General features: G+C 40.8%; 1 protein-coding gene across 1 annotated transcript; it reads left to right on the forward strand.

Annotated features, from left to right (window-relative positions):
* The first annotated feature begins 13,719 nt into the window (after positions 1-13,719).
* TNFRSF19 (TNF receptor superfamily member 19) lies at positions 13,720-119,416 on the forward strand. The gene is made up of 8 exons (XM_077806120.1): positions 13,720-13,788; positions 15,553-15,663; positions 47,374-47,552; positions 66,477-66,562; positions 112,592-112,756; positions 113,845-113,970; positions 116,776-116,878; positions 119,023-119,416. Exons 1-8 carry the CDS (start codon positions 13,720-13,722, stop codon positions 119,414-119,416), a joined length of 1,233 nt encoding a protein of 410 aa, XP_077662246.1.
* Positions 119,417-121,896: the final 2,480 nt, after the last annotated feature.

Here is a 121,896-nt window from a genome sequence, read left to right on the forward strand (position 1 = left end):
TATATAACATGCACTAGCATATTTAAGAGACAGAATTTTAGATGAGGTCAGTCAAGTTTTCACGTGCTCAGCACCCACAGTTGGAACCAGATTTTTAATAGGAGCTGAGCTCTCATTTATGAATCTAAGGAAGGGCCAGATTTTCAAAGGAGTTCAGCATCCAAGTGCTGAGCATTTTTGAAAATCTGACCCTAAATATCTATTTGAATACCTTAAACTTTAAATTATCTACCTTGAGTATAGCATTTTACTACAAAACTGCAGGTGACAAACAGAGCCGATACAAATCATGATATAACGAATATTCAGCAAAAAGGGTGCTAAAAAAGGACACTAACAGTTTAGCAACCTATTAAACAAACAGAAAAATCTTTATACTTTACTAGAAATTTATATGCAGCTACAACAACTTGTAAAAATATTTTCCCCATCTTGGATAAATTTAGGTAAGAAAAGATAAAATTATCAGCACTTTTTAAAAATATGCAGGCAGACTTCATTAATCTGTATCAGTCTGCAAACTTCATTTCATTCCAAATTAAAAATCAACCAGCTATTCTAGACTATGTATATAAAGCACATTTAATTTTTTTCAAATACCCACAGATTCTAATAAGTCAGTCCTGGATCAACCAGGCCTGATTTCAACTAATTAACTTCCCACACCACCAATTAGATTCACATTCATTTTTAGAGAGACCATTATGTTATAAGAAAGGCAATTAGCACTGTATGAATAATACATTCTCAAGAAAAGTTATTATTAAAAGACATAGCTAGGATAAAAATTCAGTATGTTATTTAGAAAAAACAATTATTGTCTTAATGGATTATTTTTGGTGTGCTTAAAGATGTGTTCCCTGTTTTATTCTGCTGAGCAGACATGTTTTCTTGATCATCATTTTCTCCATTTCTTGTTATTTTATTGACTTGTACTACCTATTACTTTTGGAAGAAACCATTTCTAAATCTTCTATTTGCTGTCAAGTAGTAAGAAAAATGTAAAAAAAAAAACCTACTGTACTTCACTGGTTTTAGTTCACATCAGAAATCAAAATAGTTATTTCAGTGTATTATGAGCCAAACATAAATAAAATGTGATTGCAAGGGCCTGATCCTGCAAACACTTTCATAAGTGAGTAACTTACTGAAGTCAACAGGACTGTTTATGTGAATAATACTTACTCAACATAAGTAACCACTGAAGTATTCGGGCCCTAACATTGCCAAGAGATGCCAGCAATTTTAAGTTATCTTGCCCAATTGTTGAACATAGATACATTTCAAGCCATTTAAACTGGAAAAGGAGTACTTGCATACAGCAAAATGAGCACTAAAAAGTGAGAGTGCAGTGGGATATACCAAAGTACAAGAAAAAAAACTTAGGCATTTTGTTACTTTAAAAGCAATGCTATAATAGTTTAGCCTTTCATGGATCCGGCTTTTAAAGATTTAAACAATAATAATACTTGGCATTTTTAGGGCTTTACATTTACAAAGCACAGTATAAACATGGATTAATCCTCAGATTTAATCTGCGCAAACAAAGAGTTCACATTGCTTTTTTTAAGCAAATCTGGCTAGGAGGACGACTCTTGTAAATATTACTTATTAAACAGGCTTCAGCAGTTCTTGGTTAACATTACTGATCCATTTCCACAGATTGTTTTAGATATCTTAAACATTTTAAGATTTGTAATAGTTAAGAATATCAAAAGACACTATAAGGCTATGCTGACATCAGTTTCCAACAGCTGTCATAACAAGTGAAGATCTATATTAATCTTTGAGATATACAAATACCAATTTCCTATTGCTGCACAATTCTTGCTTTCACAACAGATATGTCATGCAACTTTGCCCTATCAAAAGGGTCAACCTAAATTACTTCCCACCTGTTTCTCTTGTGCCTTCCCTACAGCACGAATCTGCTTTTACAATTTTTGCCAAGGCCTAAAAAGGAACTAGCATTTTTTTAAATAGAGATCAAACATCACCTCATTTAAAATAATGTTTCCAATTTTCAAAATTCACTATTTGCATGGAATTGACTCATTCATTTTATGTTCATAGGAAAAATCAATGATATCTAAAACTATATTACTTTGAAATAAATATCTGAATCTCAGATGGTTAGGAGTAACTCCACAGAGAGAAACAAATATTTACTGGATTTACAGGTGTCAACACAAAATAGATAACATACTTTTAACAGCTGTCTGTAAATAGCAGAAGGATGTAGAATTCTCAGTGCTCCACAACAGCTGTCACTCACAACAGATGTACCATGGTTGTACTAAATAGTATGTCACTCTTTATAAAAATTCCAGTGTCCTACACTGTTCCCTTTGTCAAGGGTGCTAAAACAAAGTATTAATAAAATTGCTCAAGTACATTTTTAAAATGTATAAACTACTTATTCTTGTTGGAACCATTTGCCTCTTATGACCCAACTGAATATGTTACATTCTCTTTTTATCATAGTCAGTTGCATGACTAGTGAAAGAGAACTCTGTTTTTATACCATTATAAAAACTGTAAAGTTTGAGTTCTATGGATGAAAACTGCTAAATAAAAGCTAAGGTGGGTGAGGTAATATCTTTTATTGGACCAACTTCTGTTGCTGAGAGAGACAAGCTTTCAAGCACAGAGTTCTTCTTCAGGTCTGGGAAAGGAACTCAAAAGCTTGTCTCTCTCACCAACAGAAGTTGGTCCAATAAAAGATATTACCTCACCCACCTTGTCTCGCTAATATCCTGGGGCCAACACGGCTACAAGTACACTGCATCCATAAATAAGAGGTAGGTATCTGTTCTGGAGGACTTGAAAAATTATTTATTACTGAAAGATGGCAATTAGCTATCTAAAATTCCTATTACTCATTGCATTTTTTGAATCATAAGTTCCGAATCCATTTCCAATGAATTTGTATTCACCCTCTGCAAAGTTTTAGTAATTTCATCAACTGGTTCATTAGAAACTAAGAACCTTGAAATCAAATATAGGCAGAAAAAGTCTTTGGGCTGGATCTCATCTCAGCCTGGATCTCAGCTTGTTTCACCTTAGGTGAAATGCCATTGACTTCAATAGTTATGGATTTACACTAGGGTAAGTGAAAGGAGAATCAGGCCCTTTCAGTTGACCTGTAAATGAAATATTGTACATCAGGGGCTGGATTCCATTTAGCAATGTATTTTAATGTTTTTCCACTGAAGTGATCATTTAAAATCCTACAGAATTCAATCAGTTATTATTTCAGGATATGGAAAAAATAAAAAGGAGAGAGAAAAAATTAAAACATGGGAAGAAGGAAAACGAGGTGGCACTGTGTGGAGGAAGAACTATGGAGGTGGAAACCTCTTTCCCTGGCCCCCTGCTCTCCTGAAGCAATCAGTATTTTAATACAGACACAGTGCCTGGGGGATTTATACTAAGTTAGATCAATGCAGCTGCAGGCCCCAAAGCTCAATCAGTTGATGCTAAATCAACAGGTACCAGCATGTGATGCAGCCACGTGGGAAACCTGGAGTTGAGTGAAAATACACCAGTAAGTCATCCAGCCTCATTACTGGGCTCTCGGGAGATAAAGATTGGGCTCCACGCCTAGGGATCTCAGAAAACTGGCCAGGCTCTCGAGCAGGGAAACCTCGGATCGTTTTGCTACCCGAGTCCCGAGTGGTTTGAGCAGACGCGCCTCGCTCAATGCGCCGGAGAGTCCCTGGTCCGCTTCACCTAGCACAGTGACTGTCCCCTGCCGACGGGTCCCCACAGCCAGCCCGGCCTCCAACCCAACGGCCGTCCAGCCCGCCCCTGGGTTGCTAAAGCCCAGCGGCCCGGGCTTTTCGGGACTCCTAGGGCAGGCGGAGGCCGTCGGGACACTTGGCAGGCAGAGAACGGCCGAGCCTGACTGGCACCCAAGCCCGTCCCCCGACACGAGAGGGCCCCAGCATCGCCCACGGCCCCGACCCGCGCGCAGCCGGGAGTGCCGGGCTCGCCCCCTGAGGCGCCTCCATACCAAAACGAGGCGCCGCGCCAAGAGCCCAAGGCTCACGCGCTACCGACGCTCGCCCCCCGGCGCTGTGGAGCGTTCTTGGCTGAAACGCGCGTGCGGGAACCGACCCAAGAGAAACCCGCCGGAGCCTGCCCAACCGCCGCCGCCCCGGCATGGCCCTCGCAGCTTCTCCCTCCTACCTCGGCAGCGCCGGTACCACTCAGGAGCAGGGTCCTGAGACGTCACGTGGCGCCCTGGGGGCCGATTGGCTGCCCTGGGTCACCTGAGCTTACTCGAGTCCAGCCAGCGAGGGGGAGGAGGGGAAGCGGCGGGCTGTTGCCTAGGCTACGGGAGAGCGGAGAGAGCGCTGGGCAGAGGCGGCCGAGGCGGCCGAGCTGACTCCGTGGGGGACCATCGCGGCGGCAGGTGTGTGAGCGCGACCCTCGCGGGTAGGCACCCCCCACCTCCGGGGCGAGCGCGACGGGTGGGAAGAGGAGGAGGAGGCGGCGGCGGCTGGGGCAGGTGGGAGCAGCGGCGGCGGGGGCTGAGTTGGGTGGGTGATGGGGGCTGAGTTGGGTGGGAGTAGGGGCCGGGGGCTGGTAGGAGGTGAGGCAGGAGGCCTGAGGCAGGACTGGGGCTGGGTGGGAGTAGTAGGTTGTAGCGGGGGGCAAAGGGCTGCGAGCAGAGACTCTCCAGCTCCCCCGAGAGTGGCCTTGCCCGCCGGGGGTCAGTGGCTGCTAGGAGCAGTCCCAAGCGCCCCTGGCGTGTCCCGATGCCTTCACCCTCCCTGCTCCCCTCATCATGCTGCTGCCATGAACCTGCCTGCGCTGCGGCACCAACAGCAGCCCTTGCATTTCAAGGGGAGGCAGTACGGGAAGTGATGGAAACAGCCTTCCTCATGAAACATGCTCTTTTGGTTTATTTCACTTCATTTGATCTGTTCCATAATGTATCCGGCTCTGCCCCCTCCTAGCTCGTATCCAAAAGCACTTCAGAATTTATGTGAAAGATGCCAAGCAAAATAAAGGCTCATGATAGATAATGTGTGGTAGCTATCTATGAGCTCAGCCCTGCAGATCTCAGCAGCGAAGAGCTAACTTCTCCAAAGCAGACAAAGGGGTTTTGGTCAGCCTGAGTGAGGTACTGAAAGCAAAATGTTTCTGAAAGACGTGTCTTACTTTTTATGATGATGTTTTATTTGTAAAACTTTAATACATTACTATTTACTTGAAATAATTTTGGGGCAAGGGATAATGGGACAGAAACTGGCACCGTCTCTTTAGGCTGGGAGGGGGTTGCAAGTTAAAAATTCACAATTGTGCCCTTTTGAAAACCCTTTGGTTATTTAAAGAGACAGACATCATAAAATTTATCTAATCTGTCCTTGGAGATAAAGCTTTAACTCAGTCAAAATGAATGAACAGTCCTGACAGTTGATACTTGTTTAACATTTCTACATTTACTGTACAGTAAATCTTTGACATGAATGGTTTTATTGCATTAACAATAGGGTTCAGTTGTATTAAATATGAACAAAACAAGACATTTATTCAGATCTATGAACAGGCTGGGTAATTACTAGGTAATCTTACTCAAGTACAGTTTCACTTTTATCACATTTTAAGACAACTTCCTATATATAAACAGGAAGCTTTTCTTTGTATAAACAAGGTTTATAGAAGTGGGAGTAAGTTTGTTTTTGTATGATTATTTATCATATTTTATTTCAGAGAGTTGTACTCTATTAGTAAATGATTTACTGTACTACTTTAAGAATGTTAGCTGTTTGGATTGTTGACTAAGGAGATAATGATTTAATTTTACTGATTTCACTCCCGCCTTCTTATCTTACATCAGCTTTTTAAGTATGACTGATTCCCTTTATTCTATATTTTCCAGTTTGAGTCCCAATATAGGAGAAGGCTGATCATACTAACCCAGTTCAATGCCTATCCCAAACCTCTCAAAAATGACCTGGTTAAAAGTAACACAGTAGGATCTTTTGAAAGTCCAATAATACATAAAAGCAGCTCTTGTAATTTTTTAAATAGGTACAATAATCATAAAGTTAAATATTGAGTGCTTAATAGAGCAGGACACTTCTGAAGCAATGTTGATTAAAAGAGCCAGCAGTGTATAGTAATATAAGTGGAATGCAAGAGCATCATATAGACATTTCCATTTTTTATTGTACTGAAATGCATTCATGGGTACCTACAATTGAAGTTCTAATATGAGAGCATGCAGGGGGTGGAGCAGCACTATATGTGAAAGAAAATGTAGAACCAAATGAAATAAAAATCTTAAATGAATCAACATGTTCCATAGAATCTCTATGGATAGTAATTCCATGCTCTAATAAGAATATAACAGTAGGGATCTATTATCGACCACCTGACCAGGACAGTGATAGTGACTATGAAATGCAAAGGGAGATTAAAGAGGCTATCAAAATAAAAAACTTAATAATAGTGAGGAATTTCAATTATCCCCCTATTGACTGGGTACATGTCACCTCAGGACGAAATGCAGAGACAAAATTTCTCGATACTTTAAATGACTGCTTCTTGGAGCAGCTGATACAGGAACCCACAAGGGGAGAGGCAACTCTCAATCTAGTCCTGAGTGGAGCTCAGGATCTGGTCCAAGAGGTAACTATAACAGGACCTCTTGGAAATAGTGACTATAATATAATAACATTTAACATTCCTGTGGTGGGAAGAACACCTCAACAGCCCAACACTGTGGCACTTACTTTTAGAAAGGGGAACTATGCAAAAATGAGGAGGTTAGTTAAACAAATTAAAAGGTACAGTGACTAGAGTGAAATCCCTGCAAGCTGCATGGACACTTTTCAAAGACACCATAATAAAGGCTCAACTTAAATGTCTACCCCAAATTAAAAAACACAGTAAAAGAACTAAAAAAGAGCCACCGTGGCTTAACAACTGTGTAAAAGAAGCACTGAGAGATAAAAAGGCATCTTTTAAAAAGTGGAAGTCAAATCCTAGTGAGGTAAATAGAAAGGAGCATAAACACGGCCAAATTAAATGTAAAAATGTAATAAGAAAAGCCAAAAAGGAGTTTGAAGAACAGCTAGCCAAAAACTCAAAAGGTAATAACAAAATGTTTTTTAAGTATATCAGAAGCAGGAAGCCTGCTAAACAACCAGTGGGGCACCTGGACGATCGAGATATAAAAGGAGCACTGAAAGACGATAAAGTCATCGCAGAGAAACTAAATGAATTCTTTGCTTCAGTCTATACGGCTGAGGATGTTAAGGAGGTTCCCAAACCTGAGCCATCTTTTGTAGGTGACAAATCTGAGGAATTGTCACAGATTGAAGTGTCACTAGAGAAGGTTTTGGAATTAATTGAGAAACTTAACAGTAACAAGTCACCAGGACCAGATGGCATTCACCCAAGAGTTCTGAAGGAACTCAAATGTGAAATTGCGGAACTATTAACTATAGTTCCTAACCTGTCCTTTAAATCAGCTGCTGTACTCAATGACTGGAAGATAGCTACTGTAATGCCAATATTTAAGAAGGGCTCTAGAGGTGATCCTGGCAATTGCAGACTGGTAAGTCTAACATCAGTATCGGGCAAATTAGTTGAAACACGAGTAAAGAATAAAATTGTCAGACACACAGAAGAACATAAATTGTTGGGCAAAAGTCAACATGGTTTCTGTAACGGGAGATCATGTCTTACTAATCTATTAGAGTCCTTGGAGGGGGTCAACAAACATGTGGACAAGGGGGATCCAGTGGATATAGTATACTTAGATTTCCAGAAAGCCTGTGACAAGGTCCCTCAGCAAAGGCTCTTACGTAAATTAAGTTGTCATGGGATAAGAGGGAAGATCCTTTCATGGACTGAGAACTGGTTAAACGACAGGGAACAAAGGGTTGGAATAAATGGTAAATTTTCAGAATGGAGAGGGGTAACTAGTGGTGTTCCCCAAGGGTCGGTCCTAGGACCAATCCTATTCAACCTATTCATAAATGATCTGGAGAAAGCGGTAAACAGTGAGGTGGCAAAGTTTGCAGACGATACTAAACTGCTCAAGATAGTTAAGAGTAAGCGGACTGTGAAGAACTTCAAAAAGATCTCACAAAACTAAGTGATTGGGCAACAAAATGGCAAATGAAATTTAATGTGGATAAATGTAAAGTAATGCACATTGGAAAAAATAACCCCAACTATACATACAATATGATGGGGGCTAATTTAGCTACAGCTAATCAGGAGAAAGATCTTGGAGTCATCGTGGATAGTTCTCTAAAGACATTCACTCAGTGTGCAGCGGCAGTCAAAAAAGCAAACGGAATGTTAGGAATCATTAAAAAAGGGATAGAGAATAAGACGGAGTATATCTTATTGCCCTTATATAAATCCATGGTACGCCCACATCTTGAATACTGTGTACAGATGTAGTCCCCTCATCTCAAAAAAGATATACTGGCATTAGAAAAGGTTCAGAAAAGGGCAACTAAAATGATTAGGGGTTTGGAACGGGTCCCATATGAGGAGAGATTAAAGAGGCTAGTACTTTTCAGCTTGGAAAACAGGAGACTAAAGGGGGATATGATAGAAGTATATAAAATCATGAGTGGTGTGGAGAAAGTGAATAAGGAAAAGTTATTTACTTGTTCCCATAATATAAAGAACTAGGGGTCACCAAATGAAATTAATGGGTAGCAGGTTTAAAACAAATAAAAAGAAGTTCTTCTTCACTCAGCGCACAGTCAACCTGTGGAACTCCTTGCCTGAGGAGGTTGTGAAGGACTATAACAGGGTTTAAAAGAGAACTGGATAAATTAATGGAGGTTAAGTTCATTAATGGCTATTAGCCAGGATGGGTAAGGAATGGTGTCCGTAGCCTGTGTTTGTCAGAGAGTGGAGATGGATGGCAGGAGAGAGATCACTAGATCATTACCTGTTAGGTTCACTCCCTCTGGGGCACCTGGCATTGGCCACTGTCAGTAGACAGGATACTGGGCTGGATGGACCTTTGGTCTGATACTAGTATGGCCATTCTTTTGTACTTATGTTCTTATGAGATTTTACTCAGCAAAGTAATTTCTTGTAGAAATTGAAGAGTAAGATAAGTTAAACATGCAGCAATATTACAGCTACAGGCCTGATCCCAAAACACATGAGTAATAATTACTCACATAAGTAGTCCAATATACTTCAGTGGAATTGGGACTGCTTCTCTGAGTAAAAATCTGGCCCTGTAAGATCTCTCTCTTGATGTAGTTATAGACAACACTTCACCATTTTGTGCTTTTCTCACTGAAGGATTTCCTTAAAAGAATAATTTGTGTTAGTCCTGGTTGATGATGAACTAGTATAATACTGTAGTTTGAGCAGCATGTATTTGGATTGGCCTCATCGCTCACAAGTAGCAAAGCCAAGGATGAATGGTACAGTTCTGACCCAACTCATGCTGATAAAACCTTTATGCCACACCTAACCACGGTGTATTCTGCAAATATGACATGATAGATAAATCCTGTTTTAAAAGGATTTTAACTTTTAGAAAGTTTTAAAAAATATTACACTTTTTTACCTTTGCCTTTGTTAACTGTGATTCCAAGAATACAGTGCTCAGAGGGAGAAAATGCCTCACAATTCATGTGAAAAACCTCTAAAAATGGCCTAAATTAGCTTTTGTAGACATTACAATGTCAATGACATTACAATTTTACGGTCTGGTATCCCAGGCCTGTACAGAGGCAGAAGTGAATGCATTGCTGCCAAGTTTTGTGTAGCTCCATTTGTGACATTTTATGCAATATATGTGATTCTAACATTGATTTAGTGGTGGTGAATGATATCTGATAGGCGCCAAATTTCCCACACAGGCTTCCCTGGAGTAAAGAGGGTAGGTGCAACCAGGCAGAACCTTATTCCATGCACACTTTACTCCTGGAGGCATTCTGCACCAAAAAAAATTAAAAATTCTGCACCAACAAATTAAAAATTCTGCAAAAATCTTCAATTTTTATTTGTCAAAATAACACTACATAACCACACCAGTTTCAGTTATTTTGGTAATTTATTTCAAAATACCTGTCACGGCTCCCGCCCAGCCAATACACCCAAACCCCCCTTACCTCCAGACTCAGCTCTGGGGCCCCCCGGCTCAGATACCCACACCCCCTCCCCCACAGAGCCCAGCCATGACCCAGCCCAGACACCCGCCCCCCCTCCCAGAGCTCAGGGATCCAGAGGGAGAAACAGCCTGATGCTCAGTACCAGGCTTGCATGGAGTTTCCTGCGCTGCCCTCTCCTTCCCTCAGGGCATACTGGGAACTGCCAGGAACCCTCTAGCTCCCTCTCTCTCACCCAAGCAGTGTCTTCTATGTGCGAGCTGGGCTCTGCTGGGTCCAGTGGCCCCTAGTGGCAGCTAGCACCACTGCAGCCCGTTACTGTGGGGGAAAGGAAATTCTGCATGCACAACATTAATTTCTGTAAGATTCTGAATTGCGCAGCGTTTCAGAATTCCCCCAGGAATATACGTTCTGGTCTGCCTGAGGGGATAAAGCTTGTCCCTCTCCTGCCTCCTCAGAAACACCCCAAAGCCTGACCCCTCCATGATGAGTGTGCTGCAATAGCGAATGAGACAGTCTCTCTCTCACATGCACAGCTGTCCATCCTCCCGCACCAGTGGTGTTTTACATTTCTACTGGCTGCTCCGGGTGCCTGAACCAACCTGCTTGTGCTGCCACTTCTTTACCGCTACTGCTCTTGTGTCTTCCCTTTGCTTCCCCATCAAAAGTCATTTTTCTGTAAGGAAGCAAAGAAATCTGCAGGGACATGAATTCTGCACACACACACTGATGCAGAACTCCTCCAGGAGTATCACTCCATAATAAGTGAGGGAAGGCTTGTGAGGAGCTAGAGGTAACCAGGGGAGTCTGGGGGGAAGTGATGTTGCTGTGTGGGAGGAAACAAAGAGGGGGAGGGGTTATACAGTGGTGCAAGCTCCATTAGTCCCTTCCTTCCTGCTAGTTTGTGTCCCTATCTTTTGTCCATTAGCCCTTGTCCCCACAACAGGCCCTGCTTTTCCCTTTGATCCTGACCCCCTTCCCCTTGCTCACCTTTCCTGCCTGTAAGGTGCTGATTCTACTAATGCCACCTCCTTCACACTCTGTGGCAAGAACTGGCATAGAGAGTAGTCAGAAGTGGAGACAGAAAAGCTGCCTGCTGAGCAGGTGTCATAGTGGTCTGTGGCGGCAGGCAGGATAAACTGCAGCCCAAACTTCTTGCCCAAAGCCCAGCAGCAGAATGTATGCATTCACTCTGGGCCATGGGAATGCATGAGGAATAGCTTGTATGTATGAGTGTCAAGTGAAGTGTGTGACATTTGGCAAATCTGTGAATGATGAGCCCACTGGGAAGTTTGGACTCTTCCCATTCCTATGATCTAAAATCCCCTTTACCAGGCATCCCAAGCCAGGGGGTAGCAGTTTAAAAATCATGACACTTATTGAAAACCTGTTCTGGGTCAGAACTTAATCTCGCCAATCCTGAGTCGCAGGTTGGTGTTTCTTTGCTGGTAAAATTCTACATTTAGGAGGAGAAGGAAAGAGATATTTCTGTGAAAGATTAAGAGCTGAATGTTAAAATAGATTCTGAAAGACAAGGGATTATTGAACAGAGGGCAGGTGAGACAGTCTAATGTGCATGTTAAATTTATTACATGGCTCTTTAATTTATTTTATGATCTCACACTCACCACATATGAGGAGGCACGTGCATATATAATGGGCTATATATGGCCATAAAACTGTGTTCATTAATATTTACTATATGTGGGAGTTCTTTTACAAATCGAGTGCAATGTATGACCTTTGTTCACATTTCCTAATATAGTTTGGGTTAATATATCACTGTGCATTTGTACATGGAATTACTTTTTGACATCAGTAACATGCGCCATCATTTTCGAATGTCCTTATTTTCATAAATAAAAAATCCAATGAGGTAGATTTCTAAGTAGTAGTGGTGTTTATGGGAGATAGGGAAAATCTCTAAATCTGTTGAACTAATATTTGAGGGCACTCACTCAAGACTTGGAGGAACATCCATTAGCTACTTGTTACTTTGAATACATAGAATAATTGGCTAGTGTCCAGCTGACATCAACGTAATGCCAACTTGATACCAAGAGAGAACAAAATTGCCTAATGGCAACCTATTATTAAATGCTGCAATGTCTACTTTTTAAGCAGCACTTTCAAGTTTGAGACAGAAACGTGTAGCTGGCACAGTTATGTCGCTTTCAAGACTTGCTTTCAGGTGAGTCAGTTATTCATGTACCTCAACCACTCGGATTATTTTTATCTACATTTCAGCAAGAGAAATGAATTTTTTTTACTCTCTACTCTTGGTACAGAAGTCTTGTGTTGTACACTGATCATTCTTCTTACATATAATAGCTGATATCTCTCCTGGGATTTTGTTTTAGAGGAACTGGGACAGTAACTTAAATAATTGCATGATCTAAAACCACAGTCATACATCTCTGCTGAAAGGATCTGAATACCTTTTACACCTATTAAGCCTGACTGAGTGTCCCTGAAGTTTAAGAATCAGATGTTCACAAGTTTCCTTTGCAAGTTGTGATATTTATTTAGAGCTTAAACCCAGATATCCTTTTGATAATTTATCATTTTTAAAGCTGAGAAAAACTGGGAGATTGGTAGCATTATTTATAAACTGAACAGTCAACATCTGGTACAGCAAAACATGTAGATGAGTTGTGAAAGTCTGATAGTTAGATGTCAGTTCAAAAACACTTGATTTTTGGAACTTGATTCTGAGTTGTAACATTTTGGAACTCCCGATGTTTGAAGATGTTGGGTTTGGCAACAGAGTTGTAAAGCTGGTAGATTTTTTGTCAATAGAAAATATTTCACAGTTGCAATAAGAAAAACATTTCTACACTTGAGCCAACAAAAATGTGTCAATTTAATACAGTGTGTGCCTCTATATGCTTCTTAGATTCTAAAAATCTACAAGCAATATCCTGTAAACCTAATTTAAATTAGGTTTACAGGATATTTAACCTAATTTAACCTAATTTATTATTAGGATATTTAACCTAATTTATTATTAGGATATTAACCTAATTTAATTTATTATTAGGATATTTAACCTAATTTAACTGAACGAATCGCATTAACTTCAGTGGATTTTGGATCAGCCCCACCAAGCAATAGACTGGTTTATATGTCTATTTTCCTATATTTACTTGGCATCTTCCAGGTATGCAGCACACTTTAAGTCAGCTTCATACATTGGAAAACAGTTCTGTCAGTGAGTCTTGATGTTCTCCAGTTGCAGTTGAACAGCAATATCATATTGTTCTGTGCCTGTTCTGAGTATTTATTGAAGTGAATGGAAAAAACTGCATAGAAATTGAAATGATATATTGCCTTTTGTCTATATAGCCACTCATTCTAAAAACAAACAAACAAACCACAATTTGTAAATTAGGTATTTATTATTTTGGCTTTTAGGAATTATTTAGCTGAAACATTTGAGCAATGTTGACAAATATCTATTTCAGCACACTAAAGTATACTATAATGCTGAATTTTACATAAATAGTACATCTAAAGTAAACTCATTGTCCAACTTGGGGATTTTAAATACTTTCCTTTTTTCTTTTGATTTAGTTCTTCATAAGAGAGAGAGGTTTAACCCTAAGAAATGGGCATTGAAGGATTACAAAGACAAGATAAAATAGTGAAGATGCTTATACTATTATTAGTGTATTTGGTAAGTAAATAATGAGAACTTCCTTTTCTTCATCATGAATGTTGGAAAATAATTGCATAAACTAGTGAGGTGGAGTAATTTATATATTTTAATACAACTATTAATATACAGAATGCAGTATTTTGAGCATATCAGTTTAAGTCAATGACTATTCGTTATAGGCTCTTCCAGTTTAAAAATTACTCTATTCAAATTGCATGTGGCACATCTTTCCATCCCACTTTTCTGCCCCTCTGCCCCCCAAAAATCCACCTCTCTCTGAATATGCCCACATGAAGGATGGTTTGATTGGGCAGAATAAAACATATATCAGTTTAGTGCTTGTGCAACATGTCAGTCTATTGACTTCTGAAGTTGGAGCAAGGATCCTCAGGGTTACGCATGAGTACATCATTGATCACTGCTCAGTGCAAGGTGCCAGATTTAAGGCATAGGAGTCAAGTACTCACTCTATTTATGCAGAAAACAGCAACAGCACAATTGGCAGCAATGCAAGCTTCCACTGTCATTTCAGCGTGCCTGAACTCTGACCCAGAGAGACAATCTGTAGGAATGAAGATAGTTCAGTCTCCATAGCAGATTCATGCTTTGGCCTTACTGCTGAAACTACCAAACAGGGAGATAACTGAATGGCAACTGTAATGTGATGTGGATGCCCTTCCACTTGGAACTAGACTGACTACCAAAATCATCTTCCAGAATGTGCTTTTGATGAAAGTGATTAACTGGGCCTTAGTCATTTAATCAAAAAAGTGTGTGTGCACTTGAGACAGAATGGTAAATGTACTGAGTTTGATGCTGCAGTAGGATTTGCTCATGGAGACCCCTGCACCTCTGTAGGGTCCCACTGATTTTACTGAAACTGTGTAATGGTGTTTCTGCTTGTGGTGCAGATTGAAGCATCAGAGCTGTAGTTTCTAGTTTGGTCATAAGCTGGACTTAGAAATCGTGGAAGGTAGAAATTGCATCTCTATGTGTATTTAATGTTTTAAGCAAGAAAATAATTGTGTGAATATTAGTGCAAATTTTCAAAAAAAATTTTTTTTTTAGTGTTCGTCCTAAACTCTAGGTGCCATTGAAAATCTCTTTAAAAATGTATACTTAAATATACAGATTCTATTCTTTTTCCCTAATTACAATATCCAGATATACAGATGGTTTAAATAAATGAAACCCACTCTTGCAATTTAGAACAAATTAGAGGTATAAAAATATGGGCCAAAATTTTCAAAAATGAGTGCTGAAGTTAGGACATAAAACCATATTTAGACATCTGAATAAGTCGCCTGACTCTCTTTTTTTTTTTTTTCCCCCAAAAGTACTAGTCACCCACAGGTCCTATTGAAGTCAGTGGGAGTTGCTGTATGCTGAGCACTTTTGAAAATCAGGCCACTTATTTAGGCATCTAAATGTGAATTTAGGAGCCCAATGTTACACTCCAATATTTGAAAATTTTGGCAATATTCTAGAAAGATATTTCCACGGAGTTGGCATTAACCGAGCCATCTTGCTTACAGAAAAGACCTTTTCTCAAAGTGAATTTAAAATAAGAAATTATTATTTTAATATCATTTTTAAGTAGTATTAAGTAATAAGATTTGTGTTGGGTTAAAGTAGATATAATTATACATTCTATTTTAATTAATTTTATACGATTGTATAGTGTTTAAAATCAGTTATTTGGCCTAGATGTAAATATCCAGATTAACTATAAAGCATTATTGCTAATTTTTTTTAACTATTTGATTTTTTTTTTTTTTTAAGTTGAGTGAAGTAATTTGTGAGACGGGGGATTGCAGAGAGCAAGAGTTCAGGGACCATGCTGGAAACTGTATCCTCTGCAAACAGTGTGGACCTGGAATGGAACTGTCAAAGGTAGGTATGGGATATACTGCCATGTGACACTTTCTTGATTTTTTTTTTCACACATATATACACATATATGGTTAAAATAATCAATATCAGTTTATTCATGAAAGAACTTTTATGGGTTCAGCTTGTTGTCCACATGTATCACTTTATAAAAGTATGCAACTTTTAGTTCCTATACGTAACCCAAGCCTATATTCAGAAAATAGTGATGCCATGCAATACCCAAACAGCAATGATTAAGGCAATTTAATCAGGAACCATAAACATTAAACTGGTTTTTAAAGACATTAGAATTTTTTTTCATTTTTTTCTCCCTCATAGCACTACAGCATAAGAGTGTTGGGTGCCTTACCTGTGCATTTCTTATCTCAACACATTCAGATTTCTTTCAAGTGTAACCCTGTGTCTGAGTTTCCTGAGTTTATAATGCTTTATTGTGGAGTAGTTACAATATCTCTATAATATTTTTTTTACTTGTAAATTACTGATATATACTATCAACCTAACTCCATTTTAACATCCTTTTTCTCTGAGAATTTCCTTATTTTTTAAAAATTAAGACAAACACTGGGTTTCTTGTTTAAAGAGAATGCTACAATGTGATATTTCCAATGGATTTGAAGATATGTTATATAGTATAAATCTTAAAACATGTTTTTAAAATTTAACTTTTAAGGGTGAATTCATCAGGACATGAAAACAACATAAAGCAGCCAGGTTCCACTAGCTGGTTAAACCATATTTATAGCTGCTTTTCATGATAACAGAAAGCAAGTAGTGTGTACTGGTCTATCTGGATCTTAATTTGCAATTGACTTATTGATTTAGAGCACTGCCCGTGAGACCTGCACAGTCCCTGAGTCCCAGTGTCACTATGCTTTGAATTCCCCCAGCAGTGTTGCCTCAGTTCCTCCAGCAGGGCAGCCTCAGTGCTTCTACTTTCCCATGCATTCAGCTGCAATATCCAGCCACCTGCTCAAGGGGTGGAGGAACTTGATGGGGCCAGCAGTGAAAGAGAACAGTCCCAGCAGTGAGGGAGGGAGAGACTTGCTGAGGGACATCAGGCAGCTCCTCTCCCTCCTTTCCCAGGAGTCTCTGGCATCAGTTGTCCATCTGGGGGGAGGGGTGCTGATTAGCCAGCATTCCCCTGCGCCCAGGATTTATCTTGGAGCAGGAGCCATGTGGAGCCTCTTTCAGCTCTGCTCTAGCAACTGTAATAAGAATTTCCGTGTGTGTATATATAGCACATGAGGCAGTCTGCTTTAGTGCATGGTCTTGCAAATCCTTACTTATGTGAGTAGTCCTATTGAAGCAGTTGACTTGAATAGGACTTTGTGTGAGAAAATGTTTGCAGGATTAGTCTCAGATTATGATCTCTTTGGAGCATGTTACATAATCTTCTGTGATTTTTACAGAGCTATGCACAAATCTGACACTTTATAAATTATATTAATACATTTTTAAAACAAATTAATTATTAATGTAACCATTACTACTCTATTTTATATAGTGCAATAGATGTGCTTGCCACTTAAAAGGCAAATAAAAAAGACAAATTCCTGCTGTAATGAGTGTACAATCTAATTTAGGTTTAACAAAGAAAACTAAACAAAAATAGAATGGCCCTGGCTTATGACAGTAAACAGATCAAGCTATATGGTTTTGTTATATAGTCTTTCAAGTAGTTCCAAATGCTCAAGAGAGGCAATTAGTTTAGCGATGAACAAGTTACTATAACTGTCTGTTTGTACATATGCGTTATGACATTAACCATTCACTAATTGTATCAGTAAGCTTCATCAATACATCTAATTATAACTATATTATACAAATACATTAGAAGCAAGGGCTAGACAAAGAATAGAGTAGGCCCATCAATCAATGAGGATGGGAAGACAAAAACAGAAAATGCAGTAGTGGCCTGTGCCAAATCGTCTTTTGTTTTAGTTTTTACCAAAAATGTTAGCAGTGATCTTACAACTAACATAGTGAACATCAGCGTAAACAGGGTAGAACAAGTTAAGAATTACTTAGACAAGTTAGTCCTGGTTTACACTGGCAAGTTTCTGCACAGCAAAGCAGCTTTCTGTGGTGTAACTCCTGAGATGTACACACTGCCAAGCCACTCATGCTTTGCAGTGCTGTAAAAAAACCACCCCGACAAGAGGCGTACTACTTTCTGCACCCAGGCTACAGTGCCACAGTGCCAGTGTAGACACCCTGGTTGATTACAGTGCTGCAATTGGCTTCCGGGAGGTGTCCCACAATGCCTATTCTTGCCTCTCTGGTCATCAGTTTGAACTCTACTGCCCTGTCCTCAAGTGACCAACTGTGAGCCCCACCCCTTAAATTCCTTGGGAATTTTGAAAGTCCCCTTCCTGTTTGCTGAGTGACACATACAGTGGTCTCAGCGCATCTTTCTAGGTGATAATGCCTCCTCCACGCACCAGGCGTTCCCCAGTTTGCCTTGTGGTAGACGTTCCGTTGCTCCTTCGCTTTGACCCTGCACTGCAGTGTGTCTCTGTCATGGCCCCTTTCTGTCATGCATCGTGAAATCTGTCCATAGGTATCATAATTCCTATGGCAGGAGTGCAGCTGGGACTAGACAGCCTCCTCTCCCCAAATGTTGATGAGGTCCAGCAGCTCAGCATTGCTCCAAGCGTGATGTCATGATGCACTCCATGGCCTAAAACCAAGAATTGAAGGAGTGGCAGGACAGCGAGAAGAGGGACCAAAAGGAAAAGGCGGTCCCCCAGAACAAAGCCACAGAGCAGCTCTTAAACGTTATGAAGCACCAAGTGGACACGCTACTAGCACTGCAAACCGAGCAGCTCCGCGCCCACGTTCCCCTGCAGCTGCTGTCGCAAAACTCTTTCCCATGCGCCCCCCAGACACTGCCAACACACTCTTATCAACCTCCTGGCTCCATTCTGTACCCACTGCATTCCACTCCTGCCCAGTCACAGTCCAGGTGTGCGGACTTCCAGTACCCACTGCGCTCAACACCCGTCCCTCTGCAGTTTACCCCGCTGAAGTACAGTACCCGCTGTACCGTACTCCAAAGGACAAGGTTGCATATGATACCTGGACATACACAAATCTTTAACTGTCCCAGGACCCCACCTTCTACTGGGACCCTCCCTTCCCCCATCTCCCACAGTGCTGATGTGTTTGTTTTTTTTTCTGTCTCTCTCCTCCAGTTGTTGTTTTTTAATAAAATAATTGTTTTGGTTTGAAAGAAATCTTTATTCCATTAACTGAAAGCAAACAGAGCCCTGCAAAGCAACAGGCAATTTTCTTAAACCTTCACAGTGCATCATCTGCACCAATCACAATCGCCTCCTAACATTACAAGCACTGTACTCCTGAGCATAGTAACAAAAATTAGTGGCTTTCAGCTTCAAATTGCTGCCTCAAGATCTACCTGATCCTTATGGCCCCGCGCTGTGCCCCTCTAATAGCCCTGGTCTCTTGTTGTTCAAATTCAGCCTCCAGGCGCTGAGCCTCCGTGGTCCAGCCCTGAGTGAAGCTTTCACCCTTCCCTTCATAAATATTATGGAGCATATAGCATGCGGCTATAAGCATAGGAATATTGTCATCGGCCAGGTCCAGCCTCCCATATAGGCAGTGCCAGCGAGCCTTTAAATGGCCAAAAGCACACTCAACAGTCATTCTGCACTTGCTCAGCCTGTTGTTGAACAGCTCCTTGCTGCTGTCAAGCTTCCCCATGTATGGCTTCATAAGCCATGGCATTAAAGGGTAGGCAGGGTCTCCCAGGATCACAATGGGCATTTTGAATGCCCCACGGTGGTCTTCTGGTTTGGGAAGAAAGTCCCTGCTTGCAGCTTTCTGAACAGGCCTGTGTTTCCGAAGATGCATGCGTCATGCACCTTTCCGGACCAGGCTGCATTAATGTCTGTGAAATGCCCATGGTGATCCACAAGCACCTGGAGAACCATAGAGAAATCATAGAATCATAGAATATCAGGGTTGGAAGGGACCTCAGGAGGTCATCCAGTCCAACCCTCTGCTCAAAGCAGGACCAATCCCCAATTAAATCATCCCAGCCAGGGGTTTGTCAAGCCTGACCTTAAAAACTTCTAAGGAAGGAGATTCTACCACCTCCCTAGGTAACGCATTCCAGTGTTTCACCACCCTCCTAGTGAAAAAGTTTTTCCTAATATCCAACCTAAACCTCCCCCACTGCAACTTGAGACCACTACTCCTTGTCCTGTCCTCTTCTACCACTAAGAATAGTTTAGAACCACCCTCTTTGGAACCACCTCTCAGGTAGTTGAAAGCAGCTATCAAATCCCCCCTCATTCTTCTCTTCTGCAGACTAAACAATCCCAGTTCCCTCAGCCTCTCCTCATAACTCATGTGTTCCAGACCCCTAATCATTTTTGTTGCCCTTGGTTGGAATCTCTCCAATTTATCCACATCCTTCTTGTAGTGTGGGGCCCAAAACTGGACACAGTACTGCAGATGAGGCCTCACCAATGTCAACTAGAGGGGGACGATCACGTCCCTCGATCTGCTCGCTATGCCCCTACTTATACATCCCAAAATGCCATTGGCCTTCTTAGCAACAAGGGCACACTGCTGACTCATATCCAGCTTCTCATCCACTGTAACCCCTAGGTCCTTTTCCTCAGAACTGCTGCCTAGCCATTCGGTCCCTAGTCTGTAGCTGTGCATTGGATTCTTCCGTCCTAAGTGCAGGACCCTGCACTTATCCTTATTGACCCTCATCAGATTTCTTTTGGCCCAATCCTCCAATTTGTCTAGGTCCCTCTGTATCCTATCCCTGCCCTCCAGCGTATCTACCACTCCTCCCAGTTTAGTATCATCCGCAAATTTGCTGAGAGTGCAATCCACACCAACCTCCAGATCATTTATGAAGATATTGAATAAAACCGGCCCCAGAACCGACCCCTGGGGCACTCCACTTGACACCGGCTGCCAACTAGACATGGAGCCATTGATCACTACCCGTTGAGCCCAACAATCTAGCCAACTTTGTACCCACCTTATAGTGCATTCATCCAGCCCATACTTCTTTAACTTGCTGACAAGAATACTGTGGGAGACCGTGTCAAAAGCTTTGCTAAAGTCCACCCCCCGACACAAATTCACTCCACCCCCCCACACAAATTCACTCTCCTGCTGGTGATAGCCCATCCAAAGTGACAACTCTTTACACAATGTGCATGATAATCAAGTTAGGCCATTTCCTGCACAAATCCAGGTTCTCTCACTGCCTCACCCCCCTCCAAAAACCCACCCCCATACACACACAAACTCACTCTCCTGCTGGTAATAGCTCATCCAAACTGACCACTCTCCAAGTTTAAATCCAAGTTAAACCAGAACATCTGGGGGGGGGGTAGGAAAAAACAAGAGGAAATAGGCTACCTTGCATAATGACTTAGCCACTCCCAGTCTCTATTTAAGCCTATCACCAGCAGGAGAGTGAATTTGTGTTGGGGGGTGGAGGGTGAGAAAACCTGGATTTGTGCTGGAAATGGCCTAACCTGATGATCACTTTAGATAAGCTATTACCAGCAGGACAGTGGGGTGGGAGGAGGTATTGTTTCATATTCTCTGTGTATATATAAAGTCTGCTGCAGTTTCCACGGTATGCATCCGATGAAGTGAGCTGTAGCTCACGAAAGCTCATGCTCAAATAAATTGGTTAGTCTCTAAGGTGCCACAAGTCCTCCTTTTCTTTTTGCGAATACAGACTAACACGGCTGTTACTTTGAAACCTATCTTTAAGTACGTAGAAGATTATAAAGTGATAAATTGTTCTCCTCATCCACTGAGGGCAGGACAAGTAGTAATAGGCTTAAATTGCAGCAAGGGAGATTTAGGTTAGACATTAGGAAAAACTTTCTAACTGTAAGAGCAGTTAAGCACTGAAACAAATTATTTAGGGTGGTTGTGGAATCTCCCTTATTGGAGGTTTTTAAGAACATGATAGACAAACACCTGTCAGGGATGGTCTAGGGGTAATAATTAGTCCTGGCTTAGCGAAGGGAATTGGACTAGATGGCCTATCAAGGTCCCTTCCAGTCCTATATTTCTATGATTCTGTATAATACTGTTGAATAGTAGCATCTGGAAATAAACACATTATATCAGTTTATGGCAGAACTAAGGTTTTTTAAATGTACTTGTATTTGTAAAGTGAGAAATATATTGATAATTTGAAAACTGTACAGTTATAAATTCTGTATACAATACATTTTCACATAAAAATGTTATAACACTATTTAATTATAAGAAATACATGTGATACTTGAAATATTTTAAGCTTTGACAAGATTTTGAGGCTAGGTCACATGAAAAAGACATGAATTGTATGTACATGTTATTTTAAAAATATATTAAATTGCACTTAGTGAGCTGTATTTCTTAGACATCCCCAGAGATACATTATATAAGTTACTATCGGGAACTTTATCTGTCTCCAGAGGGGAAAACTATATTGCCAGAATATATCATGCATATATGATGACAAAATTATTAATGACTTATAGAGAAAGTGTTGTGTGTAAAAAGTATAAGACATACTGGATCATTATGACAAGGAAGTTAGTGCACGTATATAAGAATAAAAATGTTACCCTAAGCATCCAAAACAACAGTTCTCAAATATACTGGCATGGATTCTTCTAATCATGTGGAGTCCTATTGATTTCAGTGGGACTCAGCACTAGTGCATCAGTTTCTAGGGTCAACCTTAGGTCTAAGATTTCAGAAAAAAATTGTACAATGTATTGTAGTTGGCAATTGCATTGTAGAGATAATGCTTTGTGATCAACTTTTAATTTGTACATGTACTGATTTTTGAAAATGAAATACATTTTAATGTTGCAATAACAAAAGCAAAAAATATGTTAATTGTCCTTTCTTATTTTAAAAGGTTTAAAAAACACTAGGAAAAATCTAGAGTTGTTATGCTAGAGGAGCTGATAAAACCTTCAAAAAGTATGAAGACTTCAAAATATCAGCTTCTCCATTCAAACTTGCCTGCATAAATAATAGCTATATATAACAAATAGGATATTAAAGAGACAACACTGACTTGAAATCTAGCAAATGTTAAATTATAGTTTAAAAAATAGTTTCAAATACTGTTCTGTTCAGGTAGTTGGATCACTCCTATCACCATGACATCTGAGCACCTTCCAGAATTAGGAAGTTAAATAAGGAAACTAAAATCTATCAAATGTAGTTCCACTCCATTTCCTCCTATTTCACAATGGAAAATGTTGTGGGAAGTTCTATAAAGTTATGTACATGCTCATTTTATTTTTCAAATAAGCAAATGTTATATGTTCTGTTCTTAGGTAAGACAATGTAAAAATGTACTTTCATTTGGGCCGGAGTGTTGTGGGATTTGTGATGGTACTTGGTTTCCGTAGGAGAAAGTTCTGTAGTCTGGAGCCAGGCCCCCAAAAATCCCTGTCTCCTGTATAGATTCATTTCACCCTTTATGGTGGACAATTGCATTGTTCCTAAGGAGTGGGGCTATTGAGGACAGTCATGGTTCCAAAGGATAAAGTGGTTTTTTAGGTATGCTGGGCCCAGACCATTTAGTGCTTTGAAAATAAGGATTGAGAACTTAAATTTAACAAAGTGTTCTATGGAGAGTCAGTGAAAAGAACAGAGTAATGGAGTAATATGCTGTCAGTAATGAGGTGTACTGCTGCATTCTGCATCATCTTCAGTTTTTTCAAGTTTGTTGTTTCTTCAAACCCATATAAACTAACTTGTAATCCTGAGAGTATACAAAGGTATGTGTTTGTCATGGCCAGATCAGCAGCAGCTATGAGGCACAGTCTCTTAGCCAGTTAGAGATAACAGTAGAAAGCATTTTTCTTGGATACTGCTATAAAATGGCTTAGCATCAATGAGCAGTCTACAGAATTGCCAAACTGCAGATTGTCTCAACAATCTGTGAGTTTACATTTTGGGGCTGTATCTATGGAAGCCAGCTCTTTCAAGATGTTTTCCCTCTGCCTTCAAACTCCTCTGTCTTTCTGGTATTCAACTTTAGCCAGCCCTGTCTCATCCAGATGCTGACTCACAGCCAGACATTAGGGTAACTTGGTGACTGTTCAGTGTAGGTTGCAAATGACAGTTGTGTGTCTTCTGCATATTGTTAATGCTTGACTCTGAGAAGTTTTACCATTTCTCCCAGTTGCTGCTATGACCGATGTGATGCTATGGAATCATGGACTATTCAAAGACTATAGTATCAACTTTATAAATGTTATATGTATCTTTATGGGCTGGTTACTGATTGTGTTCCTGGATAAATCAGTAAAATAAGGTATACTTCCTGCAGGAACTAAAGTCAATTGGGGTAAGGGGGAGAGGTGTGGAATTCATGCAAATCTCCAATTCTGAAACAATGTGGGAAGCAAGGGCTTTGTACTGTTTCCCCCTGGGGTGAAACTTCACAGATTGGAATGACTTGGTTCAAAGATTTAAGAAGGCAAAGAACTTGACATTGTACAAAATAGCAACCCTGACATGGGGAAAGGGTCACTCATGCCATCTGAGAACTGACAGGTATAAGACTTTGACCAACAGAACCAGGACCTGCAAGTGGACCTGAAGTATTTTAGAACCTACCTACCAGGGTCTCCAGGTGATCGATGGGTAACCTGGTAAAGTAGGTGCGATATAAGCTATTTGTTCTTTTTTTAAATTATGTTTTCTCTTAAATGCATTTGTTCTGAATAAATAGTACTTTGTTTTGTGGAAGCTACTTGGTTGCTGGTTTGCCCTAGGGAGAAGAGAACTGCAGGTGCTGAACTGAAGTCAGACCTGCTGAGGCGATCACAGTGAATTGCAGGGGTATGTAGCAAAGACCCTGGACTAGTGGAGAGAATCATGGGATTCTGTCCCTAAAAAGATGATGGCTGGAAACCTAAGACCTAGATGGGTGGCCCTAAAGGAAAACATGTGGTGGTCATGGGTGCAGTTAACCCAGGATCTGTGACTGCTGCATGTAAATATTGGATAGAACCAGAGAAAGAGTTAATCCCTGTGGCGCATGAAGGGCCTGGCGGCATAGATGCTGTTTCCCAATACTGCTATCTCAGCACTTGAGAAAGGATTCAGAACATTTATGAGCATTGCCTGGATCTCTTCCTCCCTCAGGTAAGATATGGCATCCTGTGGAGAACCATATCTAATGTTGCAGAGAGGTCCAGGGGTCTGGACATTTGCCTTAACACTATAAATTATTATCTTAGGGCAATGTTATGTCTATTCTGAATTTTGGCCTGAAACCAGGTTATGAGAGGTCTATGATAGTGGCTGTGGAAACATATGTTTGAAGGCATTTTTGTGCAAGCTTATTATGAAGCTTGCACAGAAACGGGTGATAGACTGGGCTGTAGTTGGCTATGTCTGTTGCATCTAGCCAAGGTTTCTCCACAGTTGTTCTAACTGTAGTAAGGCTTTGATGTAGGAAGGAAGATTACATCTACAAATGAAGTATTAGCAATGTCAGCCAACAGATTTGTTAATGATCTTTTTTACTAACTAAGAAGGGCAGGGACCTCATTTTCAGTTGCCTCTCTATGTCCAACATTTCAGGCTGAATTCATTAAATGAAAGCAGTCTTTTTATGGGATCCAGAATCATACATCCTGTCAGGCTCTCCTGGATGTGGGTGATCATTTCAGTTAAGATAGTCGCAGCACATAATGGTGAGTTCTGCTGTAGGCACTCCAGGGTAGTGAAGCAGATCACCACTGTGTATGGTTCTTTTCTGTTTTGGTAGCTTCTGCAGAGATGGAGAAGGATGTATTGCAGGCCAGGAAATCAGTATATATGTAGGTCTAGAGGGAGTGTTTTGATCTGTTTCCTTCTTAGAATTGCATTATCATTTTCTTTCCACCATATTCTCTTTCACACTCGTGTGGCTTCAGTAATATATGCATAGTTCTCAAAACATCTCTCCCCTGTTGCTATTTTACATGCCTACACAGAGGGAAGCTTTACTAAGCTGAATCTAAGTTTGTGGACACGTGTTCTTGAATGTGCATTACATTTTAAGAACGTTAGTTAAAAATGTCATATAGACTTTTTGATGCCATCTTGAGTCCCCAGCCCTAATATCTAATGGGGGTTGTTGGAAGTTCCTGATGGGCCAAACTAGGTTTTGTCAGGAGCCAGAGAGCTAAATGAGGCTTGTCAGGGAATAAAATGACTACTAAAAATTGTGAAGGGTTGGGAGTAGCCCTGATGAGCATTCTTAAGGCTTGTGTGTGGTTGGGAAGCTAGACAAGTGCTTTAAGCTTCACAGGGAGGGTCCAGTGAGTCTTCTCCCCTCCTCCCCCATGGACCTCAGGAGAGTCACAAAAAGAGGAAATGCCTCTCCGTGGTCACCTCCCTGCAAATACTCTGTTCTTCAACCCCTTACCCTCATTGCAGAGCTTCTGAGGCTTGCAGGAGCAAAACTCCCTTCCTACAGATCTTAGGAGATGCTCAGTAGCGTTCAGGGTGGTGGTGGGAGGTGTTAGGAAAGAAGGAGTTGAGGAGGCCCAGTCCTTGTCTATACTACAAGTCACGCCGACAATCAGAAACTTGTATAATTGCATTGCTTGTACATTTCACACAACTCTCCTTCTGTTGGCAGAGCGAGTCCACAGTTGGAGCTCTAGCATTGACAGAGAGAGCAACACACTGTGGATAGCTATCCCACTGTGCTATTTGCCACCTTCTGCAGCTAGGAATAGTGGGAAGGTGGAATGGATCACAATGTATCATGGGTGTGGGCTCAACATCCCATGATGCAGTTTTTTCTGTCCCATCATTCCAGGGGCTTCCAATTGCGTTTCACTGCATTTTTAACAGCCCCTGTTTACTATGCGTTTCTGCCTGAAAGGATGGATACCACACTTCTTTCTATTGTTGTGGTAGCTGTTATGAACACATTGCGGATGGTCATGCTTCCAATATGAACAGGAATCAGAGTTGTTTGACCTGCTGTGTGCCATGAAAAGAAACAACACCAGATTATTTTTGACACTCATTGAGCAACTGCACACGGTGGACTGTCGCTTTTGAGCTTGGGAAACAAGCACTGAGCGGTGGGATCGCATTGTTATGCAGGTCTGGGATGATAAGTGGCTGCATAACTTTTGGATGCAGAAAGCCACCTTCCTGGAAGTGTGTACAGAACTCACCTGAGCACTGCAGTGCAAGGACACCAAAATGAGAGCTTGCCCTCTCAGTGGAGAAGTGCAAGGCGATCGCTGTTTGGAAGCTGGTGACTGCAGACTGCTACAGGTCAGTTGCGAATCAGCTTGGAGTTGGGAAATCGACCAGTGGGGCTGTGTTAACGCAGGTGTTTAGGGCCATTAGTTGCATCCAGTGACGAAGACTGTGACTCTTGAAAATGTCCATGAAACACCGGATGACTTTGTGGCAATGGAATTCCCTAACTGAAGAGGGGCGATAGATGGAATGCAGATTCAAATTTTGGCCCTGGACCATTTTGCGACAGAGTACATCAATAGAAAGGGGTAGTTCTCTATGGTATTTCACTGACATCAATGCATGCGGAAAGGTGCATCTTCAGGAACACTGTACAGAAAGCTACAAGCAGGGACTTTCTTTCCAAACCAAAAGATTCCAGTGCGGGATGTTGAAATGCCCATAATGATCCTGGAACACCCAGTATATCTCTTATTCCCATGGCTCATGAAGCCTTACACGAGAAACCTAGACAGCAGCAATGAGCGCTTCAACAATAGGCTGAGCAGGTACAGAATGACCATGGAATGTGCCTTTGGCAGATTAAAAGCATGCTGGAGCTGCCTTTATGACAGGTTATACCTAAATGAGGAAAACATTCCCATAGTCATAGCAGCCTGTTGCATACTCTATAATACTTGTGAGGCTAATGCTGAAAAGTTTTTCCCAGGGATGGAGCACTGAGGCAGATCACCTTGCTGCTGATTTTGAGAAATTGATTTTGAGCAGCCAGATACCAGGGCTATTAGAGGGGCACAATGGGGGGCTATTTGAATCAAGGAGGCTTTGAGGCACCATTTTGACAATGAGCTCCAGTAATGTGTCTTTCCATAAAGCATTTTGTCATGCTTTGTTAACTTGCCACCTTGCATGAAAATGTTGATGATTCCTGATCATGATTTGAAATCAGCAAATGATCAAATTCCCACTGTGTACTAATTCCAGCAGCAACCACCGTGTGTGGAACACAAATAAAGATTGGTTATCTTTCAGAAAGTATGTTTTTATTAAATTCCAATTAAGAACACACAAGGCTTGGTGGGAAGAGAGAGAACAATGAAGGGCAGTGTAGGCTCTTATAGCTGTGTGTAACTCCAGCTATCGTTTTGGAACCTGTCCATAGGGATGGAGTGAACGGGGTACCAGCAATTTGCAAGGAATGTTTGGGAAGGGCATGAAAAGCAGTTCTGTATCGGCTACAAGGGGGCTGAGCACGCATTAATTCTGCCTGCAGCGTGATTAGAGATTTCAGCATCTCTATTTGCTCCTCCAGCACTTTTATCATCTGCTCCTGGCCCATTAAAATTCGTTCCTGACTCTCCTTTCTGTCCTACCTGTCTATTTTATACTTTTCTTTTAAAGTCTCTCTCCATGACCTGTGTTCTTGTTTTTCGGCCTCTGAGGGTTGAAGTACCTCTCAAAACATGTTCTCCGTTCTCCTCCTTGGTTGCTTCCTTATCCGGCAGAGGCACTCTGCCAGTGTGTAGGCAGTTCCTCTGAAGGCCACATCTGCAGAAGCACAAGAAACAATAAACAGAAGCATGATTGTTAGTGTATGTACAGCATTGAATCATTATAGTAAAATGCACCTTTTTTAAATAGTAACCAGTTTCTCACGGTCCCTTGGCAAGTACACAGCTTGGCGAATGCCCTAAACATGGTGAGTTCGGCCCAGGGCTGGGGGTTGTTCAACGTAGGGCAAAGGGTCTCTGTGGTTTTTTTTAAGGGGATCACTGCAGGCGACTAGAGACAATATTGTAAATTCTGCCACCATTTTCCACAGGTGGAGGTCATTGAAGCTGATATCTCACTCTTGAAGGTAAGCAAAGATTTAAAGGTGCATCTCTTGCATGCGTGCAGCTTCAGACTGGGTCCCTATGCTGCTTGCCAGTGTGCTGCTTTGATCCCTGCATAAGTGATTGCTGATTGTGGTGGGAAAGTTTCCTACAATGCGGGAAGGAACAAAGTAGCTCTGACAAGAAACCTTCAGCAGAGGATTGGCAAATACCTCCAGGAGTGTTTCCTCGAGATCTCTCTGGAGGATTCCTGTGAAATCTTGGTGTGCATTAACACTGTTCCGTCACACTGCATAGCCGCACAAGGGAATGTGAAGCACAGGCAAACACAGCTAGTCTTCTACATTTCTATCCCTTCACCCACTTCTAGAATATACAAAGCAAAGGACAGCTCTACCTCATATAACCGAGCAGCAACAACTCAAAAATATCACTTAACAGAGCTCCCCTCTCCTGCATCATGCATACCAAAGATGGACTGCTGGGACTAGCTAGACCCCTCCAGAGTGGAAAGCAGGTCCTGACTTATCGTGCTACCGGACGACCCTCCCATGTGCTCTGTATCATCCTCCAACTTGACCTCCTCATCCATGACTTCATCCTTGGAGTTGAGTCCACTGTCTCCAGCCCTGCTGATGTATCCATGAGGCTCTTGGTGGTAGAGGTGGAGTTGCCGCCGAAGACTGCATCCAGCTCCTTATAGAAGTGGCAGATCTTCGGCACAGCTCCAAAGCAATGTTTGTTTCCCTTGCCTTCTGGTATGCATGCCTCAGCTCCTTCATCTTTGCACGGCACTGATGTGTGTCCTATTCATAGTCCTTACCTAACATGTCACAAGAAATCTGACTGTAGGTTTTGAAGTCCCTGCAACTGGAGCGGAGCTGGGACGGTACAGCCTCCTCTCCCCACAGCGCCAGCAAATTCAACAACTCAGGCATTCTCCAAGCGGGGGAGCATTTGCTGCTTGGAGTTGCCATGATCAGCTGGTAAGATCAGATGTGAGCTCTCCATGCCAAGTAAACAGGAAATGGGAATTTCAAAAATTCCTGGGCCTTTAAAGTGGGAGAGGCAGAAGCCTGTGTAGCTGGGTTCAGGGCAGCAGAATGCTGACCATACCAGTCAGGATGGACATTATGGGACATCGCTTGGAAGCCATGTACGTGACATAACCAAATGCAGCGTCTACACCAGTGGCGGGCACCTGCGGCCCATCAGGGTAATCAGCTGGCGGGCTGCAAGACAGTTTGTTTACATTGGCATGGCCACCCGCAGTTACCAGTGGCCGCAGTTCGCCACTGGCAGTTTGGCAAGTGGGCTTCCCACAGCTCCCATTGGTAAAATATCCCTAGGGAGACACCGCTATTTACCTCACTCCAGTCTGAAAACTGACCATTTATTCCTACCCTTTGTTTCCTATCTTTTAACCAGTTACTGATCCATCAGAGGACCTTCCTTCTTGTCCTCTGACTGCTTACTTTGCTTAAGAGCCTTTGGCGAGGGGCCTTGTCAAAGGCTTTCTGAAAATCGAAGTACACTGTATCCATTGGCTCACCTTTGTCCACATGCTTGTTGACCCCCTTAAAGAATTCTAATAGATTGGTGAAGCATGATTTCCCTTTTCCAAAAACCATGTTGACTCTTCCCCAACAAATCGAGTTCATCTATGTGTCTGACAATTCTGTTCTTTACTATAGTTTCAACCAATTTGCCCAGTACTGAAATTTAGGCTTACAGGCCTGTAATTGCCAGGATCGCCTTTGGAGCCTTTTTAAGAAATTGGCATCACACTAGCTATCCTCCAGTCACCTGGTGCAGAAACTGATTTAAAAGATAAGTTACATACCACAGTTAGTAGTTCTGCAATTTCATAGTTGATTTCCTTCAGAACTCTTGGGTGAATACCATCTGGTCCTGATAGCTTATTACTGTTAAATTTATCAGTTTGTTCCAAAACCTCCTCTAATGATACCTCAATCTGAGAGAGTTCCTCAGATTTGTCACCTAAAAAGAATGGATTAGGTTGAGGAATCTCCCTCACATCCTCAGCCATGAAGACCAATGCAAAGAATTCATTTAGTTTCTCCACTGTGACCTTATCCCCCTTTGGCATCTTGATTTCCAATGGCCCTAGCAGGCTTCCTGCTTCTGATGTACTTAAAAAATAATTTTGCTGTTACTTTTTGTGTCTTTGGCTAGCTGTTCTTCAAATTCTTTTTTGGCCTTCCTCATTATATTTTTACACTTCGCTTGCCAGAGTTTATGCTCCTTTCTATTTTCCTCAATAAGACTTAACTTTAATTAAGTAACCTTTGACACTGTGCCATAGATCTTAATAAGAGGAGTCCAGTAAAGTAGAGTTTTACAGCGGTGGGGTGATCTATGAAGTGGCAAAAACATATTACACTTATTGAATTCTGTTGAACATCTTTGGTTTTAGAGCGTGGTCTCTTTTCCAGTATGCTTCAAATTTGATAGAAAAGGTATGCTACTCTGCACCTAGCTGTAACCTTACCCATATAAAGACTAATGTACTCTTTTCATTAATTTCAGAGTGAAGCCAAAATCAGAATTAAAAATGGAAACTCAGTTGCAATCCTTATCTATGGTCAAGCAGTTGCAACTATACAATTGCTCCTGTACTATTGTAGAACTGACTATACACTGTGCTTTCAAATGCACTGAGTAAGCAAACTGGAAAAAAAAAACCCTTGTCTCCTCTAATTTGAGCTACAGTAATTGTAGTTTAACTTGTAAAAATAGTAGGTTTGGGGAAAAAATGAGAGAAATGTGATTTTAAGTTGTCCCTTTTTTAAATAGAATTGTAGCTCTCAGTATTAACAAAAATTACTACACCGTGTATAGAAAAGGAGTACTTGTGGCACCTTAGAGACTGACAAATTTATATGAGCATGAGCTTTTGTGAGCTACAGCTCACTTCATCGGATGCATGAAGTGAGCTGTAGCTCACGAAAGCTTATGCTTAAATAAATTTGTTAGTCTCTAAGGTGCCACAAGTACTCCTTTTCTTTTTGCGGATACAGACTAACACGGCTGCTACTCTGAAACTGGTACACTGTGTATGCGAAACCAACTTTTTAAACTGCTTATAGCTTATTTTTATTCTTTTACTCATGGTTGGCCAAGAGCACTTCCAGTTTCACAGCCTTCCCTTTGGTCTCGTTACATACCTAGGGTGCACGAAAAGTTCTCACAGTAGTAGCAAACCAGACGCGACACCAGGTTTTTTCATACCTGGATGACTGGCTCCTGGTAGGCCAATCTCATTAGGAAGTCATAGCAGCAGCAGGTTCTTTTTGGTACCTTCTTGATACCTTAGCTGTTGCATAAATGCAGGGAAGTCCGTTTTGTCACCCACTAGGACAATAACATTTGTAGGAGAATGGCAGCACTCAGCCTCTGCGAGATCCTTTCTCTGCACAGACAGATTTTATGTGATGTGCAGCTTGATCCCTTGCATCAGCCACAAACTGTGGTGTGCCAGTGTTTCTCTGTTAGGTCACATGCACCTATGTTAACATCGTTCACCAGACTTTACTTATGGTGCCTTCAAACTTGGCTACACTGCACCTGCTGACCAAACAGGAATCGCATTGTCTCCCACCATGACTGTTCTCACCAGAGTTCTCACCTCCCTTGCTTGGTGGTCCAACCCAAGCAAAGTCATGGTGGGGACTTGTTTCAGCCCTCTCATACCAAAGGCCACCATCCTGACAGATGCCTCCCTTATGGAGTGGGGCACTCACCTGGACTACCATATTGCTCAGGGTACCTGGATCATAAACTTTCTGGAAATGAGAACAGTCTGTCTTGTGTGCAAGACCTTCCTTTTCCTCATTCTCCTCATACACTTGCTCCATGTACAGGTAATATTAGACAATATCACCACAATGGTGTATATAAATAGGGAGGAGCAAGATCCCGTCTCCTATGCCTAGAAGCGGTCAGGCTTTGGAACTGGTGCATCAGAAACAACATTACAATACAGGCCACATATCTCCCAGGTGTACACAACTCCCTGGTAGACAAATTAAGCAGAAGTTTATCTGCAGACCACAAATGGGAGATCCACATCACAGTTTTAACCAACATATTCACATAATGGGGAGCTCTGCTATGGGACCCCTTTGCATCCCATACAAATAAAAAGCTTCCCATGTATTGCTCCAAGGAAGCTATAGGCCACGATTCCCAGGTCAACACTCTCCTGCTTCCTTGGATGGATGGTCTCAGATACGCCTTTCCTCCCATCTCTCTACTACTGCGAATTCTATGGACGATCGGTTGCAACAGAGCCACCACCATCCTCCTAGCACCCAGCTGGCCAAGACATTTCTGGTTCATGGAACTCTCAATGGTGTCCACATGCTCACCTATCAGGATGTGCCCATTTCAGGATTTCCTAACTCAGGCAGGGGGTGGGGGGGAGGGAGCTCAAGCACCCCAACCTTTGCTCATTCCGGTATTTGGATGGGTGTTGGAAATAGAATGTTCAGGTTTCACATCTGTTCAGGAAATCCTTAACCAAGATAGAAAGGATTTTACTAGAGCCTGCTACCTGGCTAAATGGTGACGCACTTTGGCCTGGACATGTCACCACCAACAATCGCTAGATGCCATAGGTATTCTAGTTATCCTAGACTATCTCCTCTCCTTAAGAACTTCAGGTCTAGCACTTAATTTGCTGCAAGTACACTTAGGGTATGTCTATACTACCCGCCAGATCGGCGGGCAGCAATCTATCCAGCGGGGGTCAATTTATTGCGTCGTCGACCCCCGAGTGCTCTCCCGTTGACTCTGGTACTCCACCAGGGCGAGAGGCACAGGCGGAGTCGACGGGGGAGTGTCAGCAGTCGACTCACCACAGTGAAGACACCATGGTGAATAGATCTAAGTACATCGACTTCAGCTACATTATTCACGTAGCTGAAGTTGTGTAACTTAGATCAATTCCCCCCCCCGCCATGTAGACCAGACCTTAGTAGCAATTAATGCCTTCCTCCGGCAGAGGGACAATTTGTCTTTACACATCTGGCTCCTGTGAGACTTGTGAGGTGCTTGATCAGGACTTTGCCACTGGTCATTATACCTGTACCTCAATGGGATCTCAACTTTGTCCTGTCAACATTCACAGGTCCACCCTTTGAACTGCTCTCCGACCCAGTACCCATGAGGCTGCTGGTTCCTCAGGTATCCAGGGCATGATTAAGCCTAAGACTATAAAGTCTTAGGCTCCGAGAGGTAATCAGTACCATCAACAGAGTGAGGCAGCAAGAAGAGTACTGCCTCTTCTCACTCAGTACCTAAGAAGATGATGGAGATGATGATCTCCAATACTTGCAAGGCCATAGACCTTTTTCTCCAATTGGACCTGCAACTGAACATTCAAAAATCCACCTTACCCCCCTATGCAAAACTTTGAATTCATAAGAGCTCATTTTGATTCAGTAGCAGCAAGAGCCTACCTCCCAATGCACAGATTCATGGCCCTATTCAACATAGTCAATACAATCCAGATCAGCCTTCAAACTATGGGCCAGAACTGTCTTCAGCTATTGGGACATATAGCAGCTAGTACTTTCATTATGGATCATGCAAACTGTGAGTGTGATGCCTTCCGGGTGGCTCAGGACCGTTTATTCACTGAACAGACACAGTCTAACTACACTGCTTTCCATACCCATCTTCATAAAGGAATCTCTCAATTGGTGGAAATACCCTCACAATGTTTGTGCAGGAGTCCCTTTCACTTGCCCTCCCCCAGCAATTATAATGACAGATGCATCCCTGTTGGAATGGGGAATGCATCTGGACACCCACACAGCCCAGGGTAGGTGAACATCTCAGGATAACACTCTGCACATCAACCTCCAGGAACTCAGTGCAGTCAGATACGCCCATCTCCAGTTTCCACTACTAATCAATTGGCAAGGAGGGGCAAGATAACACTCCCTCTGTGCCAAGACTGTCAAACTTTGGAATTGGTGCATATGCATTCAGATTATCATCACAGCATCTTACTTCCCAGAAGTTCAGAATGTGACTGTGGACACACTCAGCAGGCATTGTTCTCAAGATCATGAGTGTGAGATAGATTCCATTATACTTCACTACATATTGCAACAATGAGGCACACCTCAAATAGACATGTTTGTCATGGTAGTAAACAAGAAATATGCTCAGTTCTGCTTCAGAGGTGGGCTGGGTCACCAATCCTTTGGGGATGCTTTTTTACCTTCAGTAGTCGTTGGGTCTACTGTACATGTTTTCCCCTAAATGCCTCTAATAGCCAAAGTTCTACTCAAAATAAAAAAAGGACAAAGATAGAGTTATTCTAATAGTCCCAACCTAGCCCACACAAACATGGTTTCCTTACCTGATACGTCTGGCTGTTTATTTACCTTTTGCAGCGTGCTAACAGATAAAGACGGAAGCACTCAGAAGATAAGACCCCTTCCTTGTCCTATCTTAATTTTTTTAATAAACATAGCCATTTAGATTATTCAGATTATAACAAGTCACCATTAATGCAAACAAAAAGTACATTTAGTGACAGTAAAGATTGCATTAGGACACACCCTTTCCATCCAGAACATGAATATCAGGAGTGAAAGGAAGAGTCTCCTGTAATCCTTACCACCTCCATATTACCTACAACATTGGTCCCAGGACCAATCCTATTGAACTTATTCATAAATGATCTGGAGAAAAGGAGTAAACAGTGAGGTGGCAAAGTTTGCAGACGCTACTAAACTGCTCAAGATAGTTAAGACCAAAACAGACTGTGAAGAACTTCAAAAAGATCTCACAAAACTAAGTGATTGGGCAACAAAATGGCAAATGAAATTTAATGTGGATAAATGTAAAGTAATGCACACTAGAAAAATAACTCCAATTATACATACAATATGATGGGGGCTAATTTAGCTACAACTAATCAGGAGAAAGATCTTGGAGTCATCGTGGATAGTTCTCTGACGATGTCCACGCAGTGTGCAGAGGCAGTCAAAAAAGCAAACGGAATGTTAGGAATCATTAAAAAAGGGATAGAGAATAAGACGGAGAATATCTTATTACCCTTATATAAATCCATGGTACGCCCACATCTTGAATACTGCTTATAGATGTAGTCCCCTCATCTCAAAAAAGATATACTGGTATTAGAAAAGATTCAGAAAAGGGCAACTAAAATGATTAGGGGTTTGGAACGGGTCCCATATGAGGAGAGATTAAAGAGGCTAGGACTTTTCAGCTTGGAAAAGAGGAGACTAAGGGGGGGCTATGATAGAGGTATATAAAATCATGAGTGGTGTGGAGAAAGTGAATAAGGAAAAGTTATTTACTTGTTCCCATAATATAAGAACTAGGGGCCACCAAATGAAATTAATGGGTAGCAGGTTTAAAACAAATAAAAGGAAGTTCTTCTTCACTCAGTGCACAGCCAACCTATGGAACTCCTTGCCTGAGGAGGTTATGAAGGGTTTAAAAGAGAAGTAGGTAAATTAATGGAGGTTAAGTTCATTAATGGCTATTAGCCAGGATGGGTAAGGAATGGTGTCCCTAGCCTGTGTTTGTCAGAGGGTGGAGATGGATGGCAGGAGAGAGATCACTAGATCATTACCTGTTAGGTTCACTCCCTCTGGGGCACCTGGCATTGGCCACTGTCAGTAGACAAGATACTGGGCTGGATGGACCTTTGGTCTGACCCAGTATGGCCATTCTTATGTTCTTATTGTCAATTACTCGCTCACTCCAACACTCCCATATGACTTTCACTTGCATCTAAAAGCACTAAATACACTTACGTTACCAAACTTGCACTGTAACCCAAAAGAAACTGCAATCTTATACACTCTTTTAACAATAAATCAGCACATCTGATTGTGGCACATTCCAGGTATTTAGGAAATTAATCTCTTTTATCATTGCTAAGATCACGGTTAAGATTTTGCGATACAGCACAAGTTCGATGAAATTGGAGTATGTATTTCATTTTGGGATGTTGCAGATGAAAGTGAAAGCTTTATGGGAGTGGGTTATTAGCAGTGTTGTAGGCAATATGAAGGTGGCAAGGAATGTGGCAGACTTTAACTTCTGATTTCCAAGCTTTTAAGGTTTTGTAAAAAGAAAAGGAGTACTTGTGGCACCTTAGAGACTAACAAATCTATTTGAGCATAAGCTTTCATGATCTAGAGCTCACTTCATCGCACTCATGCAGTGGAAAATACAGTGGGGAGATTTTATATACACAGCGAACATGAAACAGTGGGTGTTACCATACACACTGTAACAAGAGTGATCAGGTAAGTTGAGCTATTACCAGCAGGAGAGAAAAAAAACCTATTGTAGTGATAATCAAGGTGGGCCATTTCCAGCAGCTGACAAGAATGTGTGAGGAACAGTAAGGGGGGGGGAATAAACATGGGGAAATAGTTTTACTTTGTGTAATGACACATCCACTCCCAGTCTTTATTCAAGCCTAATTTAATGGTGTCCAGTTTGCAAATTAATTCCAATTCAGCAGTCTCTCGTTGGAGTCTGTTTTTGAAATTTTTTTGTTGAAGAATTGCGACTTTTAGGTCTGTAATGGAGTGACCAGCGAGATTGAAGTGTTCTCCGACTGGTTTTGAATGTTATAATTCTTGACATCTGATTTGTGTCCATTTATTCTTTTACGTAGAGACTGTCCAGTTTGGCCAATGTACATGGCAGAGGGGCATTGCTGGCACATGATGGCATATATCACATTGGTAAATGTGCAGGTGAATGAGCCTCTGATAGTGTGGCTGATGTGATTAGGCCCTATGATGGTGTCCCCTGAATAGATAGATTTTGTGTAAATGGGGTGCAAACTTAACTGTCACTAAATGTAGTTTGTGTTAATTTCCTAGGGCTTTTTTAATATGGAGTTGGTGTACCTCAGCAGATAACTTCCTAGGGTGAGGGATGGGAGAGGGGAGAAGGGGAGCTGCACTTCAGCTGGGAAAAACTGCATTGCTGAAGCTGCTCCAGGCTTTATCAGCTCTCCTAAAGAGCATGAGAGGCTGCAAAATACCTCAGCAAGTTTTGTCTGTCTAAAACATTTTATCCCTGCTTAAAGATTACTGAAAGTAAGTGCACCAAGAGAAACCCACCATATTTAGCAGTGCCAACATAACCTGTTAGGTGCAGGGAAGCCCCATAAAGGAGTGTGTCATATCTCACTTTTTGAAACATGCAGTAGCCTCTCACTGATACCTGGAAACTGGATATAGTCAGGAGCAGCTGCAGCAGCATGGGGCTTGCCCTTCCTCCACCTGTCTAATTTGCTCCTCCTTCCTGTCTGTACTCTGTTCCTTCCAGTGTGAAGCATATCTCTCAGTCTTGTAGCCTGCCATTGCGTGAAATCAAAATGCATAACAAATGCGTGTATTTTAGTGATTCACACCATGATTTTCAGATTACCATGGTTTTTAGGTACAAAACCTGTTTTAGAGATGTCCTCTTGCTGTGTGAATCACATATAACTGTAAACCATCTCTCCCAATAGAAGTCAACATCAGGGTTTGGGCCTAGATGAGGACCCTGTCACTTGAGCTTCCAGGCGTAGTTGCTCATCTCTTTTCAAACCAATCACTAAAGGAGGACTTGATACACATTTTCTGACTGGGTTGCCCAACTCTTTACTAGTCAGTAGTAGCCTAATGGAGATGAGGAACCCTTGATTCTGTCCCTGGCTCTATGAGAAGTGTGTAAGTTTAGTTGTTAGAAACTGACTTTCAGCTTTCAATATTCTGTTTGGAAGGTAATTGACTGAGTGGATAAGTTGTATGTTTGCCATGATAGAGACCCTTATTCTGTTCCTGACTGCCTGGCATAATCTCTCTGGGTATGTCTACACTGAGAGAAAAGATCTGCAGTATGGCTGTGGCTGGTCTTGATTAGCTGAACTAGGGCTTGGGCTGTGGTACTATAAAACTGCAGTGTAGACATTCAGGCTTGGGCTGGAGATCAGGGTCTGGGATGAAGCAAGGGAGGAGGGTCTTTCAGCCCAGGGTCTAGCCCAGAGGTGGGCAAACTACAGCCCGTGGCCACATCCGGCCCGTGGGACTGTCCTGCCTGGCCCATTAGGTCCTGGCCGGGGAGGCTAGTCCCCGGCCCCTCCCCTGCAGCAACACCGCCACGCAGGCAGCGGTCTGGCCCGCCGCTCCTACCGGGCAGCGCAGAGAGCAAGCTGGCTTCAGCTGGGAGGCATACTCCTGCTGCTCTGAGCAGAATGGTAAGGGGGCGGGTGGTCCCGGGGTGCAGTCAGGGAGCAGAGGGCGGTTGGATGGGGCAGAGGTTCTGGGGGGGCAGTCAGGGGACAGGGAACAGGAAGGGTTGGGATTGGGAGTCCAGAGGGGCCTGTCAGGGGGTGGGGGTGTGGATAGGAGGCGGAGCAATCAGGGGACAGGAAGCAGGGTGGGTTGGATAGGGGGTGGGAGTCCCGGGGGGCCTGTCAGGGGGCAGGGGTGTGGATAGGAGTCGGGGGAGCAGTCAGGGGACAGGGAGCAGGGGGGGTTGGGTAGGGGGTGGGGTTCCAGGGGGTGGTTAGGGGACAAGGAGCTGGGGGGGTTGGATGGGTTGGAGGTTCTGAGGGGGGCAATCAGGGAGTGGGAAGTGGGAGGGGCCAGATAGGGGGCAGGGGCCTGACTGTTTGGGGAGGCACAGCCTTCCCTACCCAGCCCTTCGTACAGTTTTGCAACCCCAATGTGGCCCTCGGGCCAAAAAGTTTGCCCACCCCAGTCTAGCCTGAGCCTGAATGTCTATGTGCAGTTTTTTGCCCCGCAACCCAAGCCTGACCCATCTGACCCAGGCTCTGAGACTCAGTGCCACAGGTTTTTTATTGCAGTGTAGACGTACCCTTCGTTAACCTATCGGAAAAATTAGGGAGGGCTTGTGTGCAGCAGCTCAAACTTGATTGCTTTCTGTTGTTCAGGTTTGTGGCCTTGGCCAGTAATAAGCATATGCTAAAGTGCATGATAATATAAACAGCAGCTATGTGAGCATAGCCAACTGGCGGAGGAGGCTTTAGCCCCCCTCAAAAATTTTGGGATTCCATTAATATATAAAGGAAACACTGACCATGGAACATAGTTGTTTATCTCACTTTATTAAAAGTGGACAGATTTAGTCACAATACAAAACTACTAATTAAAGGGATATTCAACAGCTATTATTTTTTTAACTCTAGTCCCACCTAATAAAAACAAGTTGTCAATATCCCCAAGTTAACAGAGGTAAGATTTAAACCCATGATCTCCTATTTTACAACTCAGGGAACTTTCCCATAGGCTACAGGGGTTTTGGTGGAGGACTGTCCTTCCCTGTATTGTCTTACTGGAACTTCTTCAGTGACTTAAGAGGTTTTTCACCAGCAGACATGTAACATCAAATGTGGTAGGTTTGTCTTCGCACACAATTGCACTTATTTCTAAAACATGACAAAAAGCTATATAGACAAAGGCTAACTAAGTATAATTGCTAATGTTGGAACTGGCATGCAAGGAGCAATATGTGGAACAAAGCCCAGTGCCCATAGTACTTCAGATATCTTGCAAAGGGCATCTGAAAAAAAGTGAGACAGTTCAATAAGAAAAACTACCAAAAATGATTTCAGAGTACATATTCTCTTTGTACCATCCAATTTTTCATCAAATCACTGTGAAATATTTAAAGAGTACTCAGTTTGCATTCTATATTTTGTTTACCATTCTTATGAAACTTGTTCAAAATAAAGGTTTAAAACTCTCTTTGAGCTGGAAACTCCAACACAATCTTGACTGCCACAAACTTGACAGTCACAACCAACTTTAGCATAATATACATATTCTGATGAGAGATAAGAATGGGTTAATTTTAATTATTGGTAATTAGATAATCATTGTTGATCATATCAATTCCAATTTACCTCTTACAGAGATATTTTCCATTTTTAACACACAGACTGCTCTTACACCGTGTTTGATAAGTGACAAAGAAAATTCTCAGATAAAGCTAGCAGTCCACCCTTAACTCACCATTTCATGCCTAGGTATTTCAGGTATCTTATACTAGTATATTAATTGATATTCTCAATACTTGTAATTTTTGGATACACCACTCTCCTGTCCTGCTGTCCTAGCTGCTTTAACTTGGCATTTTCATTGAAGGGTTTTTTGTTGTTTGTCACAACTTTAAGTCATATTTATATCTACTTACTAATATTTGTTTGATTATATACTCCTTGGGGAAGAGACTTGTTTTTCTTGCACTGGGACCAAACACTTCTAACAAATACTACTGAAGTATGATTCTGTGGACACACTGATTACTCCTGGGGGAATTCTGTGCCACTGCTCATGCAAAGAATTTATATCCTCTGCAGATTTCTTTGGTTCCCTGTCAGAAAAACGAGTTTCTGAGTCCATTGCTGAGTCCATGTCCCGGGGGGGAGCTGCACAGTGATCTCCCACCTCTGTGCAGCCAGTGGCCTGTGCTCCCCAATGTCATGCTGGAGCCTCCACATTCATTTGACAAATAAAATTTGAAGAATTTTAAAATATTGTGCTCAGAATTTTTTTTTTGGCGCAGAATATTTAATTTTTTGGCGCAGAATGCCCTCAGAAGTAACTGATGTACACATAGCTTGTGACTAAGGCCATTGGAAATCTGTGGGAACCTTTTGAAAAGTTCTGTAGAAGTACTAACAGCAATCAGGGCCACTACCTGTATATTGCCCCAGTTGGTCCATTTATATACCCCACCCTCCCTCCAGTGCAAGGGTCTCCTTCAACTCTGGGGTCAGGAGAGACAGAAGAAAGCCAAATGGAAAATGCCACGTTGAAGGTTGTGTGGATGTCTGTAATTGTGCCCCTTGTATATATGCATTTTGATCCAGTCCTTCAATTACATGATCACATACTGTTTTTCCCCCTCATTCAGTGCAAGAACTATGGTTGCCCATGCAACCTTAAATGTGGAATTTCACAACTTTTGAGTGCTTGATTTTGCAATATAAATAACATTATTTTAACAGCTGTTTGTGTGAAATTATGTTTAGCTGCACAATAAATAGGTACATAAAAGGACATGAATACACAATATACCGTTTATTATATTGTATATAGATCTATGTGTATATCTGTGTGTCCGTCTGTACCCTTCTGTGCAAGCTGAGGAGAAGTTCTATGGCAGATCTTGTAATTTTGCTACAGAACGGGAAAATGATGGTGGGCTTGTTCAATGTCTTGAGCTGTTGTGCAAAAGTCTCTTGTGAGGTAGAGAAAATAGTCAGAATCCTCTAATCTTCCACAGTGTCTTTGCTAGTGGCCACAGCCCAGGTCTGCAGTCAGTCTAGGTGGTTGGTGCTAAGGATTCCATTTGTCATTCACCAATGTTTTTCTAGGGGAGCAAAGCCATTCTCTCTCTCTCTCTCTCTCTCTACAATCTGGCCTTTAGTTTGCGACTAAAAATCTTTATAAACGTGCAGTTCTTCAAGTGATTGCAAATGTCCATTACACTGTAGGCACATGCACGCCCAGTGTACAGACTGCTTCAGTGCCCTGAGCATGCACAATGAAATGGACATGTGCAACACATCTTGAAGAACAACAGTTACAGAACAGGTAAGTAACTAGGGTTTTTTTGGGAGAGGGGTTGGGTTTTTTAGTACTGTGCATTTACAATATCTGTTTCTCTCTCTCAAAATAGTTTGGGCCTTTGTCTTGTCTTTGAAACTTGTATGTGGAGAGGGCATTCTATTCATGGTCTCCCCATGCCTGAGGAGAAAGGGAGGTGTTTGGTAAGGCATCGCCTGTGCAGTATAGTAGTTGCTGTCCCTCTGCAGGGTTGAGGAGGTATCCATGTATGGCTAAGAGTATGTGACTGGTTGGGATGGAAGGATTTCATTTTGTAGGTTGTTCTTACATTCCCCAGAACAAAAAACAGCACAGAAGTTGGGGAGAGCCACAAACAATTGTCTATAAGATCCTATATTAATAAAATGCTCTTAAATAGAAATTGTCATATCAGTTCATACCTGTAATCTGTTCTGTACCCTGTCTCCAATAGTGTCAGCACCAGTTGCTTCTGAAGATGGTGTAAAACACCTAAAGCACAATTTTGCAATAACATGCCCGTGAGCACTGTTCCCTCTCAGCTGTGCACGTGTGCCCGCGCACAAAGATCCTAAACCCCGCGCACATGGCAAAACACCGCGCACACAAAAAATGAAATACTACATCGGAACCAGACCAAAATATCATTTACGGGCGACTTTTGACATTGTTTGCCTGCCATCTATCAACACAGCCGGATTCTACTAGCTGGCAAGGGGGGGAAAGGGAAAGGAGGGCAATGAATCGTACCCCTCCCCTCCAGCATTTTGAACGTGGAACGTTGAGCACGTTGGGACGGTCAGGACCCCCACATCTCCTTGTAGTCTGTTCATTTGGCTATGTACAAACTCAAGTATGCATGAATAAGTCAAAATGCCTGGCCGTAGTTGCTAAGGAACTGCAAAGATTTCCCAGAAATGAACAAAGGTAAGTGTTGTTTTCGTGACTGAAATCTTTCAAAGGCATTGGACTTCATACATTTACTCATGATGTTTTACCATTTCTCCGCGTTTTTTTTTCTGCAGATACATGGATGTGATCAGAGCTATGCACAAACTTCTGGTATCCTGATCTGAATGATCTCCCATTTGCCCTTTTGTTGAGTCACGCTGTTAAGCGCATTGAAATAGTAGCTATATAATAAAAGTATTAATTTTAAATAAACCAATCTGGTAAAAAATCAATCCCACAATGTCACTGTCTAGAGGTCTAAAGCGTAAAAGAACAGCGACTTCATTTAAATCTGATGGCTGGATGAAACTATAGAGACAGTTACACCGAAGTCACATAGTGTAATGCTTGTTAAACTTCGTGAAATATTCACATACGATGAGGACAACAGAGTGATTTGTGTATATTGTCGAGATGCCAGAGCTTCAGGACAATTTTCAACAGGAAGAATGTGGAACGATGTATGGAAGTTGGATTTCTTAAAGCGTCATCGGTCAAGTTAGTTTCATATAGATGGTGTAACAAGACTTAGAAACAAAAACCCTTCCTTATGAGCGGATTGCTTAGCATGATTCTTGAAAGTCCAGCTGAAAAGCAGAGGAGGCAAATTAATCTTGAACGCAAGTGCTCAAACCCAGAAGAAATCAAGGTACTTATTGACAGTGTGTTGTTGGCTATTAAAATGAATAGCTCATTGCTTTCTGTTCAAGATATTAATGACCATATGGAAAAGTATGTGCGCATACCAGCGAGTTGGGGAAGTAAAAATTATGCTTTTGAATTTCTTGAAATTATCAACTGCATTGTCCAAAATGACCTCATGCATGAAATAGCATTGGCAATGTTTCATACTCTAGCTGTTGATGAAAGCACTGATATATCCATTAACAGATACTGGATACTCTACTTTAAATATAGATCCATAAATTCTGCACACTATAAAACTTCGTTTGGTGGTCTATTACAATTGCAAGAATGTGATGGTGTTTCAATAGTGTCTGCAATCAAAGAGTTTTATAAAGAACACCAACTTGATCTAATGAAAATGATGATGTTCACATCTGATGGTGCCTCTGTGAAGTTGGGCAAATTCAATGGCATGGCGGCTCAGCTGAAATGTGATATTCCACACTTAGTCCAGCAACATTGCGTTGCACACCGGGAAGACTTGGGGATTTCCGATGCATGGAAAGAGGTCAAACTGATAAGAGACATCAAAACCTTAATGAGAACTGTCCACATGATGTTCTGTCAGTCATCCAGGAGAAAATGCAAATTTCAGGAAATAGTGGATCCTTCTGAATGTGAGTCAGTGGCTTTCAGGCCACTCAATGAAGTGCGCTGATTATCTAGGCACTTTGCACTTCAAGCAATTATTCACAACTATAATCCTCTTCTGGAATATTTTGAGCAAGACAAAGATACTGACCCGGTTTCTAAATACTGCCACAAAAAGCTGAATACCATGGAATATTGAATAACATTAGGAGTTTTGAATGATGTTTTGTCGGAGCTGGCTTCACTATCCACACTGCTCCAGAAACAGGGCCTTACACCTCTTGAAGCATTTCACCTTGCCCGAAGTAAACTGAACAAGATCAGAAGACCGTACCTTGGAGATTCAGTCTTATGGAGTGACAAAGTTAAGGCTCTCTTAGATATGAGCTCTCAAGAAAATAATGAAATTGATACCAGTTCCATAATAACTTTCATAAACATCTTGTGTGCACATTTGGCAGACAGGTTTCCAGAGGATGAAGTCCAGGAGTGCTCCGCTTTTGATTGTGCAGCAATAGTTAAGTGTGACTTCAATTTTGAAATTCATCAGGTCAAATCCCTATGTTCAAAATACGAAGACTTTCTTGCTGAAGAGATTATTATAGTCAGTCAGTACAATGACTTCAAGTTTGCAGTAGCTGAAAGAATCAAAAGCCAATTGGTTTTAAGTTTCCCGGATATGGTGACATTTGCTCCCCAGAATGAACAGTTTCAGGATCTTGCAGAGTTGATGGATATTGGAGGAACATTCCTAGCGTCAAGTGCAGAATGTGAATGTGGCTTTAGCTTAATGAACACTCTAAAAAACAAACTACGGAATCATTTACAAGTAGATCATTTGGACATGCTGATGTGTATAAGAGTTACCAGCTGGATGGAGGACTAATAAATCTGGACAGAGTTTATATTGAATGGGCAAAAGAAAAAGATTGCAGGGAAAAACAGTAAAGTTAGTTTAGCAGTCTTTGACATTTCGACCAATAAGGAAATTAAAATGCATTTGTAATTACATATCTTATTCTTGGCTGATAATCATGTATTGATATTTTTTAAGAACATTTTAAATTTAAAACACAATCTCTTGTTTTTCTTTTTTTACTTATGATGTCTCTATCTGAAAACCCATATAAATTGACATAATGGCATACTTATTAAATTGTCTTTATTATATGTTTATCAAAATCTTTTCGGACATGTGTATAGAATGAAAGGTGAAAGTGGACACCAACAGGCAGAAGCCTATGGACTGATAATGATCAAGATTAATATGTGCTTGATATATGATCATGATTCTCAAAAAAAATCATAAAATGTAATGCTTGAAACTAACTTCTGCTTCATGAAGAATGGTTAAATTTTCTTTTTCTAAGTATTTAAAAATGACATTTACAAAATAACATAGTGTAAAAACTATTATCACAAATTTCAAATTAAAACTTTTTAAATGTATAAGCATTTTACTTGCTTGGGCGCATTTGCCTCATGGCGCACAAATTTGAACTCTGCTTCAAAAATTTGCACAGAAGAAATTTTGTGCGCACATGGCCTGTCAAAAATTAGAGGGAATATTGCCTGTGAGGGAAGTGTCTTCCTAACTTGAGGCAATAAAAGCTTTATGTCCTAAAGGAAGAGACTTATTATGCCATATACATTTTTATCCTAGCTCATGTAACTGTTTATTTTTATATAAATGTCATATCCTTTTTAAAATTTGAATAAGCTCTCTACCTTGATAATATCTTGTGGGAGTGAGTTCCACAGATTATTGAGTTACATTTGTTGCCTTTCAGTTTTACTTGGTGTCTGTTTCTTCATGTAGCATAGGAGAGGGAAAATGGGCATATCTGAATTACCTTCTCTTTATCCTCATTTTATGCCTCTTGTTCATTTCCTCTTCACATTAGTACTACTTAAATCTTTTAAATCTTTCCTCATATGGGCATCATTCCATAATTCTCCAGACTTTTGTTACTTCTGCTATAACCTACATTTCAATATCATCTTTATTTTTGTATTCCTACCCGTTCAAAAATATTTCCCAAAATTGTGGAAATAAAAAACTAATTTCTTTGCACAAATTAGTTGTTGGGGTAAGTAACCAGCTCTTGCAATATTCAGATTTAATAAATGCCATCACCTTCTCCTGATTCACAGAGGTCTTGCAGCTTTTCCAGCACTCCTACAATTGTGTTGGGAACTGTTGGTTAAATAGGAGATAGTTAAATTACTAAAATTCTTAGTGGGTAACGAACATTTCAAGCCCTTGTTCTCTGTGTCCATTAGCCAGCCCCCTGTTGTATTTGCCAACAGAGCTTTTACACCTTTGAAGATTTGTCCTCTCTTCAGCAATTAACTTTGTTCACCTTAGCTATGCACCTTAATATCAAAGTGTTCCTTTCCTGTTTTTGTAAATGAATAAGTGCCCAAATACTGCATTCGTCCCAGGTTCTGCACATTCACATGACCAGCTGAATTAAAAAACAGACAGCTCAATAATTCTACCATAAGCTGCTAGTAATGAAGCAGCTGGAGTCCCTGAAGTCCTTTATCATTGAAATGCTCAGTGGTTTCTCAAATAAAGTGGATGACTCAGTATTACTTATAGAAGTAAGGGAGATTATTAGCAGTGGAAGACACATTTGAACTTGCTGAAAAGATGGCTTTTGTCTCTAGAAAGGCCAACTCTCAGTAATAATTACACTCCCAGAAGTCTCTCCTTATTCACACATTCAATGTTTGAATAGCTTGCTATTGCTTGTTAATCCCTGCAGGAATGCGGCTTTGGATATGGGGAGGATGCACAGTGCATGACATGCAGGCTAAACAGATTCAAGGAGGACTGGGGATTTCAGAAGTGCAAACCTTGTCTGGACTGTGCAGTAGTTAACCGGTTTCAGAAGTCCAACTGTTCTGCCACCAGCAATGCAGTCTGTGGCGATTGCTTACCAGGGTGAGTCAATTTCTGTAGATGAAACTTGAAATACAAAATTTAAAACAATTTGCATTAATATTTATTTGTTTGGGTGATTTGGAGAAATGAGTACGTAATTGGGAGTCAGAAAATCCAAAGTACTAATTCTGACACTGTTAACAATTTAGTGTATGGCCCTGAGCAAATCACTTCACTTATCTGTTTTCCCACTTGTAAGATGGGGATAATAATACTTACCCACCTACCTCACAGGAGTATTGTGAGGAGTAGTTCATCAGTGTCTGTACAGTGCTTTGAATACAAGGTGCGATAAAATGCTAAGTATTATTATTACTGTTGTTATTTCTTAAAGAAATCAACATCTGATTAGACATTTCCAAGCTGCAAATAAGTTCCAATTTGACTTCTTCCTCTTACCTCTCCAAACGAATTTAAAAATTATTATAAATATATTATCACCCCAACACTGAAGTAAAAATATTTTTGAAATTCTGAGGAAGTCTCTTTAATCTTGAAATTTTATTTGTGGGTTAACCCTAACACGTCTCATTATCACTGTGATATTTATGATATATTTTTTTACTTCTGAAAAATATTAAATATGTTTAGTCATCAGGTTTTTACATCCTAAGATTTGGTAATAGGGAACTAAATTCTGTGCTCAGTGTGCATGCTTATTCCTTACTTTGAATGGGATGTCACCCACCACTAAAGGCACAATTTGGTCCTATGAATGCATATAGTCACTAATATTGATATCATTTACAGAGTGTACTATGAATTACCTGCAATGGTTTAATGTAAGTGAGAAAGAACTAGATCTTTATATTTTCTTATCATGATTGAAAGTTGATACTCATTTCTAGTTCTAATTCCCATGGTCTCTAGAAATAGGATTTCTATAGGATTTAAATAGGTTGTGTTACTCAGCTAGAATACCCATTTGAAAACCTTACCAAGAAGGAGTAAAACTTACTATTTATATGTATATGCATTTTTGCTTTACAAAGTAATAAAGCTACAGATTCCCTGCCCAAGAAGTTTTCAATCTACAGCAGCAAAGAATGAAAAAATGGGGGAGTGTTGAAAAATAATGGCTACAACAGTGAGAGATTGAATTATACTTATGAGACCTGATCCCTTGAAATGAGTTGAAAGAGTCCTGTTAACTTGAGTGACTTGGGTTGGGGCCCATCTTGTTTGTGCCTGATTCCCCACCTCCACCCCCCCCACCCCAGTACAGTATAGCTTGAGGCAGTGTCTGGACTGAGGTTTGATAAGTTATAAGTGGTCATTATAGCAACTGAGAATATTAATCATTTATGCCCTGATTCTGCAAAGACTTGTTTACATGCTCAAGTTTACACACTCTGAGTAGTTCCAATGAGATCAATGCAGTTTCTCTGTGTAAAGTTGAGTGCATGTATAGGTCTTTTCAGGATCACAGTGCTATTTCTTATGGTGTACAGATTCATTCCATAGCTACCATCAGGTCTAGATTGTTAGGACTATTGGGCATGAATTTATGAACATATGATTTATCTTCTTCAACACTGGCCAAAATATTTGTTTGCTTACCCCTGCTACCCCAAGGCCACTGCACATCCTTGATTATTCATTGTCAAGGTTCCTCCCCCACTCTGAACTCTAGGGTACAGATGTGGGGACCTGCATGAAAAACCTCCTAAGCTTATCTTTACCAGCTTAGGTCAAAACTTCCCCAAGGTACAAAATATTCCACCCGTTGTCCTTGGACTGGCCGCTACCACCACCAAACTAATATTGGTTACTGGGGAAGAGCTGTTTGGACGCGTCCTTCCCCCCAAAATACTTCCCAAAACCTTGCACCCCACTTCCTGGACAAGGTTTGGTAAAAAGCCTCACCAATTTGCCTAGGTGACTACAGACCCAGACCCTTGGATCTTAAGAACAATGAACAATCCTCCCAACACTTGCACCCCCCCTTTCCTGGGAAATGTTGGATAAAAAGCCTCACCAATTTGCATAGGTGACCACAGACCCAAACCCTTGGATCTGAGAACAATGAAAAAGCATTCAGTTTTTTACAAGAAGACTTTTAATAAAAAATAGAAGTAAATAGAAATAAAGAAATCCCCCCTGTAAAATCAGGATGGTAGATATCTTACAGGGTAATTAGATTCAAAAACATAGAGAACCCCTCTAGGCAAAACCTTAAGTTACAAAAAAGATACACAGACAGAAATAGTTATTCTATTCAGCACAATTCTTTTCTCAGCCATTTAAAGAAATCATAATCTAACACATACCTAGCTAGATTACTTACTAAAAGTTCTAAGACTCCATTCCTGGTCTATCCCCGGCCAAGACCCAGCATACAGACAGACACAGACCCTTTGTTTCTCTCCCTCCTCCCAGCTTTTGAAAGTATCTTGTCTCCTCATTGGTCATTTTGATCAGGTGCCAGCGAGGTTACCTTTAGCTTCTTAACCCTTTACAGGTGAGAGGAGCTTTCCCCTGGCCAGGAGGGATTTCAAAGGGGTTTACCCTTCCCTTTATATTTATGACACGCCCCCCAAATCTCAGCTAGGGCGAAACACTGGCTGGGATTTCTTCCTGGAGCTCTAGGAAAAACAGTTAATAAGACACATGCATCTCTAAATATACTACCAAGTACATAAAGACTAACAATATTTTCCACATCTCAAGGACGATTTTAACCAGTTGATTCTGGGAAACTTTCACGGGAGAGTGCATCAGCCACTTTGTTAGAAGCTCCTGAGATGTGTTGGATGTCAAAATCAAAATCTTGGAGAGCTAAACTCCACCGAAGAAGTTTTTTGTTAGTTTCTTTGACGGTGTGAAGCCACTTTAGTGCAGCATGGTCGGTTTGCAGGTGGAAACGCCGTCCCCAAACATATGGGCATAGCTTTTCCAGAGCGTAGACAATGGCATAACATTCTTTTTCAGTGACTGACCAGTTGCTTTCCCTCTCAGACAGTTTTTTGCTGAGAAACACTACAGGGTGGAATTCTTGATCAGGTCCTTTCTGCATTAAAACTGCTCCCACACCACGCTCGGATGCATCTGTGGTTACTAGGAACGGTTTGTCAAAGTCTGGGGCCCTTAGTACAGGGTCAGACATGAGTGTCGCTTTAAGCTTGTTAAAGGCCTTCTGACACTTTCCGGTCCACTGAACAGCATTTGGCTGTTTCTTTTTGGTTAGGTCTGTCAGTGGGGCAGCGATTTGGCTGTATTGCGGTACAAATCGTCTGTAATAACCGGCCAAGCCTAAGAAGGATTGAACCTGTTTCTTTGACTTTGGGACAGGCCACTTTTGGATAGCATCCACTTTGGCCTGTAGGGGGCTGATAGTTCTTTGACCCACCTGGTGTCCAAGGTAAGTCACTCTGTTTAGGCCTATTTGACACTTCTTAGCCTTAACAGTTAGTCCTGCCTCCCTTATGCGCTCAAGGACTTTTTGTAGATGTTCCAGGTGGTCTGCCCAGGAATCCGAAAATATGGCCACATCGTCAAGGTAGGCGACTGCATATTCTCCTAATCCCGCTAGGAGACCATCTACAAGTCTTTGGAAAGTGGCGGGTGCATTTCGCAGCCTGAAAGGGAGTACATTAAATTCATACAGCCCGAGATGTGTGATGAAGGCTGACCTTTCCTTGGCAGATTCATCTAGCGGTACCTGCCAGTACCCCTTGGTTAAGTCCAAGGTAGAGATGAACTGGGCCCGTCCCAGTTTCTCTAATAGTTCATCTGTGCGTGGCATTGGATAGTTGTCTGGGCGAGTTACAGCATTTAGCTTACGGTAGTCCACGCAAAAACGTATTTCCCCATCTGGTTTGGGAACTAGAACCACTGGAGATGCCCATGCACTTTCAGAGGGGCAGATTACACCCATCTGTAACATATCCTGGATCTCCCGTTCTATAGCAGTTTTAGCTTGAGGAGACACCCGGTAAGGTTGGACCCTAATTGGGTGAGCATTACCTGTGTCAATGGAGTGGTATGCCCGTTCAGTCAGTCCTGGGGTGGCTGAGAACGTTGGCGCGTAGCTAGTGCACAGCTCCTGGATCTGCTGTCGCTGCATACGCCCAAGGGTCATGAAGAGGTTCACCTCTTCCACACCACCACCACATTTCCCTTCATAGTAGACACCTTCGGGCCACTCAGCATCGTCTCCTCCGTGGGCTGTAAACTGACAAACCTTTAATTCTCTGGAATAAAAGGGCTTTAGAGAATTAATATGGTACACCTTAGGCTTTCGGTTGGAGGTGGGGAATGCTATGAGATAATTAACAGCTCCCAGGCGCTCCTGGACCGTGAATGGCCCTTCCCACGATGCTTCCATTTTATGGGCCTGGAGCGCCTTTAAGACCATGACCTGGTCTCCTACTTTGAAGGAACGCTCTCTGGCATGTTTATCATACCAGGCTTTTTGCTCTTTTTGAGCATCCTGTAAGTTTGCTCTAGCAAGGGCTAAAGAGGTTCGGAGGGTGTTTTGTAGGTTGGTTACAAAGTCCAGAATGTTAGTTCCTGGAGAAGGTGTAAATCCCTCCCATTGCTGCTTCACCAACTGCAATGGCCCCTTAACCTCACGGCCATATACAAGTTCAAATGGGGAAAACCCTAAACTGGGATGTGGTACAGCTCTGTAGGCAAAGAGCAACTGCTGCAACACTAGGTCCCAATCATTGGAGTGCTCATTTACGAATTTACGTATCATGGCCCCCAAAGTTCCATTAAACTTCTCCACCATGCCATTTGTTTGATGGTGGTAAGGAGTGGCAACCAAGTGATTTACCCCATGAGCTTCCCAAAGGTTTTTCATAGTTCCTGCCAGGAAATTAGTCCCTGCATCTGTGAGGATGTCGGAGGGCCAACCTACCCTGGCAAAAATGTCTGCTAGTGCCTAGCACACACTTTTAGCCCTGGTGTTGCTTAGAGCTACTGCTTCCGGCCATTGGGTGGCAAAATCCATGAAAGTCAGTATGTACTGCTTTCCTCTGGCTGTCTTTTTCGGAAAAGGACCCAGAATATCCACAGCTACTCGCTGAAATGGAACTTCAATGATGGGGAGTGGCTGGAGAGGGGCTTTGACCTGGTCTTGGGGTTTTCCCACTCTTTGGCACACCTCACAAGACTGGACATAGGTAGAAACATCCTCGCCCATTCCCTCCCAGTGGAATGACCCCCCCAAACGGTCTTTGGTCCTGTTCACCCCAGCATGGCCACTAGGGTGATCGTGTGCTAAGCTCAAGAGCTTGGGCCGGTATTTAGTTGGAACTACCAACTGTCTCTGAGGATGCCAGTCTTCCTGGTGTCCCCCAGAAAGAGTTTCCTTGTATAAAAGTCCTCTTTCTACAACAAACCTGGATCGATTAGAAGAGCTGAGAGGCGGTGGGTTGCTCCGTGCCGCCGTCCAAGCTCTCTGGAGGCTTTCATCTGCTTCCTGTTCGGTCTGGAACTGTTCCCCTGATGCTGGAGACATCAGTTCCTCATTGGATTGGGGACCTAGGCTTGGTCCCTCGGGAAGCGATATAGGGGATGGAGCTGTTTCTGTTGACTGTGAAACGCTCTCCACTGGTGCACTATGTTGGGATTCAGGCTCCGGCTGAGCCTCTTGTGTAGGGTTATCGGCTACTGCCAGTTCAGGTTCGGTGGGGCCCTCTGGTGTTGAGGTTGCAAGTACTGGATTCAGTGCTGACACGGGGTCTGGTGTTGGTTGTTCGGCTGGTTCCGGTTCTGGGACTGGTTCCGTCTGGGTCTCTGGGACTGGATCCACTACTACTGTTGCAGACATTGGCCTGGGGTCCGGGTCCATCACTTCTGACCGGGTCCTGATAGAAGTTTCCGGAACAGAGCTAGGCCTCACGGCTTGTTTAGCCTGGCTGCGGGTGACCGTTCCCACCCTCTTGGCCTGCTTCACATGATTGGCCAAGTCTTCCCCCAATAGCATGGGGATGGGATAATCATCATAGACTGCAAAAGTCCACATTCCTGACCAGCCCTTGTACTGGACAGGCAACTTGGCTGTAGGCAAATTGAAAGAGTTGGACTTGAAGGGTTGAATCGTCACTTGGATCTCTGTGTTGATTAAATTGGGGTCCACTAAGGAAGCATGGATAGCTGACACTTGTGCTCCAGTGTCCCTCCACGCGGTGACCTTCTTCCCGCCCACACTCACAGTTTCCCTCCGCTCCAAGGGTATCTGGGAGGTATCTGGGCCTGCGGACCTCTGGTGTGATTCCAGTGCAATGAACTGTAATCTGTTGGGGTTCTTGGGGCAGTTGGCCTTTACATGCCCCAGCTCGTTACATTTAAAACATCGTCCAGCTGACGGGTCACTGGGGCGAGGAGGGTTGCTGGAGAACGGGGTGGCGGGACGATAAGGGGTCTGGAGGGTTCTTTGGGAGGTAGGTGGGGCCTTGGGCGGCCCCCGGTAGTAGGGTGTGGTCTGGGGTGGTTCCTTCTGGTCTCCGCTCCAACTGCGACCAGTTTTCTTCTTCTCTGCCACCTCCACCCATCTGGCTCCAATCTCTCCTGCCTCGATTACAGTTTTGGGTTTCCCATCTAGGATGTATCTTTCTATTTCCTCAGGAACACCCTCTAAGAATTGTTCCATTTGCATTAGGAAGGGCAAATTTTCTGGAGATTCAACACTTGCTCCTGATATCCAGGCATCCCAATGTTTCACAATGTGGTAGGCATGTCGGGTAAATGACATGTCTGGTTTCCACCTTAGGGCTCTGAACCTCCGACGAGACTGCTCGGGTGTTATCCCCATTCTGACTCTCGCCTGGGATTTAAACAGTTCATACTTGTTCATGTGTTCTTTAGGCATTTCAGCTGCCACCTCAGCTAAGGGTCCACTGAGCTGCGGCCTCAGCTCTACCATGTATTGATCAGTAGAGATGTTGTACCCAAGGCAGGCCCTTTCGAAGTTTTCTAAGAAGGCCTCAGTATCATCACCTGCCTTGTAGGTGGGGAACTTTCTGGGATGGGAAGTGGTACCTGGAGAAGGATTGCTAGGGTTTGTTGGTATATTCTGCCGGGCCTTTATCCTCTCCACCTCCTCCACATGCTTCCTCTCTTTTTCCTTCTCCTCCTCCACATGCTTCCTCTCTTCTTCCTTCTCCTCCTTCTTCAGCCGCATGAGTTCTATCTGTCTTTCATGTTCCCTTTGTTTTTCCTCAGCCTGAAATTTGGCTAATTCCAGCTGTAGTCGAGCTGCGGATTTGGTCATTCTAACCTCTCTGTTTTTAACTAACTTTACACCCGAGGTTTAGAAATAAACAAACAAAACTTGGCTGTAAAATTTTGCTGTGCTGGAATAGAATACCTATTCTCTGATAGTGATTGTCAGCCTACAGAAAAAGACAATTCCCTTGTCTCTGCTCTGGGCCCAAATTAAAGCAAAAAACCTCCAACTACTTGGAAACCTGCTTACCCAGCCCAAAGAAAAAGCAAATGGGTGGAACACACACCCCCTATTTACTTTTAGGAAGAAAAGAAAAAAAACTCTGGGTTGGAAGACTGTGAATTTCCCTGCAGGAGTTAAGTACCCTGCCTCCAGGCAAAGAAAACCTGCAATTCACAAAAATAATCCCCTTTTGTCTCTGCTTGGTCACAAAGCAGAGAAAAAACAAGCTGCTTTCAGTTTCAGCTGCTTTCTGGACTTCCTTTCCAAAGGAAAAAAAAAATTTCCTTTTTAAAATCTGTATTTCTAGTTCAAAAAATCTCAACTGGATCTCAAAATGATTTCAGGTTAATCCCACCACTATGCCACCATGTCAAGGTTCCTCCCCCACTCTGAACTCTAGGGTACAGATGTGGGGACCTGCATGAAAAACCTCCTAAGCTTATCTTTACCAGCTTAGGTCAAAACTTCCCCAAGGTACAAAATATTCCACCCGTTGTCCTTGGACTGGCCGCTACCACCACCAAACTAATACTGGTTACTGGAGAAGAGCTGTTTGGATGCGTCCTTCCCCCCAAAATACTTCCCAAAACCTTGCACCCCACTTCCTGGACAAGGTTTGGTAAAAAGCCTCACCAATTTGCCTAGGTGACTACAGACCCAGACCCTTGGATCTTAAGAACAATGAATAATCCTCCCAACACTTGCACCCCCCCTTTCCTGGGAAATGTTGGATAAAAAGCCTCACCAATTTGCATAGGTGACCACAGACCCAAACCCTTGGATCTGAGAACAATGAAAAAGCATTCAGTTTCTTACAAGAAGACTTTTAATAAAAATAAAAGTAAATAGAAATGAAGAAATCCCTCCTGTAAAATCAGGATGGTAGATATCTTACAGGGTAATTAGATTCAAAAACATAGAGAACCCCTCTAGGCAAAACCTTAAGTTACAAAAAAGATACACAGACAGAAATAGTTATTCTATTCAGCACAATTCTTTTCTCAGCCATTTAAAGAAATCATAATCTAACACATACCTAGCTAGATTACTTACTAAAAGTTCTAAGACTCCATTCCTGGTCTATCCCCGACAAAGACCAGCATATAGACAGACACAGACCCTTTGTTTCTCTCCCTCCTCCCAGCTTTTGAAAGTATCTTGTCTCCTCATTGGTCATTTTGGTCAGGTGCCAGCGAGGTTACCTTTAGCTTCTTAACCCTTTACAGGTGAGAGGAGCTTTCCCCTGGCCAGGAGGGATTTCAAAGGGGTTTACCCTTCCCTTTATATTTATGACATTCATATTTAATATTTTTAACTCAAGACTGGTGGTGATGGCTTGTGCTCAGTCCTCCTTATTCTTACACTAAGTTGATGAATCAGTGAGTGTGATCTTGGTGGTTGTCAACTGTTGAACATTAAGGGATCTGGACAAAATTCACGGAGAATTGGTCAAATAAATGAACAGATCAATTCATCAACATGGCATCAGTGTTGGGAATCTCCTTTTAACTAAGCAAGTGACAAACTGGGACTTATGGTTATTTCAGAGACCTTGCTGAGTTTGTCTCATCTTCTTAGTCCCACACTATCAATCTGTCTCATCCATTTGTAAAACTAGATTCTAAGATATCTGTGGCAGGGGCTGTTTTTGTGATTTGTTTTTACAGCACCTAGTACCTCAGGATCCTGATCAATGATTGGTGACCCTAGGCAATACCATAATAAATACAATAAATAATTGCCAAGGACTAAGTCACCATTTTATTCCTTCTTGGCAATTGTATAGCAATTCAGATCATTGTCTTACATGTGAGTCATGTATTTTATTCCATCACTAAAGGGCTCCTAATTAGGCTTTCACACATACCTATACCAACTACAGGCAGTTTTTTAGCACCTTTGGGATGTGGGCTACCTGTACCTTTGAGAGAGTGCGCAAACTTTTACCTCTATCCCTACTCTGTCTCCAATGAATCCAGAAGTGAGTTTTCTTCCTCTAGGAACACTTAGCAATGCCTAAGCAACAACAATTCCAGTTGTTTAAATAATATGAGATATATTCAATAGAGAAAATAAAGAGAGAGGAATTAATCATAATAAAAAATGACGAATTTAAAGACTATGAAAAGCATAACTAGCCAAATGGTTTAGCCTATGATTAAGGAGAATTAAATTTTGCATCTCAGCAATGGTCTGTATTGCAGTTGCATCCTGGCTTTTAACATCCTTCTATTCTATCTAATGTGTGCTTCCCCTGTTCATATCACAGCATCATACTAGTTTGTTGAGCTGTTGATATATTTTATTTTAATGGGTTCATCGATAATGGGTTTTTTAAATATTAAAAAATGTCTGATTTGTAGGCAATCACATGATCACCAACTTGGTGCCAGTACAATCAGTACTTCGTGTTATTTTAGATAGATCATAAGTGTGCTAGTCACATCAAAGTAAACATTTAATCCAGGAAGTTGCTTTGAAGAAATCACAACTTACATGATTCAAACCTAGTACAAGGCTTGAAACAAAACTAAATAAGTTGTTGAGGTGTTATATGCTGTTATACTCTGGCACAGTTTATTTTAAAACCAAAGTCTCAAAAGCAAGTTAGGAAGTTCTCATATATCCTCTGCTACTTCTCTTATCTGTCTTAAGATTGTATCCCGATGCCCATCACCATAGCTAGCATCTGAGCATTGTGCACAAAATCAATAGCAAAGTTCCTAAAGTCTCATTCAGGAATTTTTTCTTTGTTTATTTTTTGTTCATTTGTTCCTCCACATAGCCATCCCTGTTGTTTGCTGACCCCAGCCATCTGACTTACTCCTCATGCCCTATGTTTCAACCCTGTGTATTGCCTCACCTTGCTTTACTTAGCTTATAGATTCATAGATATTAAGATCAGAAGGGACCATTATGATCATCTAGTCTGACCTCCTGCACAATGCAGGCCACAGAATCTCACTCACCCACTCCTGCAATAAACCTCTCACCTATGTCTGAGCTATTGAAGTCCTCAAATCATGGTTTAAAGACTTCAAGGAGCAGAGAATCCCCCAGCAAGTGACCCATGCCCCATGCTTTGTTTGTGAATAAGCTCTAACATGGGTGACAGATTCAAGTTGTAGATTTATCTTATTTTATTTGTACCATGCCCACAGATGTGCTAAGTGCCTCATAAATAAATAGACAGGTCCCTGCCCCCAAAAGCTTACAGTCTAGAATTTAAATATGATATGAGTGACAGCACAAAAAGGAATGGAGTGAGGGTGAAACATGGATCATAGGGTGACTTGGCTACTTCACATTCATTCTTTGATGAGTTTTGTAACATAAACATCCTCCTAGTTCATTTCTTGTACAGTTCACAACAGAATTGTGTTTGAGAGAATCATCTTGCTTTTCTGAAGGTTTTGCATGTTCTTCAAGTGCTTGCTCATGTCCATTCCCATGTATGTGTGCACACACTGCGTACACTATTGCCGAACGGTTTTTCTGAGTGGTATATTTTGTGTCATCTCCAGTGCCGCCTGGAGTCATGCCTTCACGATGCTGTGTATAGGAGCCTGCCGCCCCTCACTTCCTTCTTTCCGCCTGTGACAATTGCTGGAACTGCTTGTTTTTGCTCTGCGAGTGCTCTCCCCAGTGGACTTCTTTGTATTTTTTCCTGTAAATAGTTATAAAATGTTAGTAGTCAGTGTTTGCAGTTAGTTAATAGTTGTTAGTATAGAGTAGGACCCTGCTTAATGGGGTTCTTTCCCACCGCGGCATCGGGGCATGCCTCAGTCTCCAGGGTTTAAGTCGTGCAAGGCTTGCCACAAGCCTATGCCTCTCAGTGATCCCCACTCAACCAAAGTGTTTGGGCGAATCTCACCTGCGTGATCATTGCAGGATCTGTAGAGGATTTAAGCCCCAGACGCAAAAGGAAAGGGAGCAGAGACTTAAGTTCCTCCTGATGGAGGTGTCTCTTCATCCCTTGGAGCCGGGTCACCCCTACTCGGCCCCGAGCACTTCTGCCTCTTTGAGGAGTGTGCCAGCTTCCATGAGGGACAGGCACCGCAGCCCAGCACTGAGAAGAGACTCCTCATCAGCGTTGCATGGCTCCCAGCACTTCCACAGTTCACCAGTACAGAGGAAGTCCGTGCAGGAGAGCATCCAGCACTGCTCCCATTTTCCAGTACTGCGCAAGAAACAGTGTAAAACAGACAAGGGGCACTCCTCTACCCCAAAGCCTGCCAGTCATAAGGACTCTGGCAGAGTGAGATCCACCCAGGGCCACTCTGGCTCAATGACTGCTGCTGTGGCACCATTGACTCCAGCCCAGAGAGAGAGCTGTCAAGTCCAATGCTATTGGACTCTCCCCCGACAGAGAGCCATAGGAGTGCAGGGCTGGCGCTCCTGTCTGCAACTAAGGTGTTCCAGGCAACACGGGATCTGATGCCCCTCCCAGTAACACCATCTAGGCACGAGCCAGCACCAGAAGCAAGGACAATTGTGGTACTGATGCCCCAGGTGCCATCCAAAGGAAAGCCGGCAATAAGGCAGCAGCATCGGTCTCCCCCAGCCCAGCACCACATGCAGGCAACATCCGGCACTGCCCTGCCGTCATCTCGCATAGTGAATCCTTGGCATCAGACTCAGAGACTGAGTCCTATGCCTCAAGAAGGAACCGGAATCGGTTGCACCAACGGTACTGAATGAATGATATGAACCAAGGATTCCCACCTACAGGCTGGCCAGCACAATGGCAAATGCCAATGCAATGGCCCTTTTGGACTCCGTGGGCTTTTCATCAGGCCCAAGGAACTTAGTCAAGGAGGCCCTATTTGGTGGCCTCGGAGAATAAAGCCCCGCCACTACCACCTCTTCTAGCGATGCAGGGACTGGACCAAGGCACCAAGCCAGGTACCATGCTTCAGGGACCAGTATCAAGGGACCCATCAGAAGCAAATGGACAAGAACAAAGACCGGTACTGGTCCTAGGATCCTCTTTCCTCCTCACCGGACAAGGTGGGTGCAGGAACCTCAAGGGCACTCACTTGAGTTGACCACAAGGCCCCTCAGGAGCTGCTAAAAAGGGTTGCCCAAACCTGTGGATCCAGGTGAAGGAAGTTACAGAGTCCTCCACACCTTGGTGGACATTTTGGTAGCCCTGCCCTGAATAGTGCCATTTTAGAACCAGTCAAGGCGTGTGGTAGACTCCATCCTCTCTGTACCCTACGGCAAAGAGGGTGGAGAGAAAATACTTTGTTCCACTGAAGGGGTTTGAATATCTTTACATTCCTCCCCTCCTGGGTACCTAGTAGTCTCAGAAGTAAATGAGCAAGGGTGACAAGGGTAGCGGGGTCCTACCCCGAAGGCTAAGGACGCCAAAAAGCTGGACCTCTTTGGCAGGAATATCTATGCTACAAGGGGGCTCCAGCTTCACGTTGCAAATCAACAGGTGCTCCTTAGCCAATACGATTTTAATACTAGGGAGCAATGACAAAGTTATTGCCCCAGGAGTCCAGAGCAGAATTTTTAGCCTTGGTCAAGAAGGGTAGGGCAGTGGCCAAGGCGTCCCTACAGGTGTCTCTGGACGTAGCCATCTCAGCAGTTGTTTTGCGAAGATCCTCTTGGCTACAGGCCTTGGGCCTCCCTCATGATGTGCCTCAGACTATCCAAGCCCTGCCTTTTGAAGGCACAGTGCTATTTTCTGAGCAAACAGATGCTAAGCTGCACAGCTTGAAGGACTCCAGGGCTGTGCTGAAATCTTTGGATCTGCACACCTTGGCCCTGTTGAGAAAACATTTCAAACCGCAACCATTACCTTGGTTCTACCAGTCACAACCGAGGCAGGTCTATGGTAGGAAGCAATGCAGGAATTACAAGAGGAGGCCTCCTCCCCAACCTTCCTTAACCCAGGGATCTGGGCCCACCAGGCAGTTGGCTAGTGCCAAGCAGGCGTTTTGAGGGTGCACCCAAGGATGGCGTATCAGAGCTAAACCTGGATCCACTATCTTTGTGGACCAGCTATCCCACTTCTATCGGGGCATGGGCCCATATCACCTCAAACCACTGGGTGCCTTGCACGGTAGGACTAGGATATAATAGGACTAGGATATACTCTGGAATTCAGTTCTTCCCCTCCTCGCCCTCCCTCCCCGTCCCTCTTTAGGGACCCTTCTCACAAGCAACTTCTAATTCAGGAGGTGCGAATGCTCGTGCAAGAGGTAGCAGTAGAGGAGGTTCTTCTGGAGTTAAGGGGAAGGGGGTTTACTCCTGATATTTCCTAATCCCCAATGGCAGTCTCAGACTCATTCTGGATCTTCAAAACTTCAACAAATTCATGAAGAAGCTGAAGTATCACATGGTCTCCCTGGCCTCCATTATCCCTCTTTAGATCCAGGAGACTGGTATGTTACCCTCAACCTGAAGGATGCATATTTTCACATATCCATAGTCCCAGACCACAGACAATTCCTGTGGTTCGTTGTGGGGCAGGTGCACTACCAGTTCACAGTATTGCCTTTCAGCCTATATATGGCCCCTCAGGTCTTCCCAAAGTGCCTGGTGGTAGTTGCGGCCTTTCTGAGAAAACAAAGAGTACAGGTGTATCCCTACCTCGATGACTGGCTGGTCAGAGGCTGGTCCAGAGGTCAGGTGGAAGCACACATTCAATTAATATTGTCAACCTTCCAGAGGTTAGGCCTGTTGTTGAATGCACAAAAGTTGACCCTTATCCCCATCTAAAGGTTTGAGTTCACAGGGCCCGTTCTTGACTCAATCCAGGCCAAGACCTTCTTACCAGAAGCCAGGTTACAGACACTGAGCTCAATCATAGAGAACCTCAGGAAACATCCCACTACCACTGCGAGGACCTGCCCAAAGCTCCTGGGGCACATGGCATAGTGCACATATGTGGTAAAGCACATGAGTTTGAGACTCAGACTGCTTCAGGCCTGGCGAGTGACAGTGTACCAGTCAGGCCAGGACTGCCTGGATAAAGTGCTCACACTTCAATGCCCTCCTCTTGTGGTTGCCCCCAGAGGTGGTTTGCGCAGGCGTTCTATTCAGGAGTCCAAAACCGTCGATGTCTCTAGTCACCAATGCTTCCGAACTGGAACGGGGAGCTCATCCAGGGGCCCTCAGGACTCAAGGCCCCTGGTTTCAGGAGGAGCTCATGCTACACATCAATGTGAAAGAGAACTCATTGGTGTGCATTGCTTGCCAAATGTTCCAGCCCCAATTAGAGGTATATGTTGGTGCTTACAGACAACACAACAGCGATGTTCTATATCAGGGGTCAGCTACCTGTGGCATGTGTGCCAAAGGTGGCACGCAAACCGATTTTTACTGGCACGCTGATGCCAGCCAGGGTCCTGGCCGCTGGCCCCACTCAGCCCGCTGCCTGCCTGGGTGAACAGAATCCCAGGCTGGCATCAGGCTGAGCGGGGCCGGTGGCGGGGACCCCGGCTGGCAGGAGTCGCCGGACAGAACCACAGACCGGCGGTGGGCTGAGCCGCTCAACCCGCCATCGGTCTGGAGATCTGTCTGCCAGCCCCGCTCAGCCCACAGATGGTCTGGAGCTCCTGCCGCTGGCCCCTTGCCAGCCGGGGTCCCAGCCATCTGCCCCACTCAGCCTGCTGCTGGTCTGGGGTTCCAACCACCCAGCCCCCTGCCAGCCAGGATCCGTGCCTCTGGCCCTGCTCAGCCCTCCTGCTGGTTTGGGGTACTGGCAGCCAGCCCAGGGCTCTGCTCCTGGCCTGGGCCCAGAGCTCTGCAGCCCTTATCAAAAATTGCACTGCAATTAGCTTAAAAACTTGAAAATTTAAAAACTTTGTGTATTACAGTAATTGTTAAAAAATGTATAATGTTAATAAATACATAGGTTTGATGAAACAAAGTAGTTGTTCTTATGTGCCTGTGCTTAATTTGTGTTTTCGATTATTTACCTTCTAAAAAAATCTCGCATGTCTCGAACCCCCCCAACATGTCTCGCATGTCTCTATATAAACAGACAGGGTAGAGAGCGCTCCTCTCACCTATGTCAGGAAGCCCTCCTATGGGAGTTCTGCGTAATCCACTCAATTCACCTTGAGGCTTCCTACCTTGTGGGGGCCCAGAGCAAGTTAGCAGATCGTCTCAGCAGGTCCTTCTCCAATCACAAATGGTTCCTTTGTTTGGAAGTCATGAGGGGCATTTTCCAGAGGTGGGGAACTCCCCAGATAGACCGATTTGTGACAAGGTACAAGAGGAAGTGTTTGCAGTTCTGCTCCTTTGAGAATCACAGTCCAGGCTCGCTCGCAGATGCGTTCCTTCTCCCCTGGAAGTACTATTCATTTCGCTCATACACAGGGTCCTGCTGAAGGTCAAAGGTGATGGAGCGAGCCTCATCCTGGTACAACTGGCCTGGCTATGCCAGCATTGATTCACCATGCTCCTGGAGCTCTCGGGCAAAAAGCCAATCACCCTACTGCTGTTTCCAGACCTGATCTCCCAGGACCGTGGACATCTCCTTCATCTGAGCCATGAGTTCCTTCACCTGATGGCTTGGAAGCTTCATGGCTGAATCCTTCAGCGTTAGCATCCTCAGGTCCAGTTCAGGAATTTCTGTTAGGTAGCAGAAAGTTATCCAACAGGGCCACCTACCTAGTGAAATGGAAAAGGTTCTCAATCTGGGCAGGACAGAAAGGGATCTTGCCCATGCAAACGACAATACCGTGCATTCTGGACATTTGTTACATCTAAAACAGCAAGGGCTGTCGGTGTCTTTTTGATTAGTGTGAACCTTGCAGCTATCTCAGCCTTCCACCCAAGCGTGAGCAGCAGGTCCATCTTTGCTAATGCACTCTGTAGCTGCTTTCTTAAAAGACTGGACACGTTGTACCTGCAGGTGAGACAGCCAGTCCCGCTTTGGGACCTTAACTTGTTCTCTTGAGACTCACAGGGGCACTGTTTGAGCCCTTGGCGACATGCTCTTTGCTCTACTTGTCATGGAAGATGGCCTTCCTCGTGGCCATCACCTTGGCCAGGAGTGTGTCAGAAATTTAGGTTTTCATACATGGTTTTCTTCAAGGATGAGGTCCAGCTGCACCCCCACCTGGCCTTCCTCCCAAAGGTGGTGTCACAGCTCCACAATAAACAGGACACTTTCCTCCCTGTCTGGTTCCGAAGCCACCTGCCAGTAGCCAGGAGCAGAGGTTCCACTTGCTAGACGGGTGCTGGCCTCCTTCATAGATAGGACCAGATCGTTTAGGAAGACTACTCAGCTCTTCATGGCAGTGGCTGATAGGATGAAGGGCCTCCCTGTCTCGGCCCAAAGAATTTCCTCATGGATTACTACTTATATTCACATGTGCTATGACCTGGCAAAAGTCCCTGCTCCAGCATTGTTGGCACACTCCACAATGGCGCAAGCATCTTCAGTGGTATTTGTGACACACATTACCATCCAGGATATCTGTAGAGTGGCAACGTGGTCTTCAGTCCACACCTTTGCAACCCACTATGCCATCACGCAACAGGCTACAAATGATGCTGGATTTGGCAGAGCAGTGCTACAGTCGTTGACTCCAAACCCACCTCCTGCTTTTGCTTGGAAATCACCTACATGGGAATGGATATGAGCAAGCACTTGAATCAAAAACTTTTAGTAACCTTTCCATAACCATTGTTCTTCAAGATGTGTTGCTCATGTCCATTACCAAACCCACCCTTCTACCACTCTGTCAGAGTTGCTGGCAAGAAGAAATGAGAGGGGTGGCAGGCTCCTATATACAGTGCCATAGAGGCTTGATTCCAGGGGGCGCCGGAGCCGATCTGACCCGACAGGTACCGCTGAGGGAAAAACCTTCCAGTAACAGTGCATGTGGCATGTACATCCGTACATGGGAATGGACATGAGGAACACATTTCACAGAACAACAGTTATGGAAAGGCTAGTAACCGTTTAAAAAAAAACTTTAATACTTTTCAGATATCATTCTACATAATTATATAAACTAGCCATATTGTAAGCGGTCCTCCAATTCTGAGCCAGACAATGCTTTATAGCTCTAACTAGAAAATGTCCATATCCAGTGCAGAACATATTGTCAATATTAATTTCTTTGTAATATCTTGTTTGCTGTAGTTAAAACAGAAATGCTTAGTAGATTAACCAATTCCATTTTGATTTTACTGTATGGCTATAAGAGGATTCCACAGCATGTAAGTTTATTATGTTTCTGTATAAAATATGACATTGAGCTCTAAATGTATTTGATCTCCACAAGTTTTTATTTCTTATGTGAATGATTTATTTGGACTAAAAGGTTCACAAATTTTCCTAAATTTATTTTAAATCTACTAACTATACCTAATAATTTAGAAATTATAATATTATTCTGGGAGAGAGAGGCATCATGGTCCAACGGCTAGTGCAGTGAATGGGGATTCAGAAGACCTGGGTTCTATTCCTAACTCTGCTTCTGGCCGGCAGTGTGACCTTGGGCAGTCACTTTACCTTTCTGCTTCTGTTTTCTCTCCCACTTTGTCTTTTCTATTTAATCTCTTCAGGGCAGGAACTGTCTCTTACTGTATGTTTGTACAGTGCATAGCATAATGTTAGACCCTCCAGACACTACTCCTGGGAAATTCTTTGCCAAAAAAATTAAAAATTCTGCACACAATATTTTAAAATGCTGCAAAATTCTGAATATTTTTTCAAAATAACACAATATAATCATACCAGTTTCAATTATTTCGGTAATTTATTTCAAAATACCTGACAGCAAGTATATTTGTAACAATACAGACAACAAAAAAGATTCAGGAAATGTGTTTTGACAAATAGATTCCTTAGTAAGCATATTAATACAGAACTTTTGAGTAATAATTAATTTAAACTTCAATACAGAAACATATTTCCCGTACCCCTCAGAAGCAGTGCAAAGTCTTGGGGGAGTCAGGGATAACAGAGGATCTGAGGGAGAGGGAAATAATTGCTGGGCAGGAGCCTGGGAGTGAATCTGGAGGGTTGTTGGGTATGGGTGGGAGAAGTATGGAACAAGTTTCTTTTGGTCAGGGGAATAATTATCAGGGAGTTGGGGAGCCTCTCCCATGCAGATCCTGGTTGACCCCTAACCTCCCCCATTCAGTCAGCCACATCTGCCCCTGTCCCTATGTGTCCCTGCACCCCTACTAGTACTTCTAAATCCCAGACTGTGACCTCCCAGCATGTCTTGCTCTGTCTGTCCCCGCACCGTATTCCATGCCTCCTCATCTGGCTGCACAGGCAGCAAGGTGTGAAGAATGCAGCCTCTCCCTGTCCCTCTCTGGGGTTGGCTGAGCCAGCTGCCTTCTGTTCTGGTGTCATAATAGCTCCTGGTGGGTGAAAGGAGAAACTGCAACACCTCTCTAGCAGAATGTATTTTCCATGGAGAAAAAAAAATCTGTGGGGGACATGAATTCTACACACGCACAATAGTGCAGAATTTCCCCAGGAGTAAAGACTCTACTGTAATAAAAAAATAATAATTACAAGCTGTTCTTTTATCTTCTAGATTTTACAGGAAGACGAAGCTTGGTGGCTTTCAAGACATGGAGTGTGTTCCTTGTGGAGATCCCCCTCCTCCCTATGAACCTCACTGTAAGTGCTCATTGTGTTCAAATTAGAACAGGACCAACTTTTGGCCTTGTACATTTTTTCCTACTTTTATCTAGAAAGCTCAGCTAAGTGTACTTTCATTGCTGAAACTGACCCACTTGCTTTCTCTTTAATCAAGTTTGCTACCAAGAAAGTAAACATCTTTGTTTCAGTGCAGTTGCTGTGTTATAATACGCCAAAACCCAGTTGATTCAGCCCAATCCTGCAACAAAACATGGATGACTTAATTTTTTTGTCTTTTTCTGTAAATATCGAGTTTCTTCTTCAAACTGTGGGTGCTCCATTTCAGGTGTTGGTGTGTCTCTCCATCTTCAATCAGAGAATTTCAGCAACAGCGACCGTCTGGGTTGCGTATGCACAGTCCCCGTCTCGTGGCGCCATTGGCGCCTCATCTAGCACGCGCAACGTGACCCCTTCTGTTCCTTCTCAACTGTCCTCAGCCGGAGACTGAGTTCCCAGCAGTGTCACGGTTAGCTCGTTTAGTGTTGAACTAGTTTATCTAGAGTAGTTTAGTTTAATAGTTACTTTCCTGTTACTCTAGCCCAGGAGTAGGCAAACTTTTTGGCCCAAGGGCCACATCTGGGTGGGGAAATTGCTGGCAGGGGGTTGGGGTGTGGGGGCAGAGTGTGGGGTGTGGGAGGGGGTGAGATGTGCAGGAAGCGGCTCAGGGCAAGGGGTTCAGGCAGAGGAGAGGTGCAGGGTGTATGAGGGGGCTCAGGTCAGGGGGTTGAGGTGCAGGAGGGGTGTGGGGTGCAGGAGGGGGCTCGGGCAGAGGGTTGGGGTGCAGGAGGGGTGTGAGGTGCAGGCAGGGGGCTTAGGGCAGGGAGTTGGGGGGTGGGGTGCAGGAGGGGTTCAGGCTCTGGCCCGGTGCCACTTACCTAGAGTGGCTCTGGGGTGGCAGCGGCGTGCACCGGGGCCAGGGCAGGCTCCCTGCATGCCTGCCCTGGCCCCATGCCACGCCACTCCGGGAAGTGGCCAGAACCATGTCCCTGCGCGGCCCCTGGGGTGGGGGGGGGCACAGGGCTCCACGTCTTTCTCTCACCTATGGGTACCTCCCCCGAAGCTGCCATTGGCCGTGGTGACCCGTTCCTCACCAATGGGAGCTTTGGGGGAGGTACCCACAGACAAGAGCAGCATGCGGAGCGCTCTGCCGCACCCCCCGTGCCCCTCCCCACTCCGGGGCTGCAGGGACGTAGTGTGGCCGCTTTCCAGAGCGGCGCGGTGCCACAGGGGTGGCAATCCTGCAGGCCAGATCCAAAGCCCTGAGGGGCCGGATCCGGTGCACGGGCTGTAGTTTGTCCATCCCTGCTCTAGCCCTTAAACAAAACCAAAAAAACCAAAACAAACTTTTTCCTTAGATTAGTTAGGACTCACCCTTATGGTGATAACCACAGTTATTCAAGCTATTCCTGGCTCACCAAGATTCAAGTGTTGCCTTTCATTCCGGAACACCATGCCAGTGTCGGACAGCCTATCCACTGTTTGGGTGAGTCGTATGTCTCTCAGAAATGTGCCCACTGCAAAACCTAAATTCTTGCGCTAGAAGGGACAGAAACTTACGTCTCAAACTCATTCTTATGGAAGAGTCCCTGTGTCTGGCTTCAGACCCTGGCCAGAAAACCCCTTCTAGACAAAGGTCCCTGGAGACTTCACCCTCATCACAGAGGAAGGCTTGTTCTTTTAAAAGTCAATGAGGAAAAGAGAGGCAACTTCTCCTCAGAGAGAGCTGACCAAAAAGAAATAGTCTCTGGCTCGGTCCCTTTCCTCAGTACCGACCACACCACAGCTGAGTACCTATGAGACACTGGGATCCTTCAGCATTGCCCACACAATGGCTTCTGCCGATCCCAGGCACACTGACTTGGAGTCGAGAGGCAAGCACAAGCCTACCTCCTCCACAATGGCACTGTCGACACTGCTTAAGGAAGCAGCACTCAGACCTTCACTACAGGCGATGCCACTACCATCTATTTTGCTAGCTACAGTGGCACTGATGACCACATCTGCAACGACACAACCGTCGATGACAACTTTACCATCCGTATCAAGACCTACAGTGCCAAATACATCAGCAATGAAACCACCAGCATTGCAACACTTTCTTCATCATAAAGATCTTTTAGTCCTGTTGATACCGGAATCACCACTCTTTGGCACTAACGGCTCTCTGGTGCGCGCAGTATGAGAAATATCTGATTCACTGCTAGCCTCTCCTCTGTCCAGTGAGGAGGAGGAGGATGTGGAAGAAGGTGTTTTCTCTTCAAGACACTCTTCCCCTGCCTGACCAATGCCAACCTCTGGACCCCTACAACGTAGGCATTATTATGGATAAGACATGCACCCATGGTATAGCCACCCATGGATGGGCCCACCTATGCTGTTCCCAACACACTGGCCTTACTGGGACCCATGGGCCACTTATAGAAGGCATCACAGCAGCACCTGAGCCCCTACAGGGAGGGAATTAGATTCCCACCACCATCATCAGTGCCTGCACAGTCAGAACCCACTGAGGACACAGCTGAGGAATGTGAGGAGGCTCTAGAACAAGACACTATATATTTGCTACCCATAACTCATCCTTTGCTACCCATCCTCTTCCCCAGATGAGGCCATCATGCCTCCCCCAGCTACAGCCATTGACAATTTTAAACAGTTTCAAGAGCTCTTCAAATGGGTGGCAGATGGTCTAGAGATCCCTCTTGAACAAGTCTTGGAGGAACAATATAAGTTGTTGGATATCCTACAAACCTCGACTTCCAAAATAGCACTCCCAATCAATGATGCACTAATGAAAACAGCCACAACAGTTTGGCAGACTCTGGCCATCATACTACCTATCTGTAAGAGGGATGACAAAAAATATTATGTACCCTCAAAAGGTATGAATTTCCTATTTTCCCACCCTGCACCAAATTTTCTCATAGTTGATGCCATCAGTCAGCACGGTAGATAGCAACAATACAGGTCCATGCCTAATGGCAAAAAGCAGAAATGCCTAGACCTTTTCAGCCACAAGGTCTATTCCTATGACCACAGCGACTACTCAAAATTTATTAATGATATCCCAGGGGATAAAACAGGTCATTTTAAATCTCTTATATCTGAAGGACAGCTTGTGACCAGAACCCTGTTACAGACATCCTTAGACATGAAAGACACAGCAGCAAGATCCACAGCCACTGTGGTGGTCATGCGTCAGGCATCCAGGCTCCATTCTTCAGGCTTTCGTAGGGAGATACAGTCCACTGGAGAGGACCTCCTGTTCAATGGACAGAAACTGTTCCTGCAAAGACAGATGAAGTCTTCCATGCGATGAAAGACTCCCACGTGACCCTCTGTACTCTGGTAATTTGCAACCAATAAAAGACAAACCAAAACAGGAAGCACCACTTTTATATGCATTCCCACGGATACCACTGTTATCAAGGATGATACACAAAATACAATCGACAAAGCAAAAGTCATACTGATAGCCCCAACATGGCCCAGACAGACTTGGTACTCTTACTTGATGCGGATGGTGGTATGTGCAACACGCATTCTCCGACTCCAGCTGGACCTTCTTTCACAGAACTCCAGACAGGTACACCATCAGAACCTGGAGAGCCTTCACCTGAAGGCATGGCTCCTATATGGTTCCATCATGATGAACTAGCCTGTTCGGAAGAGGTTAAACACTTATTACTAAATAGTAGTAGATCAACCACGCGCAATACTTACCTTTAGAAATGAAAGAAGTTCTCCATATGGTGCCAAGACAAACGAACTCCTCCAGTTTCCTCTGCCACTGATATTGGACTACATCCTGGAGCTGAAACAGTCTAGACTATCCATTAATTCGATGAAAGTATATTTAGCGGCTATTACCTCCTTCCACCATAAGATCGACGGGACATCGCTGTTTGTCCGCCCAATTATCAAACATTTCCTTATGGGCATTCAGAATGTTTACCCTGAAATACGTGCACCCTCACCACCAGGGGACCTAAACCTTGTGTTACGGTGCATCACCAGGCCCCGTTTGAACCCTTAGCGACATGCTCTCTAACACACCTCTCAATGAGGGTGGCATTTTTAGTAGCTATTACATTAGCCCTCCATGTGGGTGAGCTAGGGGCTCTCATGGCCCACCCACCTTATACCATTTTTTTCCAAGGACAAGGTCACCCTAAGACCACATCCCAAATTTATACCTAAAATATCTTCATTCTTCCACATAAATCAGCCAATCCATCTCCCAACATTCTTTCCCAAACCACATGGGAGTGCACAGGACTCTGAACTACATAATCTGGGCATCAAACATACACTAGCATTCTACCTTGACAGAACTAAACCTTTCAGAAAATCCCCAAGACTTTTCGTTTCCACTACAGAACATTCTAAAGGATCCGCGATCTCCAAACAAAGACTATCAAAATGAATCTCAGGGTGCATTCACTTCTGTTACTAGCAAAAGAACCTGCAACCCCCATCTGGGATCAGAACTCATTCTACCAGATTGATAGCAACTTCAGTAGCCTTTCTGAACAATGTTCCACTCATAGACATATGTAGAGCTGCCATCTGGGCCTCTGAACACATGTTCACAAAGTACTATGCAATTGTCCAGAGCTTAGGCTCAGATGCACTGCTAGGACTAACAGTGTTATCTTCACTCACTCATGCAACTCGGAAGCTCCTTCCGTCCAAAGTGGGACACTGCTCTACAGCCATCTGAAGTGGAGCACCCAGAGGGACATCACTCGAAGAAGAGAGGGTTACTCACCCTGTGCAGTAACTGAGGTTCTTCACAATGTGTGTCCCTGTGGATGCTCCACTATGCCCCCTTCTCCCCATCTACTTCGGAGTTCAAATCCTGGGCTCTACAGTAGAGAAGAAACTGAAGAGATTAGGTTACACATGTGCTAGATGAGGCGCCAGTGGCACCGCGAGACAGGGACCATGCATGCATGACCCAGACACTCACTGCTGCTGAAATTCTCTGATCAAAGGCACAGGGATGAAGTGGAACACCCACAGGGACACACATCTCAAAGAACCTCAGTTACTGCACGGGCTGAGTTATCGTCTCTTATCCTTTGTATTTAAATAAATAATCAAGAAATGTTTCAAAACTGAATAAGAAACATAACTACTGTGTTTGCAAAACAAATTGATGTGTCTAAAGTTCTTCGATATCCTTTTCTTTACACCATTTCCAGAAAAATAAAACTTGCCAGATATCTAATAAACATTCTTCATACTTCCATTCAGTCTAATTCAAAAACTAAAAAGTATGTAGATTTGTACCCAAAGAAAAAATATTGACTTCAAGATACTTTTTATCTTAGCTTAAGTCTTAGGCTTTGTCTACACTAGCACTTTTGTTGGCAAAACTTTTGTCAGTCGGGGGTGTGAAAAAATGCATTCCTGACCGACATAAGTTTCACCAACAAAAACGCTGCTGTGGACAGCACTATGTCGGTGGGGTATGCACTTCCACCAACCTAGCTACCACTGCTCATTGGGGGTGGTTTAATTATGCCAGCGGGAGAGCTCTTTCTCATCAGCATAGAGTGGCTACATGGAAGACCTTACATCAACACAGCTGGTACATCTGTGCCACTGTAAGGTCCATAGTGTAGACATAGCCTTATAAAAAAGTGAAATGCTGAATCAAGTTTATTGTGTGAATAGAAAGACAAGGTGGATGAGGTAATATTTTCTATTGGAGCAAATGATACTGGTGAGAGAGACAAGCTTTCAAATTTACACAGAGCTCTTCTTGAGGTGTGGGAAATGTTCTCAGAATGTCACAGCTAAATACAAGGTGGGAACAGATTGTTTAGCATAAGTAGTTAAAACATATTTCAAAGTGCCATTCAAGGTGAAGTGTTCAGTTAACACCCCTCCACTCATGGGAGGAAAGCAGGAAAAAATTGCTGGGGGTGGCAGGGGTTTCGTGTGTTATAGATCGTTGTAATAAGCCATAAATATAGAGTTTCAGTCCATGATTTTTAGTGTCTAGCAAATGTTATGAATTTAAGTTTCCGAGCTCATCTCTTGAAGCTGTTGTGCACTTTTCCTTTGAGGGTGGGGACAAAGAGGGTAGATATAAATTGATCGCTTTGTGAAAAATTTCCAAATGAATTATGTTGCCACTCTAATTTTAGCGACTTTTGTTCTAAAATATGTATTCTAGGTCATTTTTCCTGACTAAACCAGATATTCAGGCAGTATCTTGGAAGGCAAACGTTTTTAAAATCTGGCTTCTCCTGGATTTCTGCCATGGATTCCAAGCAGTATATTACATGACTCTGAGTCAGAATAATTCAATTTTTATTCAAGATTACAAAATTTGAAACTATTAAGTCAGATTTCTACAATAGCAAGAATAAATTAAGCAAGTTATTAAAGTTGTAATAATTCCCCTCCAATGATGATGTATGTCTAGAAAGGAAATTTAATCTTTTTCAGCTAGTTTTGTAGTGTTGAGCGTTTGATAAGATGTTTAGTTAGCGCAAATAAAGGATTTTGAATAGGTTTAGTCAACAGCTATTTATGCTTCAGTTGCAAATTCTTATAACTTGCTACAGGAAACATGAGAAACAAGTAACGGCACTGGATCCTCATGTTATTTGTTGAAGACTGTCATAAATATAAAGGGAAGGGTAACAACCTTTATGTATGCAGTAACATAAGTTAACATTCTTGCAGGAAAATATGGTCTTTCATAAGAACAAGACTAGATGTACAGTTTTGACACCAAGGAATAAATTCTACTCTGACTTACCTGGAGTAACTACCTTGAACAAGGGAGTTGCACAGGATATTTCAAGGTATAATTTGGTCCCGAATAAACAAGTTGGTAGGTAAACCTCTTACTTCAAGGAAATAGAGGCCAGAACTAAAACTGATCCCTCAACTATTTTTGTAATATACCCTTGTGATACAAAAGAAAAACATAACAGCCTTCTGAAATGAAGCCTGCAACAGTATTAACTTCCCAGCTGAGTAACCCTAACTGCAGCACGCATGTTGTGCAATCTTTCCTGTCTTCCCACCTAGTCCATTCCTGTAAGAAAGCAGGTTTCAGAGTAGCAGCCATGTTAGTCTGTATTCGCAAAAATAAAAGGGGTACTAGTGGCACCTTAGAGACTAACCAATGTATTTGAGCATAAGCTTTCGTGAGCTACAGCTCACTTCATCGGATGCAGGATACTGAAACAATAATTCTGCTTCCTGAAGAACTCTGAGGTAGGTGAGAGAAATGGATTGCTCTGTCTTCCTTGAGCTCAGACTGCAGCTAACCATTCATATACAGTTTTCCCATTGTTTGTTTAGGGCCACAAAATAGGCAAGAATTTCCCTTCAAAATCAAGCCCTTTTAGTTGAAAGATTAAAAAAGTAAATAATAGCTTAATTTGTGAATGTTCACAAGCTTCTGCAAATGTTGATTCTCACAGATGGGTGAAAGAATGAAGATCAGTCCTATTTGAAACAACTGAATTGCTATTGTCTGTATTGTTTAGTTTACACGACTTTAGCCTTTCATTAGAGAATAGGGTTTGAGTCTACACATGGAGCCTAAGGTAGACAAATTAGGTAGACTCACACTGGTTCTTAGTGGGCAGAAAACCATATTGCAGAGAAGAGTGCTTTCTTTGGCACAACCTGCGGGAGTGAGCCCAAATCTTAACTGGAGATTTTTTTATTCCATCAACTCAAGGTTGATGGTCTTTGTCAGGGTTCCCTCCCCACTCTGAACTCTGAGGTACAGATGTGGGGACCCACATGAAAGACCCCCTAAGCTTATTTCTACCATTTTAGGTTAAAAACTTCCCCAAGGCACAAATCCTTTCCTTGTCCTTGGACAGTATTGCTGCCACTACCAAGTGATTTAGACAAAGGTTCAGAAAAAGGATATTTCCCCAAAATATCCCCCCAAGTCCCTTCACCCCCTTTCCTGGGGAGGCTTGAGAATAATATACCAACCAATTGCCTTTAATAAAAGTACAGACCAGACCCTTTATGTTTAGGACACTAAAATCAATCAGGTTCTTAAAAGAAGAACTTTATTATAAAGAAAAAAGTAAAAGAAGCACCTCTGTAAAATCAGGATGGAAGGTAATTTTACAGGGTAACAAAAAGATTTAAAACACAGAGGATTCCCCTCTAGGCTCAATTTCAAAGTTACAAAAACAGGAATAAACCTCCCTCTTAGCATAGGGAAAATTCACAAGCTAAAACAAAAGATAATCTAATGCATTTCCTTGCCTTTACTTACAATTTCTGTAATTTTAGAGGTATCGTTTCAAGGTGTCTTTTCAAGAGATGGTTTACCTGCTTGGTCTCTCTCTCTCTCTATATATATATATATATCCAGAGGGAACAAACAAAGAGAGCACAAACAAAACCTCTCCCCCTCCCCAGATTTGAAAGTATCTTCTTTCTTTATTGGTCCTTTTGGTCAGGTGCCAACCAGGTTAATTGATCTTCTTAACCCCTTACAGGTAAGTGATTCTGTACCTCTGGCCAGGGGGGATTTTATGTTACTGCATACATAAAGGTTGTTATCCTTCCCTTTATATTTATGACAGTCTTCAACAAATAACATGAGGATCCAGTGCAGTTACTTGTTTCTCATGTTTCCTGTAGCAAGTTATAAGAATTTGCAACTGAAGCATAAATAGCTGTTGACTAAACCTATTCAAAATCCTTTATTTGCGCTAACTAAACATCTTAGAAAACAATGTATTATTATAGTATGTCACTGCAGTTACCAGAAGTAGCTTAGAAGGAACTTCTAAGTAAAAAAACAGATAAAAACCAAGGGTGATGTCATGGTAGGGATCTAGTACAGACCACCTAAGTAGGAGGAAGAGGTGGATGAGGCTTTTTATAAACAACTAACAAAATCATCCAAAGTACAGGACTTGGTGGTGATGAGAGACTTCAGCTACCCAGACATCTATTGGGAAAATAACACAGGAGGGCACAGATTATCCAACAAGTTCTTGGAATGTATCGGAAACAATTTTTTATTTCAGAAAGTGGAGAAAACTCCTAGGGAATAGCTGTTCTAGATTTGATTTTGACAAACAGAGAGGAACTGGTTGAGAATTTCAAAGTGGAAGGCAGCTTGGGTAAAAGTGATCATGAAATGATAGCATACATAATTCTAAGGAATGGTAGGAGGGAAAACAGCACAATAAAGATAATGGATTTCAAGACGGCAGACTTTAGCAAACTCATGGAATTGATAGGTAAGATCCCATGGGAAGCAAGTCTAAGGGGAAAAACGGTTCAAGAGAGTTGGGCAGTTTTTCAAAGAGACATGATTAAGGGCACAGGAGCAAACTATCCCACTGCATAGGAAAGATAAGAAGACCATGCTGGCTTAACCAGGAGATATTCAATGATCTAAAATTCAAAAAAGAGTCCTACAAAAAGTGAAAACTAGGTCAAATTACAAAGGATGGATACAAACACATAACACAAGTATGTAGGGACAAAATTAGAAAGGCCAAGGCACAAAATGAGATTAAACAAGCTGGAGACATAAAGGATAACAAAAACATTCTGCAAATACATTAGAAGCAAGAGGAAGACCAAGGACACGGTAGGGCCATTACTCAATGAGGGGAGAAAAACAATAACAGAAAATGTGGATGTGGCAGAAGTACTAAATGACTCTCTTGTTTCAGTTTTCACCAAAAAGTTTAGTAACAACTGGACATCTAACGTAACGAATGCCAGTGAAAATGAGGTCAGATCAGAGGCTAAAATAGGGAAAGAACAAGTTAAAAATTACTTAGACAAGTTAGATGTCTTCAAGTCTCCAGGGCCTGATAAAATACATTCTAGTACACTCAAGGAGCTAACTGAGGAGATATCTGAGCCATTAGTGATTATCTTTGAAAACTCATGGAAGACAGGTGAGATTCTAGAGGACTAGAAAAAGGCAAATGTAGTGCAAGTCTTTAAAAAGGGGAATAAGGACAACCTGGGGAATTAGACTAATCAGCTTAACTTCTGTACCCAGAAAGATAGTGGAGCAAATAATAAAGCAATCAGTTTGCAAACACCTAGAAGATTATAAAGTGATAAGTAACAGTAAGCATGGATTTGTCAAAAATAAATCATGTCAAACCAACGTAATAGCTTTCTTTGACAGGTTAACAAACCTTGTGGATCGAAGGAAGCAGTAGATGTGATGTATCTTGACTTTAGTAAGGCTTTTGATACTGTCTCATGTGACATTCTCCTAAACAAACTTAGGAAATACAACTCAGATGGAGCTACTATAAGGTGGGTGCATAACTGGTTGGAAAATCGTTCCCAGAGAGTAGTTCTCAGTGGTTCACTGTCCAGCTGGAAGGGCATATCAGGTTTAGTCCTGCAGAGATCAGTTCTGAGTCTGGTTCTGTTCAATATCTTCATCAGTGATTTAGATAACGCCGTAGAGAATACACTTTAAAAGTTTGTGGATGATATTAAACTGGGAGGGGTTGCAAGTGCTATGGAGGATAGGATTAAAATTCAGAATGATCTGGACAAACTGGAAAAGTGGCCTGAAGTAAATAGGATGAAATTCAATGAGGACAAATGCAAAGTACTCCACTTAGAAAGGAACAATCACTTGCACACATACAAAATGGGAAATGACTGCCTAGGAAGGAGTATTGTGGAAAAGGATCTGGGGTGTCGTAGTGGATCACAAGCTAAATATGTGTCCACAGTGTAACACAGTCGCAAAAAAAGCAAACATTGTTCTGGGATGTATTAGCAGGAATGTTGTAAGCAAGACACAAGAAGTAATTCTTCCATTCTACTCTGCTCTGATTAGTCCTCAACTGGAGTATTGTGTCCAGTTCTGAGTGCCACATTTCAGAAAAGATGTGGACAAACTGGAGAGTCCAGAGAAGAGCAACAAAAATGATTAAAGGTCTAGAAAACATAATCTGTGAGGGAAGATTGAAACAATTGGGTTTGTTTAGTCTGGAGAAGAGAAGACTGAGAGGGGACATGAGAAATGTTTTAAAGTACATAAAAGATTGTTACAAGGAAGAGGGGGGAAATTGTTCTCTTTAACCTCTGAGGCTATGACAAGAACCAGTGGGCTTAAGTAGCTTCAAGGGCAGTTTAGGCTGGATATTAGAAAGAACTTTCTAACTGTCAGGATGGCTAAGCACTGGAATAAATTGCCTAGGGAAGCTGTGGAATCCTTGTCATTGGACATTTTTAAGAGCAGATTAGACAACCACTCGTCAGAGATGGTCTAGATAATACTTAGTCCTGCCTTGAGTGCAAGGTATTGGACTAGAAGACCTCTCATGGTTCCTTCCAGTCATACAATTCTCAGGGTCTGTAAAATATACACAGAAGTCTAATCTTAGCTCAAATTGCATTTAAAATGGTATTTCAGGTGGTCTGTATGTATGTTACCATTTTTAATCTTAAATTCACAGTGAAATTGCATTTTACAATTTGCTTTAAGAAAAACCAATATTTGGAAATAAATATAATTGATACCTCATCAGAATTTCACATTCTTCGTAGCACATAATACCTTAAATGAAGTCAGGTGTAGAAATGAGGAAAACATGAAGAAGGGGAAAAGACTTGGTTATATTGTATCTATTCACAACTAAATGTTCACAAATTCAGTGTCACATTTCAGCAAGTGAATGAAGTAGATAGAGTCCCCACATTTTGGTGCACCTTTCTGAAATAAAATTGTACATAATTAATCAGGAAAAGAAAATACTTTTACTTTCCTTATCACACATCAAAATAATAATAATTTCTCTATCATCTCTTACATAGCAAATAAGTGTCCAATATACCTTTGGGAACTCAAAACGCACCAATAAAAGTATGTTTAGACCACATGAAGGCTGAATTTTGTGTTTCACTCCTGAAGTCTAGATTCCCTGTGTTCTTTGCAGTCTACAATGATTGAAATGTGATCAATGGCTCCATGTCTAGTTGGCAGCCGGTGTCAAGTGGAGTGCCCCAGGGGTCGGTCCTGGGGCCGGTTTTGTTCAATATCTTCATAAATGATCTGGAGGATGGTGTGGATTGCACTCTCAGCAAATTTGCGGATGATACTATGCTGGGAGGAGTGGTCGATACGCTGGAGGGCAGGGATAGGATACAGAGGGACCTAGACAAATTGGAGGATTGGGCCAAAAGAAATCTGATGAGGTTCAATAAGGATAAGTGCAGGGTTCTGCACTTAGGATGGAAGAACCCAATGCAGAGCTACAGACTAGGGACCGAATGGCTAGGCAGCAGTTCTGCGGAAAAGGACCTAGGGGTGACAGTGGACGAGAAGCTGGATATGAGTCAGCAGTGTGCCCTTGTTGCCAAGAAGGCCAATGGCATTTGGGATGTATAAGTAGGGGCATAGCGAGCAGATCGAGGGACGTGATCGTCCCCCTCTATTCGACATTGGGGAGGCCTCATCTGGAGTACTGTGTCTAGTTGTGGGCCCCACACTACAAGAAGGATGTGGATAAATTGGAGAGAGTCCAACGAAGGGCAACAAATATGATTAGGGGTCTGGAACACATGACTAATGAGGAGAGGCTGAGGGAACTGGGATTGTTTAGTCTGCGGAAGAGAAGAATGAGGGGGGATTTGATAGCTGCTTTCAGCTACCTGAGAGGTGGTTCCAGAGAGGATGGTTCTAGACTATTCTCAGTGGTAGAAGAGGACAGGACAAGGAGTAATGGTCTCAAGTTGCAGTGGGGGAGGTTTAGGTTGGATATTAGGAAAAACTTTTTCACTAGGAGGGTGGTGAAACACTGGAATGCGTTACCTAGGGAGGTGGTAGAATCTCCTTCCTTAGAAGTTTTTAAGGTCAGGCTTGACAAACCCCTGGCTGGGATGATTTAATTGGGGATTGGTCTTGTTTTGAGCAGGGGGTTGGACTAGATGACCTCCTGAGGTCCCTTCCAACCCTGATATTCTATGATTCTATGAAATATGGGGCTATATCATTCCTCCCATGAAACAGTCATGAAAATTTTAAAAATTATCCAAGAAGTTCTTGATTTATGTACCTGAGTAGGAAGGGTTTGGAGGCCTCCAAACTTGGATGTCTTTAGATCTGCAAGAAAAATTCTTGAGGGGTCTTGACATCTGATATCCAGACTGTCTACGGATTTTGTAGGAATTTGTTCTTACAGGAGTAATATTAGCTTTGGAGGTAAGATGCCATGTTTATCTGCTGATGAAAAGCACAATAAGAATTAAGTATTATTATTCGTCTAGCTGAATTTGTCAGGCTTCACCTTCCAGGAACTGGAATTTGTCGTCTGTATCTGTTAAAGAGCCGTCTGCTATCAGAAATCTCCCCATATAGGTACTTATAAACTGTGATAGTCATTTCAGTCTTCTATTGGATAAACAATGTAGAATGAGATTCTTAAGTGTCTCACCGAATCAAGATTTTCCAGACCTTGATTCATTCTTGTCTACGGTAGCACTTTTAAGAACATAAGCATGGTCATCCTGGATCAGGCCAATGTAAGCTGAGTATCATGTTATCTGACAGTGGTCAGAATGAGATGCTAAGAGACATTGATGGACCTATCCTCCATGAACTTAGCTAATTCTTTTCTGAACACAGTTACACTTCTGGCCTTCACATCATACCCTATCAATGAGTTCCACAAGTTGACTATGCTCTGAGTGCTGTACTGCTTTTGCCACTATTGGAACTGAGTTGGTGTCACTAACTTGGGAAGTTCTAGCAAAATTTAGTGTAGATACACTATCAATCGTATTTAATGGTATTATAATGAGAACAGAATGCTTATGCAGATACCATGTATTTTTTTCCCCTGTAAAAATCAAAGAAAAGTTTTTAAAAAAATCCATAGCTACTGAGCATGATTCGAAACAAAGACTAAATCTATACCAGTGCACAATTCTTAGGACAATATTTTAGTGCATTTTAATTTTAACTTTGTCTATATATGTGTAATATAAAATGGTAAGTTATTTAATGGAAATTCTTCAGTCAGTGCAATATTTCTGGTATGATGTGTGAACTAAGGGGTTGAGTAGTCTGATCTTCACCAGTCTCTGACATGAGCTTTCTTGCTTTAGGAACGTCTTGACTCCAATCCTCAAAGCAGAACAGAAGGTGTATATAAGGGACTGATAGGGAATTCTCAAAGAAGGAGCGAATAAACTTTTGTCTTGTAATGTTCATGTAACATTAAAGGGAAAAAAGTCTCTCTTTTGAGTCTTAACTAGAAAACACAGTGGTGTTGAGAAATTTAAATGACAAAATATAAAAATATGTTTCCCCCTCCCCCCCAATGCTAAGTACTGTTTGGCTTTTAGATGTCTAATCATGATAATTTTGTTAATTGAAACTACAGGGAAACAAAGCATTAGAAATGTGTGAAAAATTCTGAATGATCAGAGCACTTCTAATGCACTATCACTCCTTAATCCCTTTCTTCTTTCAATGTGAAATAGAATGACAAATATTTGTGCAGCTAACTCTGTTGAGCTATTATAGAGGAAAAGGAAAAGTTTGAATGTCTTGTTCCAATAAATCAACTGTCTTGTGAGGTGCTTTAGCAAGTTTGTATTTGCTTATGAACACTACCATAAGGGCATGAACTTCCTGGGCTAAAGGTTCATAGTAAGTCTGAGCCATTGATGAGGACCTCTGTGTATGGGGAACAGTTGATTATTACCTAGTTAGCTATAATTCTAAGTTCTTGCTTTTATCTTCTGTCTTTCTGCAGACATTTTAAAACAGAAATTTGGTTTAAATATTTACTCCTGGAAAAACAGGTTGTGGATTGTTAAAGATGAAGTTGAAAGGGTTCTGTAATGGACAAGTAAAGAGTGTTAAAGGCCAGGAGAATTATCACCTTTGTGTAAACTTTCAAGGGCAAACTATGAATTCTCTGTGTAATTTGGCATAATAGAAAATTAAATATACATAGATATAACTATATTTTAAAATATTGAGTTCAAATAAACTATAAATAAGCTCCCCTACATTTTGGTGAAGCAGTCAAACATTAGATTAGGAGTTGTCATAAATATAAAGGGAAGGGTAACCACCTTTCTGTATACAGTGCTATAAAATCCCTCCTGGCCAGAGGCAAAACCCTTTCACCTGTAAAGGGTTAAGAAGCTAAGGTAACCTCATTGGCACCTTACCCAAAATGACCAATGAGGGGACAAGATACTTTGAAATCTGGAGGGGGGGGCGGACAAAGGGTTCTGTCTGTCTGTGTGATGCTTTTGCCGGGAACACATCAGAAATGCAAGCCTTCCAACTCCTGTAAAGTTAGTAAGTAATCTAGCTAGAAAATGCATTAGGTTTTCTTTGTTTAATGGCTGGTAAAATACGCTGTGCTGAATGGAATGTATATTACTGTTTTTGTGTCTTTTTGTAACTTAAGATTTTGCCTAGAGGGATTCTCTGTGTGTTGAGTCTGATTACCCTGTAAGGTGTTTACCATCCTGATTTTACAGAGGTGATTCTTTTACCTTTTCTTTAATTAAAATTCTTCTTTTAAGAACCTGATTGATTTTTCATTGTTCTTAAGATCCAAGGGTTTGGGTCTGTGTTCACCTGTACCAATTGGTGAGGATTATTATCAAGCCTTCCTCAGAAAAGGGGGTGTAGGGCTTAGGGGGATATTTTGGGGAAAGACATCTCCAAGTGGTCTCTTTCCCTGTTCTTTGTTTAAAATGCTTGGTGGTGGCAGCATAGTTCAAGGACAAGGCAAAGTTTGTACCTTGGGGAAGTTTTTAACCTAAGCTGGTAAGAATAAGCTTAGGGGGTCTTTCATGCAGGTCCCCACATCTGTACCCTAGAGTTCAGAGTGGGGAAGGAACCTTGACAGGAGTGCTTGGTGTATTTGTGCATTCACTTTCTAAACTGAAGTGCAGACACAGTTACAATGTATTCCTAGCAACTACATGAATGCAACTGGTACTCTTCATCTGTCTCTGCTAGAGAGCTAGTGTCAAACACAAACAAACACTATAGGCTGTGAAGGGAAAGTAGATGTGAGTCTAACCCTGACCTGTCCATGTCCAGTAATGAAATTATGACAGAGTAAATGAGATACTTGCATCAAAAAGGAAATAAAGGAAAAACTAAGGGCTTGTCTACACTGCCACTTACAGCGCTGAAACTTTCTTCTCTCAGGGGTGTGAAAAAACATCCCCCTGAGCGATGCAAGTTTCAGCGCTGTAAAGTGGCAGTGTACATAGTGTTACAGCTCTGGTAGCCAATCTCCCAGCGCTAGTAGCTATTCCCCTCCCGGAGGTGGGTTTTTTACAGTGCTGGAGAGCTCTGTCCCAGCGCTGGAGCCGCAACTACGCAGCCACATTAAAGCACTGCTGCGGCAGCACTTTAATGTCAGCTGTGTAGACATACCCAAAGAAAGCAAATTGTATCAAATAAAGCATACAGCTGAACAATCCTACTGAAGTCTTCTATTTTGAAGAGGAGCTGGCAGACTGGGGCAGACTTGAAAAACTGAGAACATTTACCAAAAAGGCATTTTACTTCGCTTTACCTATTTTTTCTATGTGGATTAATGTGTTTGAATAAGAGCTTTCTTCCTCACAAACCCTTATCATCTGCGTTGTCCTAGAGTCAAGTTTTTAGAAATAATTTGTGAATGCCACATTTATCATAACTTTATTTCAAGATCATTAGAAGATGTACTTGTGTGTGTTTTGCAAGGGATAGGATTCTTGGTTGAAGGTGGAAGATTGATAATTAACAAGTAAAAGGAAAGCTATGCAAAAACATTAATTTCTATCTCTTATTTCTTTTCAAAAGATAAAATTTTGCCTTAGGACACTTCATTGTGTTTGAGTTTCCAAACTACTCTCAGAATAGTATAGGCAATCACACTCCAACTTTGAGAGATATAAAACACACACATACTTAATTAAAAGCACCTATTTTAGTGTTCACTGAAATACTACCCAGAGTGAGTCAGTTCTGAAGGATCTCTCCATCTCCTGGGAAGTCAGTCATCCTCTTATTTGGGTTGACTTGTTACACCTCATGTTTTAATGTGGGACCAGTAGGGCTTGTATGAAGTATGAGTCATGTCTTCAATATGCTAATGACATTCAAATCTATATATTCATTTCTTTCACTGTGCTGGTGTTTTATGTAGATCTAGTCATGGATGAGGGCTAGTTGTCTAAGGCTCAACCAAAACTATATAATGTCTGCGAGATGAAGAAAGCTTCATTACAGTAAATTAAAATTGAGGGCACTCACAGGTGCTTGTATGTTGTACCAGTCTAGAAAATTGGCTGATGCTTTAGAAACAGCTCTTTAGTGGAAATACAAGTATACACTTTTAAGGCATCAGTAGAATCAAAGAATCATAGAAATACAGGGCTGGAAGGGACCTCAGGAGGTCATCTAGTTCAGTGTTTCTTAGCCTTTTTGATACCAGGGACTGGCTTGCTGCCTTCCTAAACTGTGTCAGGGAGATCTCAGGGACTGGTGCCAGTCCACACACCAGTAATTGAGAAACACTGGTCTAGGCAGTATACCTGGACCATCCCTGACAGCTGTTTCTCTAACCTTTTCTTAAAAGCTTCCAATGATGGGGATTCCACAATCTCCCTTGGTAACCTATTACAGTAATTAACTATCCCTGAAGTTAGAAAATTTTTCCTAATATCTAACGTCAATCTCCCTTGCTGCAGATTAAGATAATTACTTCTCCTACCTTCAGTGGACCTGAAGAACAACTGATCACCATCCTCTTTATAACAGACCTTAACATATTTGAAGACTATCATCAGGTCCCCGTCGTCTTGTTTTCTCAAGGCTAATAGTGCTGAGGGTTTTTTAACCTTTTCTCATAGGTCAGGTTTTCTAAATTTTTCATCATTTTTGTTGCTGTCCTCTGGACTCTCTCCAGTTTGTGAACACCTTTCTTAAAAGTGTGGTGCCCAAAACTGGCTACAGTATTCCAGCTGAGGCTTCACCAGTGCCAAGTAAAATAAGCGGAACAATTGCTTCCTGTGTCTTAGATACAACATTTAATACAACTCTGAATAATATTTGCTTTTCTGCCATTGCATCACATTGTTGACTCATATTCAATTTGTGGGCCAATATAACCTCCACATCCTTTTCTGCATACTACTTCCTAGCTAATTATTCACTGTATTTCTGCATTTGATTTTTCCATCCTAAGTATAGTACTTTGCACTTGTCTTAATTGAATTTAATATTTAAATATTTAGAATTGGGGCAAAGCAGGTAAACAAATGAAAAATTTTGGAAAAACTGAAAACAGTGTTTTCTCCACTAATAGTAATGCATTTACCAATAAAGAGGCTGATTACAGTGGTCCATTCTGGCCTTGAAATCTATGTATCTGTATATTTCAAGCTTATTATTTAAGAATTTTCAAATAGTAAAACTGTTTAACTGTGAAGAATTTATCATATATTTTGATTGATTACAATCAAGGAACAAAAAGCTAATTTAGATGAGGATTACGAAAGAAGAAGAAATATTAGAAAAGAGCTAGTCCCTGCAGAATAGCAAAGGACAGAATTGAGTACATATCGGTCTAATTCTGGAAAGAGCATAGAGAATACTTCTCTACGAATTCATATATGGGGTTTATTATTATCATTAAATTATTTTGTATTGCAGAAGAGCCCTTGTGAGGGCCCATTGTATGCTGTACAAAAGCATAGTAAAAGATAATATATGACCTGAGGAGCTTTCTGTGTAATTTAAGGCAAAACCCAAGTGGATGTTAAAGTCAGACTAAATAGAAGAGGAATAGGAGACCTGGTTATATAGATTAGTTACATGCACAGCTTGAGGATTTCAAGTCAATTTATTCTAATTTTTTTTTAAGTTATAAGATACAAATGCATTATTTCAATATAACAAGGCCTTAATCGCCATTTACTGATCTGTTATATTTAATAGTAATTTCTTGTCTACTAGCCCAAGAAGGAATTGGCTTCAGTAATTCTGAAAGCCGATGAAACATCATATGACTGTACAAACTTTAACAATAGTCTTGAAATAGTTTTCTCAAATATAATTCAAACAAATTCTAAGGTAAGGATTTGCATAACCACCAGTGGGATTATTAGTCTCTGTTAAATTTAAAAAGGGCACAGAAACAGATGTACCCTCTACTTCCCTACACATATAGCTCTTAAAACTTTAGCTGATATAATCTAACAGAGCTCTTAAAGAATTAAGATAAAAGTAGGAGGTAAGGAATATAAAGAACAGATGTACCGTATGCTGATGATAAAACAGACTCCTATCCTGACAATGCAGTTTATGTATTATATCTTATTATGCACAGATCCTTAATCTGAGATTTACACATTATAAGAGGATGTTTCAGAACACACTTCAAAAACTGTACTTGTGAGAATGTGCCATCTCCTTAGCAACCAGAAAGGGAAAAAATTAGCAGGTATATACAAGATGAAGGAGAGAAAGATGCAGCAATCAGTTGTAAAATGACATCTTTAGGACTGGATTTCTTTGGCTCTGGAACATTTAAAGGGCCAGCCCCAGAAAAATATGCTGGGGAAAAAGTCACCAAAATAAGGGAACTCTGCAATAGGGATAGTTCTGGGAATCAGGCAGTTGCAGATGAAGTTGTTCCTGGAAAAAGGGTTATTTCCATGTTTTGAATACCACCACCATATCACAGTGCATGAGATGAGAGTCTGGAGGGGATCAAGTACTTTGGATTAGTCATTAGCAGTAAACCAACAGATGCAATAAATCAAAATATATAGTCAAACCAAAGCTTAATTTGAGAGGAAAATTGCTTGTCTTCCTTAGCCATCTTGACTTTTCCTACAGAGAGTTCTCTTTCTACTGTTCAATTTAGGAGGCAGAACCAGAACTGTCAGTTATGGGTATACAGCATAACTCCACTCCCTTTGGAGCATGTAATCTACAGAGGGATCCATCCTTATCGTGCTCCATTGTATATGTGAGATCTGATATACTTAATTTCATTTTTCTGCTTTAAACCAATTCTGGAATAAAATTCTGGGATATCTATTGTGCCATTTGGATAACACTAAAGCAGTTTTGACCTTCTAATCCAGTCACACACAGTCACCAGGATTTGTGTGCACATATTTGAAGGTCTGTTTTTTGTTTTAATAATTTGTGATTGTAATTTGGACATATTCAGAAATACTCACCAGAACAGTTCCAAAGGCTAAGCCTAAATTTCAGTTTAAAAAATATTTATTTTTCTGTATGAAACAGATATACATCATGTATAAAAACACTGAGTTAAAGTAAATGAAACCTTAAGCAGATACACCTCTGAGTGTTATAAATGCAAAACATAAACACTTGTATTTGATTTTTGATCTGAGTTCTGTTGATCTGCAGATATGGTAAGCTTCTAAGGGTGAGAAGTGAAAGTCAAACCACAGATCGCTCCATGTAGAAGACAAATAAATTAAATAGCTTAATTAGATGATGATGAACGCATTACAATGCTGATGTGCTGATGTCTAATTTTATTCTACTGAAATGGTTTATACCTTAATGAATATCTTTTGCATTTTGGCCACCTCCACTGAGCTTTATTTCCGTTTACTTTTCATTTTTCTGTAACATATTAGTTTTCTCCTTGTTTCTAAATGTTCATGCGTTTGCACTTCTGATAAATATCTAGAGCAACTAGAGTGTAGGAACCATTTTTTAATTAGGAATGGAAGTGTTAAATTTCTTTGTGCCAGTAGATTTATGCCTCTTTTACGTATGTAAATATACATAGAGGGTCATAATGTCAAACTAAACAATGTGTCTGTCAAGCATTGATAATTTCTCGATAGTACAAGGGGTGGTTTCTACAGAGACTTCATTTAAGCAACTTCTTTGACTGTTTCCATGGTGTGTGAGGAAACAAACTGAACCATGCAATCCTGTAGAGTTATTTATCCTCTTCAAGTCTAGAAGTACTATTAGAGGTAAAACATATGGAATCCTCTTTTTGAAATAACCAATATTTCTGTTTTTTTTAAAATAAATTTGTAATACAATACTCCACGTATTATGCACTGTGACAACAAGTTATTTAATTTAAACACCCATGTTGATGTCAAGTTAAATCATCTGAGATCAGTGGTTCTCAAACTTATTTCATCATGCCCCCCTTCCTTGAGTCTGTAGTACTTTATGCCCCTCCTGCCATATAAGTGCATATACCAATAAAAAATGCAACTCTCACTAAATATTAAAAACAGTAAGGCATTGATTCAAACAGAGTCAACAATCCATTGTAATAAGAGCAAAAGATTACAATTTAAATGTGCACACTACATTATAGCAAACGGATTAACGTACAGATGGCAACAACTTTGTATAATGCTTTGAAAGCTTAACAAACACATAAAAATGCACAGCACCATCTAGATTCAAATGCACAGCGCCATCTGGGGACCTGATATGTCTGGAGGAATCAGCTTTTGCTAGTTGTCCATTGCTGTGGATAAAATGTGTGCAGTATGTTTTTTTTTTCCCTAAAGCATCTCACACATACACACACGCACCCCGAATACATTTTGTGCCCCTAAGTTCTAAGACCATTTTCAGGTACCCAAATAAGTGGTCTGATTTTTCAGAACTTCTGAGCAGTCTATATTTTAGTTGACTTGGGTGGAGCATGCCAAGTGTTCAGCACTTTTGGAAATGAGGCCAGCTTTATTTAGGTATTAAAATATGTAATTGGGAACCTTGCTTTAAGTGACCCAGTTTTTAAAAATCATGGCCCTAATAGTTTATTTCTAACAGGAAAAATAGTCATGTGGCTAAAGCACATGGCTGGAGTCAGGAGTTGTGGATTCTGTTATCACTGATCTACTAGGTGGCCTTGCGCAAATTACTTAATGTCCCCATGCCTCAGTTTCCTCATCTGTAAAATGGGAATAATGATACTAATCTACTAATGAAAGTGCTGTACAGAAACTAGGTGGTATTATTATTATAGGCTCTTGGGACTTTTTGTTGATCTTGTCCAAATTATGTAACCTTTCTATATATCAGTTGCCCCATCTGTAAAACAGATATAATGTAGGGCAGTCATTTAATCACAGTTAACTCATGCGATTAACTCAAAAAAATTAACTGTGATTAAAAAAAAATCGTGATTGACCGCACCATTAAACGATAGAATACCAATTGAAATTTATTAAATATTTTTGGATGTTTTTCTGTATTTTCAAAGACATTGATTTCTGTTACAACACAGAATGCAAAGTGTACAGTGCTCACTTCATATTATTTTTATTACAAATATTTGCACTGTAGAAATGATAAAAGAAATAGTGTTTTTCAGTTCACCTCATACAGGTACTGTAGTGCAATCTCTATCATGAAAGTGTAACTTACAAATGTAATTTTTGTTTTGTTTCTGACTGCAGTTTTTGAGTGTAACAAAAAATATAAAACTTTAGAGCCTACAAGTACACTCAGTCCTACTTCTTGTTCAGCCAATTGCTAAGACAAACAAGTTTGTTTACATTTACAGAAGATACTGTCTGCTTCTTATTTACAATGTCACCTGAAAGTGAGAACAGGCATTGGCGTGGCACTTTTGTAGCTGGCGTTGCAAGATATTTACTTGCCAGATATGCTAAACATTCATATGCCCCTTCATGCTTCGGCCACCATTCCAGAGGACATGCTTCCTTGCTGATAATGCTCATTACAAAAATAATGCTTTAATTAAATTTGTGACTGAACTCCTTGTGGGGAGAATTGTATGTCTCCTCTTCTGTTTTATGCCATACATTTCATGTTGTAACAGTCTCAGATGATGACCAGCACGTGTTCGTTTTAAGAACACTTTCACAGCCAATTTGACAAAATGCAAAGAAGGTACCAATGTGAGATTTCTAAAAATAGCTACAGCATTTGACCTAAGATTTAAGAATCTGAAGTGTCGTCCAAAATCTGAGAGGGACGAGGTGTGGAGCATGCTTTCAAAAGTCTTACAAGAGCAACACTCAGATGTAGAAACTACATAACCCGAACCACCAAAAAAGAAAATCAACCTTCTGCTGGTGGCATCTGACTCAGATGATGAAAATGAACATTCATCAGTCTGCTCTGCTTTGGATCATTATCAAACAGAACCCGTCATCAGCATGGATGCATGTCCTCTGGAATGGTGGTTGAAGCATGAAGGGACATATGAATCTTTAGTGCATCTGGCACATAAATATCTTCTGATGTGGGCTACAATAGTGCCATGTGAACGCCTGTTCTCACTTTCAGGTGACACTGTAAACAAGAAGTGGGCAGCATTATCTCCTGCAGATTGTACCAGACTTGTTTGTCTAAGCTATTGGCTGAAGTAGGACTGAGTGGACTTGTAGGCTCTAAAGTTATACATTGTTTTATTTTTGAATACAGTTTTTTTAATATAATTCTACATTTGTAAGTTCAACTTTCATGATAAAGAGATTGCACTATGGTACTTGTATTAGGTGAATTGAAATATACTATTTCTTTTGTTTTTTACAATGAAAATATTTGTAATCAAATATAAAGTGAGCACTGTACACTTTGTATTCTGTGTTGTAATTGAAACCAATATATTTGAAAATGTAGAAAAACATCCAAAAATATTTAAATAAATGGTATTCTATTATTGTTTAACAACATAATTAATCACAATTATTTTTAATTACACGATTAATCGTGATTAATTTTTTAATCACATGACAGCCCTAGTATAGTGCTGTCACACATGGATGTAGAGGCTTAATGATCCAGACCCTCAAAGTTATTGAAACACCTAACTCCCAATGATATCAATAGGAATTAGACACCTAAATAACTGCAAATCTGGGCAAATGTTTATGAAATATTCTGAGTTCCTCCAACGGACAGCACTATTTAAAGGGAAAATCCTGGTAGTCTGCCTTTCCTCCACAGAGTTAGAAGGCAACAAGTGCAACTAGTATAGGGAGGGGAGAATTTGGAATAAGGTTACTCACGTGAATAAATTTGTGCAATATTGGGACATAAGGATGAGATCTTGCAAACTCTTTTTTGAAGTAATGGTAGTTTAAGATATGCAAGAAATTTAACATCAGATCAACAACTGCTCAGGCAGCAGCAAAAAGGGTAATGATCAAAACTGGAAGTTACAGTCCAAATAGAAAAATTACAGGATCACAAAATAAATATTTTTTTAAAATAATCTTTAAAAAGGAAGATGCTTGCTGGCTGCAGATCCGCTCTGTAAGAGTCTACTTTTCCCACTAGACATGGAGGGAATTTCCTTTTATGTCAAACTTTTTTTCAGTTTTTTCCCCCACTGATTCTCTTTCATCAAGCATATTTATAGTGTTTTAACTTGAGGGTACAGTTTGGATGACATGCAATTCCATAATATTCCCTCTGTTTATATAATGGTATTTCCTTTCCTGTGGTCTCATTTTCTTTTAACATTTCAGAATTTTGTGGTTTGAATTTTATCAGCCTCCAAATGAACATTTTTGTCAAATATCAAGTAAAGTACTGAGCTTTTATATTTGTTTGTTTGTTTGTTTAAGAGTAAAGCAGACATTTAAAAAAAGTCAAGTCGAGATCAGAAAAGTTATCAGTAGGACTTTATGCAAAATTGTGTGGTTAGTTGCAGACCAGTTAATGCTTCAATCTGTGAAATAGCTGCCGAAAGTATTTAATGGGTGAAATTATTTGGGGTTTATTGCAACTTGTATGTCCATTTTTTTTTCAGTTTTGTTCCTTATTTGAGATTATATCACTACCATCTTCTTTTCATAGCCCTCCTTGCCATCACATCGAGAATTATGATAGAAAGAAACTGCAACTTTCTATAAGTCTTTCACAAAGATTTATTGTTACCAGAGAGGGGAACTCATAGCACCATTTCATTTTCACATTCATTAGACCTTAGCATTAGTTTATTATGGAGAGACTAGCTTTCTATTGTAAAACTGATTTTAAAAGACACACACCCCACCGTGCCATCCCAACTTTTGCCAAAATGAAATCAACCCATCCCGTATTTTTCCATATGTGACCTGATGCCCAAGTAAAACATTTTCAGGAAGTCTGAGACAAATTTGATATGATATTTCAGAGATATGAAAATTGTTTTTCACCTCCTATAAAGCTTTCTGACTCTATTTTATTTCTTTTACTCATCATAGATCAAAAATAGTTTGTCCTAGAAATTCTAAATGATTTCATTGTCTTGCTTCAAATAAGGACTGGTGTGCCTCTGGCCTGTTATCTGATATAAATCCAGCTGGCCTCTCCTCTCTCTTAGTTTACCTTTCCCATTTGCTTCAGGTGTCCCCTCCCTCAAACAAAAAAGCAACAGACAGAGGGTGACGACTTTTTCTCTTCAGTTTTCCACTAACCAGGCAGTATGGGAGTGACCATTGCTATGTGTTGTAAAGGTGTAAATATTTTTAAAAATTGGGAAAATTGTAGAAGAATTATTGCATATTTTATAACTTTCCATAATTTTCTAAATCTCTAACCTAGAGCAGGGTTATCACTGTGATCTATTTTTTCGCACACACGCACCCCACTAACTTAGACTCCTTATTGGTTTTCATTACTTCTCATTTCTATGCCACTAGCTATATTAGTCCTTCATTATGTAGATTACTTATCATTTAAGACATACTATAGATAACAAAAAGAGCTGTCCAGAAACTGGAATTCCTTTTCTGAGACATTTTTTTAGTTTAGTTCCAAAATCCAACAAAAATTAAAATCCTGAAATTTCCTATGGAATGGGAATTACAAAATTTAATTTGAAAAAGTTTAAATGACATTTGGGTTCAACCTCTTCTACATATTTCCAAAACTCTATGATTAGTCCAGGGAGCCCTGTCTCCTTGGAAGTGTACCTGGCAGGCTGGTCTGAAACTGGGGACCGTGGAAGCCTGGGCTGCTGAGGAGTTGCAAGCCTGGAATTGGAGACCAGAACTTCCATCCTGGCTCCCCATAAGCCAGGTTTCTGTCTGAATTTTGTCCAAATTGAAACATTCCCACAGAATGTTCTGATGTTGATAAATTAGGATTTTCCAAAAGAAAAATGTTCCCTCAAAAAATTTCCGACCAGTTCTAATAATAAAGCCCAAGGCTGAAAACTGATATTTGTGCGAGTAGGTGCCATTAAAATCAATGAGACAACCAACTTGATTAATGACTGCTTATGAGAATAAGGGTTTGCAGGATCTGGCTTTGACCCTGAGTTATGAGTCCTTTTCATTTGAATCTATTCACTTTTAGTTATCTGAATATCTTCATCAGTTTTAACAAGTTTCTTGAAGCATGCTGCTTCCCCGTAGTAGAGCCTTCCCCAGCTGCCAGAGCCTTTCACTGCAGCAGGGAGACAGTGGAAGATTACACTGCTAAAAGTTGCAGTGTGGGTGTGGGAGGCACAGCTTGGGCATTTAGAGACCTGTGTGAAATATATATTTTAGGGTTCCGGCATGTAGGGCACTCTACTTGCCTAAGCTGTGCCTTACCACCTACTCTGCTGTTTATACCCGTGCTAGCTGGGCATGCTGTGTCTGTACTCTGCATGCCACCATAAGTGTAGGTGTATCTTTAGAGGAATAAGCAGTGTCTCTGCTTTTATGCATATTAGTACATATCTAGCGTATTGACTTTTATTTGTACACAAACAACTTATTTTGCTGAGTGAGCTTCAAATACACAGCATTCTAGACATATAGGCTCATGTACACAAATAAAAGTACTTTGGGATAGAGGGATTTTGTGCTCATGTGTGTGTCTAATGAGGGCTTGTCCAAACTGTAAAATTATATTAAGTTAAAACACAACAGCGCGGGCTTGTCTAAATGATCAGCTAGTGCGCAGTATGCTGGAGTGTAAATCTATAGCACTCCAGTTTGCCACATATTGTCAGAATCCATGTGGCCTCTGCTGCTATGCACTAAAAATTCCCTACTGCACATTAATGTATTGTGAAACAGAAGTACATCGTTGTGTACTAGGGAACTTATAGTGCGTGGCAGCAGGATCCACACAAACAGTTGGTGCACAGCACACTGGAGCGCTGTAGATTTACACCCCCAGCTTGCCATGTCTAAATCATCAGTTAGTACATGCCCTGAGCCGTGATGAATAACTCGATGTTGAACTCAGAGGATAGGGTTTTCAAAAGATCTCAGCATTAGCCTATCTCTGCTTTCATTGATGTCCATAGGAGTAGAGTTAGGCCTATGCTGAGAGTTTAGGAAAATTCCATCCTTAGTGCAGATGGAATGCCTGGTTGGATTTTCAGAAGTGCTTAAAGTGACTTAGGAGCACAAATCCCATTGACTTTCATTCATTGTAGAGTTAAAAACAAAAGACCCTGTCAATACGGAGCACTAAGTGATATTTAACGTCACATTAGTTACCATGACTTCTCAAGATCATGTTCTAACATATTGCAATTGTCCACCCGAGACAAGTTGTTAGAGTAACAAAATCATTCACCTGCACTACTTGGGTCTATCATCCAAACAGCACTCAAGAGAGAGATCTAAAGATTAAAAGCAAAAGACAATGCTCCTATCTGTTCAGGAAAAAGTAAGACACAATATAATAAAATATTGTATACTTTAGATTTACTGTTGAAAAATGAAAAAATGAAAGTGATGTCATTCAGGAAGAACTGAATGTCTGGAGTGATTTGAAAGTAAAGTTTTAGATGTGAAGTAGTGAAGGTTCTATGAGGTTTTGTATTTCAGTTTAAATGTTTATCTGAGCACCCAACCAGTCCTAGCTCCTCACTTGCTGCTGTAATCTCTTGTACTAAGTGAAGATAGGGAAGGTGACTGGGAAGATAACCAGGCTTGCTGCTTCTTCCCAACAAATCCATTCAATGTTTTTCTTTGTGTAGCTCTGTCTTTCCCTTCCCCTCACCCTCTTCCACTCTAGGTGGAGCAAGACTCAGCAATAACTTCTACCTATGTCTGCTGATCTCATCTCTTTAAAAGGCTGTCAGGAGTCCAGCACGACTGATGCTCAGTGTATCAAAAACAGGTCAGAGAGAAAGAAAGATGTTTCCTTCTATCTATGCCAGTGAGAATAGATAATCTCGCCAGTAGAGAGGGAAAGAGGCTGGAGCAGTCCATGAGTTTGGGTATCAATAATGAAAGAAATGAACACTGAAGTGGAGTATCAGAGATGCATTTCTAAAAGTAATATCTGTTTGACAGACATAGTTTCCAAAAGGAATCTGTGGTGCTTAATTACTTACTTTGCTTTATTGAATAACCCTGTATCGTGTGGATCAATCCTGCATAACCAAGAGGATGGACAACAGGATTTTCCATTCCTAATTTTCTGTAAGGTGCCTGGATATGGCCAAGCTGTTATACTAGAACATATATTAGAAGATTATTAATGACTAGATTGCAGCCAGATCCATCTGCATGGCCACAGACAAGTATCGGAGGGTAGGGGGGAAGAATATCCTGTTGAAATGGAGAGTGTAACTTCAGAGCAGATATGCACTAGAGTGCATGCTTTTTGCTTTTTTCATTCCGTGTCATTTAAATGTTGAAATTTTAAAATCATTACTATTAAAATATTGTAAAATGTCCTTAAAATGAAAGTACAAGACTGTAGTGGTATATGGCAGCTAAATTTATAATTCAGTAGACTAGACCTTGCCAATGGAATTAAGCAGATACAGAGCCAACCAAAATGTGGTCTTTGTGACTTTTTCTTTGTAGTTCTCCTTTCTGTACAATCTACTGAAGGATGTGCTTCCACTCTACCGCCTTCCTGTTTTGTTTTTCAAGGAAATCGAAAAACCCTGCATTTTCACCACATGTAGTAATTACATATGTGATTCTTAGCAAAACAAGATTTATTAGACTGATTCCTTACACATGGTCATAATTAGGGTTGTATCAGTATTTCCATTATATCCCCCTTATTTTTCAGGGGTTTTAGATTTCAACTGTGGAAGTTCATTCTGGACTGAAATGTGGTTTAGAAAATAGTAGCAAAAAGAGGTTTTTGTATTTATAAAACATCTGATCACTTAATATCCCAAAATATTGTTGCTTTTATTGATTTACAAACAAAGAAGTAACCAAAAAGCATCTTTTTAATTTTAACATTCCTCTTTCCTCAGAAGTCATGTTTTACTGTGACTCTGCAAGAATAGCCCCAGTGCCCTCTGCCATCCAGGAAAGAGACCTAATAACTCTTTTCCATCTCTAGTTTCTGTAATCTTGTGATTTAACACAGATGGGATTCTGTCAGAAGCCTGACTTTTCCAGAACTGGTTGGTTTGAATCCCACCCGTTATGCTGATTGACCCCTGCAGATGTGCCTGAGGCCATAGTAAGCTGTTGATAGGGAAGGAGCTGCTTTCTTGTTGACAACCGGACTTTTTCTGTCACTCTATTCCCATCCTTTAAATCAGAGGTGGGCAAACTATGGCCCACGGGCCACATCTGGCCAGTCCCTGAGCTCCTGGCTGGGGAGGCTAGCCCCCGGCCCCTCCTCCGCTGTTCCCTCTCCCGCTGTTCCCTCTCCCCCGCAGCCACCTGCCGCATGGGCAGTGGGGCTGCAAGCTCCTGCCGCTCCGAGCGGCATGGTAAGGGGGTGGCGGCAGCAGTGCACGCAGTGGTGGGAAGGTCCCAGGGGTCAGTCAGGGGACAGGGAGCAGGAGGCGGTTAGAAGCGGGGAGTCCCGGAGGACAGTCAGGGGACAGAGAGCAGGTTGTGGTTGGATGGAGTGGAGGTTCTGGGGCAGTCAGGGAACGGGGGGTTGGACAGGCCAGGGGTCCCGGGGGGCCTGTCAGGGGGCGGGGGTGTGGATAGGTCAGGACACTCAGGGGACAGGGAGCATGGGGAGTTGGATGGGGGGTGGGATCCCGAGGAGGGGGCAGTTTGGGGCTGGGGGTCCCAGGAGGGGGCAGTCAGGGGACAAGGAGCAGGGGGGGTTGGATGGGTCAGGGGTTCTGAGCAGGACAGCCGGGGGCAGGAAGTGGGAGGGGGCGAATAGGGGGCGGGGGCCAGGATGTTTGGGCGGCACAGCCTTCCCTATCCAGCCCTCCATACAGTTTTGCACCCTGATGCGGCCCTCGAGCCAAAAAGTTTGCCCACCCCTGCTTTAAATTCTAGTGTTATCTAGATTTGGCTGAATTGGGTTTGTTGGGTTGAACACCTGTCAGGATTGTTTGATGGTTAGATGATTGAGCACATCAACCCTTTCTTAAATGCACATCATCATACTTGTTTCAGAGTAGCAGCTGTGTTAGTCTGTATCAGCAAAAAAAAAAGGAGTATTTGTGGCACCTTGGAGACTAACAAATTTATTTGAGCATTAGCTTTCGTGAGCTACAGCTCACTTCATCGGATGCATGCAGGGGACAAGGATGCACTGCATGCATCCGATGAAGTGAGCTGTAGCTCACGAAAGCTTATGCTCAAATAAATTTGTTAGTCTCTAAGGTGCCACAAATACTCCTTTTCTTTTTGCAGCATTATACTGTACAGCTCTTTACGTCTGGAGTTGCGAAGGAATTTTTCCTCATGGCAGATTAGCTTTTTTTTTTTTTAAAGGAATGAATTTTTTCCTCCTCTGGAGTATTTTGAAAGGATCATTTGGTAACAACTGCAGTTTACCTTTCCTTCTCATCGTTTGTGGTTTGCTTTCATTGTATAGGTGATGCAATGGCCAGAACTCTAGGTCATGCAAAGGTTCTCAAGGCATTATCTTCACCCATGCATTTAAGCCAGGGAGCCTTATTCTCTTCAGTGGAGAATATACTGTACTTTGTACATGTATTGCACGTTTTACCAAGTAAATTCAAAACACTTTACATAGTTGTAAAATAGGTGGGTTTGAAGTCTCTTGCTCAGTATTGCTGATCCCAAATGTTCAAAAAATCAGGAGTCAGGGTCACCAAAAATAATGAGATTGGCTTCAAAATCATGAGATTATATAAAAATAATAGATCTGATGTTCTTTTTATTTATCTTCTGCTTTTTGAGCCTTTAAGGGTCACATTTTGAAGCTTTCTCCATAGCCATGAGGGCTAGAAACTCACTTTTTCTTTAAGAGTAAGGCTGAAATGATTACATATCCACTTGACTCCAGGAGCTGGGGCTTTAAGGAAAACAATAATTATCATGAGACTTATGACAAAATCATGAGAGTTGGCAACACCATGAGTTTCTGCAGAGAAAGACATAAAGGTGCCCATGTGGCTTCTAGCTCCACCGCCAGTGCTAGGATTGCAAGGACTGAGGGTTTTGTTTTGTTTTTGTTTTTTGTTTAGCTGTTTGATTTATGAAAGACTTAATAAAAATACTGTCAGTAGCTTCTGGGAGTGGTGGTTGTAGTTGTTGGTTGTTAAAAAAACAATGTATATAATATTGTAAATTCAATTTTTTTCATGAGTCTCACATTATTTGGTGATGTTCTTAAAGCTTCATCTTCTGGAGTCTATAATTAGATGAATTTTTTAATTTCATTTTTAGCCCTTATGGTTGTGGAGAAAAGCTAGAAAATTTGAACACTAACAGCTCAGAAACCAAAAGACAAATAAAAAGACCCATAATTTATTCTTTTTTTAAAGCTCATAATTTTAAGCTACCATCTATCTGCAAGGTACCACCAGAAATATTTTAATATGAAAACTCTGTAAAATTAGTGTAAAGTTTCCTTCCCTTGTTATTACTAATTCCAAGGTATTTATTAGAAAAAGGAGCATATAATCATTCAGTATATGTGATACAATCATCTAGTATATGTGATATCGATTGCTTCCAGAGTACAAACTGTAAAATCCTGGAATAAGTTAGGAATGAGAAGATGCTGTTTTATAAAGAATTTGTTTATATACATAAATCAAAATAATCAGGAAAGATAGGAAAAGATGTGTGTATATTAAATATACATGATAATAGCTTAATTAGATTTTAAGCAAATTCTATAAACATAAGCTGAAAATATTTCAGTAAATTGAACTGCATTGGTAAGCATTGCCTGTATGAAACTGATACTGATTGCATGTAATCCTCTTTTATCTGTCTTCCTAATGTGTTTATTCATGAACTTATTTAATAAAGAACACAGAACTCCTAAGCAAATCCATTTGAAAGTATTTCACAAGAAATATTTACTCAGAAATAACAATAAATGTATAGATTGTGATGCACACTGAAATTGAAATGTCAACTAATCTTAAAAAAATTGAGTCAGATTCTGTTTGTTTCACGAATGTCCAGTACAAGATTCTTCTGCTGTTGATTGGGCTTGTCTGGCATTCAAAAGGTTAAAGCGAGTCAGTAATGTATAGGGCAGGAGCCCAAGTTTCATATCTTTGTTCTAAGTCCCAGCTGGCAATCCTGTCTGTTAATCCCAGTGGAAACTTCAGTTTGAAATACAAAACTATTTTTGAGCTTGCGTATCCTTCCCCACAGATGTTTGGGGCCTTAATGACGTGTTTCTTTTATGATTCCTTTTAAATTCTTGGAACTGAAGCCTAGAAGCCTCACTATGCAATGAATCCTTAAATATCCATTTTTAAGACCTTATTTTGTTTAAATAAATAAATGAATAGAGCTGTGTGTGACCAAATATACTTTGAAAGCCTCTCTGTATAATTTTATTTTTGCAATATAAAAGCTCATTTTAGGAAGTTCATTCTTTTCTTTGGTTAAGAATTTCTTTGGCATACAGCAGGACTTTGTAATTACAGTATGCATTTGTAATTTATATTCACATATAAAAATATAGCAGCATGCAAATATTTTAGTTTTGAATCTTGAAACGAGTGAATACAGTTACAAAATGAAATGCTCTGTTTAACTACCAAGTATGAGAATTTCAATAATTTCTTCTCAATAGCTTACCTGTTTCTGTTTCTAGTAGTGACTTGCGCAACCTTTCATCTCATGAGTCAATCCTATAATTAGTATTTCTCTTTGCCAGAGGCACTCTGAATGTTTTAGGTACTGTGTGTCTGCAAGAAATTTAACTTAATCATTACTCTTTAATGGTGGATATGGTTGGCTCAATTACACTAGCTTTAAATGAACTTGAAATTCCTCAGTTACAGAGAAGGGGCCAATGATTGACCTGTATTGAATAAGTATCAGTGCCTGTGTTCTTTCTTATATGTTTATTTATTAACGTCTCTTACCCTACAGTCCACCTACAGAATTCATATTCATTCATGAATGCAATTGCTTTGATTGTAGAATACAATATTCTTAATTTGTGAGCAATCTCACACTAGCTAACGGTCATTAAAAAACTGATTGCTGGTATTGGATCTACATGCTTATTATTTAGTTTGACTCATGTTGATCAGATTTAACTATACCATGAATCGCAATAAATTAAAGAGATTTTTCTGTAGAATTTTGATGTGTAGTGTTTTATTTGGGGTTATCTGGAAAAATATCTGGTCAGAATGCTGTAGTTAAGGCTGTATGCAGATTTTTAAACAATTCCTAATTTCACAACTTTGACCATTGGAAAGGTTTTGATATAATTTTTCAATTCTATGGTTAGCCTGAGAGTATTAGGTTTAACCAATCACATATAAAGGCCTCATTTACAATAAGGAAATTACAGAAAATTTTTCAACCATTGATAATATCAGTTCATCTCCACGTGTATTAGTAATATGGGCAGTCTCAGCCCAGCTGGGTTGCCAGCTGCAACTGGCTTTTTAAGCACAGTAGGTCCAATTCATCATCATTTATACCACTACAAAGTGAATTTAGAATTATGCCAATCAGTATGGGATTGGTGTCTGTGCTGGTGACTGCACAAGATGTGGGATAACCATGAATCAGTCTGTGTTTCTGCTAGACTTGCTGTTTAAAATGCCATTGGCAGCCAGAGTCCCAATATTGCTAACATGGTGTAAAGTAGAAAGGGACAAAAAGGGATAGGTATTAATGTGACAAATAGGGAGCCAGAAAATACTGATTTCAAATGTCAGCTCTGATGCTGATTCACTGTCTGTTATGGGGTTAGTCACTTCACTTCTCTGCCTCAGTTTCTTGAGCTGTAAAGTGAAGATAATGCTTAACTACTTTAGTGGAATGTTGTGTGGATTACTTAGTTTTTTAATCTCTGTTGATGTAATATTCTGATTACAGGCATTAATCTTAAACTGTTTGCGTTATTAGCTTCTTACTGTAAAGAATATATAATAAAAGTAGAGCTCTTTGTTTAGTAGTCAATACCATGAGTAAGCTTGCATAAACAGGTGAGCCCTATTTTGTGTCCTGAAGATTGATAAAAATGAGGCCTGGGGGTTCACTGGAACTAGTTCCACTGGCAAGGGCTCTCTAAAAGATTTCTTCCCAAACAGACAGAAAGAGCATAATTGCAGAGCTGAATCCCTGTAGTGGGACATAGTCCTAGACATTGAAGGTTAGACTGTGGGGCCATTTCTCACAGCAGTGAGTAGTTATTCACAGGAGTGGGACTACTCAGCAATGTGTGAGTACAGACTTCATAATCTGGTCCTGAAAATTTAAGTAATAATGCTCAAGCTACAGATAAAGGCCAATGCTCTGTTATATTATTGTAATTCTGTCTGAGAATTTCAGTATGAGAATATTAAGATTTACTGGAATAGCAGAATGTGGTAGTCTCTATTATTGGAAGCTAATTTAACCAATTTAGCTAATTTAATTAATTTAATTCAAATGTCTTTTGAAAATCACAAAAGCATTTTATATTCCTGTGAAATTAATATTAAAAATTCCTCGAAGACCCCTGTGGTATGCAAGCATTACCTTGTCACTTTGATTACATCCTTTTGCTTTACTGGGGAGAAAAAGAGGAATACTTTTCCAGAGGGTTTATATATTTTAAGAAGCTAAATGCTCTCTTGCTAGATTTCAGTTTCTTCATATCAGATCCAGACAAGTTTTGTAGGAAATGCTATTATCTCTTTGTTCTAGTGTCTTATTTTAAAAAACATCTTGAATTTGAACCTGAAAGCACTCTCACTTTTTCCTCTCTTCATTGTCATTACAGATTCTTTCTCCTTGTAGAAGATATTATTGTCATAATAATGTGGGTTTAAATTTTGGAAATTATTGTGAATGAGATTAAGAATCACTTAACTTTTGCCTTTTACTATATTGGCATATCCATATTTTAGTGAGGACCATATTGGGTGTAACCTTCTGTGACTGTAATAGTATTCTATGAATTTCTTCTAGTGCAGAAAATGCAGCTTTTACTACCAAAAAGAAGTAGGACCAAATTTTCAAAAAGCAGCCGATAATCTCACATGCACAAAACTAATAAACACATATTTTTGTAGTTCTAATAAAAATATATGTAAAAGTGTCATGTGGAAATTTAGAGATGAGTTTGAAGCAGTTGCAAATTTGACAAACAGTGATTTTATTGTTCTTTCTTATACTTAGTCTTCCTCATCCCTTATACTTTAGTTTACCTTTTTTTATTCCTTGATGTGAAATTGCAGGAGATTGAGGAATTTTATGAGAAAAAATAATTTTGTAGTTTGATTATTTTTCTTTTTCCTTTCAACCCACTTAGCAAATAAATTTCCCAGTGTTCTTTGATGAAATTATTATGTACAAAATTTTAACTACTTTCAAAGAACATTAAGGGGGTGAAGTCAAGCACACCAAAGTTAGGAAATGCAAGTACTCAGTTTGTCCATGGACCCTTAATTTGGCTCCCTTGTACATATGCATTACAATACAGTTTTAATTCCAGTATCACATGGTCTTTTTCCACAGGACCTCTGCCTCATTTAGTGCACAGACTGGGCAGAGAGCACAGAATGGTCTGTAATTCAATATTTCTTTTTATTTTCATCATTCCATGCTTGACCCCAGGCTTTATTTACCGTACTCCATACAAACCCTGCACAGAATACAAAATTAATAACTTATTTATGGGCTTTTCTTTGCTGCTTTCACCAAAATATGCAAGGACTTCAAAATTATTAATGAATTTATCTTCACAACATCCTGCTGAAGTGGTATGATGCTGTTATTCCTATTTTAAAACTATCCATGTAACTGCTTTGACTAGTCAAACCCATTTCTCTTTGTACGCCTAATGTGGTATTGTTGTTTTCTGTGTATTGTGTGGTGCTTTTGTCTGGATTTTTAATTTTTATTGTATGTTATGATAATCTTTGAAAAATACAATAGAAGGGGGAAAGAATGATTTAGCTGCTTGTGTACTGAGAATGAACATTTCTTAATTCAGTTAAAATTAAAGATGCCATGAATGATGATGTAGGGTTTCAGCCTAGGTACAAAACTTTGTTGACATAATAGCAGTATTAATAACATGAATCTGATTCCTTTTAGAGATATAATTAATCCACTTTGTTTCTAGAATCATAGAAATATAGGGCTGGAAGAGACGTTGAGAAGTAACATCAAGTCCAGCCCCCTGTGCTGTGCAGGACCAAGTAAATCTATACCATCCCTGGCAGGTGTTTGTCCAACCTGCTTTTAATAACCTCCTATTATGGGGATTCCTCAGCCTCCTTTGGAATCCTACTCCAGAGCTTAAATACCCTTATATTTAGCTAGTTTTTTGTAATATCTAACCTAAATCTCTTTTGCTGCAGATTAGCCCATTACTGCTTGTCCTATCTTCAGTGGACATGGAGAACAATTGATCACCTCCTCTTTATAAGAGCCCGTAACATATTTGAAGGCTGTTATCACGTTCCCCCTCAGTCTTCTTTTCTCAAGACTAAACATGCCCAGTTTTAAACCATTTCTCATATGTTAGGCTGTCTGAACCTTTTTATCACTTTTGTTGCTCTCCTCTGGCCTCTCTCCAATTGTCTACATCTTTCCTGAAGTGTGGTGCTCAAAATTGGACTCAGTACTCCAGGTGAGGCCTCACCAGGGCCGAGTACTGTGAGATAATTACCTCCCATGTCTTATATACTACACTCTTCTTAATACACCCCAGAATAATATCAGCCTTTTCACAGCTGCATAACATTGTTGACTCTCATTCAATTTATTATCCACTATAGTCCCCAAATCCTTTTCAGCAATACTACCACCTAGCCATTTATTCCCCATTTTGAAGTTGTGAATTTAATTTCAGACCAATAATCCAATTTGTCAAGGTTGCTTTGAATTTTAATTCTGTCTTCCAACGTGCTTGCAACCCCTCCCAGTTTGGTGTCACCTGCAGATTTTATAAGCATACTCTCCACCCCATTATCCAAATCATTAATGAAAATATTGAATAGTATCAGACCCAGGATTGACCCCTGCAGGACCCTACTAGAGAATTCCCTCCCAGTTTGACAGCAAACCATTAAGAACTGCTCATTGAGTACAAAAAGAAAAGGAGTACTTGTGGCACCTTAGAGACTAACAAATTTATTTGAGCAAAAGCTTTCGTGAGCTACAGCTCACTTCATCGGATGCTGTAACTCACGAAAGCTTATGCTCAAATAAATTTGTTAGTCTCTAAGGTGCCACAAGTACTCCTTTTCTTTTTGTGGATACAGACTAACACGGCTGCTACTCTGAAACCTGTCATTGAGTACAGTCTCTCAACCAATTGTGCACCCACTTTATAGTTATTTCATCTACACCATATTTCCCTAGTTTGCTTATAAGAATGTCATGTGGAACTGTTTCAAAAGGCTTACTAAAATCAAGATTTATCACATATACTGCCTCTTCCCTATCCACTTCCGCAGTAACCCTGTCAAAGAAAGAAATTAGATTGATTTAGCGTAATTTGTTCTTGACAAATCCATGCTGGCTATTCCTTAAAATTCTATTATCCTCCAGGTGCTTACAAATTGTTTTGTTGGTTTGTTTTGGTTTTTTTGAATAATTTGTTCTTTCCAGGTATTGAAGTTAATCTGACTGGTCTATAATTCCCCGAGTCCTCTTTGTTCTCATTTTTAAAGATAGATACAATGTTTACCCTTCAGTCTTTCAGGTCTTCGCCCATCCTCCAGGAGTTCTCAAAGGTAATTGCTAATGGTTCTGTGATTGCTTCAGTTAGTTCCTTGATTACAGTAGGATGCATTTGATCAGGCTCTGCCAACTTGAATACATCTATTTTGTATAAATATTCTTCAAAGTGTTCTTCCCCTTTTTTGGCTTGCATTCCTTCCCCCATGTTATTAATATTGTGTTGAGTATCTGATCACTATTAACCTTATTATTGAAGACAAGCAAAATAGGCATTAAACACCTCTGCTTTCTTGATGTAATCAGTTATTAGCTCTCCTTCCCCACTAAGTAGAGGACCTGTACTTTCCTTCATCTTTCTCTTGTTCCTAATGTATTTAAAGAACCTATTCTTATTGCTTTTGATGTCCCTTGCTAGGTGAAACTCATTTTGTGCTTTAGGCTTTCTGATTTTGTTTCTACATGCTTATGCTATTATTTTGTACTGATCCTTAGCAATTTGTCTACGTTTCAACTTTTTGTACAATTCCTTATTGATTTTCAGGCCATTAAAAAGTTCCTGGTAGAGCCATATTGGCCTGTTACTATTCTTCCTTAGATTCATCAGCTCTCAGGCCTCTGAATCCACAAGATAAAAAGTAAAAATTTGGCCACCAAAGGAGGAGCAGGTACATGCATGTCTGAGATCAACAGGAAGGTATCATATGGTAGCAGCCATTTTATGTGTTTTCTTTATTCTTACATTCAAATTCATGTGAAGATAAATCTGAAAATTGCTGGATTCATGTATCGTATTCTTGCTTAATTCTCTTAACTCAGAAGTAACTGATCTACCTCTTGAATTTTCATGTGATCATTCCTCACAGTGTCTAACTTTTGTCTTAAAAAATTAAATGCCTCATGACTCTTTTTTAATTAGTCTAATCTTACAAATAATCTAGTTTTGCCTATCTGGTGAATTTCAGCTAGTATGGAAAGAAATCTTAATTCAGATGCAGCCCAAGAAGGAAAGACGGAGGGAAGGACCTGTTTGCTCAATAATTGTACTGAATCCAATCATCAGCAATGGAATGTTTTGACTGGGAAATTCCAGCTTTCTGTAGGAGCTAAATTATTTGAACACCACAAGAGTTTCATTTTGATCTGAGATTGATGAGTCAATAAAGACAAAAAAAAGTGGGGAGGCAAAAGGCCATAAATACAGCTGACATTCAGATTCATCAGTCATATTTATAAATTGAACTATTTGTATTTAAACTACAATAAATTATCTGTTGTACAAAGCTATCTAGATGGAGAGTGGACAAAAATTAAGAGTAAACCATAACTTTCAAGAAAGTGTAGTGTATTGTGATATTGATAATAAAGCAAATATCCTGTTAATAGTCAGAAGTGAGGAAACTAAACAACACCTTTACTATCTTCAGCGTTGCAAAAAATCTTTAAAGCAATACAATAACAGCACAGGTCCCTTTTTAAAGCATGTTTTCCTCTTTGAATGATGAGTACTACATAGAATATTAGTTATAGTTAATAATCTAATTGTTACAACTCTTTGCAGTTACAATGTTGAGCTGCAGTTTTGCAACTCTTATGAGTAATCTTTCTCAGCTCAGTCATGAGCCATCCTATATACCCATGCAAGTTTTGTCTTCATCCCTCCTTTCCATATGCCAGCCAGTGCAGTTGAGCCAGTGCAAAGGAGGAGATAGCTGTGCCAGGAAAGGACTGGCACATCAAGTTGCCAATCTAGCCCTCTAATGCAAGCAGCCCTCTTAATTTTGTGTGAGGATTACTCGAGTAAGGAATACAGAATCAGACCCGTCCATCATGTACAGTTCTATTTAGCTTATACTGTATCCTTTTGTTTTTGCAGAAAAATCTTTTCTAATTAAAACTGTAACAACTGTGTACATTTTTATCAACCAAAATAAATATTTGTGATTTCTGAAGGCTTTCAGTCTATAGTTTTGTAAGCACTTTGAATCTTATTAGTCTGAGTCTATTCATGTCCTATTGATTACATATTTAGAACTAATAATGCCTTATCTACTTTTGTGTGTGCAATTTATTGATTAAACTGATATTTTTGAACTAGTTATAAATATTGTCTTTAGCTGATATTTTCTAAGAACGTAGAAAACTTATCCAATAGCAAGTCTATTAGCCTAATACTGCCCACCATTCTTAAATGCTGAAAAAAAACACTTCAACAAATAAGTCTTTTTCCCCCTTTCTCAGGCAGTCATATTGTATAAGAAATCACATGAAATTTAATCTCTCAGTAGAGTGATTGTTGAACTAAATGCGCACACATGATAATACAAGCATACATTGTAGAAATATATATGGACTCTACAGACCTCTATGAAATGAGAACTTTGAAGTACAGGATCTGAATCTGTTATCCTACCATGAAATAGAGACTTCAAGGAAAAGGTGAATATTCTGAAATTTGAGTGTGGATTGTAATCCTCTGATTTTTATCTTGGCTGCAGCCAAATTTTAAATGGTTAATATTCAACCTATTCTAGTACATTAAAGATTTTAAATAGTTAAAGTAATACTAATAAAAATAAATGTCCTAGTATCAGAGCACAAGAAATAGAATAAGATTGGCAAGCTTTTCAAAGGAAGAAGTTATTGGATACCTTGAATACATTTTGGAAAGGATTTACATAAGCTTTAAGGCTATGGTTCATATTTGGATCTGAACAGAAAACCATCCCAAAATACTCAATCCTTGTTCATAAAACTTTTTGGCCCTAAGTACAAATCAAACCCAAATATGAAGTAAAAAAATAACTGTTTCTGCTCTGCATGGTATCCTACCAAGTCCTCGTGTAAACATGACACGACTTTAATTCAAGGGATGGCAGCCCTGCAACAAAATGAAGGAAATATGAAAGTCCTTGAAAAAATAGATGGGCTGTAAACGTCCTCAGGTGTCAGAAGATGCAAAATGAGCCCCTAGAAACAAAAAATCCCAAACAAGTCATTGGTGCCAACGTTATATCCACATTAACAATTATATAGTCTCTTTGCCACTGGATTTTTCTGGATGTTCCAGATTTACATGTGGAGAGACATATTTTTGTGTCCCTATTTCAGTTTAGGTAGGTTTAAGTATATAAAGCCTTTTAAAAAATCTTTTAATATTCAAATAGCACCCAAGAAGATGCTGTTTCCTATCTGTACACTGACTCTGTCAACAATTGGAGTCATTTAAAAATATGTATTGTGATAGAAGTGGGCTTGAAAAAGAAGAAATTAAGTTCTAAAGTTTTCTATTTATAAACAAGTATTGCAAGATTTCTCAACAAATGATGAATATGTGTACAGTTGTATTCCCCCCTCCCCTCCATCCCCAAGGGTTCTTGGTACATTTCTTTGAAAAACTGTGTGGGGCACCAACTTGGAAACAAAATGCTTCAAAGTCAGCAGTTGGAGCATATTTGAAAAATGTGGTTTGACATGATGAACTTTTGGATCTAGTCCATGCACGCAAATAGCTGTCCTTTTGCAGATGTTAGGAGACAGTCTTTCCAGTGTTTACCACAGTCTCTTGTCATGTTTAATAACGTTACTCAAAGATCAGGAGAAAGCAGTCAATCTTTTATTTGTGGGAAGGTTCAGAAATATGATCAGGATTATTTCTTTTTTCCAAAGATGTTATCTCTTTATAGTACTTGTAATGTCTTATCAATTTTGTGTTGTTTCTGTTTGGTGGAGAGTAGGGCAAGAGAGCTTGGAGGGGTGTTGTTTATTTTGTTTGTTCTCCTTTAAATGAGCAGACTCATGTTTTAAACATTTGCAAATCGAATTCTTTTCAAACTAAAATTATTAGCACTCACTTGAACCAAATATAGAATGGACAGCTAAAGTGGAAACTTCTATTTATAGCCATGCCAATGTTTCTGTCTTGATCAGCAACACCCTTATTATTCCAGTATGTGGACTAAGACATTTGAATTCATTTTTATTTATAGTCTATTCAGGGTTTTAACCTAAACATTAAGATGTAGCACATCACGCACTGTGCCACTTCGCTCTAACTGAAGCCATAATTAACATTGTTTTAATCAATACAACTCCTACTAGTTAACAATGATTTGACTCAATATGAATCTGACTAATGGAGTACACTGCATAGAATTCTGAAACTTAGTACCCTTGATGCTGACAGTTATTACTGTATCTACTGAAGGCACATAAAATGGCCAAATCCTGAATTCTGGTTTCAAATGGTTAATCTGCTAAAGAAAACTTTGTTTTAGTCATTCTGATTCCTCTAGTTACTGTAATAAGCCATAATTCTAAGTAAATCTTAAAGGAAGTGTTTTTAGTTTTTGTCCAGTGTCTGGTTGCTTAGTATAAATTGGCTGAAAAATTCAACTATTTTGTTTATTGGCAGACCTTTTAGTGATACAGCTGGGATTCACATGTTCAGTGTTACCAAAGATATTGCTGTTTAATTATCTTGGATTAACAAAAAGTTTGTTTGTTTTTAAAACACCATCTCTACCTAAATTGTATTATTCATTAATCCAGGGAAGAATTTTTATTTAGTCTTACTTCTAGAAATCAGTACAGGAGGCACTCTTAATATTCTGGGAAATTCTTGTCCTAGAATATACTGGAACTGAGAGTTTGAAAACTAAATGCAATATTTTTTTTCTGAAATAAAGTGCCTTTTTAAAGTTTATTTTTAATAATGTACAACAACATTGTATCCTTTCCAAAATCTCACTGTAGGATCTTCCCTCCCGTTTCCCGTGGTGGTTGTTTTTTAACAGCATATTGGCACCAGTTCAGCAAAGCACTTAAGTATGTGCTTAACTTTAAGCAAGTGATTAAATCCATCCCTATCCCAGAAAACATTTAAGCATGTATTTAAATCCTATAATTTAAGCACAAGCTTAAAAGTAATCACATGCTTCAGTGCTTCACTTAATCTGGGCCATTAAGTTTGTCGGTCTCAAATAAGAGTGTAAGAATGTAAGAATTGGGTCAGACCAATGGTCCATCTAGCCCAGTATCCTGTCTTCTGACAGTGGCCAATGCCAGATGCTTCAGAGAGAATGAACAGAACAAGGCAATCATCAAGTGATCCATCCCCTGTCATCCAGTCCCAGCATCTGGCAGTCAGAGATTTAGGGACACCTAGAGGAGGGGGTCACATCCCTGACCATTTTGGCTAATAGCCATTGATGGACCTGTTCTCCATGAACTTACTAATTCTTTATGGAATCCAGGTATAGTTTTGGTCTTCACAACATCCCCTGGCAATGAGTTCCACAGATTAACTGTATGTTGTGTGAAGAAGTACTTCCTTTTGTTTTAAACCTGCTGCCTATTAATTTCATTGGGTGACCTCTGGTTCTTGTGTTATGTGAAAGGCTAAATAACACTTCCTTATTCACTTTCTCCACACGGTTCATGATTTTATCATATCCCCACTTAGTCATCTCTTTTCCAAGATGAATAGTCTCTATCTTTTTAATCTCTCCTCATATGGGAGCTGTTCCATACCCTTTATCATTTTTGTTGCCCTTCTCTGTACCTTTTCCATTTCTAATATGTCATTTTTGAGATGGGGCAACCAGAACTGCACACAGTATTCAAGTTGTGGGTGTACTATGGATGTATATAGTGACATTATGATGTTTTCTGTTTTATTATATATCCCTTTTCTAATGGTTCCTAACATTCTATAACCCTCCTCTAAACTATTGAAGGGAAACGCCTTTATCCCATCATCTGAAATCTAAACAATAGGCAGACCATGTGCTATAATAATGAAAATACTGTGATTTCAGTACAAGGAAAAAGTTTCAACATATAAAATCAGTAAGCATGGAAAATTCATGGAGTAGTATTCCTTGAACATCTTCATAGACATGAGTTTTGAGACATGACTTTTAAAAAAACCCTGTTATCCTTTGGCAAGACACAATGGTACAAGAAAGACCCACATTTTGGCTTATACCCTAGCCTGGCATAGGGGTCCCCTAGTATGGACCCTGTTTCTCTGTAGAGTCCAACTGATTACAGCAAGACTCTGCATGAGTACACAGATCCATACTAGCAGCTCTTAATGCAGCCTCAAGGCCTAATAGAATGTTGTAATTATATGAAAACAATTAATTTCCAGACTTTCAATAGCTACTCCTCCACTAAAAGCCTTACCTCTGTTCCAGGAGTCCTGACCTGACCCGCTCCTCACTCTGGCCAAATCCTCTCTCCTTCCCTGACATAGCACCCATTACAAGCCTCCTGAAGCCCCAAGAAAATGGTCACTCCTTAAGGAGTTTTTAAAACTTGCGATTAAGCATTTGCCTAGAGGTCAATGTTTTCTTAGTCAAAAAGCATGTTCTCTGCAGACTTGCAGTTGGTCAGAATGAACATAATGTTTAATAGTAATACTGATTTGTTTTGTGGCCAATAAAATTGTTAATATGACTGATCTAAGAGGGCCTGGGATTCTCTCACTTTTTTTTTTTTTTAAATACTTGGTGTCCAGAAACCCTGCTAATGTGTACATTGGAAATACTATATTCAGGCCATGTCTACGCTACAGGTGCTACAGCGGCACAGCTACGGTACCATAGATATGCCGTGTAGATGCTTCATGATGGAAGGGGTAGATAATTCACCTTCTCAAGCAGTGGTTGCTTGGTTGACAGAATCAATTTCCATCAAACTAGCCATATTTACTCCTGGGGGTTAGATTGGCATAGCTAATGGGCTCAGGGGTGTGAAAAACTCACACCCCTGAGTACCAGAGCTATGTTGACCTAACTTTTAAGTGTAGATCAGGCCTGGGTCTAGAAAAACGTATTTTAAAAGTAATATGCTTTGATAGTTCAAACAATGTAAGGATTCTGTTCTTTCTTATTACCATGTTGCAAACTTAGGATAACAACCTATTACATGTAAGACTTGATTAGTGATTTCATCGTATTCTGGCAGGTCTTGATCTCCCAACTGAAAATTATGACTATGGATCATTTCTCAGGAAATTATAGTCTTTCAGTTTTAACCAAGAATGTTTTCAGGACTAGGCACATTCTACATGTTTTCATAAGTTAATAAAATGTGGTTTATTGGGCTTTTTAAAAACTTGCAGTCAGATAAAACCTCAAAGGGCTGGTTTTTTTCCTCATGAAAGTTTATGGAATTAATGTAGATTTCAGTGTGGGCTGAAATTGATAAGCTGATCTGAAGTGAGCCACTGTAAGAAAGCTTTTTTAAGCAGTTATAAGAAAGCATTTAATGAAAAATGAAAACAATAATTGGCACATCCTCAATATATAAGATACTTCCCATAACTGCAATTGGACCTCTTTGACACTAATCAACTCCTATTCTCTTTGCCGTGTAAAAATAGTCATTTTCCCCAAAACCAAAAAGATGGCTGAAATTGTTAGTACGATGACTGTAAGAATTGTAATCTGTGTATAACAAACCATCACTATGTGAACATAAAGTCCCATATGCAACCAAGTGTAGGCCAAAATGGTGCCTCTAATGGACTTGAACTCCTGTGGACCTCTAACTCACAACAAGATTCTTTAACAGGGGAGCATGAAAAAAATGGCCTAGTGTGTGACTGTGACTCCTGCTTGTGGGTGGTCCCTTTAACTATACAATTAGCTACTTTCTCAAAGCTGGACAAATTTTCCTGTAGCTCAAGTAGCAAAGGCCTGTGTTTTGGTGCTAAAGGTCCTGGTTCAATCCTCCATGACAACCAGGGTGTCTATGTGTATGGAGCCACACAATTCATTATATTCCCATTTAATGGATTGTGCTATTATATAAGTGTCTGCACCTGGCAGTGTAATTGAGGGTAAGTAACACAACTGAGGATAAGCTATATTAATCTTAGTTATACAACTTTGCTGTTGATACATTAGCAGATGGAGAGTCCTTTTTTTTTTCTTTTGTGCTAAGAGCCTGTTCTAGTTATATTTCTTGGATTTTCATTTACCTAAACTGTCCACACAGCATGCCTCACCTATGTGCTTAATTATATTTTAGGTACTACCAAAGTGAATCTTGTGAAGATCCCATCAACTGCTTCCAGTCCACGGGATACTGCTCTAGCAGCTGTTATATGCAGTGCACTGGCCACAGTGCTCTTAGCTCTTCTCATCCTTTGTGTTATTTACTGTAAGAGACAGTTTATGGAGAAGAAGCAAAGCTGTGAGTTTCCAACTATTTTTTTGTTTTGTTTTGTTTTAAGAGGAACAAGTTTGTGCAGTACAAGAGATCCCTTTGCATGGTCAAGCCTTTGGCTATACGGTGTGAATGTAAGCCTGTTTAAAAGAGTAGAAAATGTACAATGAGAGAATTGTTGCTTTAAAATTACAGTACTAATATTACTATATTATTGAAGAAAAAATCCCAAGTTTGTCTCTAAGGATTTATCCATATTTATAGACTTATTCAAGATAAATGAAATGCCTTAATCAGCTATGTTTTTAATTAATAATTTTGTCAACATTTCATCCATATTTTCATATTGCTTAAAATTAACATTAAAATAAGAGCAAAGTTAAAGCATGATATTTTGCCCTCATTTGAGGCATAAAAAAATATTTTTAATTAGATAACAATGACTTTAAATGATCCTTAGATGTATAAAGAGGAAATATCAGGTAGGAGATATTACCTCTGTATATGGTATTGGTGAGGCCATTCACTGAAAAATTGGAGAATGTTCATAGAAGAGCTGCCAGAATTATTTGAGGGCTGATCTTATAATGAGTTTTAAGGAGTTCAATCTGTTAAACTTATTGTAGGGAAATTTAAAAGGTGACTTCACCATCGTCCATAAGTAACTACATGGGGTGAAGATTGCTTATAGTAGAGGGCTCTGTAATCTAGCAAATAAAGACAAAATAAATATCTAGTGTCTGAACCTAAAAATATTCAAACTGAATACTGCATACATTTTTACTAGTGAAGGTAATTAACCACTGGAAGATCTTACTAAGGAAAGTGGTATATTCTGAATCACTTGAAGTCTTTAAATCAAGATCAGATGTCTTTCTAGAAGAGTTTCTAGTTGAACCACAATTTCTTGGGCTCAGTGCAAGAATACAATGGCCTGTGTTATTGAAGAGATAGACCACATGATCGTAAGGTGCCTTTCTAGTCCTAAAATCTATGAAACTACAAATGGGAACGTTTTGTGAACTATAATGTTCAAATACTCCACAAGTATAAAAAATTGTGAACAAAAACAAATAGCGCATACTGATATGTTTTCTATTCAATTTTACTCAAAGGGTCTGTGAGATCACAGGATATTCACTACAATGGTTCTGAACTGTCGTGTTTTGATAGACCCCAGCTTAATGAATATGCTCACAGAACATGTTGTCAGTGTCAACGAGATGCATCACGAACATGTGGTAAGTTAGGTCTCCATAAGGCCTTATGGAAATGAGAAGTCTAAACAGCAGGAACACATGGAATGCTGAGCTTTCATCTAGCAGTTGAGTAGCTTTGGTTGATTTTCTAGTTAAAACATGGTAATTTGACATTATCGGTCTTTCTTAAGGTTAGGATTGATTGTAAGTGTTAAAGTGTAGGCATTATAGGCCTAGAATTTTCCAGTAGCTGTTGAGATAGGCTTTGTTTTATTGTTTTGGGTCAGTTGATCCTTCATGTAAATAATCTGCTCGTTAAGACATGTAAGAGACAAGGTGGGTGAGGTAATATCTTTTATTGGACCAACTTCTGGTGGTAAAAGAAACAAGCTTTTGAGCTTACACAGAACTCTTCTGCATGTGTGTTTAAACATGTTTGTTTCCTGTTGCTCCTAAAAAGTACTCTTACCTCAGGCTTTGAGATTTAAATTGATGTGAGTGATTGGTCAGCCTGAACTTCAGCATTTTCACAGTGAACCTAATCCCAAGGTTACATTAAGAGTATAAGACACCCATGGCTGGTCCATGCCAGCTGACTAGGGCTCACAGGGCTTTGGGCTGCATGCTGAGCTCTGGGACCCTCCCACCTCACCTGAGCCCAAATATCTACATTGCAGTTAAACAGCCCCTTAGCCCGATACCCATGAGCCTGAGTCAGCTGGCATGGGCCAGCTGTGGGATATTAATTATAGTGTAAACCTACCCTAGGAGGCTTGAACATTCAAAGTTATTCAAATGTGGTAAACTAATATCAGTATAGACACAGTTAAAATCACCACATGGTACTGATAGGTTATATCATCTAACACAATACTAAGAGATCTGTTTTTCTATGTGCATTTGTTATTACCATTATAGTGTAAGCAAACACTATAGTTAGGGTTGCATAATAATTTCCTTTCTAATCCCCTGTTTCTAGTGGCTCAGAGTTTTCTAAAACCTTCCATTTTAGACTGAAATTTTACAGACATTGGTCTCTTCCCAAGGATGAATGTGTAAAAGAAAGAAAGAAAGAAAGAAAAAGACCTAACACACAGTTCAAGGATTGCTTCAGAAGGGTAGTAATTTATTGCTGGCCTGTACCAATGTTAAATTGGTGCATAACTGGTTGGAAAATCGTTCCCAGAGAGTAGTTCTCAGTGGTTCACAGTCCAGCTGGAAGGGCATATCAGGTTGGGTCCTGCAGAGATCAGTTCTGTTCAATATCCGGTTTTGTTCAATATCTTCATCAGTGATTTAGACAATGGCGTAAAGAATACACTTTAAAAGTTTGTGAACAATATCAAGCTGGGAGGGGTTGCAAGTGCTTTGGAGGATAGGATTAAAATTCAGAATGGTCTGGACAAACTGGAAAAGTGGTCTGAAGTAAATAGGATGAAATTCAATAAGGACAAATGCAAAATACTCCACTTAGAAAGGAACAATCACTTGCACACATACAAAATGGGAAATGACTGCCTAGGAAGGAGTATTGTGGAAAGGGATCTGGGGTGTCATAATGGATCACAAGCTAAATATGTGTCAACAGTGTAACACAGTTGCAAAAAAAAGCAAACATCGTTCTGGGATGTATTAGCAGGAGTGTTGTAAGCAAGACACAAGAAGTAATTCTTCCGATCTACTCTGCAATGATTAGGCCTCAACTGGAGTATTGTGTCCAGTTCTGGGTGCCACATTTCAGGAAAGACATGGACAAATTAGAGAAAGTCCAGAGAAGAGCAACAAAAAATGATTAAAGGTCTAGAAAACTTGACCTCTGAGGGAAAATTGAAAAAATTGGTTCATTTAGTCTGGAGAAGAAAAGACTTAGAGGGGACACAATAACAATTTTCAAGTACATAAAAGGTTATTACAAGAAGGAAGGCGAAAAATTGTTCTCCTTAACCTCTGAGGCTATGACAAGAAGCAATGGGGCTTAAATTGCAGCAAGGGAGGTTTAGGTTGGACATTAGGAAAAACTTCCTAACTGTCAGGGTGGTTAAGCACTGGAATAAATTGCCTAGGGAGGTTGTAGAATCTCTATCATTGGAGATTTTTAAGAGCAGATTAGACAAACACCTGTCAGATGTGGTCTAGATAATACTTAGTCCTGCTATGAGTGCAGGGGACTGGATTAGATGACCTCTCGAGGTCCCTTCCAGTCCTATGATTCTATGCAATGCAACAGTCTTTAATGATTTTATGCAGTTTCCCAAAGGATGGGCACAAAAGACTAGCTGAGAGTGTGTGGGCAATCCTACAGTTGTTCTCCAGAGACTCACTTTTTTCTTAAATGAAAGTGAAGTCTCTCAGTTATTGTTATTGTTGTGGAGAAAACTCTCAAAATAAAACCTAAAACAATAGCTATGAGGAAAGGACTGCCCATTCCTTTCAAGAGGTGCTAACTCAGATGCCCGTGATGACGGTTGAAATGTCAGCATTTATTAGCTATTTTACTCCTCATTAAAGCGTGTAAGAAAGGAGAGGAAGTATCATAATATGAAGATCTAAAGTAGTGGTAGGTGGTAGGCTCTTACTAACACACCTTGGGACTAAAGGAGGGCACAAATGCTTTCATTTTCCTGTAGGGGAGGTTCATCTTTTAAAAGGTTGGGGAACACTGGTTTTAAAGGAATAATAAAAAGACCCATTTTTTTACAGTGACATCTCACATCTTCATGAATTAATTTATGTAAAATTGGGGAAAAATGATAAGTTTACAGGAATACAGACTTTAAACTTATGGCCCTGTTGTGAATTAATTGAGGACATGTTTTACCTCTATTAAAATAAAGTTTTCTTCTATAGGCCCAGTTCATTTGATTCCATCACTGTGCTGTGACGAGACCTGTAGCATGGAGCACAGCAGTCACAGCTGCACTTTCCACTCTCAGAGTACCCTTTATGAACGGTAACACAGTTTTTTAGAGTGTATCAAGTATTAACTATTTTGCATGTTAGACAAATTAATATTTATACAGGCTACACAAGTTCCAGAGGAACTTAATGAAAAACTTTGAACTGCTGGCAGTCCTGTTTGCCAGATTCATGAAAAATTAATGTTATAGTGAAACAAATTCTGCATTTTCACCCAGAAGAAAAACTATACAAGATCCAAGTCTTAAGTTTGGACACTAGTAAAATAAAACAAAGTAACACATTATCTGGGAGTGTCCTACTGTCTTCCCCAGATGGATTTTCCTTCCCTCTCCCAATCCGGCATTAGCTTTTTGGTGACCCTCTATTCCCTGATGGGCTAGCAAGATGTTGTGTAATCTCATTACGGCCTCTGGTTTGCCTGGAACAGTTACTGCAGTGAAGCAGAATTCTGGAAGCCAGTGGTATGGTTTGTAATCTCCATGAACTCAGTTTATATTTTTTTGGTTCAGAAACTTTAAATTGCTCTCTGAATTGGATGATCTGTTCTAGTATTTTTGAGATTACTATGAGATTTTGTTTAATCATTTATGTACAAATGCCCAATACTGGATTAATGTAATGTTGATGAGTCCCATAGTACTAACTATTCATTTACTCCTAGCCAACTTTGCATCTGGCCAAATATAAATACAGTAGTGGTACAGTTATTTATACATTACAAATCCTATATAGTGAGGAAAAATAGAAAGCTTTTGATGTCATCTAACTGTAGATTTTAACACTGAATATTTTTTTAACCAGAATTGTTTTCTGTATGAGGTTTTAACTGGCCTTTAGCTGTTTAGTTCCTGTGGTCAAATGTGACTAAAAATAGCTGCCCTTGATACAATATGGGTTAGTGGTCTAAGCATCACTTTTAAAACATGTAGGTATTCTGCAGCTACATGTTCAAGTGCCAACAAGGTTGACTCAGCCCCTTTATCCTTCCATTGCTGACAAATTGAGTTCCTTGCAATTTGTGTGGGGTCTTTGGTTAAGACTTTAAAAATAGAAGTTCTGTCTATTCTCTTAGGATATGAAAGATCCCTTGGTGGTTTCCATAAGAGTAGGAGTTTGTCCAATTTCTTTTCCCAGAAAAGTCTCTGCCAGTTTTTCTTTTTGCAGTATAGCTGAAGGAAGGAAAGAAAGTCTCAAAGCCTGGGTCACCTGACTCAGGCTCACAGAGCTCATGCTACAGGGCTAATAAAAGCTGTGTAGACATTCCTGCTTGGGCTGGAGTCTGGGATCTCAGACCTACAGCCTTGCCTGAACAGGAACATCTACACGGCTTTTTTCAGTCTTGTAATGCATGTTCCACAAACTTGAGTCAGTTGACCTGGGTTCTGACAGTATGTCTACACTGTAATTAAAAATCCTCAGTTGGCCTGTGTCAACTGACTTGGGCTCGTGAGGCTTGGGCTAAGGGCTGTTTAATTGCAATGTAGGCATTCAGGCTTGGGCTGGAGCCTGGGCTCTAGGACCCTGTGAGATGGGAGAGTCACAGAGCTCAGGCTGCAGCCTGAGCCCAAATGTCTACATGACAATTAAACAGCCCCTTAGCCTGAGCCCCATGAGCACAAGTCTCATTGCATGCTTTGTTTTGTTTTTCAGTGTAGACGTAGCCATAGATACCGCAGTAATAGTCACCTTCAAAATACCTGACCTAGATTGTGACTAACCTGAAAAAACTGCTTCCAGTTTCTTCTACTTTGTGTAAGATGGAAGTAGTCCCTCTAAAAATAAAAATAACCTATCAGTGCTCTCTGATATTATGTATACTGAATGCAGAAACAGAAATTAGAGCAAAACCTTTCTTACTAGTTACATCAGATACTATTTTGAAGGTTAGTTGTAAGGGATGAAGTCTAAAGAAGAGAGTTACTAAGGAGTACGAATGAGTGTGAGGAACCATCAGCACATCCTCTCTACCTTTCATAGTGTTCCCAATTCCCCTGCTGTCTTCAGATTTGAGGAGCAAGCCAACAGACCTCTGCCAGAGGATCTCTCCTCCAGCAGAACATGGCTACCTCCAGAGTATTGGCTTAACATGATCCTGTTTAATTTTCTTAATGGAACACTTACTAGTGTCATAGTCTTTGGAAAACGTTTTCAAACCTATTTCTTTTCTCTTTGCAGGACTTTAAATTCTGTCGGAGAAATGATTCCTGCATTCCTTGGTTCTCTTTCACACTCTGCCTGTGGAGACCTTTCAGATGCTTGGCCGCTTATGCAAAACCCCGCTTGTTGCGACAGTATCTCCTTCTGTGAATCTTATCCAGAACTGACTGGAGGAGATATCAGTTCCTTCGATCCAGAGACTGAAAACACAGCCAATATAGATTTAGATAATGACCAGGATCTAAGTGATGTACTTATTTCAGCTAAGTCTCATGCTGGAAGCTTTGCAGAATCCGCTGAACTTTCCAAACAGAGCACATGTATGGATGCTTCATTAGTTCGGAACTCATCAGCTGGTGAAAACCTGCCAACGTCAGAGTGTGATAAAACAGTTAATGATCCCACAGACTGATAATGAGGTAAGATGACCAGGATAATTTTATAGCCTGTCCTCCTGACGTAGATCATGGGCAGGATAATGGAGCAGCTGATCCAGAACTCAGTTACCCTCCTTTTTTGTTAATGTAATTAATGCAAATCAACAAGGGTTTATAGAAAATAGATCCTGTCCTGTCAAATATTCTTTTTAATGAGATTACAAGTTTGGTTGATAAAAGTAATAGTGTTGACGTAATAAATTTAGACTTCTGTGAGATGTTTGACTTGGTACCACACAACATTTTGATTTAAAAAACTAGAATGATATAAAAATAATATGACACACATTAAATGGATTAAAAACTGGCTACCTGATAGGTCTCAAAATCTAGGTGAATCGTCATTGAGTGGGTGTGTTGCCAGAGGGGTCCCGCAAGGATCGATTCTTGACCCTACACTAATAAATATCTTTATCAATGACCTGGAAAAAAACATAAAACCATCAGTGACAAATTTGCAGATGACACACAAAGTGGGCGAGCAGTAAATAATGAGGAGGACACAACACTGGTACAGAACAATCTGGATCACTTGCTAAACTGGGTGCAAACAAACAATATGCATTTTAATATGGTTAAATGTAAATGTATATATCTAGAAACAAAGAAAGTAGGCCATACTTACAGGATGGGGGACTCTGTCCTGGGAAACAGTGACTCTGAAAAAGTTTTGGTGTTCATGGTGGATAATCAGCTGAACATGAGCTCCCATTGTGACACTGTGGCTAAAAGAGCTAATGTGATCCTGGGATGCATAAACAGGGGAATCTTCAGTATGAATAGAGAGGTTATTTTACCTCTGTATTTTGCACTGGTGTGACTGCTGCTGGAATACTGTCCAGTTCTGGTGCCAACCCTTCAAGAAGGATGTTGATAAATCGGAGGGGGTTCAGAGAAGAGCCATGAGACTGACTAAAGGATTAGAAAACATCCTTATAGTGGTCAAATGAAGGAACTCAAACTATTTAGCTTAACAAAGAGAAGTTTAAAGGGTGACTTGATTACAGTCTACAAGTCTCTATATAGGGAAAAAATATTTAATAATGGTCTCTTCATTCTGGCAGATAAAGGTATAACACAATCCAATGGCTGGAAATTGAATCTAGACAAACTCAGACTGGTAAATGTACAGTAGATCTATTTTAATGGCCCTAGCACTTTGGTTTATAGAACATTTTTGGACAATGTTGTTCCTAGACATTATTCAATGAGAGTAATTAACCATTGGAACAATTTACCTATAGTCATGGTGGATTCACCATTGCTGACAATTTTAAAATAAAGGTTGGATGTTTTTCTAATAAATACGATGTAAGAATTATTTTCAGGAAGTTCTGTGGCCTGGATTATACAGGAGATCTCATAGACTTTAAGGTCAGAAGGGACTATCATGATCATATAATCTGACCTCCTGCACATTGCAAGCCAAAGTACCTCACCCACTCCACTCCTGTAATAGACCCTTAATCTCTGAGTTACTGAAGTCCTCAAATCATGATTTAAAGACTTCAAGTTACAGATAATCTGCTATTTACACTAGTTTAAACCTGCCATGTGCCCCATGCTACAGAGGGAGGCAAAAAACTCCAGGGTCTCTGCCAATCTGACCTAGGGAAAATTCCTTCCTAACCCCAAATATGGCGATCAGTTGGATCCTGAGCATGTTGGCAAGACCCACTAGCCAGACACCAGGGAAAGAATTCTCTGTAGTAACTCAGAGACCTCCCCATCTAGTGTTCCATCACCAGCCATTAAAAATATTTGTATTCCATTGTAGACAGTCCCATCATACCATCCTTTAATAAATTTATCAAGATCAGTCTTGAAGCCAGTTAGGGTTTTTGCCCCCATTGCTCCCCTTGAAAGGCTGTTCCAGAACTTCACTTCTCTGATAGTTAGAAACCGTCATCTAATTAATAGTCTAAACTTGATGTTCAGTTTATATCTTAATGTTCAGTTTAAATATATATATATATTTGTTCTTGTGTCTACAGTGGTGCTTAACTTAAATAACTCCTCTCCCTCCCTGGTATTAATCTCTCTGATGTATTTATAGAGGTATCATGTCTCCCCTCAGCCTTTTTTGGGTTAGGCTATACAAGCCAAGCTCTTTGAGTCTTATCTCATAAGGTAGATTTTCCATTCTTCTGATCATCCTAGTAGCCCTTCTCTGCACTTGTTCCAGTTTGAATTCATCTTTCTTAAACATGGGAGATCAGAATTGTACACAATATTCTAGATGAGGTCTCACCAGTGCCTTGAATAATGGTACTTACACTTCCTTTTCTCTACTGGAAATACCTCGCCTGATGCATCCTAGGACTGCATTAGCCTTTTTCACGGCCTCATCACATTGGCAGCTCATAGTCATCCTGTGATCAGCCAGTACACCCAGGTCTTTCTCATCCTATGTCACTTCCAACTGATAAGTCCCCAGCTTATAGCAAAAATTCTT

Source organism: Eretmochelys imbricata, chromosome 1, assembly GCF_965152235.1.
Source record: "Eretmochelys imbricata isolate rEreImb1 chromosome 1, rEreImb1.hap1, whole genome shotgun sequence".
Taxonomy (NCBI): Eukaryota; Metazoa; Chordata; order Testudines; family Cheloniidae; genus Eretmochelys; species Eretmochelys imbricata.

Bases quoted from the DNA above. Each gene is read 5' to 3' on its own strand.
- TNFRSF19 (XM_077806120.1), top strand. From the start codon at position 13,720: ATGGGCATTGAAGGATTACAAAGACAAGATAAAATAGTGAAGATGCTT. The intron at 66,563-112,591 runs GTAAGTGCTCAT...ATTATATTTTAG, and splicing joins TCCTCCCTATGAACCTCACT to GTACTACCAAAGTGAATCTT. The intron at 113,971-116,775 runs GTAAGTTAGGTC...TTTCTTCTATAG, and splicing joins AGATGCATCACGAACATGTG to GCCCAGTTCATTTGATTCCA.